Here is a 144,179-nt window from a genome sequence, read left to right on the forward strand (position 1 = left end):
TAACAAAATAATTTTCTAGGGAAATCCACAGCTAAAAACCCTTGCTATCTGTATATTTATTAATAAAAATATATGAGAAGATTACAATGCTTTTTCTCAAGCCCGAGCAACCTCTGCACTATCTCAATCTATCCCACTTCTTCACAAACCAACTCAAGCCAATACTTAACCAATTCTATTTCCTGTTAAGATCTTATTTCCTTTGGGAATTAGCCCATATTTAATTGGGAAATTCCACAAATATGAATTGTGTAATACTCATAGGCCTTCCTTCCATTACATGCACCGCCTGTACAATTCAGATGATTATACAACTAATAATACATTGTCCGTGAACTCCAATCTCAACTAGGTCTTTCTATGATCTGACATGCATGAGTTAATTATAAGTGAATCTTTAGTTTATTGGATGATCAGTGTTGGTTAGACCCCAGTACTATAGGTTACACCCCACTACTAGGTCTCCCACCAATTCCTCCATCAATTAGAACTAGTTTAACTGAATTTAACTCAACCAAGACTCCTAAAAAGTAGGAAACACTCTACATGACTCTAGTTAGACTCCCAAATCGAATCAACTGAGCCAACTAAATCAAATTAACTTAGTTAACTATTACAAGATGTTATGAGAATTAGAATTACAATTTATTTCCTAATTTAATTCAAGGACAAAATTAAATTAAGATTTTTCTTATTGCATTTTCAACAAACAAAAATCTACAACCAACAAACTAATCTTACCTATATACTATTGTAAGCATTATTCCAAGTAAGTTGATAAAAGTGTCCCTCTTTTTCTTGATAAGGTACAAAATATCCTTCTATATTTCTTCAGCTCTTTTAAGGAATCTTTCATCACACGTGTGGTAGGGACACCTATAGAGACCACATCAACCAGTTCAAATATAAGATCATACCAGAAATTAATCTTTAATGCAAAGCACAACATATAAATTAAATTGTTTGAATATAGAAGAAAAAATAAGAGAATTTAGATACCTAGTGAAAGAATGAACTTTTCCTCCAGGTTGTGTTCTTAAAATCATAATCAATCTTATGCATAATTTTAAAAATCATCCCAACAATGTACCCATAAACAAAATAACGCAAATCAAACTTGTATGGTTCTTCCAAGTAAATATTTAATATCTATTGTGTTTGTTTATTCCAACTTCTTTGATAGTTGATTCTATTAGGTTCCTATACCAATAGGAGTCATAATTTTGAATTACTAAGGTTAAGCCTTGTAATATTGTACATACTTTTGCTTTTTGCAAATGTTTTCCATATTAAAAAAATTAAAAATGTAAAGAGGGTATGTCCTAAAAGAAAAAGCAAAGGACAAAAAGAATAAGAGAAGGTAAAAAAAATGAAAATATATGGACCCCAAAAACAAAAGAGAACATGAAAGTGTGCAAGTCTAAATGCCACTAGTATTTACTTTTATGCATAATAATGATTGTGTGCAACTTGTTATGCATGCCACAATCCGTGGTAATCAAACTGTTCAATCTTGGTTATTTCATGCTTTGAATTTTATGTTAATAGTTAGAGAATAAAATCTGATCAAACAGTTTAATCTTAGCAGATCATTAGATAGGTAGAGAAACAAAAGGAGCTCATAAGCTTAATCTAAGTCCTTGGATGATATAAGGTTAGAAATAGATAGTTGTTTTATAAAAGAAAAATAGATGGTAAGGGTTTTCTAGCCTAAATGCACCCAAAAAAATGAAGAAAACATGTTAGGGTAGGAAATGGGTAAGTAGAAGAAAGGTTGTTGAACTACAAAGTTGATTGACTCAAAACACATTCATCATGCTTAGACACATATTTCAATATGTGTGATCAACTATGGAAGCAAAAGCAAAGGTTTGCAAGCTAATATGATTAACTCCCCCTCATTCATTTTTTCCCCTATACTTACTAAGTTCCTATCCACAAGCATGTTCTAGTACTTTAAATCCTACAAGTCAAAGAGGCTCAGAACATTTCTCTGACTTTTGGTGGGACCAGACCCTCGGCTTAATGACTTATGGACATCAAGTGATAAAATCCCCTTCATAAAATTCATTCCCCCTTCATCACCCCAATAAAACCCCTTTTCCTAAGGATAAACTCCACTTACCTAGGAAAAGTGAAAACCCCCATGTGAATCCTATTTCTCCCAAAAAACCCACAAAAACCACTTTGTCCTAAGTATAAACCGTATGCACAAATATCACACTTTACCCTTTTACTTAAGGATATACCCACTCCGCCACATTTCATATTAATTATTAACTTTATTATATAACTCCCCAATAAAACCTTTTCCCGTATATTAGTTAAATCCCTATGTAAATACGCCCAACCCCTAGTTTTAATGAAAACTAAACGTTTACCCCTTATCCTGACAAAACAAGCAAATCCATTCATTAACCTTAAATAGTCACAAATCACTTGTGATTAAAACATTGGGCCCCTTAAAACTCCGTACATATCATCAGTCCTATTTCACCACCCGACCACCGTCCGATCATCTGCGCCCAAATCCGATGATGCGCAGCCATATCGAGCTCACCTGACACCCGAACTTTACCCAAAGCTAAGTTAAACCTCCATTAATCTCTGCTCGATCGTTTTAAACCTGTGATTAATTCTTAAATAATCCCATACAGCCGAAGTTTAAACCCTAGGCCCCCCCTTAAGCCCAAGCTTTTATCACCCGTGCGCTTCCCTCGCCCGATTGCCATCCAATCAACACCCCCCTCATCAAACGGTCCATAGCCATATCGGCCGTGGCCGATGGCCAATCATTACCCACCCGATAAAGCGGTTTTCACTGACCCCCTGAAGGCTATGTGTCAAGCGCTGGAGTATATTAGGTGACCCCTCCTAAATACCGCCTTCGCCTCATAAGAAGTGTGAAGACCTCCAATACCACCTCCCCGCCAACCCAATAAACCACCTATTATCCATAAATATGAATTTTCGTGCCATATTTAAAAAGTTTCCCGTTAAGACTTAAAATCATGAAAACCCTCGTTTTCATGCCTTTTGCCCGTTTCACAGTAAAAACTATTAAACCCTTCAGTGCCACCCTGAACCTCTACAACACAATTCCACCTCCATTTACATTCAAAACACTGCCACGACTCCTTCCCTAGGCATCCCTGTGAAAATAAAGCCTTCAAGTGCCTTTCCAGCTGACCTCTGTTTTCTTAAATATTGTTGAATTTTGCAGGTAATTGGCAGAAGACCAGAGCTTGGATAAGTAATTTCGATACTAGTCACGAAACTTGTTTACTCCAAGACTCGATAGGAAACCTATTAAAAATCCTATATTCAGAAGAAGAAGACCATTACACACAGAACAGAGAAGAAAATAGTCAAAGAGACCTTGAATGTCAAAACAGAGGAACCATACAGAGTATGCAGTTAGAAGACAAACAAATGAAACATACATAAACTTTACCAATATCCACTACCAAATTCTCATACACATAAAAACAAAAGAATTTATTGTTGAAACACACAGTAAAAAGGTAAAATGTACAATAAAAGAGAAATCACAGTAAAGGAGAAAGATAGTTCATTAAGGTGAAAGAGTATCAGAGGAAAGCCTAAAGTAAATGAAGCCTCCAGCATGAAAGATCCAAACAACAAAGAGCATAAAGGGCTAAAACCAAACCATAAAGGCCAGTAATACCACAATAAATGGGACAGCATGAAAGCAGTTCACTAGCTGTCTCTATCTTCTTGCAAGAAGATATTTCATTTCCTAGATTAAATCTCAAGTTAGTTTGAGATATTTTGAAATAAAACTTTAGTATAAATACTTCACAATTCAAAGTATGTGGTGTGGGTTCTTAGACATTTCTATAGACTTCTTGATCAAAAGACTGTAAAGCCATTGGAGCATTAGTTGAGCCAGCAAGCTGGATTGATGAATAAAGACCAGATATTTCAAAGGATTCATGTGTTGAGCGAAATGCAGATAAGTATTTTCTCACGTTGTTGTTATCTTTCTTAAAGTTTTTCCATAATGTTTATCTGAATCTAAATGCTATCACTGGAGTATTATCTCATAATTTGTTTAATTAAACTCTGTTTTAACAGTTAGGCAAATACATGTTTTCTACTAATATCTAAGTTAATGAATTCTTAATTTCTCCTTAGTTTAGGTTGTCTCTTTATAATCTATGGCAAAGGATTCTTAATTTCCCTTTGTTTTTGATCACCCTTTGTTCCTCGTTTCAATCTTGGTCTGAGAATTCTTAATTGCTCTCCCACCCTTATTAAAACATTTTCACCCCTCTGGCCCAAAGACCTATAATATACTATGCTATCTTGCCCTTTGAACATTCCCTTTAGTGAGTTGATCTAGTTTTGCTTCCCTTCTTTTGACTCCATAGCCCAATGGTCTAGAGACATCATTCTATCCATCTGTTTAAAGAATCCCACCACCCAATCTTCAATACAAATAAAAAAAACCCCTGAACATTCAAAACTAGCCTAACATCCCAGCAAACAAATCTAATTCATATAGAGAGAGCCCTCTTTGAGCTTAGGTTGGCTAGAGCCTATGCCCAAAAGTTGGTTTGTGGTTACCTCGGTCATTTTCTTTCTTCTAATAACTTCTAGAGAAAATTCTGAGTGATAACATAGTGGTGACTCCACTGGGGAACCAACAACTCCTCAGTCCTAATAAAGCTTTAAGAAAATTCTAATTCTATATTTTGAGCCTTTTAAAGTCATTTGTTAGAAGTTATCTTGAAACAAATCACACAAAAACAATTAAAAATTTGAAATTCTAGCTTCTAGGAAGACTCATTTTACTAGGGCTAATCCAGATCCTAACCCTCCCCTAGTAGTTGATAATCCCAACCCGATTTCAAGAAAATCTAAAAAAGAAGAAAGTTCAGTTAGTCAAATACCATTAGTTAAAGCTAATTCATATCCTGATGAGTAGTTATTTTTAGAAGAACTTCCCTTTGATGTGCTATTTGATCTTTCATTATTTAGAACAAAATTTGAAAGTGCAATCGATGAAACTATTCTAGATCCTGATTTTATTGCAGACCTTGAAGTTCAACAAGCCAACAAATCAATTGATGAGTACATTATGAAATCTCCACAATCATCTATTAATACTACCACTACCCCTGAGTTTTCTGAACAATTCTCCACTACTTTGAGTTCACCATTATTCCCTTTAACTTCAATACCTTTTGAATTCCATTCCTCACCACCATTTATACCTTAACTCCCTCACCAACCTATCATTACTTGTTCATCACCTACTAGTCCTGGTTCTTCATCTATTACTACATTATTTCCAAGTACCTCAACCCCACATCTTAGCCCCTCCCAACCTACAACAATGGCAAACAGATATGCTCTTCTTATTTTACTTGCCCATCTTCATGTTATGCCTATAGATTATCAGAGTAACATTTTCCTGTTTGATGCTACTGCTCAGTACACTGGCCAACAGCATGTAAACAAGATGTCTGATTTCTTTGAACTACATGAAATAGATGAAGCCGATGTCCAGATGAGACTCTTTGCCCAAACTTTGACTAGTGATGTCAAGAAGTGGTTTAAAGCCTTTCCTGCCAACCACATAGCAAACCTAGAAAATTTCCAAAGGTTGTTTATTGATAGGTGGGAAAAGAAAAATAATCCCTTACAAATCCTTTCAGAATATGAGAATATTAGAAGAGGACCTAATGAAATTGTTCAATATTACTGCACTAGATTCAATAATATATATAATGCAATCCCCGTTAACCTTAGACCCCCACCTGACTTAGCGCTAATAAAGTTTCTTGATGGTTTTGACACAGATATGACATACCAACTTAGGGAAAGAAACCCCCCAACATTAGAAGAAATGCAAAGTGTAGTTGTTAGTGTAGAAGCTAATTTGTTAGCTAAAAGGGCTAGAGTTAGAAATGAAAGGAGAGGAATTGCAAAGGATGAAACTTCACCAAATGACATTAAAATAGATAACTTAGCCAAAAGTATGGAAATATTAATGGATAGAATAGGAAACATGGAAAGGAAACCCCAATGGGATAACCAACAAGCACCTCCAATTAGAAGCCCAAATTTTAGGAATAACCAAAACATTGGAAAAAACGGACCAGATCAGAACATAAGGCCTCCTTTTCAAGAAAATTATGCAGAGACATCCCATCTAGAAGATCCAAAGCAAGATACACAAATTAACCTGGGAATAAATCAAGAATACACTGTTTTTCTAACCCAAGATGAGCAGGAACTGTATATGCTGCAGCAATTACAGGTACAGTCCAGGGAATCATTTGATTACAAAGAAGGATATGACTCTACCATCTTTGAAGTCCATAAACAGTATAATCTAAGAAGCAAAAAGAATGAATGCTGATGTCCCTGACCAAACTAAGAAAACAACCCAAAATCAACCCAAGAAAATAAAAGAAGCCCATGTTTCAAAGATCCTCCAAATTCTCCCTAAGCAGAACCTAAATCCTTCTAGCCCCACAATTGTAGATATAGCCTTTGATCAACCTTCTGCTGATCAACCATCCACTTCAATTCCACCTAAGGAAACAGTGGACAAAGTTCAAAACATCATATTTGAAAATCCACATAAGGAGATCCCCAATAAAGAAAAAGAAGACAAGCCTACCAAATGGAGATTGATGAAATAATCAGTGAAGAAACTAAAGTAATTAATCTCAAGGATAACTTCTTACCAAAGGGATTAACCCCACTAGAAGATTTATTTGATTCAAATGATGTTCCTAGGAAACCTAAAATGGAACCACTAAGGTCTGATATAGAGGAATGTAATATAGGCACTGATGAAAATCCTAAACTGATCAAGCTTTCAAAATCATTACCTCCAACTGAAAAAGTGAAATACATTGAGTTATTGAAAGAATTTCTGGATGTCTTTGCTTGGAGTTATGAGGACCTTAAATCCTATAACACCAACATCACCCAGCACACAATTCCTATTAAAGAAAATCAAAATCTTTTCAAACAAAAACTTAGAAGGATCAATCCTGTCTTATTTCTTGCAATTGAAAAAATTCAGAGGATGTATGATGCCAAAATAATTGCACCACTCAGATTTTTTGATTGGGTCTCAAACTTGGTGCCAAATAGAAAGAAAAATGGTGAGATCAGACTCTGTGTGGATCTCAAAAACCTCAATAAAGTGTCACTAAAATACAATTACCCTCTCCCCAAAATGGACCACATTTTACAGAGAATAGTTGGATCAACCAGAATCTCATTATTGGATGGGTTTTCTAGTTATAATCAAATCTTATTTCATCCACATGACCAAGCCAAAACTACCTTTACTACTCCTTAGGGCACATTTATGTAGGAATTTACAGGGTAAGTTCCTCAGACAGAACACCAAAGGACACTGCTCACAAACAGATCACAGATCAATACATCAATATTGTTGACGTGGTTAAAACCCTCAAAGAGGGAAACAATCCACGGTTTGAGCCAATGCGGCCACTTCAGGCAATTTATTAATAAAAGAATGAAAATTTACATAACTTTCTCTCATGAACGGTTACCCTACAAATGACCCTCCATGCTCTTTAAATAGAGATCATGAACCAATCGGGTGTTAAGCCATGGATCATGTGTTGGTAATAACGAGGAGAGAATGAATCGTCGGATCACCACATATCGTGACCGTCGGATTGTAAGTTACAAAAGTACATAGTAAAGAAACACACTTTACCTAACTCTACACTAGACCAAGTTATACTTAACTATTTCCTATGTGTCGGAATATCCTAACATCCCCCCTTAAAAACAACTTGGGATAGGATTGAAGGATGTACAAATATGACACAATAGGAGAAGGAAGGAGGAATTAGAGCCTATCCCCCCTTAGTGACAACTTCTTAAATGAAAGTTAAGAAGTTATGGCTTTTTGAAGAAAAGTTGTTGAAGATGCCGACGAAGTGCGGGAATGTTTGGAAATGAATGATAATGTTATATTTAAAAAAAATCCGCCCCCTTTCCAAAATTAATCTAATTAGCTCAACAAAAATAAAGACTTGAACTCGAGACCTCTATTCTCATAAAGTAGCTTTGGACCAAGTGAGCTAGATTAAAAGGTTAGTAATTTTTGGAAAAGAGGAAAGGGTTTTTTTTTTGTTTTTTTGGTTTTTTTTTGTAGTCACTAAAACTTTGGGGTGCGTGCTTACTTGAAAAATCTATTTTTTTGCCTACAAAACAAAAAACACAAACCCACGGACATACCAAAAAACAACCTTATGGCTTGAAGTTAGCTTTAGCCGGAAACTAAATATTTTCCTCAATGTTTCTGATTTTTCGACATCACACTAAGGCGCAGCGGAAAGGAGCATACGCATGAGAAAAATCCTTCCTTTCTGTTTCTAATTTTCTCAGATCACACAGAGTCGCGATGCAAAAAACATACGCAGAAATGAAAGGTATAGATCCGATAATAAAAAAAACAAAGAGCTAAATAAACCGAAACAAATAGAAAGAAAATAACTAAAAACTGCAAATAAACACTCTATACCTCCAGATCTTAAAAATGACATAGCTAGGGCTACCGAAAACCTTTTTACGTCAAACAAAAGGGGTTCCTCACTGGAACAGATGCTCCTAACACAATAGAGCAGTCATCTCGGCCCTAAAGCAGTCAATAACAGTAGATCTAGGAAATGACAGTTGGATGCAGTTCTACCGGCTTCAGATTTGGATCACCAACGGATGTGGCCCTCAAATGGCTCCAATACCATGTAGGAATTTAGAGGGTAAGTTCCTCAGATAGAACACCAAAGGACGCCGATCACAAATAGATCACAGATTAATACACCAGTATTGTTGACGTGGTTAAAACCCTCAAAGAGGGAAACAGTGCACAGCTTGAGTCAACGTGGCCACTTCAGGCAATTTATTAATAAAAAAATGAAAATTTACATAAGCTTCTCTCATGAACAGTTACCCTACAAATGACCCTCCATGCTCTTTAAATAGAGATCATGGACCAATCGGGTGTTAAGCCACGAATCAAGTGTCAGTAATACCAAGGAGAGAATGAATCATCCGATCACTACATATCGTGACCGTCAAATTGTAAGTTACAAAAGTACATAGTAAAGAAACACACTTTACCTAACTCTACACTAGACCAAGTTATACTTAACTATTTCCTATGTGTCGGAATATCCTAACAATTTATGTATGTGAAAATTTCTTTTGGGCTAATGAATGTAGGAGCCACTTTCCATAGGGCTATGGATATAGCATTTGCAAAAGAAACTCATGCTTTTCTTGTGATATATCATATTATTGTACTTTCAAAATCGGACAATCAACATTTGGATCATCTAAGGCAAGTTTTTATTAAATGCAGGAAGTTTGGAATCTCCTTGAACCCCAAAAAGTCCTTGTTTGGGTTAGAAGAAGGAAAGTTGTTAGGTCACACAATTTCAAAAGATGGTATAAGAATAGACCCTGCAAGAATAAAAACCATCTTACAAATAAGACACCCCAGGAACATTAGAGAATTACAAGCTTTCTTAGGAAAAATTAATTTTCTTAGAATATTTATATCTAATCTAGCAGAGTTAATTAGATCACTAAACAACATGCTGAAAAAGGACTCCACCATAAAATGGACTGTTGAGGCTAAAAAATCTTTTGAAGACATCAAATTAGCCTTAACTAAAACACCTGTATTAATCAGTCCTAAATTTGACAGAGATTTCATCTTGTTTTCCTTTGCTTCTGAGCACACAATAACTGTTGTCCTATTATAGAAAAATGACCAGGGCTATGAACAACCCATTGCTTTCTTCAAAAAATCCCTGAGAGATTCCCCCTTGAAATATAACATAATGGAAAAATAGGCCTTGGCTTTAGTCAAAGCCATTAAGGATTTTAGGGTATACATCTTATATTCTCATATAGTAGCCTACGTTCCTAATTCAATAGTTAAAGACATCCTAACTCAGGATGGTCCTGATGGAAAAAGAGGAAAGTGGATTGCTACTATTTTAGAGTATGATATAGAAATCAAACCTACTAAGTTAATCAAGGGCCAAGGTTTAGCCAAGCTCATGGCTGAATCAAACTGTGAGGCCTTGGATATAAACTTTATTGCAGCAATAGATAATGAAAAGGAGATGACAACTCCACTAATCAGCCAGGCCTTTCTTGAATCACCTTGGTATGCTGATATTATTTATGTTTTATTGAATTTACAAGCTCCTCCTGAATTATCTAGGACTAAAAGCAGGTTTTTGAAGATGAAATCCTTAAGGTTTTGTATATTAGACAATGTTTTTTTTGGAGAGATCATGAAGGTATTCTTCTCAATTTCTTATTAAAAGAAGAATCTGACAAAGTTCTGGAAGAGTTTCATGTAGGTGACTGTGGAGGACACCTTTACTAGAAGACCACTGCAGATAAAATCCTTAGAGCTAGTTTCTACTAGCCTACCTTGTTTGTTGATGTAAAAAAATATGTGACCTCTTGTCACAAATGCCAAATTTTTGAGGGGAATAAAAAGCTCTTACCTTTATCCCCCAAGCCAATCTCTGCTGAAATTCCTTTTCAACAATGGGGTTTATACTTCATTGGTGAAATTCACCCACCCTCCTCTACCCAACACAAAAGGATCCTAACAGCCATAGACTTCTTCACAAAGTGGATAGAGGCCATACCTTCAAGGCAAGCCACGAACACTGTTATCATAACCTTCCTTGAAACCAATATTCTATCAAGATTTGGATGTCCAACTAAGCTCATTACTGATAATGCAGCAGCCTTTAAATCCAAAAGAATGATAGATTTCTGCAATAAATACCATATCACCCTTGGCCATTCCACAACATATTACCCTCAAGGTAATGGACTGGCAGAATCCTCAAACAAAAGCCTAGTAAACATCATCAAGAAGTTACTAGAGGATAATAAGAAAACTTGGAATAAAAAGCTAGTCAATGCCTTATGGGCAGACAAATTGACTACTAAAAAATCAATTGGTACTTCTCCCTATCAACTAGTTTATGGAATGGAAGTTGTATTTCCATCCTCTTTGGGAGTACCAGTAATGAAGATACTTCAAGAATTGCAGGTTGAACCAAATAGTATCCAAAGAAGAATCAACCAAACTATTCATCTACAACAAACCAGAGAAGAGGTCTATGTCAGGTCTCAAGTTGTGCAGGAAAAGATTAAAAAGATTTTTGATAAGAGAACCAAGGCTAAAGATTTCTACATTGGTGACAAAGTGCTCAAGTGGGATTCAAGGGAAGACAAAGGCAAACATGAGAAATTTGATGTCCTATGGAAAGGTCCCTATTTCATTTATGCTTATAGAGGAAATAATGCTTTCTTCTTGAGAGAAATTGATGGTACAGATGTAGAAGGTGGGCCAGTAAATGGTTGAATGCTAAAACATTACTTTGAACCTCGTTACTAATTTTCATTTCCCATTTGTACATATTCTATTTTCAAAAGTTTAGCTTGGATTGGATAGCAATCTTTGAAGTTGAAGCTTGAAGAAAAGGCCCTAAGCTTTAAAAGGTTTACTATCATAAGTATTAATAATGCATAATCATAGAAAGACACTTTGCAAGGTAACATCAACAACAAGTCAAAGACTACTAATCTCTAGAGTTCTTGACATTTCACAAGGAAATTCCATCCCCAAGTGGAGCCACTGTTAGGTTCCCATACCAATAGGAGTCATAATTTTGAATGACTAAGGTTAAGCCTTGTAATATTGTACATACCTTTGCTTTCTGCAAATGTTTTCCGTATTAAAAAATTAAAAAATGTAAAAAGGGTATGTCCTAAAAGAAAAATCAAAGGACAAAAAGAATAAGAGAAGGTCAAAAAAATGAAAATATATGAACCCCAAAAACAAAAGAGACCATGAAAGTGTGCAAGTCTAAATTCCACTACTATTTACTTTTATGCATAATAATGATTGTGTGCAACTTGTTATTCATGCCACAATCCATGGTAATAAAACTGTTCAATCATGGTTATTTCATGCTTTGAATTTTATGTTTATAGTTAGAGAATAAAATCTGACCAAACAGTTTAATCTTAGCAGATCATTAGATAGGTAGAGAAACAAAAGGAGCTCATAAGCTTAATCTGAGCCCTTGGATGATATAAGGTTAGAAATAGATATCTTGTTTTATAAAATAGAAATAGATGATAAGGGTTTGCTATCCTAAATGCACCCAAAGAAATGAATAAAACATGTTAGGGTAAGAAATGGGTAAGTAGAAGAAAGGTTGTTGAACTACAAATTTGATTGAATCAAAACACATTCATCATGCTTAGACACATATTTCAATATGTATGATCAACTATGGAAGCAAAATCAAAGGTTTGCAAGCTAATATGATTAACTCCCCCTCATTCATTTTTCACCCTATACTTACTAATTTCCCATCCACAAGCATGTTCTAGTACTTTAAATCCTACAAGTCAAAGAGGCTCAGAGCATTTCTCTAACTTTTGGTGGGACCGGACCCTCAGCTTAATGACTTATGGACATCAAGTGCTAAAATCTCCTTCATAAAATTCATTCCCCCTTCATCACCCCAATAAAACCCCTTTTCCTAAGGATAAACTCCATTTACCTAGGAAAAGTGAAAACCCCCATGTGAATCCTATTTCTCCCAAAAACCCCGCAAAAATCACTTTATCCTAAGTATAAATCATATGCACAAATATCACACTTTACCCTTTTACTTAAGGATATACCCACTCTACCACATTTCATATTAATTATTAACTTTATTATATCTCTCCGATAAAACCTTTTCTCGTATATTAGTTAAATCCCTAAGTAAATACCCCCAACCCTTAGTTTTAATGAAAACTATACGTTTACCCCTTATCCCAACAAAACAAGAAAATCCCTTCATTAACCTTAAATAATCACAAATTGCTTGTGATTAAAGCATTGGGCCCCCCTAAAACTCTGTACATTTCATTCGTGCTATTTCACCACCCAACCACCGTCCAATCATCTGCGCCCAAATCCGACGATGCATAGCCATATCAGGCTCACTCGACGCCCAACCTTTACCCAATGCTAAGTTAAACCTCCATTAAGCCCCACCTGATCATTTTAAACCTGTGATTAATTCTTAAATAAACCCATACCACCGAAATTTAAATCCTGGGCCCCCCCTTAAGCCTAAGATTTTATCACCCGCGTGCTTCCCTCACTTGATTGTCGTCTAATCAACATCCCCCTCATCCAACAGTCCATAGCCATATCGTCCGCGCCCGATGGCTGATCATTACCTGCCCGATAAAGTGGTTTTCCTCGACCCCCCAAAGGCTACGTGTCAAGTGCTGGAGTATATCGGGTGACCCCTCCTAAATACCGCCTTCGCCTCATAAGTGGTGCGACGACCTCCAATACCACCTCCCTGCCAACCCGATAAACCACCTATTATCCATAAATATGAATTTCCGCGCCATATTTAAAAAGTTGCCCGTTAAGACTTAAAACCATGAAAACCCTCATTTTCATGCCTTTTGCCCGTTTCACAGTAAAAACCCATTAAACCCTTCAGCGCCACCCTAAACCTCTGCAACGCAATTCCACCTCCATTTACATTCAAAACATTGCCACGACTCCTTCCCCAGGCATCCTTGTGCAAATAAAGCCATCAAGTGCCTTTCCAGCCGACCTGTGTTTTCTTAATTATTGTTGAATTTTGCAGGTAATTGGCAGAAGGCTAGAGCTTGGATAAGCAATTTCGATACTAGTCACGAAACTTGTTTACTCTAATACTCGATCGGAAACCTATTAAAAGGCCTATATTCAGAAGAAGAAGACCATTACACACAGAACGGAGAAGAAAGCAGTCACAGAGACCTTGATTGTCAAAACAGAGGAACCAGACAAAGTATGCAGTTAGAAGACAAACAAATGAAACATATAGAAACTTGACCAATATCCACTACCAGATGCTGATACACATAAAAACAAAAGAATTTACTGTTGAAACACATAGTAAAAAGTTAAAATGTACAGTAAAAGAAAAATCACAGTAAAGGATAAAGACAGGTCATCAAGGTGAAAGAGTATCAGTGTTAAAGAGTATCAGAGGAAAGCCTAAAGTAAATGAAGCCTCCAGCGTGAAAGATCCAAATAGAAAAGAGCATAAAGGGCTAAAACCAAACCATAAAGGCCAGCAGTACCACAATAAATGGGACAACATGAAAGTAGTTCACTAACTGTCTCTATCTTCCTGCAAGAAGATATTTCATTTCCTAAATTAAATCTCAAGTTAGTTTGAGATATTTTGTAATAAAACTTTAGTATAAATACTTCACAATTCGAAGTATGTGGTGTGGATTCTTAGACATTTCTATAGACTTCTTGATCAAAAGACTGTAAAGCCATTGGAGCATTGACTGAGCCAGCAAGCTAGATTGATGAATAAAGATCAGATATTTCAAAGGATTCATGTGTTGAGCAAAGTGCAGAAAAGTGTTTTCTCACGTTGTTTTTATCTTTCTTAAAGTTTTTCCATAATGTTTATCTAAATTTGAATGCTATAACTGGAGTATTATCTCAAAATTTGTTTAATTATACTCTGTTTTAACAGTTAGGCAAATACATGTTTTCTACTGATATCTAAGTTAAGGAATTCTTAGTTGCTCCTTAGTTTAGGTTGTCTCTTTATAGTATATAGCAAAAGATTCTTAATTGCCCTTTGTTTCTGATTACCCTTTGTTCCTCATTTCAATCCCGTTCTAAGAATTCTTAATTTCTCTCTCACCCTGTTTAAAACCTTTTCACCCCTCTGGCGCAAATACCTACACTCTACTTTGCTACCTTTCCCTTTGAACATTCCCTTTAGTGAGTTGATCTAGTTCTGTTGCCTTTCTTTTGACTCCATAGCCCAATGGTCTAGAGACATCATTCTATCCATCTGTTTAAAGAATCCCACCACCCAATCTTCAATACAAATAAAAAAAACTCCCTAAACATTCAGAACTAGCCTAATATCCTAGCAAAAAAATCTAAATCATATAGAGAGAGCCCTCTCTAAGCTTAGGTTGGCTAGAGCCTATGCCCAAATGTTGGTTTGTGGTTACCTTGGTCATTTTCTTTCTTCTAATAACTTCTAGAGAAAATTCTGAGTGATAATAGATTCCTCAAAAAAAGCACCAAGTATTTTGTGATATATTTTCTTGCAATATTTTCCATATTGGACCCATTGAGCCCATTTTGTGAAAGGAATAACAACCTAAAATCACACTCTAGTGCCTAAACATTATAATAGCAATGACTTCACCCATACTAGATTGAGCATGTGATATGCAAGATCCATTAAGAATCAAGAGGAACAATAAAGCCAAAACTTTTCATTGTCAAATTCTATGTGTTCAACAATTAATGGAAACCAACGCTACTCGTACCTATTCATAACATGGAGAAAACACATTGAACAAAATTTAATATCATTTGGAAAATAAATTATTTTGATTAGTAGAATAGAGAAAACAAACAAAATTTTATATTGTAACTCACTTTTATAATCGATACCAAAAAAAATAAAATTGAATGTATGTAACAAATTTTAAAATCAACAAAAAAATGAATAATAAGTACATATGATATGGATGGTGTAGGTGCCTCTAAGAGTGGAAAATCGTTAAAATGTTGAAAAGTTACACACAAATTTTATTAGTCGATCAGTAATTACACATAATCATTGTAACTGACAAGGGTAGGGTGGGGTTGGTTGGGGTTAAGAGTTTTCCAATCCATTAGAAAATATTGAATAATAAGCCATTAGGTCACACTTAGTTTGTCGATTTCTTGCCCATTAGTTAGCCATAACTAAGATTCCTTCCATGACAATGGTACAACTGGCACCGTTTTCCCAATACTTTTGAAATCTACCAATTGCAGGGGGAAATAATGCCTTATATGTTTCTAATTTTTACTCAACTAATGCAAGGAGAAAATGTTACATTCTCTTTATAAATTTATTGTATTAATCAATAAGGCAAACATCATATAAAAATTTTAGAAGGTAGTTATCTATATGGAGCCGTATGGAGTTGTATTTTGTACATGCATTTTAGTAGGGTAGACAACATATCCAATATTTATGAGGCAGTTATCCACATGGCATTATATTATGCAAAGGCTGCAATAATACATTCAAGTTATGATCCAAAGGTTTGAGAAATGGTTTTTTATTTATATTGAAAAATAAATATTTGTTTTTCCAAGTTAAACAATACAATTTGCATTGATGAATGTAGAACTATTAGTGGTCAACGAGCAAATGGATTACTATATTCTTACCTTTTCAGGGACTAATAATAAAATAATATTTGCATTAACAAATTAAAAAAATAATTTTAATCTCGGCCATAAATAAAATACATCAATATCCACCATAATTTTACATCAACTTTAGATAGAGAGACACTAAGTAATTGAAAATAAATTATTTCAAACTTATTAATATGATGGAAATGTCTTTTTAGTGTGAAGGACATCTATAATTCCTTCACTACTCAATATGGTGTTGATACATGGAATTTAAAATAATGTTGATTTGAATTTTTGTGAAAATTGTGTTTATGGAAAATAGAAGAGAGTCAAATTTATCAGATTTGGGAAGGAAAATAAGAGCGAAAAATTAGAGCTTGTGCATACAGATGTTAATTTAGGGTTTTTGGCCCAAGAAGGCAACCCTCGCTCTACATGAGGGGATTGTATTGTAGTTGTGTATTATTATTCTAAGCGAAAAAGAGAGAGGAGACTATGTGAGAGCAAAGAGGAAATTAGGGCGGATCTGATGTAGGTTATATCTCTTAATTTTGCAGGATAATATAAAAGGAAGGATGGATTGTTTCTCAATGGGCATAGCCCAAATTGGGTGAACCACGTATATTTCTGTCTCTCTTGTTTTATGCATTTATGTATTTGTGTTTCTGCAATATTTTGTGTATTTCATTGCTCCGCAAATTAATTTCTAACAACCGGTATCATAGTCAAAGGTTTATTTGGTAGATAAACTCGTAGGAGAGAAGGTTTCCTAGTTCTAGTGGTAGCAATGGCGGAAGATGGTAGGTTTAGGGTTGAGAAATTTAACAACCAAAACTACCAGTTGTGGAAGATTTAGATGGAATACTATATGTATCATAAAGATATGTATCTACCATTGAGCAGAAAATCAAAGAAGCCGACGAGTATGACAGACGTAGAATGTGATATTCTCGACAGAAAAGCACTAAGAAAAATATGATTGTGTTTGGCAACATTAGTGGCATTCAAAATTTCAAAGGAAACTACAACAGAAGGTTTAATGATGACATTGGTCAAACTATATGAAAAACCCTTGACCTCAAATAAGGTATTTCTTATGAAGTGTCTATTTAATATGAAGATGTCAAAAAGTGGATATGTTGTTGATCATTTAAATTAATTTAACATCGTTATGGTCAATTAAGTTCTATACGGGTAAATTTTGACGATGAAGTTAGGGCTCTATTATTTCTGTGCTCATTGCCAGAAAGTTGGAATGGCCTGGTTACGGCTATTATTAACTCAGCTGTCTTTAGATCTAACACTTTAAAGTTTGATGACATTGTTGGTGTCACCCTTAGTGAGGAAATGCAACTGGGAAAATCTTTGGTGAGACACCAGGTGATTCTTTGACTGCAGAGATTAGGGGAAGAAAAATGGAAAGAGGAAGGAACCCATGAAATTGCAGTAAGTCAATAAAAGGCAAATTCAATTCCATATCAAGAATGGGTAAGGTTTTTATAAACCAAAATAATGGAAACCAATGGCTATTAAAGGAGGTAAGACATATTATAGATATGAAGAAAACTCTAATTTCAATAGGGCACTTGGGAGGTGAAGGATGTGTAGCTAATTTTATAGACAAAACTTGGAAGGTCACTAAAGGAGCCATGGTAATAGAAAAATGAGAAAAGGTTAGTACATTGTATTTATGCAATAGTATTATGTTAATGCTTTAACCTCCACAGGAGCAGATACAACAATTTGGCATCATAGGCTCGGGCAAGAGCGAGAAGGGGATGCAGATTCATCACTCAAGAAATTTGTTGCTAGGTTTGAAGCATGTTGATTTAAATTTCTATGAAAATTGTGTTTATGGAAAACAGAAGAGAGTCAGATTTATCAGATTTGGGAAGGAAAAGAAGAGAAAAATTATAGCTTGTGCATACAGATGTATGGTGGTCTTCTCAAGCATCATCTCTCGATGGATATTGTTATTATGTTACTTTTATTGATGATGCAACTAGGAAAACTTGGATTTCTTGTATACAAAATAAATATTATGTATTTGATACTTTCAATAAAGAAAAAGATTTGGTTGAGAATGAGACATGAAAGAAGTTGAAGTGTCTTATATTAGATAATGGAGGTGAATAGTGCAGCAAGGAGTTTGACAACTACTGTTCAGAGCATGGAATTTGTAGAGAGAAGACAATCTAGGAACACCACAAGAAGATGGTGTGTTAGAAAGGATGAACAAGACAATCATGGAGTGTGCAAGGTGCATGGGATTGTGTGCAAGATTTCCCTTACAATTTTGGACAGATGCTATAGATATTGTTGTTTATCTAATAAAGAGAGGGCCTTCAATTTCCTTGGATGGTGGTATTCTAGAGGAGGCATGGACATGTAAAAAGGTAAACTACTAATTTTTAAAGACTCTCGGTTGTGAAGCCTTTGTCCATATCAATAAACAAAATAGAAAAAAGCATGAGGAAAAATCAAAGAAATGTACCTTTATTGGATATGGTGTAAATGATTTTGGTTATCACTTATATGATTATGAAAATCACAAAATATTTAGGAGCAGAGACATCATATTCAATTGAAAGGTCTTGTATAAGGATAAAAATCAGGGAAAGAAACATGAAAAATAAAATAAAGAATACAACAACATGCACCTCCAACACCTGAAAGTGGTAGTATAATATCAACCATGATAAGTAGACCCCCTAAACGATAGTCTCCTTCATTATATTATTTATTGTTGACTGATTCTGGTGAATCGGAAAGATATGAAGCAATGCAGGTAGAAACTAGGAAGAAGTGGGAACAAGCCATGGAAGAAGAGACGGACTCCTTGATGCATAACCAGACTTGGGAATTGGTCAAGTTGCCTATAGGTAAAACAACATTGTAGAATAAATGGGTTTACAAGTTGAAGGAAGAAGATGGAGGTAAACAGAGTTATAAGACTAGACTTGTGATGAAGGGGATTGAACAAAAGAAAGGTATTGACTTTGATGAAAATTTTTCTCATGTTTTTAAAATGACTTCAATCATAACTATTTTAATTCTAGTGGTAGCAGAAGATTTTCATATTGAGCAGTTAGATGTAAAGAAAACCTTTCTCCATGGGGATTTGGAGGAAGAAATATATATGCAACAACCACAAGGGTATGAGGTCAAAGGGAAAGAGAAGTTAGTGTGCAAATTGAAGAAGAGCTTGTATGGCTTGAAACAGGCTCCAAGATAGTGGTGTTTAAAATTTGCCATGTTTATGTCTGAACAAGGTTATACTAGATGTCACTGAGACCATTGTGTTTATCTTAAAAAGAAAAATGATGGAAGCTATATTATATTGTTATTGTATGTAGATGACATGCTTGTTGCAGGGTATAACATGCAGAAAATAAATGTTCTCAAAGAAAAAATGACAAATTCATTTGCAATGAAGGATTTGGGTGCTGCAAAACAAATCCTTGGTATGAGAATAACTAGAGACAAGAAAAATCACAAATTAACATTGTCTCAGAGTGAGTACATAGAAAAAGTGTTGGAAAGATTTAATACGTATGATGAAAAACCAGTTAGTACACGTTTGGCTAGCCATTTAAAAATAAGGAGATATGTCCCAAGACTCAGGAAGAGATGGATTATATGTGTAAAGTTCCATATGCATTAGCAGTTGGAAGATTAATGTATGCAATGGCCTGCACAAGGCCTGATATTACACATGCAATGGGAGTTTTAAGCAGATATATGAACAATCAAGCACAACAGACTTAGATAGTAGTAAAGTGGATTCTCAGGTATTTGAGAGGTACCACAAATCAAGCATTATTCTTTGGTCATTTAAACATAGCTCTATAGGGATATATGTTGATCCAGGTCTGGGTGTGACGAAGGACCCTTCCAAGACCTTTTACTTTTGTGATGTGTTAAATTGCATTTTTAAAAGAACATTAATGAATACATCTACATGTTGTAAAGAAGAGGAACATGTCAATCATCAGCAACATAAAAACATAAGACGTTGATAACGGAGTTCGTCCAGGAGGGACTATGTCTCTGGGCCCCAGTGTCAAGATGGTGTAGGCCGCTGCATTAAGCGCTATCAATAATGATGATGTACACAAGAGATGATGTCATGATCATATAAGGAAAATGCCCTCATGCAGGAGTGGCTCTAAGAGATGTTCCACTACAGGAACTCTTAGTCAAAAGACTCCTATCAGTATGACACAAAACTCATGCATGATGAGCATCCCGCCAACATGGCATAAAAGGGATCTCAATGCAAAACATGCATGACGACAACAAGAGTATCCCAGCAACATACAACAAAGGATCTCAACACATAACATGACAAATCATGACGGCAAGTACATCACATACAAGATTCTGCATCACATCAAGCAAGGAATCATGAAAACATGTGAGAAACAAGATCTTGCATCAACATCAATCAAGGATGTGTGCAACACAATGCATAAAGAAGAAGTACATGAACACAGCATATACCTCACAACCAGGGGCCATCTGAAGAAGCGGATTTCAAACTACTGAAGCTGCTCTTGTCATCAATCTCACGGCATCGATCACATGAAAATGACTGCTCGCACATGAATGTGGACATCTTCACTGGCACTTAGAAAAGTGGTTGGAAAATGAAATGAGAGAATGACAAATTTGAATGCACCATCAGATTTGTGGTGTCGAATAGTGCAAAATTGAGCGTCCAAAATCTAAATTCTGAAAACTTGAGATTCTGGGGCTCAAGGAATCTTTTAGATTCCCCCAAGATTTCTCAAGGATTCTACTCCATGGGTGGACTGGAAATCTGCAACTCAAATGGAGAATCTGATCTCACCATTGCAATCCCTGCGGAAAACCATGAAAAACAAGTATAAACTTGACTATATTCTGACATGGAAAAATTTTACCTCCTTGGGAAAATTTCAAGGCTCATGGTTCCTCTCCCTATTTTTGCAGCAATCATGGTTCCACGTGCATTTTGAAAATGGCTAAAAAATGCAGAACTCTGATGGAGAAACGGACACCACCATTGCGTTCGTGGCGACGAGAGGTGTTGAATCCATATAAAAATTTTCAAATTCTTACAAAGTGGAAATTTGGCCCTCCTGCAAAATTCATGGTTCCACCTACAAAACCAATTAAAAAGTATGGGTCTCGAAAAACGCATCCGTCATGGTTCTGTACCGTCATGGTTCCATCTCTGCAAAAATAATAAATTTGTGGTTAACAAAACATGCCGACTCCTCCACGCTTATCCGCCTTCTTTGTCTCGAACTGCGTGCAATGGTAAAATACTAAGTTTATATAAATTCACCAGCGGATTTAACAATAATTCGGTTTGGTGCAATGGTTATTTAGGAATTTGGTTGAGGAGGGGTCAGGGGATCAAATCCCGCCCCTCCATATATAACTTTTTAAAAACCAACTCGTATTATAATTAGGGGGCGGGTCCGCATTGGATTATAACTGGGGTGGGCAGGTCCGCATCGGATTATAACTGGGGTGGGCGGGTCTGCATTGGGCGGCCCACCCCCGTACCCTCCTCCGTAGTTGTAACGTATGTTGTATAAATTTTATGCATTAGCGTTTATGTTTTTGGTTTTTTGGGGCCACCTGCTTGGGGGTCGACCACGTGGGCCAGGGGGGTTCGACCCCTGTTGGTCCCTTAACTCTGTGTGTCAGCGCGTTAATATGGCGGTTGGGGCGTAGTGTTTAATGGAGGTTGGTGTTTCAGGGTGTGGGCAGGCTCCACTGCCGGTGGCTCGTGCCCACCCCAATAATACAATGGTATATTGTGATATGCGAGGATGGTTCGGCAGGGTCATGGCCGCCGGCCCATTTAAACATTTTTTATTTTATTATATCTATATCTATATATATATATATATATATATATATATATATATATATATATATATATATATATATATAGTTGCGGATCCGGGGGCGGTGGAGTCATGGCCGCCCGCCCCTTATATATATTTTTTAATATGCAGTTTTTGGGGTGGCAGGGTTGGTGGCCCACCACCTCACTTAAGAATTTTTTATTTTTTATTTTTTTTATAACATAGAGGTCATTTTCAATTTTTTAGAAAATAAGGGTCATTGGGAAAATTAACGAGGCCACAATTTCCACCGATTTCGGGAGCTAGGTTTATGCCTTGGGGTCGGTCAAATTATAGGACACTTAAACTTGGCCCAAAACCCAACTTTGACCAAAACTTTGACTGGCTCGTTCTCCTTCATACGAGCTCAGATTGACGAACCGTTCACACCTCCGTGATCAGGACGACGATATATACGCTCTGGTTCTGGGTCAAAGTCATTCTGAGCACTTTGATTTTTGAGCGTTCATAAGCCCTCTTTGTCCTGCGTGTCTTTCTGGAGCCACCTGGATCAATCCTCCCCACTGAGGAGCTTTTGGTCCTCCAAAAGCATGAACAATAATTTGCAACTTCTCTATACCCTGTCTGCAACACAGGCATCCTGAAAAGGTCTCGCTTCCATCTCCTTCACCTTTGTTCTTCAAAGCCTTAAGCGACGAGTCGACACCTACTACCTCTGCAACCTGTAGTACATTGTTTTGCAAAGTACATGCTTGACTGTCATGACCAACTAATGACCCAAATATGCCACACTTGCCACAAGTTTATAACACATACTAGGTGGTCAAGTTTACAACAAGATGGACGCAATACTCCAGCTACGAAAATAAGGCCAAACTATCATTGTTGCTTCAACAAGTGATGGACATCACATCATCACCACAACCCATGATTTACATACATAAGGCCAAACACTATTTTTTTACAAGTGATGGAAACAAAACATTACTTTCACAGTTTAACATGCGACTCAAAATACGACCAGACATCATTGTTGCTAACCAAGTGATGGAAAACACATCATCACTTTTACATTTTAAAATGCAACAAATGATTTACAAAAGAATGACCATGAAATGACAACATGTCTAGAAACCATTTTTCACTTATCAATGTGAATGGGTCACCTCCTTGAGGTGGTTTTTCTTGTCGACCAATTGCTTCACCTGGTTCACGCACCGACGCTTTGTCTTTAAGGTGTTGCTCTGGATGGAGCCTCCAACAAGTGGCTCTTTGATGGCCATTTTTGTCGCAATGACTGCAGTAGGTTTTCTTCCTCCATATCTGCTTAACCTGTTTCTTTTCATGTTTTTGAGAGGGTCTTTCACGCCTCATCCTTTTGAGTGCTGCCATTCTTTTCCAACACTTAGAAAATGTATGGTTATGGAATCCACAAAAGGTGCATGTTTTTCGATGCCATGTTTTACATTCATTATTAACAACATGATCATAATCGAAATGAACATTCAAAGATCGAAAGTGGTTATACCTTCCCTTGCTGTCTCTGATGTCAGTATGGCGATGAGAGATTGCCTCAGCTCTCTCCCTGCAATGGACACTGTCGTGGGATGATGGGGATGTGTTCCCATCATTCTCTTTCCTCGACGATTTCATTGATGTCTCAGATGACTTTGACACCTTCGAGCACTCTCCTTTAGTGTATCTCGAGCCTGCAAATCGATGTTCGTGCACAACCTCCAAAGGTTGAGTTATGCCTTGGTTATTAACACCAAGTTCTTCTTTCTCCTCGTGCCTCATCCTTGTAAGGAGCCTCATGTTTGTCCTTGTAATCGGGATCTCCAAATCTCCAATAGACATCATACTATGTGAAGGTGAAATCGAAAGGAAATCAACGTCTTTTACCTCCTCTTTTGATTTGGAAAGAACTGATGAGGGATGCTCGTCATCCATTGTTGGTGGTTTGCTAACTGTCATGGCGCATTCCCCAACTTCCTTTCTGACATACCCAAGTCCTGTTCGACACGATAATTCCTCTACTTTGATGGGGTTGACAATGCCTTGGCCATTGACGCCCAAGTCTTTTCCTTCATACCCCATTTTCTTCAACAGTTTGGAGCCAATTCCTATGGTATGATTTTCAAAAACAACAAAATCATCATCAAGAAACATACATGAAGATGAAGAACTACTTTTTACCTCGCATGGGTCTCGCTGCAGCTTTTCCAAGGCCTCGTCCTTTGCTTGTAGCTGTCGTAGAAAACTTTGTTTCTCCTCTTTCTCTTCATGTAGACGCATCTTCAATTTAGCGTTCTCTATTTGAAGATTATGTTTGTTTTTCTTCAGTTCTTCCATGGCCTCTTCTATGGCTTGCAACTGAAGTTGCAATTGCTCCTTTTCCTCTGTCTCTTTCTGCAGAGTTTCACACATTATTTCCACTCTTTTGGAAAGGTTGAGCGTGGTCTTGTACATCGCTCTTTCATCCTCTATCGCTGCACGTTCCATTGTTCACTCTGCAATTCACATCAACGCAAAGACTGCTTTGGTACCACTTGATATAGGTCCGAGTGTGACGAAGGACCCTTCCAAGACCTTTTACTTTCATGATGTGTTAAATTGCATTTTTAAAAGAACATTAATGAATACATCTACATATTGTAAAGAAGAGGAACATGTCAATCATCAGCAACATAAAAGCATAAGACGTTGATAACAGAGTTCGTCCAGGAGGGACTATGTCTCCGGGCCCCAGTGTTAAGATGGTGTAGGCTGCTGCATTAGGTGCTATCAATAATTATGATGTACACAAGAGATGATGTCGTGATCATACAAGGAAAATTCCCTCACACAAGAGTGGCTCTAAGAGATGTTCCACTATAGGAACTCTCAGTCAAAAGACTCCTATCAGTATGACACAAAACTCATGCATGATGAGCATCTCGCCAACATGGCATAAAAGGGATCTCAATGCAAAACATGCATGACGACAACAAGAGTATCCCGACAACATACAACAAGGGATCTCAACACATAACATGACGAATCATGACGACAAGTACATCACATAGAAGATTCCATATCACATCAAGCAAGGAATCATGAAAACATGTAAGAAACAAGATCTTGCATCAACATCAATCAAGGATCTGTGCAACACAATGCATAAAGAGGAAGTACATGAACACAACATATACCTCACAACCAGGGGCCATCTGAAGAAGCAGATGTCAAACTACTGAAGCTGTTCAGACCATCGATCTCACGGCATCGATCGCATGAAAATGACTGCTCACACATGAATGTGGACATCTGCACTGGCACTTAGAAAAGTGGTTGGAAAATGAAATGAGAGAATGAAAAATCTAAATGCACCATCAGATTTGTGGCGTCGAATAGTGCAAAATTGACTGTCCAAAATCTGAATTCTGAAAAGTTGAGAATCTGGGGCTCAAGGAATCTTTTAGATTCCCCTGGGATTCCTCAAAGATTTTGCTCCATGGGTGGACTGGAAATCTGCAACTCAGATGGTGAATCTGATCTCACCATTGCGATCCCTGTGGAAAACCATGAAAAACAAGTATAAACTTGACTATATTCCGACATGGAAAAAATTTACCTCGGGAAAATTTCAAGGCTCACGGTTCCACACCCTGTTTTTGCAACAATCATGGTTCCACGTGCATTCTGAAAATGGCCGAAAAATGCAGAACTCTGGTAGAGAAACGAACAGCGCCATTGCGTTCATGGCGATGAGAGGTGTTGAATCCATATAAAATTTGTCAAATTCTTACAAAGTAGAAATTTGGCCCTCCTGCAAAATTCATGGTTCCACCTGCAAAACCAATTAAAAAGTATGGATCTCAAAAAACGTGTCCGTCATGGTTCTGTACTGTCGTGGCTCCACCTTTGCAAAATAATAAATTTGTGGTTAACAAAACATGCCGGCTCCTCCATGCTTCTCCTCCTTCTCTATCTCGAACAGCGTGCAATGGTAAAATATTGAGTTTATATAAATTCACCGGTGGATTTAACAATAATTCGGTTTGGTGCAATGGTTATTTAGGAATTTGGTTGAGGGGTTGGGGGATCAAATCCCACCCCTCCATATATAAATTTTGAAAAACCAACTCGTATTATAACTGGGGGGTCGGGTCCGCATTGGGCGGCCCGCCCCCGTACCCTCCTCCGTAGTTGTTACGTATGTTGTATAACGTTTATGTTGTTGGTTTTTTGGGGCCGGCCACGTGGGCCAGACGGGTACGACCCCCGCCAGTCCCGTAACTCTGTGTGTCAGTGCGTTAATATGGCAGTTGGGGCGTAGTGTTTAATGGAGGTTGGTGTTTCGGGGTGTGCGCAGGGTCCACTGCTGGTGGCCCGTGCCCACCCCAATAATACAATGGTATATTGTGATATGCGAGGAGGGTTCGACAAGGTCATGGCCGTCAGCCCATTTAAACATTTTTTTTTTGTTATATAGTTTCGGATTCGTGGTCAGTGGGGTCATGGTCACTCGCCCCTTATATATTTTTTTAATATGTAGTTTTTGGGGTGGCGGGGTTGGTGGCTCGCCACCTCGCTTAATAATTTTTTTTATTTTTTTATAACATAGAGGTCATTCTCAAATTTTTAGAAAATAAGGGTCATTGGGCAAATTAACGAGGCCGCAATTTTGACCGATTTCAGGAGCTAGGTTTATGCCTCGGGGTCAGTCAAATTGTAGGACACTTAAACCTAGCCCATAACCCAACTTTGACCAAAACTTTAACTGGCTCGTTCTCCCTCATACAAACTCGGGTTGACAAACCGTTCGCACCTCCGTGATCAGGACAATGAGATCTACGCTCTTGTTCTGGGTCGAAGTCATTTTGAGCACTTTGATTTTCGAGCATTCATAAGCCCTCTTTGTCCTGTGTGTCTCTCTGGAGCCACCTGGATCATATGTTGATGCAGATATGGCGAGTGATAGAGATAAAATAAGGATCACCACAGGGTATGTGTTTATTGTAGGTGGAACCGTGATCCGAATTGGATCCTAAAACACTCTCTAAGTTTTCATAACTCTGTAAAATTCATGCCAAAGTTCCAAAGACTTACAAAGGTTGAGCTTATCAGGAATACCCTCAGAACAATTGTAATTTGTGAGCAACGAGGACCCTTAGTCAAGTGCTCAAAGTGTTTGCCCATGGTAATGTGCGCTGCCACGAAACAACAAAACGGGAGGTATTTTGGAGAAACGAGAGAGGTTTTTGACATGCGATTCGTGAAAAGTTGCTAATCGCATATCGCATATCGTCGTTAATCGCATATCGTCGGGAAAACCCCTCAGAGAAGGAAAAGCCCCAAGCGACCGGAACTGAAAAGTCAAAAACCATACGGAATTCGCCGATTCCGTCAGAGGCGGGTCCCACACGAAAACCGGTAGGATATCAGAAGGGCTTCGAGCGGTAAGCGGTTTCAACCGAGTCTCGCCTGATGCCACACATTGGGTGCCACGCATCTAGCAGAAGAGAGAGAAAACCGCTCACATCAGACGAGTAAACGTCATGCAACTTACCCGCCCGATATGGACAGAGACCGTAGGATCTGGAGGCTCCAGATCGACGACGGACATGCAATCCAACAGATGACCAAATTCAACGGGGTAAATAGGCCGAGTTATATAAAGTTTGAAGTCTGGCATGAACGATGAGTTAGCAGGGGAATCATGTTCACGGGAAATCTGGGAGTTAAACGAAAATAACGACCGTTCAAACATTTCCAAGAGAACTGACACTCAGTTCATTATGAAACAGGTGGCCACCTCCCTGTGAAGCGTTACACAGTGATGATGACGCAGAACAGGGGAATTCAAACGGATAGAGGCAGAAGAACCAGAATGCCGGGAAGTGGAAACGAACAGTCAGAAAGCAGATTGGCTTTAAAGCCACAAACTAACAGAGACAAAGCAAGCAGCTAGAAAGCAGTGAGAAAAGCGAGTAAGAAAGCTAAGAGCAAAGAACAGAGAAAATAAGTCGAGCTGACCTGCAGAGCAAAGGCAGCATCGAGACAGAGCCAGAGAGAGTCAGAGAGTTTGTGTACTCCAGAGAAGGCTTGAGAGGTTCAAGCGAACTCCTCCATATATTCCTATCATGTATGAGTCTTAGATTGGGCTCATACTACTGTGACCAGTAGAAGTCAAGTATCAGTAAGGAGAGTCTGTGTACTCAAGTCCTACTGATTCATATCTGTTGAGTGAGACTCAAATTGAGCTCATTGTTGTAAAAACTTTGCTTTGAAAACATAGTAGAGAGGCCACCACTGAAGGCTAGACCAGGAGACGTAGCCTAGGAGCATTGGGTGAACTCCTTATTAATCTTGTTGTATTTACATGTTTTCCTGTTGTGTTTTCTCTAACTGCTTCAGTGTCTATGTATTTCGCAATCTTATCGATCCGTTGCATAAAATAACATAGGCACATCCATGCACATGAGTCTGTAATACCTTTAATTCTTTGTCCTGGATAAATTCCAGATCAAGTGGTATCAGAGCTCTAGGTTACTAAGGTTAGACAAGCTTGTGCTGGATTTTGTTGTTGAATGCTAACTAGATCAAAGCTTAAATTAGGAGAAGAAGAATTGGTTGAAGCTAACCCTGAAATTGGAAGAGTCTATCCTAAGAGGAAAATGTCAGAAGAAATTCCCTTGGAATCAGACTCCTAGTTCATGGATGGTTTCATGACCATGAAAGCCATGGTAGAGGAAATGTATAGAGAATTTAAGAAAGGTAGAGAAGAAGATCCATCAAACTCCAAACGAGATAAAGGAGCAGAATAATCTCTCCTCCATGACCACTCTAAAGGCAAAGGGAAAGAAGAAAAACTTCCCACACCTCCTAGTAGCCCTAAAAATAAAAATAAAACATCTTTGATTAAATTAGATGTTAAATTTGATTTGCCGATATATGATGGAGAGTTGAATGCAGAGAAGCTGGATAATTGGATTAGACAGATTGATGTTTATTGCAGAGTGCAGAGCATCGATTCAGACAAGAGTAAGATTTAGCTGGCCAGCCTACGCCTTGGAGGCATTGCCTTGGTATGGTGGGAAGGCAGGACACAAGCTGACATGAAGAAGCATGGTAAAATTATTTCTGTTTGGAGTGAATTTGTTTCTGCAATTAAAAAGCAATTCTATCCACTAGCCTATATGTAGCAAGCCATGATGAGCTAGCAAACTCTTCGCTAATTAAAAGGGCAAAGTGTACAAGGCTACACTCAAGAATTTAGGAAAAGAGCTTTGATTCTAGGAATTTATTAGACTCACCTGAAACTCTGCTGAAGTATATGGGTGGTCTACGCAGCTACTTAAGGCACACTATTCTCATGTTTAATCCCACTAGCATAGATGAGGTATTTATTCAAGCTACACATCTAGAGGCTAGAGGCAAGAATGTGAACCCAGAAGTTGGGGGATCATCAAAACCCACTGCAAGCAAAAGCAAGGAAAAGAGAAAACAGAAATGGAAAGAGAGGAAGACAAATACTGTACAAAAGACCAAATCTTCATGCACTCACTGTAAGAAGGATGGGCATGATGATGAACACTGTTGGATCTTGCATCCGGAGCTGAGACCCAAGAAGTTCGAGGGCAAAAAGAAGAATATTGTTGCAGCTATTCAAAAGGATTTGGGGTCAGACTCAGGAGATGAAACAACAATCGCAACCACAGGTATAAAAGGTAAAAATTCTAAAGCATCTACTAGTAATTCTACACAATCTACTGATAATGAAGAAAATGAGAGGAAAAGACATGAGCTTTTTCATATTCGAGTTATTTCCAAGCATCAAAAGATTGATACTTTGTTTGATAGTGGCTCACAAGTAAATTTAATTTTTGAAGCAATTGTAAAGAAGTTGGGATTACTAACCACACCTCATAAGAAACCATATCCATTAGGTTGGTTATGTGATAAAGCAAAGCTACAAGTGACTAGACAATGTAAACTTAAGTTTTCTTTTTGGGTCAGCATTTGCAGATGAGGTTGAGTTAGATATAGTTCCTTTGGATATATGTGGAATTGTTTTAGGAAGTCCTTACTTGTATGATAGGGAAACTATTTTCTATAGAGCTGAGAACAAGTATCAACTCGTTAAAGATGGAATCGAATATATTGTAAGAGCTCATAAGCTCAAGAATAATTATACTCTCATAAACTCAGGGCAGATGAAAAGAATTGTAAATTCATGAAAACAATTTTTACTAATGGTTGTAAAGAAAAAGAAACCTGATAAAACCAATGTATTTGAAGGCTGTGATGCTAAACAGCAAGCTCATTTAGAAAAAGTTGTTTCAGAATATGATATACTATTACAAGAACCTAAAGGTCTGCCACCCAATAAGGAAATAGTACATGATATTAATTTGTAGCAAGATGCTTCATTGCCTAACATCGGAATGTACAGGTTGTCCGCTTTAGAGAATGCAGAAATCAAGAAGCAGGTACAGGAGTTACTCGAGAAAGGGTTCATCAGACCTAGCACATCACCATGTGGGTCTCCAATTGTCTTGGTGACAAATAAAGATTGCTTATGGAGAATGTGCATTGATTACCGAGCACTGAATAAGATAAACGATCAAAAATCGTTATCCCCTTCCTCGCATAGAGGATCTATTAGATCAGTTAAAAGAAGTTTATTTTTCCAAGTTGGACTTGTAACAATGTAAACTTTGAAACGTGAACTATAAACTCAAAACGGGAACTCTGGCCAAAAAACCCCCAAAAAACATCAAAAACAGTGCTAAAAACGAAAAGTGTGTATACTGGAACGATGTTTTTATTTTTTAGGCGTTAATTTTGAACATGTTTTAAAAATGGCAGTGACTACGAAATTTACTATGAAATTTTTGTGCAAAATATAGCTTCAAAATGAAAGTGATGATACTGGAATAATGATTTTTTTTTTAGGGTCAATTTTCAAAAATTTTAAAAAATGTTAATAAAACCAAATTTTTATGTGTCAAACAAAGTTGTTTATGAGGAAAAAACACATTAATGTTTTTGGTAGAATATCATTTTTCTTTCCTAAGTATAAATTTAACATGTTTTCAACCATAACATGCTAGATACAAAAGAAATTGAAATTTTTTCAACTATAAAATTAAAAAACCATGACATTATGAACAAATTACATCACTAAATGAATTCAAAAGTCATTATTTGTATATTGAATAAAACATACATTATATCTCTAATTTAATATTGCATTGTAGATATTTTAAAAAATAAAATTTATCATAATTAAGACATATAATCCAACAACATAAAAATGCCTCAAAACTTCTCATTTAACACCATATGGAAAAAGATACGATGCATACATCAGCGATATAAACTATCTTAAACAATTATTCAAAATCACTCATATTTTCTTTCACACCATCAGAATTCACATCTTCAGATGACTGACTGGATGTTGACGAAGATGTTCCATATTCTTCTCTTTCATCAACTAGTGCCCCATCTGAGTCCACATGCATGCCCAACATTTCAGGTTTCAAAATTCTTCTAGATCTACGACTGGTTTCAGCAGACTCCCATGTCAACACTGTTCCTTCTGGTAACAACTTTTTTAGAATCTCTATCGTCTTGAAGCGAAGAGTTCCTCTCTTTGTTAAATTGAAGTCATAAACAAGTATGTCAACATCGTCCAATTTTAATATGTCTATGCGGCAGCGATTTATATTTGTACCCTTTCTTTTTCTTTTTCCGCCATTTTTTTGTCAACTACCATCTCTGGCTTATACACACCATTGAATGGGTGTGTATTTGTGGCATACCAATGTACTTCAACACTTGTAACATCCTCATTTTCTGTAAAGACCTTTATAACTTTAGCAACCCAAAATGGATAGCCATTGGGATCTCCATCTGCTAGCACTGCAACCATGCAACCCTCAATATCCTGTACTGAACCCCTATAAAGGTCTTCCATGGCTTCACGTTGTGCACGAGATCTTCTGGAACCAATATACATCTCTCTTTTCGCTGCCTGTGAAGAATTAATAATACCTTGAGATTGTTGCTGTTCAACAATGTTTACTTCCTCATGTTCATTCGACACATTTTGTGGCCAAATAAATGGATTTTTCAAAGGTATATCTTCATTTGTTGTTGTTGAAATGAGATCACTTTGATTATTGAAAAATGACTCCCACCAAACTAAATCAGCAATGTCAAAGTACTCATATGTATATCTAATACATTTTTTAATTTCTTCCAGGCAATCAGAATAATTTATATCTCTGTTCTGTCTGTGTGCATTCTGAACTTCACCAACTGATTGTAATAACAATATTTTTGATGCAAATATTGGATGATCTGGAATGAACTTCAAAAATTGCAAACCTGATGACGATGCCCATTCTGCAGTAGTTGAATACTTCTTGCCCCATATTAGTGTTTTCCCATCAATTTTTTTGATACGAAATTGATGTTGGAAGCTAATGTCATTAAGTTGTTCAATGCATTTCCCCTCACCATATGATCCCAGAATAAACCTTCGCATGTCAACAGTTTCTTCCAACACATCAAAAGTAGGCTCTGGAACATATGATTTCTTAATACATTCAATTAGTGATGGCAAGCTCCCAACTTCCTTCCTCCTCAATGTGACTGAAAAACGACTGAACATCTGATCAATATGGCCATGAATGTGCCCAACAAGAAGGAAACCAACCTTTACCTTTTGAAAAATTCTCAATTCAACAAGCATGTTTAGATATCCAAAAACAACCTGATTTTTGTTTTCACGGCAAGTGTTGTCCAATTGTAGATACAAAACTTCAGGAAGATTACTAGACCAATGAGAAATCACATCATGAATTATGGTTATGGTCATATTTGCATCATTATGAATATTTGGAGCTGTGAAGTACACCCTTGGCAACATTTTCCCATTGAATACCATACAACCAACCAAGTGAAACTGAATAAAATTTTCCTCCAGTAAATTTTTGGGTGTGCGAACAAAATGTGGTAAAAGTGTTTTCTTCTGGTCCATACCATCAATTATCAAACCCAAATATTTATTCGGATTATCATAACACTTCTTTCGATGCTTGTACAACTTCTTCCTTTCATTTGTTTGTTGTTCACAATGCTCCTGAAGTTATTTGACAATTAAATCTACACAACATAAAAGAAATTCATTAAGAAATATGTTTTCATAGTTGATGAATATACAATTTTAAAAGTTAAAGTTATGAACGCTTACCTCTTTCTGAGCCTTCACATTTGTCCCTTTTTTATTTAAGAGAAGCACATGTACTGCAAATCCCCATCCTTGTCTTCTTAGGAATACGGACATTGTTGAATTCTTTCTTCCATACCTTCACAAAATATTGATATGTAATAAACTGGCCATGTCCCTCGGCACCTTCTGCATATTCTTTGTATAAGTTGTAGATTTCTCGTCTTGAAAAATTATCTGGAATATGTATTGTCTCTCTATTTGGCATACACTCTCCATGCTTTGAAAAGAAATCTTTCATCCATGACATTGCAATATTTGATAATGGCCCAAACTGTCTTTTATGACGTACTTCTGAATAAAATGTGGGATCCTTTTCCAAATTTTCTTGAATTCTCGAGAGACGAAAATTCCCAATGGAATGAAACATTTTGAAACCTTTTCTACAGATAAATAAAGTCCCAATATGATAATCATAACCTGACAATGTAGATTGCATGCACCCAACTAAATATGAATTTTGCATGCTTTTATTCATTGACAAATATCTCTTCCTTCCTTCTAATGCAAATTTGAAATCCATATGTTTCAAGCAATCTTTTTGGCAACATTCACTTGAAATGAGAGCACTGATAGAACTTCTTCTTGTCAGATATTCTACTCTACCCCTTGTATAACTAGAACAACTTGCATTGATACGAAAAGGTCTGCTCCTACTCCTCGATACAATATTTCTTGGCAACATCTCCATCATTGGATCATCATTTGTATAAGGCTTTTCATCATCATTAAGAGGAATGTTATCCACACTATGATCAGCTCTGCTTTTCAAATATTGACTTGGAGGATATTCTTCATCTTCTGCTTCTTCAGTGCTACTGTCGTAGTCCTTAGAATTTGGACTGAATGGAAAATCTAACTCGATGTTTAATGGATATTCTTCCTCATGTGCATTGTCAGTGCTACTCTCATAGTCCATAGAATTAGGACTACGTCGAAAATGTGACTGTTTACTTATTGAAGATGCTACATCCTGTCCTTTGTCACTGCTACCTTTATACTCATTACAATTAGGACTAAGTGCATCATCATGTCCTTCATCACTGCTGCTCTCATAGTCCTTAGAATTAGGACTAAGAGGACACAGTGACACTCCATTCTTTTGAAATTCATCATCACGCTCTTCATAACTATTTCTCTCATAGTCCAGAGAATTAGGACTAAGTGGACACTGTGACACTCCAATCTTTTGAAATTCATCATCCGACTCTTCATCACTGCTGCTCTCATAGTCCTTAGAATTAGGACTAACTGGACACCGTGACACTCCATACTTTTGAAATTCAACATCATGCTTTTCATCACTACTGCTCTCATAGTCCTTAGAATTAGAACTAAGTGGACACTTTGACACTCCATTCTTTTGAAAATCGTTATCACGTTCTTCATCACTACTGCTCTCATAGTCCTTAGAATTAGGACTAAGTGGACACTGTGACACTCCATTCTTTTGAAATTTGCCATCATGCTCTTCAAAACTACTGCTCTCATAGTCCTCAGAATTAGGACTAAGTGGACACCGTGACACTCCGTTCTTTTGAACTTCACCATCATGCTCTTCAAAACTGCTGCTCTCATAGTCCTCAGAATTAGGACTAAGTGGACACCGTGACACTTCGTTCTTTTGAACTTCACCATCATGCTCTTCAAAATTGTTGCTCTCATAGTCCTCAGAATTAGGACTAAGTGGACACCATGACACTCCGTTCTTTTGAACATCACCATCATGCTCTTCAAAACTGTTGCTCTCATAGTCCTCAGAATTAGGACTAAGTGGACACCGTGACACTCCGTTCTTTTGAACTTCACCATCATGCTCTTCATCACTGCGGCTTTCATAGTCCTCAGAATTAGGACTAAGTAGAATCTGTGACTCTTTATTTATTTGAAATTCTTCATCCCCTCTTTCATCAGTGTTGCTCTCATAGTCCTTAGAGTCAAGACTAAGTGGAAGAATTGACTTTCTATTCATAGTGGAAGAATTCCCGCTATATTCATCGATATGAATAGAGTTGTTACGCGATGAAGATGTTGATGGTGTATAAATTGAAACTTCACTATCAGAACAATCCATCCTTTTCAAATAGAAGATGTTGAATGATACAAATGGAGAGTCCCCTAAAGATATTATATAGCTTAAAGAATGAAATTTTCCCTCCAAAACGTTTCGTGAAAATATTTCCCTCCAAAAATTTTCACGAAAATATTTCCCTCCAAAAAATTTGTTAGATTTATTTACCTTCGTTATTTTGTACTACAACTTATTGAAAAATGTAAACTAAATTTTTTTATGAAATAAATCATTAAAATTAAACTTGTATACTACAACTTCTACATTAATTATTTTAATAGTTAAAGTATATAATATTTACCAAACAATTGAATTTTTATTTTTTAAATTTTTATAATATATTCTAAAACAAATTATCCCACATTCAACCCGTTGTAAAACAATTTTACAATATTCGCTTTATAATATTTTAAAACACTTATATATTAAAATTTCATTATCACTATTACTCACAGCACATCCAAGCTTTCTGAAAAACGTTGAAAGACTCGTGAATTTGTGGAGGGCGGGGGCGAGGGCCGCCCGGGACGCGCAGCCGAGGGAGGGTGGGTGAGAGCAGGCGGGTGAGGGCGCCTGGGCGGGGGGGCAGGCGGGTCAGGGCACCAGGAAGGTGAAGGGGGTGAGGGCGCCGGGCAGGGGGGCGGGTGAGGACACCCGGGAAGCGAGGGCGCCGAGCGGGCAGGCGGGCGAGGCAGGTGAGCGGGCGAGGGGGCGGGTGAGGGCACCGGGGTGGGCGAGGGCGCCGGGGGGGCGGGCGGGTGAGGGCGTCGGGCGAGTGAGGCGGGTGAGCGGGCGAGGGCGCCGGGCGGGTGGGCCGGGTGGGCAAGGGCGCCGGGCGGGCGGGCCGGGTGGGCGAGGGCGTCAGGAGGGCCGGCCGGGGCGGGCGGGGTGAGCGAGCGAGGCGGGTGAGGGCGCCCGGGCAAGGGCGTCGGGGCGGGGTGGGCGGGCGGGGCGGGCGAGGGTGCCCCAGCAGGGAGGGTGGGCAGGGCGGCGAGGGCGCCGGGCGGGTGAGGCGGGCGAGGCAGGCGAGGGCGCCGGGCAGGTCGAGCGGGCGAGGGCGCCCGGGCGGGGGAGCGGGTGAGGGCGTCGGGGCGGGTGAAGGCGGGCGAGGGCGCCCGGGCGGGGGAGCGGGTGAGGGCGTCAGGGCGGGTGAAGGCGGGCGATGGCGCCGGGCGGGGTGGGCGGGCGAGGGCACCGGGCGGGTGAGACGGGCGAGGCAGGCGAGGGCACCAGGCGGGTCGGGCAGGAGAGGGCGTCGGGCGGGGGAGCGGGTGAAGGCGCCGGGCAGGCGGTCTGGTGAGGGCGCCCGGGCCGAGGGTTGTGGGGGAGGATTAGCGGGTTGGGGAGAGCGTTGGGGGGGCATTGTGGGTGAGGGCGCCCGGGCCGAGGGGGGGATTGGGGGTTTGGGGGCGGGTGCGTGCGGGTGCCTGGGTCGGGGGGGTTGGGGGGGTTGTGGGCGGGTTGGGGTGGGGGGGCCGGGTCGGTGTGGACGCCCGCGTAGAATGGGGGCGGGGGGTTGGGTAGGGGGCGCCGGGGGGGTTGGGAGGGTTGGGGTGAGCCGGTGGGTAAGGCCGCCCGGGTCGGCCAAGGGGGGGGGGGGTTGCGAGGGCGTCCGTGCGGGGTGCCGGGTGAGGGCACCCGGGCGGGGTGGCGGGTGAGGGCGCCCAGGCCGGGCCGGGGGGGGTTTGGGAGGGTTGGGGCGCATGGGGTTGTGAGGGCACCCACGCAGGGGGGTGGGTGAGGGCGCCTGAGGGTGTGGTGGGAGGGTTGGGCCGTAGGGGCATCGGCGGGGGGGCCTAGGTGGGCGCCCGCAGGGGGGCATGGGTGGGTGCCCCTAGGGCGTTGAGGGGTTGGGTGAGGCACCATTACATATTTTTTTTATACTTATTAAAAAAATTGACATTTCATACAAGATATATATATATATATATATATATATATATATATAGTTAATTTTGAAATGTTTTATTCGTGATTTACCTTTTTTACACTAGAATGTTAATGCATGCCCTTTTGGAATGTGAGGGGCGGTCGGTGGGGCGATTGTTGATCATACAAATAAAAAATTTATGATATATTTTCGTTGTTAATTTAAGTTAATATGTTTTTATTATTTACTGATTTATATGTTTCTATTTTTCAGGAAAATGGCATCAAAGAGAATTTCAGTGAATCTTATTGGACCAAAGACTCTTAAAGGTGCATCTTCAAGAAACATTGGTGAACGAACTCCACCTGAGCTCATGACTACAAATCTTTCAAGTGATAAGAAGATGATTTCAGACTAGAAGAATTCGAAAGAAGTGAAATTTCCATCAAGAATCTGGTATGTGAAAGAAAAAGAAAGGACAAATGTGAATATATATCTATATATTAATATATAGAATGATAATGGAAATTTTGAGGTGATGAGAAGAGTCATAGATATGTGTTCGGTACCGGACACTGAAGTTGTTTACATACTTACAAAGGCTCCCAAGTCACATGAAAGGATTAAATACCGACTATCATATTCATTGTATGACACGAGAGAGGTATCTACAAAGTTGTGTAAACAAATCGTAAATGAGATGACACAAAACATCGTAAGTATTGTTATTTATATTTGTATTTTGCGTTCTTGAAAGTGTCTCGCTATATTTTTTAGCTTTGTTTTTATTGACATATGATATTTTGTTTGGCAGAATTTTGTTGAAATTTGTTCAATTAGGTTGGGAGGCATTCATTTCATAGAACATGATATCATGAAAGTTATCAGTAGTTTTTACTCAGTGTTAGAAGAAGATATAGAAAATAGGCAAAATGTAGTAATTGATGATGCTATAAAACTACATCCAAAGAATCAGAAAAAAAGGCCTCTGGTGGATAAATCTAGCAAGGGTAAACAAGTTACTTTTGAGAACGATGAAGTTGAAATTGACAGTGAAGCATATGTTGTCATTACTGAAGATGACATTGGAACTGAGAAGAGCCATAAAAAACCAAAAGTAACAATGCCCAAGAATAAATCTGTTGGGAATGTTATGACCAAAAAAAGTAATGCTGAAAATTTTGAAGCAGTCATTACCAGCAGTCAAGAACCTAGTGAAACTTCAAAAGAAAGCAGAGAAATCATTACACCGGGAGCTGATTTAGAGGATGGCATTATCAAAACAAAACAAAATGTCATTCGAGAGAATTTGACAAAGAGAAACTTAATTGATGGTGGTCGCACATTTCAGCTTAATGTAAGGCAAACCTATAAAGCAAGTGAAGGACAATGTCAATATCAAGTTAGAAAGCTACATCATCTGCATGTTCACAACTTGAAGACATTGATGAAGTACAATCCATATGCTCATGTGGTTAGTTATGTGCTTCTTGTTGATCCACTTCAAGTTCTCAACAAAGAATCATTTGATAAGTCAAAATGTTTTGAATACAATTATTATGTGCTTGGGGGGAACCATTCTGTAGAAGCTCAAAGACAATTGATGGATGAATATCCTAATAACCCACGTTTTGAAACAATGAAATGGATCATTTACGTTGGTTTATCAGATACAGAAGCAAAGTTAGTGGCATGGGATCATAATTCAGATAATGAATATAGGATGTCTATGACTTTCATCCAAAGGGTTAGATTTATTCATAGTGAATTTGAAGAAAAATGTGGTGGGGATAGGATGAATGTTACTGCAGATTTCTGAAATGAATGTTGTATGGAAATAGGATATCAAATTGAAGAGAAAACAAATTCAAAAGGTGGAAAAGGAAACAAACATAGTGATTTATTCAAAGGTGTTGATAACATTTTCCAATTGGCATTTAGAATTGGAGATGTTTGGAAGTTGATTGATGAGATTTTTACCATGTGGGAAGACATTGCCATTAAAAACCAGAAGGTCAAAAATTCTAAGCCATTGATATGTGGCAATAGTAAATTAGCTCCTGAAATGAAGCAGCTTCCAGACGATATGACTATCACACCTTGGAGGGTGATGCAAGGAGTGAAAGATGATAAAATTGTCAAAACAATATTATCTCGTGTGAGGTTAGGGGAATTATCATTGGAGGAAATGTCTGAAGAATTTCAAAAGTAAGTTTGTTGAATTATTTTTATTTATTTATATATTATAATTATATTTTAAATAAAACATGTTGTTCTTCGTAGTACTTGTTATACATATCATTATATTAACTTTTTGTTACTTTATCTATGCAGTCACAAAGTTTATATGAAAATTCAAGAACAAATGGTTAGATTGTTGAATGAAGATAGTTGGGATGATGTTGTACGCAACTATCCAGATTCAAGTTCTACATCAACATTAAAAGCTTTTTATCTTGCATTTAAAAAGGTATCTTGATTTATACATTCATTTTTATTCACCTGTGTACTATTTTTAATTTATAACTTACACATATATTTGTTTATTTTATAAAAGATGAGGAAGGATGATAATGGAGCGCCAGATAGTTTCAAAACCTTTATTGAAAAAATAAAGATCGAAAGAATAAAAAAGCAACGTATTAAGAATGTTCAACTTGATCCAAGTCTTAATCATTTCATTTGGAATGGGCTAGACACTATTCAATATCAAGTAATACAAGGCGACTGTGAAGACATTGCTAAACTCATACCTAAAAGGGATTATGCCCTAGTCATTGCAGATATTCCCCATGGTTTCAATATTCCAAACATTGACTATGATAGTGACCCTTATACTTATCAAGCTTTTAGTAAAGTGGTTGCGGGATTTGTAGAAGTCACGTCATCACAATTATGGAGATTTGTGACATTTCATTCAGACACACAATTAGCATTGATATTGTCAAGCTTCAAGGGGAAAACAAATTCAAGGATGCAGCTTACATGGTAAGACGTTTAAAATGTATATTTGATTAATGTTGAAAAATTTATTTATGTACAAGTTAATTCAACTTTTACTATTTCATGTTACAGGAAAAAGCCAAATCTTCTTAACAATGAAAATCAACAATTTATAAATGATTGTGAGTTCATTCATATTGATAGTTGGGCAAAAGATGATAGCCATATGTCTATGATTTATCGGGTAGACGGAAAGAGTCATAGCCAAATACTGACTTATGATGCTGTTGTGAGAAAACTAACATATGAAGACAAAGAAGCAAAAGGAGAGATAGTTAACATTTATCAAAACCTACAATTATTGATTAACTATCTTATAGACATTTGTTCGGACGAAGGAGATTGGGTTCTGGTTTTATTTTCTGGCTCAGGTAAATTTTATTATATGGAATTGAATTTCAATATGTCATTTTTTAATTAATATGTCATTGTACTAATTTAGTTCATTATTTCTTTTGTGCTTGATAATTAGGTACAACACTAGCATGTTGCCTTCAAAAAGAAAGAAATTGCATTGCAATTGAAAAAGATCCAGTATAGTGCAATTTCATTTAGCAAAGAATTAATGCTCTTCAATTTCTTCCAGATGCAATGCAAGAAATTGGGTTGAAGAAAGGGGACTTTAGTGAATCACGTGTGGCAAAAAAGGCAAAGGAACCCCAACCACCATTACATGGAATATTTGGAAAGACATACATTGGGAGATTCAAAGACTCATTAGAAGAGGAATATGAGCAAAATGAAACAGAAAATATTGTGGAAGAAGACAATGATGAAACTCTAGAGGACGAAGAATTTGGATTACGTGACATTGTTGATTAAATTTAAGTTATGCTTGTAAATCAAGCTTTGCAATGTTTTGACTTTGACATTTTATGAGAAGAATAAACACTCAATTAGGGTTGTTATACGTTCAACATTTGTAATATGTGATTTTCGCATTGATTTTTAAGTTAATCATTATTTTTTGAAAAAAAAAAAAGTGATTATTATTATTTTTTTGACATGAAATTCATTAAAAAAACTATTATTTTACCATTTTTAGTTAAAATTATCGTATAAAAATTGTGATTTTGACATGTCAATTCTAGCAAAAAATTATCAAAGCGTGTAGTTTTTTAGTTATATTTATGTTAAAAATGGTTATTTTTATGTCCATTGTTAAAAAATATTGTTTTTTAGAAACAATTATTTCATGTGGATTGAAAATTAATTAAGGATGTATAAATATGTAGAATATCGAAAATTCTAAATATTGACCTCCTAATTTAAAAATGCAAAACAATAAAAACCTCACTAAAAAAAAGAAGTTAAAATTAAAATAAAAAACAAGAAAATGTGAAGAAAACGACCACTTCAAAAATGATCAAATTTACAAAATAATTATTTACATTTTATACATTAGAAAATTTAAAGCCAAAAAATAGGGCTTTTAAAAAAAGGGGTGATGCAAAATACTCACTTTTTTAAATCAGCATGAAAATCACTACCATTTTAAAACGATTCTAAAATGTAATGTACATAAAAAAATTAAAGTGCTAAAAACTATGCTCTAAAAAAACCATGTTTGTTCTGCATCACCCCTTTTCAAAATCATGTCACTTTTTTTCTATCTCTACGAAACGGGTAACAGTATCAGTTCCCGTTTCAAAGTTTACATTGTTTTGCATAGTGGCTATCATCAGGTCAGAGTTACAGAGCAAGATGCATGGAAGACTGCTTTCAAAACAAAGCAGGGATTGTATGAGTGGTTGGTTATGCCTTTTGGCTTAACTAATGCTCCTACTACTTTCATGAGAGTAATGAATGATGTACTCAGACCATTTCTTGATAATTTTGTAATTGTATATTTGGATGACATTCTTATATTATTCTTATATTCAGTAAAACATGGGAAGAGCATTTAAAGAATGTCAAGCAGACTCTAGATGTTTTGAAAAGAGAAAATCTTTATGTTAAGTTCTCAAAAATGTGAATTTGGAAAAATATCTTTGAATTATTTGGGTCATATTGTAGGGGTTGGTGAATTGAAGATAGATCCCTCTAAGGTTGCAGTCATTGTAAACTGGCCTAAACCCAAATCTACTATAGAAGTTAGAAGCTTCTTAGGAGCAGCACAGTATTGGAGAAAGTTTATTGCTAACTTTTCCTTAATTGTAGCTCCCTTACATGCTTTAACAGGATTGAACAAGGTGTTTCAATGGGGAGGCAAATAGCAGAAAGCCTTCGACACCTTAAAAGAAAAGATTAGTACAACACCAGTACTAGCACTGCCCGATCTTCAAAGACCATTTGAGATTGAAACGGATGCTAGTGACTAAGCCATGGGAGTAGTGTTGATGCAGCATGATAAACCCATATGTTATCATTCTGAGACATTTAATTCTGCAGTAGTTAACTATCCCACATATGATAAAGAATTGTATGCATTAGTACATAGTGTGAAAAAGTGGAAACATTATTTAATGGGCAAAGAGACAATTATACACACTGATCATCAACCACTTCAATATTTACACTCCCAAACCAAGTTGCAACAATCAAGACACTATAGGTGGATGGGTTTTCTACAACAGTTTCATCTAGTCATCAGATATAAAAAGGGCATACACAATAAAGTTGCAGATATGTTGTCTAGACCAATCATAAATGCATCTACTATACTTAAGCATAATTCAGTATTGCATGAAAGCTACATTGAACAATATGCTCAAGATATAGATTTTAAGGATGTATATGCAACTTTAAGTCATGACAAACAAGTAGAAGAATTGGATTATCATGTTAAGGACCAACTCTTGTATCATTTTGGAAAGTTATGCATTCCACAAACTGAAAGAGTAAAGATAATTTGAGAAGCACACACTTCTCTAATATCAAGTCACTTTGGTGTAAGTAAAACAGTTGCACAGCTACAAAGATTTTGTTATTGGCCAAAAATGAATGAAACAGTTTCTAGATATGTAAGAGGGTGTACCATGTGTGCTAAAAGCAAGCCCAGCAATAGAAAACTAGGCTTGTACACTCCATTATCGGCTCCTTCTCATCCTTGGGAAAGTGTTTCCATGGACTTCATTGGGGGACTGCCTAAATCTAGGAAAGGTCATGACTATTTATATGTTGTTGTGGATAGGTTCAGCAAAATGTGTATTTTAATACCTTGGAACAAATAGATTATAGATGAACAAACCGCAAAGTTGTTCTTTCAGCATGTATGGGTTCATTTTGGATTACCCACTTCCACTATATCTGATTGAGATACCCGATTTGTTGGGAAATTTTGGTCAAGTTTGTGGGAATTGGTGGACACCAGATTGAAAAAGAGCACAGCCTTTCATCCACAAATAGATGCCCAAACAGAAGTGGTCAACATGACAGTGATCTAGTTGCTCAGAGGCTATTTCAACAAGCATCCCAACCTTTGGGATGAACATTTATGTTATGTGCAGCATGCTTACAACCGAGCTAAACATTCTTCTACACAGAGATCTCCTTTTGAGACCTGTTTTGGTTTCACACCAAGGTCTCCCTTGGATTTTGTCTTTGGTAAAGACATAGCGGTTGATGGACACAATGATGTGGACAAGGAACCAAGTTAATCGAAAAAATCCAAGAGATTCACCAGGCAGTACAAGAACAGCTGGAAAGCAGCCAAGCCAAGTATAAGGCAAGGCATGATAAGCATCGAATGGAGCATAGTTTCCAAGTTGGTGATCAAGTCTGGTTGTATATCAGCAAAGACAGAATGCAAGGTGAAGGTAAGAAGTTGAAGCCAATAAGGTATGGACCTTTCAAGATACTTGAGAAAATTGGTGAGAATGCTTTTTGCCTTGATTTACCAGCTTACATGCACATCTACTCAGTTGTTAATGCAGACAGCTTGAGACTATTTGAACCTTCATTGATTGAAGATCCCAAAGAGCAGAGTCAATTGCCTTCTATTGATGATTTGTTGCCTAAATATCTTAATGAATTGTAGGAAGATACAGTTCTAGACAGGAAGGTGAGAACCACGCGCAGAGGGGATGTTGAGTACCTCAGGATTGGACTCAAAGGTTCAAAACCAAGCAGTGTGAAATGGATAGAAATTGGGCAAGCGAGGAATTTATACCCTCACTTGATTGATGCTTAAAAACCAACTTTTGGTGGTCCAAAAGCTTTTTCAGTGGGAAGGTCGTGATCTGAATTGGATCCTAAAACACTCTCTAAGTTTTCATAACTCTGTAAAATTCATGCCAAAGTTCCAAAGACTTACAAAGGTCGAGCTTATCAGGAATACCCTCGGAACAGTTGTAATTTGTGAGTAGCGTGGAGCAACGAGGACCCTCAATCAAGCGTGCAGACTGTTGGCCCATGGTAACACGGGCTGCCACGAAATAGAAAAGCAGGAGATCTTTTGGAGAAACGGGAAAACCCCTCAGAGAAGGAAAAGCCCCAAGCGACCGGAACCGAAAAGTCAAAAACTGTACGGAATTCACTGATTCCGTTAGAGGCGGGTCCCACACGAAAACCGACAGGATATCGGAAGGGCTTCGAGCGGTAAGCAGTTTCAACCGAGTCCTGCCCAATGCCATACATTGGGTGCCACATGTCTGGCGGAAGAGAGAGAAAACCACTCACTTCGGACGGGTAAACGTCATGCAGCTTACCCGCCCGATATGGATGGAGACCGTAGGATTTGGAGGCTCCAGATCGACAAGGGACATGCAACCCGACAGATGACTAGATTCAGCGGGGTAAATAGGCTGAGCTATATAAAGTTTGAAGTCCGGCATGAACGATGAGTTAGCAGGGGAATCATGTTCGCAGGCAATCTGGGAGTTAAACGGAAATAATGACCGTTCAAACATTTCCAAGAGAACTGACACTCAGTTCATTATGAAATAGGTGGCCACCTCCCTGTGAAGCGTTACACAGTGATGATGACACAGAACAGGGGAATTCAAATGGACAGAGGCAGAAGAACCAAAACGCTGGGAAGTGGAAACGAATAGTCAGAAAGCAGATTGGCTTTAAAGCCACAAACTGACAAAGACAAAGCAAGTAGCTAGAAAGCAGTGAGAAAAGCGAGTAAGAAAGCTAAGAGCAGAGAACAGAGAAAATAAGTCGAGCTGACCTGCAGAGCAAAGGCAGCATCGAGACAGAGCCAGAGAGAGTCAGAGAGTCTATGTACTCCAGAGAAGGCTTGAGAGGTTCAAGCAAACTCCTCTGTATATGCCTGTCATGCATAAGTCTCAGATTGGGCTCATGCTACTGTGACCAATAGAGGTCAAGTTTTAGTAAGGAGAGTCTGTGTACTCCAGTCCTACTAATTCATATCTGTTGAGTGAGACTCAAATTGAGCTCACTGTTGTAAAAGCTCTGCTTTGAAAACATAATAGAGATGCCACCACTGAAGGCTGGACCAGGAGACGTAGCCCAGGAGCATTGGGTGAACTCCTTATTAATCTTATTGTATTTACATGTTTTTCTGTTGTGTTTCCTCTAACTGCTTCAGTGTCTATGTATTTCGCAATCTTATCAATCCATTGCATAAAGTAACATAGGCACATCCATGCACATGAGTCTGTAATACCTTTAATTCTTTGTCCTAGATAAATTCGAGATCATGGAACAACTCTCAATTGGGTTTCAAAATTGAAAAACATTGTTTCACTTTCAACAACGGAAGCAAAGTCTGTTGCTGCTACAGAGGCTAGAAAATAAATGATTTGGTTACCAAGGTTTATGGACGAATTAGGGAAGAAGTAGGAGATGGGAAGGTTATACAGTGACTACCAGATTGTAATTCATCTTGCAAAGAACTCAACATTTCATTGCAAGACTAAACATATACAACTCAAGTACCATTTCATATTGTCAATGTTGGAAGATGGACAGTTCAAGTTGGAAAATATACACACTAGCAAGAATCCTGCAGATGTGTTAAAAAAAGTTGTAACCAGGGAGAAACTGAGATTCTACGAAGCTTCAATTGGTCTTCAAGTATGATGGTGAATATGAGAAACAACTAGGTCCAAGTGGAGTCATTGTACAACAAGTGAAGCAACGATATAGTTTATATAATCAATTTCCAAGTGGGAGATTGTTGGGTGTGGAGCCTGATTATCTTCTTGATTGTTCAAAGGTTTTTTTGTTTTAGTTGCATTGGATCCTTGTTCCAAATGGGGCGAAAAAACAGCCCATTTAATCGTCATCAAGGGGGTTTGATGGGGGTGACGACAAATTTTATAATCCCCCCAGCAGGGGTTCGGGGGCAGCGCGCCCAAAGCTAAAAATAAATAAACATTTTCCTTGTAAAATATTGTAATTTCGTAGTCAATCTGAGTTGTTCATTAGGTGGATGATCTAACAATAGAAGTTATGTTAATTCAGGGTTTTTTCCCTAGATGGAAACCATCGGTCTATATGAGGGAATTGTATTGCGGTTATGTATTATTATTCTGAGTGAGAAAGAGAGGAGACTGTGTGAGAGCAAAGAGGATATTACATCGGATTTGTTGTAGGTTGTATCTCTTCATTTTGATGGATAATATAAAAGGAAGGACTAGATGGTTATATGTGGATGCAGCCCAAATTGGGTGAACCATGTATATCTATGTCTCTCTTGTTTTATGCATTTCTGTATTTGTATTTCCACAATATTTTGTGTATTTTATTGCTCGGTAAATTAATTTCTAACACTTCCAGGTCCAAACACTTGGACTGGATGGGCTAGTGCATGTTGTTATGCATGTGTGTTAACTATATATGAGTTTACTATACATGCATTGTAGGAGCTAATATGGTTATCATGTATATAATTAGTGTTGTATTTTTACATCATCGTGCATGATTTTGAGAGGTAAATATGTTGATGTCATTATGTATACATACATGTATCATGCTAATCGGGACTGGTTTGTGTAGATGAGATAGCCTCCCCTGAGATATACTAAGGTATGGCTTGATTATGTTTTCTATTAGTTAATCTAACATGATATAATTCTAGAGGATAAAAGGTCAAAGATGAAGAGAAAAATGGTGGACTATAATTCACATGACTCCCCTTATAGGTCTGATGAGAATTCAATGGAATGGTACAGGTCAGTTGAGCAACAAGGAGAAGAGTAATCTCCTGACATAGAAGATACACTGAGAATATTGAAGGAAGAAATCAAAAGTTGTAAGACAGGTAATAACATGTTGATTGAGGCATAGGAAAGGCTTTCTAGAGCTCAAGAAAAGCAAGAATAAGTTAATGCAGTGATACTTCAGAGTGTTTGAGAGTTGTAGAGACAAGGACAATTGAGGATTAGTCAGGGAAAGGAGGAAAGGGCTAATGGGGCATATGGTAGAAGTTATTGATTAGGATACATGTTGGATAAATAGGACATAGTAAGAGGTGGAATATCATTGGATACACATGATAGGAAGGTTAGTACCTATGGGTTCTATTCTAGTTTCGGTTTTGAGAGACATCATCACCATCATTGCCATGATCCTTGTAGGAGGAATGAGAAGCAATATTTTCTAGAGGAGTTTAGGAAAGCCAAGCCTTCTACATTTGATGGAGAAATGAAGCTATCAGAGGATGTACAATTGTGGTTGCTTGGGATGAAGAAGCTTTTCATACTGCATGCTTACTCAGAGAATATGAAGTTAGATACCTTTAGTCTTAAAGGAAAATAAAAAATTTGGTGGGAAGATGTGAAGAATGTCAGAGACATTCGAGAAGAGGAGCTGATTTGGGATGAGTTCAAGAGAATTGTGGTGGAGAGCATCACAGGAGATATTGTCCACAAAATCAGGGTAGCATACCTTAGATTTATAGTGCTCATGAGCCATAGATAGTTGGAGACGTTGGTCATAGTGTTCCTTAGATTTATGCAAGCATGCATATCATCATACATCTATTATCGAGATGGAAGGTAACCTCCATGATCAAGTTGTTTCTATTTTTATTGATCATGGATCTAACTATAATTATATTAGTCCTGACCTAGTAGATAAGTGTTTCTTGAGTAAAGAAGTGCATGCAAGATCTTGGTTGGTGTAGTTCGCTACAGGGACCAAGAGAAGAGTTCATAATTGGGTGAGATCTTGTGCATTTGAGCTAAATAGTATCCCTACATCAACACATCTAAATTTTCTTCCTTTGGATTCATACAATATGATTTTTGGCATGGATTGGTTGTTCATTCACATGACTAACATGGATTGTTATGACAAGGCTATTGAGTGCTTGAATGAAGATGGGGAAAGAAGAATCCTACATCAGTGAGAATGGCCACAACTATGCAAACAAAGTGCAACTGTAGGAAATGATGCTTGTTATTTGAAGTTCACATCTCTAGTGACAAAGGGAAGGATGTTGAGGATGAGGAAGTTATGAAGAGGTATCTTGTTTTGCAGTAGTTTCAGTATGTGTTTCCTACAAAGATTCCAGAGTTACCACCTCATAGGGAAGTGGACTTCTCTATTGAGTTGATCCCAGGAGCAACACCAACATTAAAGGAACCTTACAGGATGAGCACTTTAGAGTTAGTGGAACTAAAGTTGTAGCTTAAGGAAATGATTGATAAGGGATACATAAAGCCAAGTGTATCTCCTTGGGGTGCACCAATGTTGTTCATAAGGAAGAAGGACGATACTCTCAAATTGTGCATTAATTACAGGCAGTTGAATAAAGCGACCATCAAGAATAGGTATCCATTGCCAAGAATTGATGACCTTTTTTATCAGTTAAAGGGAGCAACGATGTTCTCAAAGATTGATTTGAGATCAGGATATCATCAGGTGTGCATCGAAGAAGAAGACATCTACAAGACTGCATTGTGTAATAGTTATGGGCACTATTTGTTTGTGGTGGTTCATTTTGGTCTTACTAATGCTCCAACTACTTTCATGTGTTTGATGAAAAATGTGTTGTGTCCTTATCTGGAAAAGTTTTTGATAGTTTTTATTGATGACATATTGATCTATTCTAAGAATTAGGAAGAGCATGCAGAGCACCTGGAAAAATTATTGATATTGTTGAGAGAGAATCAGTTGTATGCAAAACTCAACAAGTGTAGTTTATTTCATACTAAAGTTCATTACTTGGGACATGTTGTTTCCATGGAAGGGATAACAATGGATCCAAAAAATATTAATGCTATCATGGAGTGGCCTACTCCCAGGAATGTGGATGAGGTCGGATCATTCATGGGACTAGTAGGTTATAACAAGAGGTTCATCAAGAACTTCTCAAAGATTGGCTATCCTATTATATATTTACAGAGAAAAGGGAAGAAGTTTGAATAGACTAAGGAGTGTGCAACTAATTTTGAGCAATTGAAGCATTTGCTTACAAATTCTCCAATCTTGAAGATTGTAGGTCCTGATAAGGAGTTTGTGGTATGTACAAATGCTTGTAAGGAAGGAAATGGTTGAGTCTTGATGCAAGAAGGGAAGATGGTGCGTTATGAGTCTAGGGAGTTGAATGAGCATGAGTGGAACTATGTGACTCACGATCTTGAGTTGGTATCAATCATTCATGCATTGAAGATGTTGATACATTATCTTCTTGGAAGGAGGTTTACTCTGATGAGTGATCATAGAGGGGTGAGGTATTTGTTTAACCAACCTAATCTGAATTCCAAGAAAGCTAGACGGTTGGCTACCCTCAGTGAGTTTGACTTTGAGATCAAGTACAACAACGGCAAGGAGAACAAAGTTGCAGATGCTCTCACTAGGAGAGTGAACGTAGATCACATTTCAACTATGAGCTCTTATGGGACAAATTTATAGGAGCAGATATTGCATGCAGTGTTGGGTGTGTGTTATATTCTTTCCACGACTAGTTGCATGTGTTGTACATTGTGCCAGGTGCAACAGGGGGGTCATGGTGGGGCAGAAACCCCCATATCGGGGGATTTGCAGGGGGTGGTAGCCCCCCTGCACGAAGTCCTGGGTAGTGGCATGGGAAAAATATTTTTATGCGGACACAATAATAGTTGGGTGGACCTAAGGATGGGGGGCAGACCAAAAGGTGGTGGGTAGACCTTCCCATGGTTTTGTGCATGGGTTTTGCACATGGTTTTGGGCAAGATGGTTTTCTATCGATGGTATTTTGTAGATCTGGTTAAGGGAATGGCGATTATGTTCTAATCTAGGGTTAATGGATTGGGGTTTATGAATGCTTCAACATATATATATTGTAACATTGAAAGGAAAATAATGAAAAATCAATATAGTAGTCCCTATTTTGGGATCCATGGTAAAATCTTTGTGTATATTTGTTTTATGTTCTTGCCATTGTTTATTTTTCTGTTTGAAGAATTTGTTTGCACGTAATTTCTGTATAGGGTTAAAACCTACATGCAGGGCAACATAATGATAGGTACCAGTAGCTGAAACAAAGGTTGCAACAACAGGGTGAAGGTGATAGGGGTGAGGAGTATCACCTCACGACAAATGGCTTGGTGAGATTCAAGAATAAGATTTATGTGTCAGATGGCAATGAATTTAAGAAGATCATCTTGAGAGAGTTTCATGTCAAGCCATATTCAAGTCACCTAGGATATCAGAAGAATTTGACAACTGTTAAAAAATTATACTATTGGCTGAACTTGAAGAAAGAGGTGGCTAAATTTGTTGCTAGATATTTGGACTGTCAGCAAGGGAAAGATGAGTGTAAGCACCCAACTAGTCTATTACAACCTATTATGATTCCAGAGTGGAAATGGGAGTTCATTTCCATGGACTTCATTACAGGTTTTCCAAGGACATCAAAGTAGCATGATTCCATCATGGTTGTGGTTGATAGGTTGAGCAAGGTAGCTCACTTCATTCTAGTGAAGTCTACAAATTTAGCTAGTGAGGTAACTCAGATCTTCATTAGGGTGATAGTGAGATTGCATGATGTTCCCAAGAATATCATATGAGATAGATATACCAAGTTTACTTCTAGGTTTTGGAAGGAGTTGTTTGTAGGCTTGAGGATAGAGCTAGCTTTTAGTAAAACTTATCATCCACAGAAAGATGGACAGACGAAGAGATTTAACATGATTCTTGAGGACATGTTTAGGATGTGTGTCATGCATCAACATAGGAAGTGGTAGGAGTATCTTCCACTGGTGGAGTTTTCTTACAATAATGTGTATCAGGAGTCCTTGAGGATGAGTCCATTTGAGGCTCTCTATGGGCAGAGTTGTAATACTCCCATCAAATGGACTAATTTAGTGAACAAATATTGATTGGACCAGATATGTTGGATGAGATGGAGTAGGAGATGAAAGTTATCAAGAGGAATTTAAGGTAGCACAAGACAGATAGAAGAGTTATGCAGATCAACATAGAGAATTCAAGTAGTTTTAAGTTGGGGAGCATGCATACTTGTGCATCAAGCCCAAGAGGAGCTCCTTGAGGATTGGGTCATGTGCTAAGATAACACCTTGGTATTGTGGGCCTTTTGAGATCCTTGAGAAGATTAGACCAATGGGCTATAGACTTTCATTTCCACCAACATTGAAATTCTATGATGTTTTCCATGTTTCATTGCTTAAGAGATATGTTCAGGATGTTGATCATGTGATTGATTGGTCTGTATTGCACACGGAACTAGGGGGAGAGTTCCATCCAGAGCCATAGTGCATTTTGCAGTGGAAACAACTCATGCTTCAGAACTGAGAAATCGAGCAAGTTAAAGTGCAGTGGAAGGATTTTGGGCCCAATGAAGCTACATAGGAGATGGTTGATCAGATGCGGGCTATATATCCTTCCTTATTTGTTGGTTGAGTAGTTGTGTCGATACATGTGTTTTTTTTTTATGTTTATATATGAATTTATGTATTGTAAATACTAAAATGAGTTGTGTTATAAAGCTTCAATAAGCAGTATGGTGTTCATGATTTCAACAATTTGGTATGATGTAAATGCTGCATCAAGTTGTGTTAGAAAGCTCCATGGGTAACATGTTTTGCTGGTTATAAGCATCATTGAACACTGAGGATGGTGTTCTCCCAAAGGGTAGGGGTTTGTAACAACCCCTAGTTGATTTTCCATGTAAATAAAATAAGACCAAAGTCATGGGACACATATTCCAAGATGAATGGTGGGAAAACAATTATAATGGGCATCACTTGTGGTTTATTAATGGCTATGGAAATTGGCAAAGGTAAAGAGGCATTAATTTGAATTTAATTATGAAAATGAAGAAAAATAGGAGAACATGGAGATGAAGAGACACAAATTTGCATGTAAGGGAAATTAGAGGAAAAATAAAGGAAAATGAAGAAAATAATAGGCATCAATGATAAAAATGCATTAGAGAAACAGTTGTTGGCTTTTTGACAGTTTTGGGTTGAGCTCTTGTTCACTCTCTCTCATTCACTCTTACACACTTAGAGCATTATTGGAGCATGCTTGGAGCACTCTAGCATTCACTTGGATTTGGAAGAAGACAAGCAAGGAATCAAAGAGCAAGCAAAGGAAAGAAAAGGAGCACAATGAGACAATTGGATCAACAACTACAACTAGATTTCTTTACAAGTAATAGGTTGCATGTGTGATCTCCTTGCTAATTTTTGGATGCATGGCATATGCATTTGATTCTCTAGTTATGTGCTTTCATTCGCGTGGAGATTTTCCTAGATTGGCAATGGTTTCATCATTTCCTTGCCATTTCTTAGATAGCCATGGTGTAGTGGGTTTCCCATTTGGATTTTCTAATTGGTACTCAGGTTCTCTATGGTTATGGTTAAAACAAATGCTCGAGAGCCCTGAAAAAAACTTGGGTTCCTTGGAGGATGTGGGTTGAGTTACTAATCCTTAGAGCTTGAGGGTTGGGATAAATGATTTGGAGCCCTTAAACAGCTTGGGTTCCCTAGAGACTGTGGGTTGAGTTACTAGTTCCTGGAGCCCTAGACAACTTGGGTGGAGACCAATCTGGTTGTTGTTAGTGATTTTTGGACTGATTAGGTGAAATCATTGTGGTTGAGAGTTGAGGTGGTTTGGCCTCAGGAAGCCCTAGACGGTTTTGTTTTGTCTTAACCTTTATGATCCCACATTCATGCTTGGAATATGACACAGAGTGATTGGTTGAAAGAGAGATTTGGTTCAATCCAATCTATGGTCGGTCGGTACATGGAAGTCCCTACATTGGTTGGCATTTTCATATGTTAATATGGGATATTTTCTTATTGTGATCTATGAGCATTCATACTGCTTATGATAGTAATTTTATGGCTGATTGTCCATGGTTTCTATTATGGTTACATGTTGGTTATATGTTGCTTATATGATGTATTCTATCTATGGCTATTTTCATGTTTGATAAGTTATAGAATGGTTGATGAGTGCATGGGGTAACAAGTGTTATTGCAACTAGTTAGATAGGGCATAGAGCCTTCTTGGTGATTCTCAGATGAAGTTCAAAAGTTTATGATTAGATATGCATCCATGACCTGTAGCTCATATGTTTGGAATGTTTAGGTCAAGTTCTTGTTTGAGTTTTGATTGTTCATCATTGTTATCATCATTGTCATTCTTCTGGAAAGTTACAGGTTGTTTTGTGTAGTGGTTTAGAGGCTAGCCTGAAAAGTGGCTCAGATCTCGAAACTGTTGGCACAAAATTGGAGTTTTGGGTCCTAACCTCATGGAGATAATCCTGTGAGTGCATTTATAGCCTTCCAACTGCATGGATGCAATTTCAAAGGTGCGGTAATGGAGCTAGGTCAGTGAAAAGGGTTCCAAATCAGAGATTAAGCACCTGGGGTGGTTTGCAACCTCCAAAGTGGTATGTGGTCTTTGAGGGATGTTAGTTTGTTGTTAGATTGTAGGCCCCACTTCCATAACTGGAACTTGGAGGTTGGGTCATATCATAATGAAACTCGTCTCATGTTTACCCTAGAAAGCTTGGAAAAGTGGGTAAATGTAGGAGGAGGCAGTTACACATGGCACCCTTCCAAACTTGTTCTTTCACAATTTCTTCAAAGGTAGATGGATCAACCTAGATCATAGTGCTAATAGCTACAATGTATCCCAGATATCAGCATGGCTTCTTTCTTTCTCTAAAGGTCATTTTTTGCAGGAACATATCTCTCAACATCTTGTAATGTGTCACGAAGTCATAATGGTATTTTCTTGGAAGCAAGATCACTTTGAGGAGAGTCCAAGGGGTCCATAGGCTCCATGGGATCATCAATAATATCCTTGTAATATTTTAGTGTAGAATTATCTTCAAATATGTCCATATCATCATCTTTCTTCAGAGGAGGATGGTCCCTTGCTTTTCCAAGGGCAACATTTTCATCAAAATTTATATTCCTGCTAAACTTGATTTTCCTTTGACCAAATATATATATATATATATATTCTAAATGCTTTAAAATTCTCACTATAACTAACAAACATACCTTTCTTTTTGGTGGTTTCCAACTTTCTCCTCTTATCATTCGACACATGGAAATATATGGGGAAACCAAATATCATGAGATGGCCAATGTCAGTTTTTACACCTGTGAACATTTCTTCAGGGGTCTTGTTATCCGAGGCTTGATGACGAACCCTACTTTATACATAAACCGATGTATTTGTAGCTTCTCCCCATAGGAACTTTGGAAACTTTTAATCATGAAGCATAGCTCGGGATGCATCTACGATAAACCTGTTCTTTCTTTCAGCCACTCCATTTTTCTTGGGGGTGTATGGTACAATAGATTCCTTCTTGATACCTTCCTTCTTGCAAAATTCAATGAACTCATTTGAAATGTATTCTCCACCATTGTCAGACTTGAAGACCTTCATTTTGTTCCCTGTTTGATTCTATATCAACTCCTTGAAGTCTTTAAACATATCAAAATCCTCATCCTTGTGCTTCAAGTAGTATATCCACATCTTCTTGGAGAAATCACCAATAAATATTATTTAGTAGAGATGTCCACCAATAGAGTGCTCATGCATGGGTCCGCATAGATCATAATGAATCATTTGTCTTATGATTTCTAGAGGAGAATTTCCCCTTTGTCTACCTTCCAATGGCGCATCTCGAACATACTCCATCATGAAATACTTGAACATCAGGCGTCCCAGAGACTAGCTTCTTCAACTTCAGCATGGATTCATAATGTAAATGTGCTAACTTGTGGTGCCATAGCTCACTTTTCTGATTGGTGTCATGGACCATTGCTAGTAGAGGCCTCCCATTAACTCTATAGAGTCCTTCAACTCTAGATCCCAATGTGAATGCATCCCTCATACGTGATTCCATAGGCCATGTGAGAACTATTCCTTTGATGAAAGATACTCTCATAACTTTATCTTCCAAGGTAGATATGGATACCAAGTTTTTATTTAGTCTTGGAACATACATTACTTCATGAAGAAGAAAAAAGTCCCCAAAGTCCAAATCAAATTTAACAAAACCAAAACCCTTCACGACATATGTAGAGTTATCCCTAAGAATGATCTTCAAACTTGTCTCCCTCTCAACGAAATGAGAGAGGAATTCCTTGTATTTGGTGAAGTGTCTAGAAGCCCCACTATTTAATAACCATCTATCACACAAATTTGGAGGAGAAGAACTAGAAAGAGAAGAAATAAGAATGTGTTGAGATTGGCTAGCAACCACATTATTTTCATAAATGGAATTTCTTGATCTCTTTTGAGGACAATATATTTATTCTCAATCATCAAGCGTATCCCTTCTTCTTCTATAATATCACCTTCCTCTATCAACACCTCTTCTCCTATCACCGCTTCTTCTTCTATCATTTCTTCTTCTTCTATCATTGTACTTGTTGTTCTTGTAGCTTCAGTTCGATCTTGGAACATCTCTCTTTCTCGAACATTCTCAAGCATATTGACCATACTTTTGGAAGTTATTAACATTCAATTTGAGGTCTGTCTTTTCTAAAACTTCTCTTGGAATATTTTTATTCGAGAGAGAACTTTCTTGAATTGGATGGTCTCCCTTTACCTTTCCTCTTATTATTTTGTGTAGAAAATGAAGAGGGCTCTCCTTCTTCATGATTTTGAATCCTTCCTCAGGAAATGATCCTGGTTTCTTCTTGAGTTCATTGTCCAACGAGCTCATAAAATTTTGGGAGTCTATTGTTATTGCTTATAGCAGTAATGGAGGTTTCCTATATTAGAGGAAGACCTTAAAGAGAGATAATTACCAACTCTCTATCAGATATAGTCTCACCAGTAATCTGTATTTGATCCCTTACTTGAGATACCTCGGTGATATAGGATTGCAAATATTCCCCCCCTTATTCATATTAAATTCCTCGAGCTTATTATTAAGGAGAGGATATGATTCAAATTTTTGACTTGTCATGCATCCCGACCAACTTATCATAAATGTCTTTAGAACTCTTCAAATTACCAACATAAACAAGTAAATGATCTTGCAAACCATGAATGAGAATTTTCTTAGCTTTGAGGTCACCTTTCTTGTACCTGGGTTTGATAGTAGCAGAAGCATTCACCAGAGGTTCAAGTACCTTTCCTTGCACATATTCCAAGACATCGTTGTCATCCAATATGACTCTCAACTTGATATTCCAAGAAACAAAGTTAGATGAGTCACCTAGCTTCTCATTATCCTTGAAGTAAGAGGTAGGCATCTAGGCCAAATCAAATAGGATCCTTTAGCTTTTTTCAAAGACAATTTCTTGTCTCTTATCTCCTTGGGCTTTTCTCTTCGCCTTAGGTTTGATACCATGTTAATTTTCCATTGTTCTATGTTGTTACAATCACATTAGCCTGATTCTTTTCTTCAATTAGAAATCTTTCAACACAATTTATCTTTACAATTATTAAGAGAAATTGTAGATAGAAAAATAGAAGTAATAGACTCGATCGTGGAAAATCATATACAATCAAATTAACTCACCCTGGTAGGAAGAGTTCAACTTCGAACTAATTTGAATAGCCAGTTGCATGTTAGTTGTTGCATGTAGCCTACAATAGCAACTCCCTTCCATTGGGTATAATTTTAAACCATGAGAATTGCATGATTTGGATGATACGAGGTTGAGGTCTCAAACTTGGAACCATATTTTCCCTGCATCCATACTTGACTTTGAGCCAATATGACACAAATTTTGACCACTGCAATATTTTTTTAGGAATTTATTTGTAGATCATTATTATTAATAGTCAAATTTAACTAGAACATTATTTGAGGACCAAAATACGTAAAGAAGCAAAGAGAAACAACAATATGCATTCACATTGATAGTAAATGATAACATAAAACCTAGGACAACTAACTACTAGGTAACACCAAACAATAATGCTACTTTCATTTTAATGCATGGTTCTTGTCAAATCTTAAATTCCAGATAGGTCAAATCAAATGAAAAATCAGTATAACTACTGCTATATGACATTCAAAATTTCAAGTTGGAAAATAATATTAAGTTCCTCACCATGAAGACTCTCCTTGCTCAAACAAATATCAACAGATCTCAATGGAATATGCCCAAGAGTTCCTAGTATAATGATCAATTGGGAGAAAGATCTACTAACAAGAGATCCCAATCCTTTGCCTTCAGTGCCCAATACTACTATTATTGGAATGCCTAAAATAACCTCATTCAAAGGCACTACATCTTTAGATACAAAAGCATCTATAACCTGACATCTATTGCTCATAGAGGATTTCAGTTCTTCAAATTTCATAGCTATTAAAGTTACCATTGAATTGAGCTTTAGCATAGAAAAATCATGACAAGGAAATTGGGAAATAAGATACAAAAAATCAAAGAAACCACCAAAGATTGTACTATATTAAATTTCCAACCACCAATACACTATATTAATAAACATTGTATTAAATGACATTGTACTTATTGACATTAGTATTTTCACTGACTAACAAGAATATAAACCAGTTTAATTGCAACATTTATTCAACCTCACTTAGCGAGAGGATTGGCTTTCTCCGCTTTGAAACAACCACCAATACATTGTACTAATAATAAACATTATATTAAACAATGTTGTACTAATTAACATTGGTATTATTTCATTGACTAATAAAAATAGAAAAAGAATAAAATTCATGAACTTTATCGCACTTAAAAAAACTGATTTAATTGTAACATTAATTCATCTCACTTGGTGGGAGGATTCCCTTACTTTGCTTTAAAACAATAACCCCACTCATATGGGTCCTTTGGTATTGTCGAACATTGGCCCAAACTCATGTTGAGACATAAATTTTACATAGTGAACACATTTGTAACCATTCAAATCCCCAATGAAAACTAGGCAATCTCGAGGGAGGACAAAAACCCTGAATCACAAGCCCTAAGTGACACTGAATTAGGAAACTTCGAGGAAGGACTAAAACCATGAATCATAAGCCTAAGCAACAATGAAGAAGAAGTCATTGACTAATACAAATATATATATATGAAAAAAAACATTCATGAACTTTTTTGTACTTAAGAAACGGATTTAATTGCAACATTTGTTCAACCTCACTCGATGTGAGGATTCCCTTTCTCCGCTTTCAAACAATAACCCCACGCCTACGGGCTCTCTGCGGTCATCGACCATCAACCTGAAGTCATGTTGAGATAGAAATTTTACACAATGAATGCATCCCCAACCATTCAAATCCCCAAGGAAAACCGAAAAATCTCAAGGGAGGACAAAAAACCTGAATCACAATCCCTAATTGATGTTTAATTAGGCAACTTTGAGAAAGGACAAAATCCCTGAATCACAAGCCTAATCAACGATGGGGAGAAGACACTATGCTTCTATGGAACAAGTTCACCACAATTGGCTCCTATGGCTTTTCTTTTTCGGTGGCCCATAGCACTGACGTACCTTTAAGTGCCACTAATGATTTCACCCTTCCATACATAGGGATCTTGAATATTAGTGCATAAACCCCACCCTGAAACAAGAAAAGATCCTTACCACAATCTGTACAACTGAAAACTAATACCATTCAACCTCTAAAAGAAACCCTGAAAAATCAATGATTCCACATATACTCCATAGAACATTTCCATCAATTGATGAAAGGAATATAGCCATAAAGCTATCGCAAAATGCCAAAATTTCAAATAATATGTTGCAACCCTAACAAAAAAAATAAGAAAAATGAAAACCAAATTCCAACACAAGTTTTTTCTTTCAAAATAAATTACATAAAAAACAAAAAAAATTGGAAAAAAAACTGAAGGAGTCGAAAGTGTACTTCGCACCGGCTTCCTCGCTCTCACCATAGACAATAACCTTGGCAACAACAAAAATCAAACGGGCGTGAAGCATGAGAAGGAGCTCTTGCTCAACCTTACGCATGTAGTGATGAAACTTTGCAATTTCTTAAGCCCCAAACAGGCGCTTGTAAAAACCTAAGGTGTCCCCAACATCCGACACCTCCATAATCAAATGGGGTTTCAGGATAGAAAACATCGGCCATGATTGCCACATTCTCCTGACCAATTTTCTTACCCGCACTTAGAAGTTGTTGGGTCCCTATAATACTAGTGATTACCCCATTACTATTGTAGTTATACCCCTTATTTATATTGTTGTGCCCCTATTACCCCCATATTTTTATTTCTGTGCCCCATAGAATCCCTCTATTGTTATTTTTGTGGCTTTATATTATTATTGTTAGGTCGGTTGGATTATATTGTGACTCCTTAGACTCCTATATATAGAAAAGAGGTTTTGTCATTTGTATCATCCAAGAATTGTTCATTTATGTAATGTAAAGGAGGTTGCCCCCTCAAAGAGGCTAAATTCTAAGGCGTGGATCTCTCTTTTCTATCTTTTTGTGAGCTGGTTTCATAACATTTGGTATCAGAGCTTTGGATTCTAGGGTTTCGCTGCTCCAAACAGGTCATCGTGGAATTTTCGCTATAACTTTTTTTCTGTGACGTTTCAGAAGTCGCAAAAAAAACCCATTTGAGAAGAATTGGTTCTGAACCTTGGGTCTGAATTTCAGAGCTTTTCGCGCGATATTTTCGGAGATATGATCTGAGGAAGTTGGCCTTTTTGCAGACTCCTGAATTACATTCAAAACAGGTGACCTGGGGAAAATCGTCATAACTCTCTCTCTGAGGATCGGATTGAAATTTCGTAAAAAGGTACAGAAAGAGGACGGACTGTAGTTTCTTGTGTGTGTGTTTCAGATTCAAAGGTTGAAACAGTGACTCGTGGCACGTCGTACAAGTTCGCTCTACTGAACCAGTCTAAAAGCAAGTCACTGTGGGAGATTTCACATAACTCTTCCTTGGAGAATCCAATTTGGCTCAGACTTGTGGCATTGGAAAGAGGACGCAGAAGGCTACTACAGGTAGCAATTTCAGAACTGGATGATCCGAAATTACAGAGATACATCAGATTCAATATCAGGCTTCTATAAAGTGAAAAAAGGTGTGTAGTTTTTTTTTTTTAATTTTTGTGTAAGCTTGGTTTAACGGAATTCAAAGGGCATAGTAAAGCATTATTATCAGTAACTGATGCCCCGAGGAAAGAAAATGCAAACACCTAGTAAGGAACCTGAAAGCTCTAGCATGACTCATGAAGAAGAAGAAGAAATGCTACATGATATATCAAAATTACAAGAACAAGTGCAACAAATGTCACGCTCACAAAAGCTAACAGAAGCTAAGATAAGTGGCGTGGAATCTAAGATAAAGGGCATGGAAGCTAAGATGGATGATTCGAAGATAGATTTGAAGAGAGACATGGCAGATTTGAAGACAGACATGGCAGATTTGAAGACAGATTTGACAAATTTTCTACAAGAAATACTTACTAATGGTGAAAAGGTTGTAAAGGAAACTCATGATGTGAACAAAAGAAATGTTAATCATGATTCCATAGACGCTAATGTTGGATCGAAGACCCACCATATTCCAAAAATCGATATGAGGAAGTTTGATGGCAAGGATCCCCCACATGGATATTACAGATGGAGCAATTCTTCGATCTCAATAATGTGCAAAACACACAAAAGGTACGTATGGCAACTGTATATTTGGAACCAAATCAGTTTGTATGGTATCAATGGCTTTGCTCTCGTAAAAAATTTATCACTTGGGCAATTTTTACGGAAGAATTGATAGCACATTATGAAGATACAAAAAGCAACACTTTTTTTAGCCAATTGATAAGTCTCAAACAAAAGGGTTCAGTAATGGAGCACATTGAGGAGTTCCAAAAATTGAACATAAGGGTAAAAGATATTCCAGAGGAGCATAGGATTGATGTGTTCATAGGGTCTTTAAAGGATAATATCCAACATGATGTTCGCCTTTGGGAACCTGATTCATTAGAGAAGGCATTCAGGTTAGCAAGAAAAATGGAAAGCAAAATTATGGCAACTAGGAAGCATACCATTCACAACTATAAAGACGGAAGTGTTGTTGCCCATAGTCTTCCACAACCTACAAGGTTGACACCACAACAATTGGAAGAAAAAAGAGCAAAAGGGCTTTGTTACAAGTGTGATAGCAAATACACAAAAGGTCATAAGTGTGCTGAGAAGAAATTATTCTACATAGATTGTGAAGAGGAAGAAGAAAAGGAGCAAGAAAGGTCAAAAGAAGAAGATATACTCCAGGAACAAAGCCTAGATGAAGAACAAATAAATCCGACCATATCTTGTAATGCATTGGCGGGAATTACCACTCCTCAAACCATCAAGATAGAAGGACAAATCAAGAAGAAAAAGGTAATAGTGTTGATTGATTCAGGAAGCACCCACAATTTTATTCATTGTAGGGTAGCAAAAGAATTGAATTGCTTCCTATATCCAGCACCAGAGTGTCAAGTGATGATTGCAAATGGAGGAACAATAAATTGCTCTGGAAAGTGCCATAATATCAAGCTATCCATGGGAGAATATGTATTGACTAGCCCAATGCTTTCCATTCCAATGGGAGGTGTTGATGTTGTACTAGGAGTCCAATGGCTACAATCCTTGGGTACAATAGCTTTTAATTTTCAAGAACTTTTCATGAAATTTTCTGTGGAAGGAAAGGAAGTTGAATTAAGGGGTATTGCAGGGAAACCAGGAAAGATAATCAGCTCTAATGGCATGACAAAGCTTCTAAAAAAGGAGCAAAGAGGTGTAATTGCACAATTATGTTCGCTAGATGTTTCCACATTGGAATCATCTATTTCTCCAGATCTCCAAAAAGTCCTGGACAATCATTCCAAGGTATTTGAGACTCCCAAAGGTCTCCCACCTATGCGTGATCATGATCATGCTATTCATCTGATTCCAGGAAGTGTTCCTCCAAACATCAGGCCGTACAGATATCCCTATGTCCAAAAAAGTGAAATTGAACGTATGGTTGCAGAAATGCTAGAGGCTGGTATAATTCAACCGAGTCAAAGTTCTTTCTCAGCTCCAGTAGTATTGGTGCACAAGAAGGATGGATCATGGCGCATGTGTCCAGATTATAGGGAGCTCAACAAGCTCACTATTAAAGATAAGTTCCCCATTCCTGTCATTGATGAATTACTGGATGAATTGCATGGATCAATTTACTTCACCAAGTTGGATCTTCGTTCGGGATATCATCAAATCAGAATGAAGATTGAAGACATTCCGAAAACGGCATTTAGAACTCATGAGGGTCATTATGAATTTTTGGTCATGCCTTTTGGCCTTACCAATGCACCTTCAACATTTCAAGGTTTGATGAATTCAATTTTCAAACCATTCCTTAGAAAATTTGTGTTAGTATTTTTTGATGATATACTAATCTACAGCAAGTCTTGGAAGGATCATGTTGAACATGTTGACAGGGTGCTACAACTATTGGAGGAGAAACAATTATATGCAAAAAGATCCAAATGTTTCTTTGGAGTCCAGGAGGTGGAATATTTGGGTCATATTGTATCTCATGAAGGAGTTAAGGTAGACCCTAGCAAAATTAAAGCCATTAAGGAATGGAAAATCCCCACATCCATAAAGCATCTGCGAGGATTTCTTGGGTTGACAGGGTATTATCGCAAGTTTGTTAAGAATTATGGGAGAATAGCAGCACCTCTAACAACATTATTGAAGAAAGATTCATTTTCATGGACTCCGGAAGCAACAAAGGCCTTTGAACATCTTAAAGAGGCAATGTGCCAAGCACCGGTCTTAGCTACACCGGACTTCACAAAAACCTTTATTGTGGAATGTGATGCTTCAGGAAATGGAATTGGTGCTGTTCTAATGCAAGATGAAAGACCCATTGCTTTTGAAAGTCGTCCAATCAAGGGAAAGTTTTTAAGCAAAGCTATTTATGAGAAGGAAATGTTGGCAATACTCCATGCACTTAAGAAATGGCGACCCTACCTAATGGGAAGACACTTCAAGGTAAAAACGGATCATGATAGCCTTAAATACTTTTTAGAACAAAGATTATCCTCTGAAGAGCAACAAAAGTGGGTCACAAAGATGTTGGGTTATGACTTTGAAATCATCTACAAAAAAGGGAAGCAAAATGTGGTGGCAGATGCACTCTCAAGAAAGGATGAGGATGTGGAAGCATTGTTGTGTGCCATTTCTATTATCCAACCAGATTGGATAAACGAAGCAAGGGAGGAATGGAAGAATGACGAAGAAGTGTGGGCACTTATTCGAAAGCTACAACAAGATTCCAGTACTTCTGATACATTTAGCTGGCAAAATGATTCGTTATGGTACAAAGATCGCTTATACCTCTGTAAGAATTCCCAGCTAAAACAAAAGATTCTTATGGAATTGCACACTTCTCCCTTAGGAGGGCACTCAGGATTTTTAAAAACTTACCACAGGGTTAAGAAGGAATTTTTTTGGGATGGCCTTAAATCAGATATTCAAAAGTTTGTGGCGGAATGTTTGGTTTGCCAACAAAATAAAGTTGAAACAATTAAGACACCAGGTCTATTACAACCTTTATCCATTCCAAGCCAACGTTGGGAGGAGGTTTCAATGGATTTTATCACAGGTTTACCCAAGTCTGAGGGAAAGAGTGTCATCATGGTGGTAGTTGACAGACTTACCAAGTATGCACACTTTTGTGCATTATCACATCCATTTAAAGCCAGTACAGTTTCTACTGCATTTATGGAAACAGTTCAAAAGCTACATGGAAACCCAAAGATTATTGTAAGTGATAGAGATCCCATTTTCACGGGAAATTTTTGGACAGAATTATTTTCTTGTCTTGGTACTCAGTTAGCTCATAGCTCATCTTATCATCCTCAATCTGATGGGCAAACTGAGATAGTAAACAAATGTTTGGAAGGATATCTTTGTTGCTTTGTATATGATAAACAGACACAATGGGTCAAATGGTTGCCTCTGTGGTGAGCTCCAGTATTGTAGCAATAATGCTACAACTCCTGGAACTCCCTTCTTTAATTTTATCAACCCGGTAGTTCGTAACAAACTTGGAAGCGGCGGTGCTGTATGCACAAGTACTAGCTCTTGTCGCAGCTGTCACTTGGTCAGCTGGCACAAGTCCGCTAGGGCTCAAGCCAACTTCTATATGCTCTCAGAAGAAGCTTGCTAAATGATGGACGAAAGCTAGCTCAAAGAAAACTAATCTACTTGGCAAAAATGAACTGGAAACAAACCAAAGCATGGAAACCCTAGGAAACCCTAATCTGACTAGTTTAACCTCTATGATGCAATAGTGAGAGTGCAGATGTCTAAGAATGATGCCATTACCTCTAGTTATGTGAAATGCATGAACTCAAACTACTTTCATGAAGAAGGATATTGTTTTTATGTTTTTGCTTTAATGGTTGGATTGATTGTGATTTTGTTCTTATTAGGGTGTGGTTGTGCAGAGGTGGTGCAGAAGGAAGGAAAGCTTGGGAAAGGTTGGGGAGGCTAGGAGAGGTCCCCAGGGATCCTTAGCATCAGTCCACAGAGGTTCCTCACGTTCAGCTGCTCAGCAACCGAGTGTGTGGGCTCCTACAGGATGTCTGCAGGGGATCCTACAGGAAACTCAGGGATTTCTACAGGAAGGCTATTAATTTCTACAGGATGTCCTACCGTGGGTGTTTTGGGTGATGGTGAAGTGATGGAATGGTATGGGGAGGTATGTAGGGTGGAGATGAAGCTGGTGAGGGCTCAGGAGTAGATAAATATGGTGGAGGAAGAGTGCATGAAGAGGTTGGTGGATAGAAGGATGGGATCAACGAAAGGTCAAGACAATGAAACTACGTGGACAATGAAAGAGTTGGAAAGTGAATGAACTGAACAGAGGTCAAGTAGATGGCTTTAGGAGAGGTTAAGAGGAAGAAAAAGGAAGTAGAAGGAGATGGAGCAGTGTTAATGAAACAAATTGCTTATGAATGTCACCAAAAACGAGAACTCATTAACCTATGCTACCTATGATGTAAAATCAATGAACAGCAATGTAACTTGTGAAGGAAACTCGTGCATGGACGTGAAATGAAGAAGTAATGCTTAAGATCAGGGTGCATGGATGGATCTATGATTAAGGTAACTATGTTGAAGCTTGCAAACAACTAAAAACACTTAAACCATAAACGAATCCTACTTCAATCACATAAAACAAATCAAATCAGCAGGCTGGAAATTCTAAATGCATGACAAAACAGAGGAAATAAAGTGCTGCAAGGAAAAAGAAATAACATTACAAGGAGGAAGAGGTCTATTGCTCTCTTAAAGACTCAGATTTGGATCAAAAGCTGCCTGTCTTTATTGAATAATCATGAATCTAATGACATGCCAAAACTGGCTTACAAGGAGCAAAAACCGAGCTACAACATGACTAACCAAATTGACTAACTAGCTAACCCCAAATTGACTAACTAGCTACACAAAATGACTACCCACTAGCTAACCAAAATGAGGCCCCAAGCCTTCTTATTTATACAAATTGAGGACCCAACAGTCCTCCTAAAAGTTAGGGACTTGGCTGCCCAAGACTTGTAGTTAACAGCAGTCCAACTTGACTTGCTTGGCTGCCCTTGAGCTGATTGATTCGGTGGCCCTTGAACTCCGAGCTGATGGTGGAGAATTCGAGGTAAGGGCCCATAAATGAGGGGGACACCTTCCTACAAATCCTCTAGCTTGTTCTCCCACGAATTTGGCTGCCAAGTGCTCATTAAGACCTTCAAATTTGTCTCCAAGTTGACCAAAAATGCTACACAAAGCACCCATTAGACTTGTTGGCATAATGACTAACCAAATTCACTCTATTAACATAAAAATAATCAAAAACATGCAATAAACAAATGAGAATGGTGGACTAGGCCAAATTAGGAGGTTGAATGAGCCCAAATAATTGTACATTTTTGGGGCTCATCACTCTGGCTGAATGGTGGTATAACACTTCCTTCCATACAGCAACAAAAATGACCCCATTTATGGCACTTTATGGGTATCAACCACCATCCATCACATCATATTTAAGAGAAAATTCTAAGGTTTAGGCAGTGGAACATCACATCGAACATCAACAACAAGTCCTCCAACTCTTAAAGGATAACCTCGTGTTGGCACAAAATAGAATGAAACAACAGGCAGATCAACATCGCAGTGAAAGAAGTTTTGATGTAGGTGATTGGGTATTCCTACGGCTGCAACCATATAAGCAAATGTCCCTAAAGCAAGCTAAGAAGGATAATAAATTATCACCAAAGTATTATGGTCCGTACAAGGTGTTGCAAAAGATTGGTACTATGGCATACAAATTGGAGCTTCCTGCAGCTTCTCGATTGCACCCAGTTTTCCATGTTTCATGTTTAAAGAAGGTTATAGGCGACAAGCTCCCAGTTCAAACAATATTGCCAGAACTTGACGAGGAAGGAAAAATTATATTGGAACCGGAAGCATTCACAGAAACAAGAACTCGACAGCTACGAAATCGATCAATTTCAGAGTATCTTATCAAGTGGAAGAACTTATCCGCTGAAGATTCCACATGGGAGGATGAGAATTTTATGCAGAAGTATCCAGAACTACTCAAGCGTTGAGGACAACACTTTTTTGAAGGAGAGGGGCATGTTGGGTCCCTATAATACTAGTGATTACCCCATTACTATTGTAGTTATACCCCTTATTTATATTGTTGTGCCCCTATTACCCCCATATTGTTATTTCTGTGCCCCATAGAATCCCTCTATTGTTATTTTTGTGGCTTTATATTATTATTGTTAGGTCGGCTGGATTATATTGTGACTCCTTAGACTCCTATATATAGAAAGGAGGTTTTGTCATTTGTATCATCCAAGAATTGTTCATTTATGTAATGTAAAGGAGGTTGCCCCCTCGAAGAGGCTGAATTCTAAGGCGTGGATCTCTCTTTTCTATCTTTTTGTGAGCTGGTTTCATAACAGAAGTACAAAACACTCGCCTTACTCAGAAATAAAGCAGAACAAAAATTGCCAACAATGGCTCCTTCACCTGCAAAATTCGTGCAAAATTCAAACACTCCATTAAAGTCCCTCTCCATCCCCACTTCCCACGCCATCCACAGCTCCCGACGTAGTCATAGCCCCTGATGGACAGACAAATGCACAATAATACTAACAATTCACAACACAATTAAAAACAAATTAATAGCCCCTGGCGTCACTTCATTGCCCCATCAAGGGCACAAATTTTCAACCCGACGCTAGCCTCCACATATCCAATAAAAAATTAGATTTTTTTTTTAAATAAATAAAAAAATTAGATTTTTTTTTTAAATAAATAAATCCTTATACCTAATGTCAACGTAACACTTTTTTTTTCAAGTTGTGTACGGTCAAACTAATAAAATCAAATGGATCATATATGTCCCCACAAAGATATAACAAATACATTCATTATATATATGTCCCCACAAAGATATAAGAAATACATTCGTTATATCTATATATATATATATATATATATATATATATATATATATATATATATATATATAGATATGTATATTTCAATTAATTTTATAGATAAAATTTAATATATGAATTTGAAATTAATGTTAAAGTGAAACTAATGCATGAGTTGACAATGCATCGATATAACCATTCGTTGCATTTGAAACTCATGCGTTTGAAACTAATCCATCCTTTGACAAATTCCTAATGTAATTTAGATAATTCTTGATTGATAAACTTTGACAAATTTGTAACTTCATAGTAGAGGTATCATTTTTCTTTCTCATATTGTTACTTCTAAGGATTTTCCACTTAATTTACAGTCCTGGTATAGAGCAGTTGAAATTGGTCTCACTGGTTGTATGGCCACAAAATGGGAGCAATACATATTTCAGATTAATGTTGCAGGGATTATTATTTCAGAGGAACTGGACCAGATGACCTGGGCATGACAATCACACAAGAATCAAATTTTTGTCAGAGAACTATACAAGAGTATCTTACACTCTCTCTCCACTGTGGAGGATCACATCTGGTTACAAAAACTTTGGTCATGGGAGTTGCCTATGAAACTTAAGTGTTTTGGATGGCTGTCCTTGCACAATAAAATCCTCACTTGGGAGAATCTTACCCATAGAGGATTCATTGGACCTAGCATTTTCTCCCCCTGTATGCAGAATTTGGAGGATGTTCTTCACTTATTTATGAGGTGTCCTATAGCCATTAATATGTGGAATTCAGTCCTATTCACTTTATGGATTGTGGCTACTTGGAATACTAATTCACTAGAGTCATGCCTTAAATAGTGGTTCGAGTCTCATAACGATTATTGCACTTTACCATTCTACATTTTCTGGGGCATCTAGTGATGTAGGAAACAACATGTTTTTGAGCAAAAAAGGGTGGATGTTAGGACTACAATTTGGGGATCGTGGCTTACTTATCAAAAATTGGACCAAGGAAAAAAGTACATAATCTGAGAAAGGCACAAGCATTGGATTTGTGGCAAAGGTTCCTGATTGGCTTTTTCAATGGTGCTAGCTCTAATAGTAATTGTGGTTGCAGTGCTCTTATTATTTCTGAACCAGACATCTACTATCAATTCTGGTGGGAGGGAGGCAGGGGCTCCAACAATGGGGCAAAAATCATAGCTTTATGGGGCACTCTCTTCACTACAAAATGGCTCAACATCAATGAATTACAGGTATACGTGGAGTCCAAGAGCTCTATTGACTGGGCTGAGAGTCTCTCTCGATTCCATCCTCCATTGTTAACAAATTGGATGAAGCTCATATGTTTAGTTGAACGTACTTTCTAGCAAATCACATACAACCACATCCACAGGGAGCATAATCACATCGCAGACAAGCTTTCAAAAAGAGTAGGAAAAATTCTTGCAGTCATTTTTATGTTGCATACAAACATGATTCCAAGATTGACACAGACAATATTTCCATTGCTTAGCCTCTACTATCTTCCACATATCGAGTCTACAAACACTAATACATTTTAACAGTTTTTACATATTGTTTAGAAATTGTTAAGCATAAATAACAAGTGTTTGCAAGTTTTGTTAGCCTTCTAAGGACTATCTTTCATGTATATTTTGACAAAAAAAATCATTATGTATCTCTCGGAACTGTATGACAGATCTTAATTTTTTTTTAAAATCTCATATATATATATATATATATATATATATATATATATAAATTAGCCTTTTTTTCCTGGAAAAAAATTCGTTGATAAATTATAAATTATTGAGACTAACTTTTTTTGATAATAAGTTAATAAATTTTAATATATTATCTAGACTTCTATTTCGAATATATAATGTGATATGTGCATATGAATGTAAGGTTAAACTATTTACATTTGAAATTATTCGTTGATATATGCATTAGTTTATCGTGCGCTCGCACATGCATGTGCCGATAATGGATTTCGAAACCACCGTATTCATTAATGATGTAATCTTAGATAATGCATTAATTTTTTTGAAAATTTTAATAAAATCAGTTTGGAAAAATCATATTGTTAGTAGGGGATGGATAGGTGTGATTGAGGAAATCAATTTGCTTATTATTGGCTTTTATGTGAAAAATAGTTAAGTGTCTTTTCCTTATAAGTTAAACATAATTAAGTTTATGAAATCTTTGAAATATATATCAATTAGATTTTATTTATTTATTATTATATATGGTATAAAAGATGTTATAATTCATTATTTTGTATAATGAGTTAGTTCTATAATTTTAATTATCATATTATAATTAGATATTAGATAAAAATTAGATAGTTGTGGTTGAGTCAAGTATTTATTTTTCTTTCATGTTTTGTTTATGTTTAATTGTTTATTTATTGCTAAGGCATAGTGGCTTTTATCTAGAATTATGATAATTTTGGTGGATATATTGACCATGGAATTGTCATTAAATTCCTTTATTTACTAACTATTATTAGAGTAGAGTTAAAATCCAATGTAGAGGTATCTCCAATAGAGAATTCCACATAGATGCAATTCCAATAGAGAAAATCAATGGACAAAACTACAAGTCCTTTAAAGAATTGACAAGAACAAATTGCAGAGACTATAAACATTGTAGGCACAAAGGAGAGATACTCATGTTTGAGAAATTGGTATCAAATAAACAGCAATCAGAAAAGGTACATGTCAAAGTACAAGAAGAGTCCAACAATGTTATGGAGATGCTAAACATTTTGCTCAACAAAGTTATGAAAATGCTAAACATCTAACACATTGAGAATGAGAGATCAACATCTCTTAGTGAAGAAATAGATAGCATGTCATCCCCAAATGGGTAATGGATACAACAAAATAGGACATGGTAGAGGTTTTGCAAAAACCTATTTTAAATGTGGATACTATGAGAATTTGAGCATATGAGTGTTTCAATTTTCTTAGTTAAATTTTATAAGTTTAATTAGTAAATCATTTAAAATTATTTTCAAACTACATTTCTAACTCAACTATAGCTAAAAACTTCTTCAAATTTATCAATTCATTTTAATATAAAAATATAATTGAAATTTTAAAATATAAATATAATGATTCAAATAACTATATTTCTAACTCAAGTATAACTAAAAGCTTTAACAATTTTATCAATTTATTTTAATATAAAAATATAATTGAAATTTAAATACATAAATTTTTAATGAAGTTTTTTTTATTTCAAATAATTTTATACACACAATTCATATATACACAATTCATTTATACAAATAAAAAAATGACAGGTTAAAATATGTTTTATTAAATATATATCTTACTAAACAATTCAAACCAACCATTATTTTTTAATAATCATTAAAAATACCAAAACACCGCAACTTAACTTAAATGAGTTATAAAAATGTTTAGTTAATGATTTAGTTAAAAAAATAAAAATAAAAATTATCTTATATAACTTCAATAATAATATGAATATTCATAGTTGTTTACCTTTATTAAGCATATGATTTAATACAGGATCCAATGCAATGGATGTTCTTTAATCAATGATTAAACATGCTAAGGTGCTGGCAACGAACGGATGAGCGATAAAGATGCTATAACCATGAACGAAAATAACGGAGATAACAAGCGAGAGGATAGTGCATTTCAATTTATTCTATATAATTTTGAGAAATAAAATTGGTTATACATTTTGACATTAAAAGGATATAGGATTCTAGTTCATGAAATGATGATGATAAGATATTTTGTTAAGGTATTTTATAGTAAAAAAATTATTGATTAAAATCTAACTATATTAAATAGTTAGAGTGGTTCAAATCATGTTAAAATTAATAGTTAAAATAGCTCAAATCATATTAAAATTAAGTAATTTTAACAATTTAAATATTTTTGATTCAAAACTTTTAAATTAAAATTACTCAATATATAAATTACTACCAGTCATCTCATATTCACATTACCTAACAAAACATATTCTTATAATTAAACCGGTTTCTCAAAGCTATAGAGTAATAAATATTTGCCTTTGTTTTATTTACATGTGAAAATGTATAGAAAAAACAATAAACATTTAATATAATTCATTGAAAAACGCGACAGAATCACAAAAATATTGGCAGAAAACTAAGTGCGCAAAGAAATCCAAGGGGACTGGCAACTTTAATATTGACGATGCAAGGTATCTACAAAAATGGAACCTTTCATTACCCAAAAAATAAACCGAAGATAGTAATTCTTCGGTCTTCGAAAAAGATTATTTAGGAAAAAACGCATGTCTCAATCACAACAGAAAAGAAAATGCCAGCCTCCATTTTCGGAGAAAATTCCTAACCATTAAAGAAAAACATAGAATTCTTGAAACAATATATCTAATAGACTTGCCTACAATATGTAATGATTAAGTTTATTTTTATCGTTAACTTTCATTATTCTAATCTTAATAAAAGATGGTTACTAATCTCCACTTCTGCCCCATGACTTTCACTAAGTGCTATCGCTAACTTTCATTATTCTAATCTTAATTCTGTGCTCCATTTTTTTCTTACAACAATCTCACCATCCCACTTCAAAAATTATGTGATTAATCTTTTCTAAAAATAAAACTTCATTGTATTTATGATTTGCCATCATAACTCACCAACTTAGCTTTTCAAAAGAAAAGAATCAAACTTTATTGTCATGATAACCCACTTTATCAAACCTGATCAAACACTATATCCGTTAATGAAATCCAATCGCCATCAACCGCGGCTATGCAATAGCAGCAAGCTCCTCGACTCCAAACCGTTGTCACCTTTTTTCCAGCGAAGGGTCCCTCGTGTTCCGGTACGAGATAAAGAGCTACCGGTCTCACCCACCACCACTTCTCCATAGGCTGCTCACCCGATCCAGATCTGGAATTTGATGTTCCAATAAGGTTATTTTAATTTTTAAACCGTGATTTTGAGTGGTATATATTTAAATTAGCCATCATAAATTTTCATAGCTGTTTCTAACTATGTAAGTTTAAGCTAAATTTGACCGGTAGATATTTAACCATCATAAATTTTCATAGTTGTTTGTAAATATGTAAGTTTAATGGAATTGTTTCAGGATAAAGCAATACTCTTTTCAGCGGACCAAAAATTATTTTTGGTTATGATAAAAAAATGTTAGGATTAATTTTGATTCCGAATGGCAATGTGTAAATAGGTTTATTTGTTTTTATTGTAAGTGTGCCCGGCAAAGGTTGAGCGAGTATGCACATGAGTGCATCGCTCGCACGGTGGGGGCTGTCTGCTCCTTCGCGCTCCACTCGCAATCGATTTTCGTTGATGTGGGTTGGAGCTAACCAGCCATATATTGGGTATTTAATGTCCTTAGAGCAGCACGCAACTTAGCCCGATAACACGGGAGCGAGCAAATATTATTTAATGCTGAATTTGCCCACTCCCGTGTTATCGCGTTAAGTCGCGTGCTGCTCTGAGGGCATTAAATACCCAATATATGGCTGGTTAGCTCTTTCCGTTGATGTGGCCTTGTGCAGTTTATAGTGTAGTTATTTCTGAATCAATATATGATTGATGTGACATGATTGACGTAAAATTATATGTAAAATATTATACATACTGGCCTTATAATAAAACTTCTTCCAGGGGACTTAGCCCCCCTTTTTAAAAAAAGGTTGGCCAAGTTGAGTTTGTAGCTATTTCTAAATCAATATATAATTGATGTGACGTGATTGACGTAAAATTATATGTAAAATATTATACATACGGGCCTTATAATAAAGCTTCTTCCGAGGGACTTAACCCCCTTTTTAAAAAAAGGTTGACCAAGTTGAGTTTGTTTTTATTGTAAGTGTGCCAGGCAAAGGTTGAGCAAGTTGAGTTTTCGTTAAATGTAATAGAATTCTATTAGACTGGGTTTTTCCGGAGTGATATTTTTCTCAAGGAAAAATTCGGAGTGGGTTTTTTCTCGGGTAATTCTTGGTGCTCTTTATGTATGATTTTTTTTATATTGGTTTATGATTAATGTTTCTAATTTTGTCTTGCTTTTTAAACATAACAGTAGTACCAGAGCAGGGTTTTTGTTGGAGATTTGGTTTGTGTAGGATTTATTTACAGACAGCTAGAATGGAATCACTCATAAGTATTGAAAAACTTACCGGGCTGAGAAGGCAAGAAGATTGGATTTGAGCTAATGGTTTTAAGTTTTTATTAATGGAGAAGTTACAAATCTTTTCCCGTAATTTTCTCTTGTAAGGTTTTCCACTTAAATCTATTGTTCATTTGGTTTTGTAAATTTCTCATACATTATTTTTCAGATCTGAAATTTAAATTTACATATTGATATAGATCTACTACATTATTCCTAGATCTGATTTTTATGTTACAAATCTATTACAGCAATTTATACATCTAATATTTATATTAGTAAATAATTTGTTCCCTCCTTTAATAAAAAATTTGCATTTGAAGATGATTTATTATATTCTAAGCAATTTTTGTTTTCAATAATTATTCATCAATTGGCAAAAAAATATCTTAAAGAAATCTCTTAAATATTAATGACAAAGTTCTATTTATTGATCAAAATTTCTTATTAGCTCATTTTGAATTATATATTTAATAATGAAAAGTTAAAAAACTTCCCATAACCACTTATTACTTCTTCTTTTTCAAAGAAATTCTTGGTTCATTTTTAAGAGGGAAAGAAATTCTTGGTTCATTTTTAAGAGAGTTCTTGGTGGTGTAGAGCTAGAATTTTTAGAATTTTCTAAGAAATTTGGGTGAATTTCCACACCATATAAACATCTTCACTTAATGACCATTATACCATGTTAAATATTAAATGCTTTCAAAATTATACGGTGTGAAATATTGAATGCGGATGTGTATAAAAAAAATTGACGCTCACATCAAGAAAATTAACAACCGTCTGGAATAGAGAGGCCAATTATACTATGTTAAATATTGAGTGCTTTGGAAATTATACTATGTGAAATATTGAATGCTGCTGTGTATTAAAAGAATTGACACTCAAATATCTATATAAAACTTAAAATAACACAAAAATATCTATATAAAACTTAAAATAACACAAAATTAACAACCGGCATCAAATTTGGACTAGAGAGGCCGAAAAAATTCGATATCCACACACCTGAAGCCCATTTTGCTGACGTCTGGAACCGCAAAAGTCTCTGGCACAATAGTGTCCATCAATAAGCAAGTGCAGCGCCCTCTCCAATTCATTGATCATCAATTTCAGAGAAAACTCAACCGTTCTAATAACGGCAGACAGTCGCCTGTTTCAAACGTTGATGCGCCACACAGAGATGTCCACCACCACCACTTCGATCTCCGATCTCCGGGTAGTTGAGCGCGATCCTGAACACGAAGCAGATCTTCACCATGGTAACCAGATGCTCCAAAAAGGCTTTCGCGGCGCTGGATTCCGCCTCCCACCTCAGTTCATCGGAAAATTATCGCTGATCGATACGCTTTCCCTCAAAGGCTACCGTCTCACCGGCCAAGTTCCTGATTCCAGAGGCAAGCTCCAACACTTGATACAACGTAATCTGGCGAAAAATCGCCTGACTGGTTCCATTCTGGGGTCGATACGGAATCTCGGCAGTTCTTCGATTTGATCGATAATTTTCTTTCCGGTCCCTTCCAGGCATATGTTGAAATATTACTTTCAACTGCAGCGCCAGTCCTCTGCCATACCCCTTGCATTGATGAATCCACCATTGCCATACCCCTGTCAAGTCGTTAATCAAAGCTCGCGTATTGAGTTTCCTGTTTTAGGTGACAGAGGGATGTGTGGTTATAATGGATTCTGCAGTGGGTTACCAACACCCTACCCATTTTTAGCATGCGTGTATGGGAGCACAACCTCCAATTAATATGCAGAAGACATAGATGGACTGGTAGGTATGAGGCCCATCTATGGGACGGTACCTGGAAAAGGGAGTGGATACGATTCAGCAAAAAAGGCGGCAAGAACTTATGATCTTGCAGCTCTGAAATTTTGGGGTCCAACCGCCAAAACAAATTTTCCGTCAGCCAATTATGAGAAACAGATCGAAGAGATGTAATGTAACACACAGCAGTGTTAATTTTACAGGAGAGACAGAGTTTTGACTGAGCATTGAACCGTGTACTTCAAGGTGTACTATGCTGGCGGCCTCTATGGGATTTTGACAATCTCGGCGCGCTAGTGGTTACTGTGAAAGCCCAAAAACGATAATACAGAGCAAACGTGACAGTAAGCATGGTTTTTTTTTCAGCTGGGAACGATTGGAGCTTTTTAGTTTTCTCTGACATTTCCTCTGTTTCGCTAATCAGCTGCAACAAGGGGCTCATCAGCACCTTTGGATTTAACTTGGCCTAGAATCTTTTGTAACAGACACCTAGAATTTTTTGTAACAGCAGTCTTGTTAATGAATACAAAGTTTTTTTGTGTGAGAAAAAACTCTGTTTCCTGTCTTAAAAACAGAGCATTATTTTTTGTTCATTGTTGTTTTGGAATTATCAGAAATTCCCAACAGCATACATCTTTCACTCTTTTCGCGGAGAAGCAAGAAACATCGAAGTCTGCCAGCCCTTGCACTGCTGCCGCTTCACTTTCACCTGCCGGATGTTCCCTTGCAGGCGGCTGGTCTTCTAAAATGGTGCCTTCTTCTTCCTACGGATATGATGGACAAAGAAAAGACTCTTTGCTGGCACTCTGATCAAAGAAAGTAAATTTAGATCTCCAGTTCCATTTCATGACAACAGGGAAACTTTACAAATCAAGAAAACAACTCATTGCCAGTGCAGAGTCCGGAGTGCCAGAGGAGATGAACCTCTTAGGTTTCCCACAGAAGAATGAGCAAGACTGGACAGAAATTCATGATGTATGCCATGATGGATACAACATAAATCATGCAAGTGTATATAGACTTCTTAAGAAAAGGAACACATCATTATTGCTCCAAAATTCTCCGTAGAGCCAACTTTTCATTTCCGTAATCAATTGAGAGTATCTATTTCTTGAGTCTCTGGTGTCTTCTATAGACATAGTCTTCACCTCTATCATTTTATTGGATTCCCTAAGTTCTCTTAAATCTTCCATTATCAGGGAACTGCAACCATAGATTTTTATTATTTGAAGTGTTTTCAAATCGAAATAACTCTTTGGAAATACCTTCAATGCTGAGCATTCTACTATGATGAATGTTTGGAGTACTGGCATTGCTCCTTCCTTTACGATTGGCAACTCTTCTAATTCATGCAACCCAACAATTGAAAATATCTTCAATAAAGAAAATGCCTCCTTGTCACCGAATTCTTGAGGAAACTTCTTTAATCTAGAGCATTCAATTATTTCTAATCGCTGCAGATTGTTGAGCTTATGCAGATGTGAAAGTTCTTCCAACATATTACACTTGTATAATATAAGACTAGTCATATTCTGAAAAGCACAAAAACTATTTTCCATTCTAACCAAGTCAGGACACTCCATATACAGTTTTCTCAGCTTTGACATATTATTCATGTCACTCGGCAGAGATCTCACCTTTGTGAGCTCTAACATGAGGGTATTCATTTCAATCATATTCCCTAATGTGCCTTCCCTAATAACGCCCCCATTGTTTGTTAAATAGAGCTTGGTGAGTTGCTTTAAGTTGGCCAGATTGCTAATGCTGGTCACTTTTTTCCATTTCTTGGGCTCACTTTTTTCCCATAGATTGGTGCATCCATACATTGTCAAACCCTGTAAAGAGGTGAGCCTTGAGATGCTGCCTATGTTACCAGAAATGAGAAACGGGAAACGGAACGGGAAACGAGAATGGTACGAGAAACGAAGTTGGGAGGTTTTGCATATAAGAAACGAGGAGAGAGAAAAACACCATATTAAAGGTGAACAATATAAACAAAGCATTAATCATAAACCTGCAATGTTTTTGCTCATGAAATTGTAAAAAACAATTGTAAATACTAATTTAGTTTTAAGAAAGAAGTAATAGTTTTGTAGATCCAAAAATTTAGCCATCATTAATTTCAAGAAAATAGAAAACATTGATAAGAATAAGAGATTTGAAATATAAATAATTAAATTTGTTCTTTCGAATATATATGTATCTCTAAAGTCACTTTCAACAATTCATATCAAAATGCAAGTAAACCTAATAATCTAGATTTTGAAGCTCATTTTCTGGAATAGTTGTTGAGCTTGAGCCAATTCCAAAAGAATTATTTTGGTCAATTGACTTCATGGTATCATCAAGCATGTCTTCAGCATTGTCTTGTAGCACCTTAAGTGGAAGCTCATCAATTTCGTCATCTTGTGAACCACCATAATCCCACATTCTCGTGGGTCCAGTTTTGTATTCTAGTTGTTGTCGAGATAACAAACATAGATTTGAATGTACAAACACCAAATCTTGTGCCATTTTTGTGCCTAGGCGATTCCTCTTCGTTGAATGGATGAAAGCATATTCACTCCAATTTCTTTCACATGCAGAGGAACTAGTCACCTATAAAATAAAATTAAAATTATGTTAGTCATAGTCAATCAATAAATCTTATAAGATAAATAATCTAAAATGAGCTTTAGAATTAATTGTTTAAACAATAAATCAATACATTAAAGGTATTTGTTGTTAAGAATACCTGTGAAAGCAAACGGATAGCCAAACGATGAAGCAAGGGGGTCCCTGTACCATATTGTATCCAGAAGTCGATGGGTCCAAGTTGTTGTCTGTTGTATGCACAATCTTCATTTGCAAAGTGGTCTTCTGATCTCAAATACTTTCCTAACTCAAACCGTAAAGCAGTGCGATCCTGACGATTGTAACACCTACTTATAAAAGTGTTCCAGTTTTGCATAACCTCTACATCTGATGATGGTTTCTTATGAAACCATTTAGGATTGAGTAAAAATGCAATTGAATGAAGAGGACTATGAAGCATTTTATACCTTGTCAAACTAAGTTCCCACACTTCATTTCTGGTGTCTTTGTCAATCCTAGAATTTTCATCTTCCATTATGTCATGAATCGTCTCTCTCATTTGATCCATGCTCTCAAAGACATCCCCTAAGCATGGTTGATCACTATCAAATATGTGAAGGGTGGAAACAATAGGTGTAATAAGGGTAACAATATCCTCCACTCTCCTCCAAAAATTCTCTGAAGAAAGACCAATAATAATGTCCTCAAATTTTAGGCCATCCCCAGTATGAGAACCCTTCCACCTTTGCCAATCCATTGATACCACCATCTCTCTCAAAGATTGATGCATTTTAATAAGGCGTTGAAGCATAATGAAAGCAGATGCAAATCTAGTTTCGGCACATTGAAGAAGCTGAAGTTTTGCATATTTCCTATAAATTGCTATGGATGCTGCATGATTAATAATAAAGTGTTGTAGCATCTTTGCTTCAGTTATAGTTTTATCAATCCATGCAATGTTATTAATATCTTTCAGGAGCAAATTCAAGCAATGCACAGAGCAAGGAGTCCAAAAAATTGTTGGATATTCATCCTCAATCAACCCACCAGCAAGGATATTGTTTGAGGCACTATCTGTAACAATTTGGACCACGTTTTCTCTACCAACCTCCTCTATTGCCTCTTTGAGGAGACCTGTTAGATATGGACCATCTTTTGTCTTTCCTGTAGTATCATAGGATTTTAAAAACATAACTCCTTTTGGACTAGAAACCAAAATATTGATAAGGGGACGATGGTTAACATCTGTCCAACCATCTGAGACAATGGAGACTCCAGATTCCTTCCAACTATCTTTAATGTCTTGAAGTCTAGCTTCAACCCGAGCCCTCTCTTCAAATAACACGGTTGTCCTCATCTTTTCATAACTAGGAGGCTTGTAACCTTTAGGAGCATTGTTAACTAGATCTCTTACCATTTCTTTCCAATAAGGAGACCTACAAACATTAAAAGATATGCCATTTGCGAAAAAAAATCGTCCAATGGATGCATCGAGATTTCCCCTTCCTTTTACATCCCATAAGTTTTGAAGGTGAGAAACAGAAACTTGATGTTGAGAACAAGAGTGTGGACCACCAATTGTCAGTCCACTAGGATTGTTGTTAGCTTGAACTAAACCTTCAACAATATGTCTAAGCTTTTCAAGTTCATTAAATTGCTTAATTAGAGAAGCTTTTTCTGTTTTAGGTACACTGTCACATAAAGCTGATTGTTCTTTTTTCCCCATTCCAAGTAAATGCCATCGAACTCTTCCTACATTCCCCGATTTTTGTTTTTTACAATAAGGGCACAACCAAACCTTTGAACCAGATGATCCACTTGATCCTCCGCTGTAAGATTGAGTGCATTTCACAGCTGCCCATAACCTTGCCTCAAAGGCTTTTTTTGCTTCTTGATATTCTTTGTTTTGGATTTTTTTGGATGCCTCTATGGAAGATTTTTGTTGGGAAAGGGGTGGTCTACTTTGTGACATTGATGAACTTTCTTCCATTGCAATGAGAAATGAGTGGAATAAGAAATAAATGATTCTCCTCTGCAACCAATTTTAATCTGCACAATTTATATTTGAAAATTAGTTACAGAAAATAAAATAAAAAATTGACACTTAATTAGAAAAATATAATTAACTAAAAATTTGAAGAGAAAATCAAAGAAAATTTTGGAAAACTTAAACAAAATAAAATTATTTATCTTTTTTCAAATTTTCAAACATCTAAATCACCTTACTTCGAGCATAGGAGGGACTAGCTCCAAAGAAAGGGGTCATTGGCCCATCCAATTACCTCCTAGATCCATAGATGCTAGTCCCTTGCTCTGGCAACCCCTCTAGGATCATATAGCTGGACCAACCGCTTGTTCAAGGGAACTTCGATAGTCAGCCAGTGCCTAGTTCACCTCTAGAGGGACCCATTTTAGACAATTCGAGGAAATTAGAAAGGTGCATCTAGAATTAGGATTGCTTCCTCATATCTCTGGATGTCCCTTTCAGAAGGTTCAAATTTGGCAACGAAACTCAAGCTCAAGCTCTATACCCTGCATTTGATACTTTAATAATATATTTTTGCAGTGTTTTCATTTTACCACATACAACTCTGTCAAACTCTGTTGGTTGAGAGTCAAATTTGTGTAGAGATTCATTCAGACACCCAAAACTAGGAATCACTTTGTTTATGGATCACATTCAGTATCAGAGCACATTACAAAACCATAAATGAAGTCTTGTGGGACAGATTGATGGTCTGGACAAGAAGCCACCATTATGTTTGCTGGAAAAAAATCCCATTATACCAGAGTTGCCAGGTGGTAGGAGAATGGAAGGGGACAATGAAGCAAAAGGTAACTGACATATACAATCTCCCCTCAGGGAATTCCTATGAAAAATCACCCGTTACTCCAAAATTTTAATCCCTTCATGGGAACAGTATTGCAGCCTGTTCATTTAAGATAATCTTACAGGAACACAGTACTAGTCCGAAATGCAAAACATAATTGAATCAGGCTGAAGAAACCATACAAAGAAAGGCAGAGCATTTACACACAAATGATGGTGGCTTGTTGCATTATAATACGGTGGAGGTAAGCAACATTCCTCAGTTGCTCTCACATACTAAGACCTTGCCTGTTCACAGATTGTTATGAGTGGAATAAGATTTTCCTTAACACTGCGTTGTTATAAGACCAAACTCTCTAAATCTAAATATAACCAGAGTTATAATTTGTACAGATATGAATAGATGAGGAATAGCTTTGTATCAAAATTGACAAGAAGTACCTAGCCTTGGCAACTGGCCAAAATTCTTTGCTTTACAATCTACAAAAGCATTGGGTAGCAACTGTTGAAAGCACTCCAAGAAAACGTTCCACTCTTCCTCACTCATTTGAGACAATTCAAAACCAACTGGATTCTCACTGTTGTCTCGAGCATTCCTTGTCAACTCAGGGGAGCTATTGCCATTTAAATTCTAGTACAAATTGGCACACGACTATTTATTGGAAATAACAAAGTCTCATTCTTTTAACTGCCTATGAAGGTCGAGCCTCTTCAAATACTATGTATCGAAATTTCTTGCTAAGATTTAGTAGAGAACGCTACTTGCACCTGGTCTGTGTTTTGGTGATATTCTTGATGAATTCCAGAACAAGCTTATGTTTGGTCATTGGTGGCTATGAATAATAAAAGAAATAGCGAGAATCACTGCTCAATTTTCATGCTCTTCGGTGTTGATTTCTAGACTTGGGAAGTGTGCACCATACAATAATGATGTGTTGTGTTGTCACTTTATCTGGCGGTGATTTAAATATAAACCCCTACTAGATCCGAACTCGTTGTTAATGATGCATGCTTTACGTGCTCATTAGAATGTAATTTTCAGGAAAACACTGTAACTTGAGCAATATAATACCAAGGTTTCATCATGTTAATTTCAATGTCAATTCTTCGAAAACCAAAATTCCACATTGCTAGATCAAATGACTGTTGGGTAATTTATATAGCTTCTTAGTCCTAAAAATACAAACCACATTTCTTGATGCTAATATTCGGTGGTTATCTTGAACTGAACTTGAGATTTTGAAAACATCATTGAAAGATATAGGTTCATTTCAGTAATTTCTACCCAATTTCGACACTTTACTTGATGAACCTGTAGACTTCATCTTTTCCATGTGACCGGCCCAAAAATAAATGATTGAGGGTTTTAAATTGTTCAGCTTGTAATCCTTATTTTACTTATGCTGAGACTTGCGAGGATACGACATAGAGTTCTCGATCTTATGCTAGATCAAGGATCTTATGCTAGAGCGGCTAAGATCTTATGCTAGATCAAGGATCTTATGCTAGAGCGGCTAAGATCTTAGCCGCTCCAACAATTCTGTGGCGTCCTTTTCCCAAAGGTCATCTATGAACAAGGCAAACTTGCTACTCTGCTGTAGTGACTCATTCAACCATATTTTTACACCATCTTCGTCCATGTTTTTCCCCAAAGCTACATTTTTTTGCAAGGTTATTTGTGTACAAAGCTCATCCCTAAGACTTCTAACAGTTCGACTTTGCGAAACAGTTATCCAAAGAGAAAAACTGTCGCTAAAGTGATTGCTCACCTTTTCGCTGTTGAAGAGTCGCTTGAGAAGCAGAGTTTTTCCAGATCCGCCCTTGCCAAGCACGCCAATGCTGTTAGCCTCAACATCATCTATTACCCATTTTTCTATAATTGCAAAGGCTTTGTCTTGTCCCACTACAAGGGCTTCGTCAATCAACTTAGTCCTTGCTGTGCCTTTTGGAGCATGAGCCGCTTGGGAAGTGCTTGCCAGAGCTTGGATACCTTGATTAATCTGCGTTTGTCCCTCAAGGATCCTCCGAGTTTGCTCTTGAGCTTGGACCATGTTAACGAAGGGAGATAATCTTACAGATTCTTCTATATTTGCAATCAGAGTGTTGATCTTCTTGGTGGTTTGATATTGAGAAACAAGATCCCACCTTGGTATTGTGCACTGGTGCACAATTTCTGATGCTTCTTTCAGAAGCATCTGCAACTCTTTAAGCCATTTGTTAACAGCTGAAGCCTCATCTTTGTGCTGGTTCAATGCCAACCGGCAATGCTGGATCTGGTCGATAATAGGCTCAATTCTTATCAAGTTATCTTTCAAAGCGGCCAGCACTTTCCTGCAGCGAAGGGCAATGTTAATGTGCCGAAGTATTTGGTCTATTGTCATCTGTAAGCCCACACCAATAAGTCCAGGGACAAAACCAAGATCACCCATGTTGTTTTCAATAAATTCCCTCTACAAATTATATGCAATCCCCTCTGCAATACAACGAAAACACTCTCCCAACTTAACTCATATATTTTCCAGGATCTCAAAAGCATACAAACGGCTAAGAAAATACCAAAAATGTTGCGAGGCACTTTTGGTCGCAATATATTGCCTCCTGCAAATCCTTGGGGTGAAAGGCTTTACGATGGTTTAGAATAAGTGGTTGTTCATCGCTTTAAAGTTTAGGTAATTCATTTCCTTGGTCCTGTTGTTAGTCAATTAAAAGTTGTAGGAGATGTGTAGGATTTTGAGTGCCGAAAGCATCGCACTACCATGCATTCAATCGCCATCGTAGAGGCACATATACATGTGAACGCTACTTAAGTCCGAGGGAATTTATCGAAAAAACGTGCGAGGGAATTTATCCAAAAAATAATTACATTATTAATATTACATCGGAACATCTCTCTGTCCCAATCAGGGTAGGAACATCTCTCTGTGCCGGCCAGAGTAGGAATTTCAAGAAACTCCTATTTCCACCTCTATAGTAAACTTAATGCGCCTTGACATGCGCCCTCGATAGCCCGATATAACACGCTGTTTTTTTTTTCCTCTAGTCATCACCGTGCGCGTGTTATATCTGGCTATCGAGAGCGCATGTCAAGGCGCATTAACTTTACTATAGAGGTGGAAATAAGAGTTTTCGGAATTTCAAAGCCATTTAATATTTATCTAAAAATAATAGGTTATTAATATTATACATGAACATATCTCTGTCCGATCAGGGTAGGAATCTCAAATTTGAAGCACCGTCAAAGTCAATGTTCGATCAAGTAGGAATTTCAAATTTGGAGTACTCTGAAAATTCATGTTTTTTTGGCAATTCTAATCTTTGTTTTGATATATAAAATTGATGGAGAAATTTTTTAGCTATATTTAATTACAGATTATCTAATCTCAAACAATTTCCTAATTACCGGGAACAAGTTACCTGGGAATATTGTCAGGTACGTTGCGTTGCCAATAGGCGCCAGGGTTGGAATTTAAAGATTTGGACAAGCCAAATACATGTTTCGACAGTTCTATTGAAGATTGTTGACCATTGTGAATGCTTTTTTAAATAATAGAGGGACAAATCGACCTGCCAGATTTCATCATTGTCACTGCACCTTTAGGGATTGGGATTTTGGTTAGTTTTGGGCTTTGGTTAGTTGATTATACAAATGTAAAAGTAGATTATTCACAATTAAGTCCAGTTTTATTCTCTTTCCATCTTACCTATTAGATAAAAATAATATCATATTCAAAAATAAAAAGCATTCAATCAATCATTAATTTTTCATATAATATTTAATATTTTCCCAATAATCAACCGATATCTTACTTTTATAATAATAAGCTCCTACCCTTTATTTAATATGCTCCAAATTCAACAACACTTCGCTCCTGGACCTGACCTGTTCTTACGCCAATCTACTTTAATGTTAGCCTCTCCGATTCAATAGGAAACTTGTCTGCAATCTTGCATTTGTTAATTATTGTCGACAACATTGTTGAACCATTTTTTCAAGTAATTTGTGATGCTTCGAAGGTCTAGTAGGTTTTTCAAGTAATTTGTGATGCTTCCCAGGTCTAGCAGGTTTTTCAATGTGCGATACATTTGTTAGTTGTTTTGGGCAGCGATGTCCAACCATTTTTCCCACTAATCTGTGATGCTTCCAAGGCCTTGCAGGTTTTTCAAAGTGCGATAAACAACAGATAGATGGTTATGCAATACCATAAAGTTGTGAAGCCTTTGAGGCTTTTCAAAAAGAGTATTGACATTTATTTATACATGTTTATATATTAGAAAAAGGAGTTGTTTTTACTGTGATTTTTTGGAGTTTCTAGTATTATAATTTAATTGAAAAATTTGTGGTGAAATCTTGATTTGTATTATTTAAACTAGTTTTTTGATTGTATATATAGATTCAGCACTCTAAAAAATCTCTAGGATAACTATTGTGATATCAATGAATTCCTATCAAATTTTAGAGAAATTATACGGAAAATTCCACCAGAAAATCTTCCAAAAAATCACACTAAAAACAACTTGTTAAAAAAAAATGTCACTACTAAAGTGAAACTTCCTAAAATGCGAAGTGGCGTCTATCTGTTGCTTTTCAAACTGAAATCAAACTTTATTTTTTTTATCAAGTAAGAGTAGGACCTTCTATTAAGCTAGCCAAATATACATAATTTACATGAAGCCGTACCCGCTCTGTGAGAGTTCAACAGTCAGCAAGGCAGGCAGAAACCGAACCACTCACCCAAAACCATGAGAAGCCAAAACAGGAAAAACCGGGGAGAAACCGCCAAACAATTAGGGCAAAAGAACATCTGGTAGTGCTGACGTGCACCAAATGAACCCTGAACTCCTTGGAAGACGAGTTCACCTACCCGGGGCCACAAAAAGCCACAAATGACCCGCCGAGGGTCCACAAGAGGTCCCACCACAAACCACACTAGAAACTTCCAAACGGACTCGACAAAAATTATAAGCATAGCACTCTAACTTTTTCAGGTCTGACCAACTAACACAAACAAATCACCACCGTTGATCATCCGACTTAGATCCAACGACCTTCATGAATATCAGGAGGACGAGAAGCGCGAGAGTTAACCACCTGATGAGGGCGGTTTTCTCTCACCTCTCACTGCAATGTGTCGCATGAAGAGTGGAATCGAGGGCCAACCACAAAAAACTAGAAACCATTCAGACCTTGCCCGATATACCACTTGTGGTTTTGAAATGGTTGTTTCGCGGAAAAGCAAACACGTTCTTTCGCCACGTGATGTCCGTCAGTCCAGTCCAACGGGCAGTTCTTGAGCCAATCCAGTCCACCCAGATTCTCTGTCAAACACCAACTAAGCAATATGAAGATGGACGACCAAACCTGTGGTACTATCCGAGTCAGTCCTTTCAGCATTCAATCAAAAGTGCTCCGAGCTTTGGAAAATAGCCAAACCAAAAAAGGTCAGACAACTTAGGGTTCTCCATCCTCCCGCCTATCTCCTGAATCCCTTCGATCCATCCTGTTAGTCCATAGTTCCATATCTTGGGTCGCCTGACAAAGACAGTCCTCCCACAATTTGCCTGTAGGTAATGAATCCCAAGCATACCTAGAATCCCTATCCCTATTGGTGACTCCTTCGTTCACCAACCGATCTGCTAACATGTTAGCTTTCCTTTTCACATGAACAAATCTGACAGTTTTAAGGGTTTGCAGGTGGGAGTAGATACGGTGAAAAACCTGCAAAAGCTTCCAATGCTTCGACACCTTATCTGGAGAGGTTCCATTGCATATTTTCTTGGCCGCTCTAATAATCAATTCCGAATCTGCTTCAATTATAACATTGTGTGAATTTGAGTCCACTAGGATTTCCAAGCATTTCTCTAATGCCATGAGCTCAGCCATGTTATTAGTGGCCTTCCCCAAGTGGCCATGGAAGATTTTCTTTATTTTCCCTTGATCATCTCTTATGGCACCCCCAAAGCCCACTAATCCTGGGTTGCCCTTAGATGCTCCATCAATATTAACCTTTAAGAAACCATAAGGAGGGGGCTTCCAAATGTTAACACCTGTATTTAATAAGCTCACTTCCTTTATTATTCCCAGAGGACTGATGGACTGGAGACCCAAGTGAAGTATAATACACTCCTCTTGGGGCAGAGGAGGATCCTTAGGAAGAGTCCTCAACAAGCTTCTAACTGTGTCTTTGAGCTGCCTTAGAATTTGATCAATTATGTGTTGGGGCTTGCTTGTTTTGTTTTTGAAAATCTGACTGTTGCGCTCTTTCCAAACATTCCAGATGACAAAGCCTGGAACCAGAATCCAGGCTTTATTAATAATCTCATTCCCTGAGAAATTCTTCCTCCAGTTCTTCAAAGTGTTGGATATGCTGAGACTATCCCTATCAGTTTGTCTAAAGATTGAGGCCACCTAGTCCCACACCTTGGAAGTGAAAGGATAGAGGTTGAGAAGGTGTTCAATCGTCTCCTCATGTGAGCCATAGAGGTAACATTTGGAAGGACCAATGAAGCCTTTCTTTAGGAGATTCTCCCAAGTTAAGATCTTCCTTTGATGCACTAGCCAGATGAATAACTTTATTTTCATCCAGTGGGGGCTTTGCCATAGTTTCTTCCAAACTTGATCAGGATTCACAAAGTTGAATCCTGTAACTTCTTGTTTAGCCTCCTTGAAGTTAAAGTTACCTTCGGTATTTTTCCCCATCTTAATTGGTCAGGCGAGTAGGAAGCCAGAATCCTTTTGTACTCCAGATCCTGGGTGAGAGCATCTACCTTGGCCTTCAGAGGACTCTCATCACTGTATCTTAGAACCTTCCAATTCCTCCATTTTCCATTGTTCCTTCCCTGGTCCCAGAAATCTTTTACCAAAAACAAACCTTTTCTATCTGTGTCACTTTTGAGATCTGCTAATCCATCCTTATAAGGGTTGGGTTCCTGTTTCTAGGTGTCCTCCCAAAATCGAGGAAGGTCCCCTGCTCGGATTTCCCAGAAACAGTGTTGCTGAACAATACTTTTATTTTCCCAGGCAAGGTTCCAAATATGTGAGCCCCTGATTTGCCCTGACATTCTAATGTGATCCTTCTCCTGCCAATGCTTGGCATACTTTTGTTTCCAAAGCTTAGCTCCCGAAACTCTGATGAGGGTCTTAGGATCATGAAGCCCCAAGTCGTTGTGGCTTTTGGGCTTGCAGAGCTTGTCCCAGGCTACTAAAGCCCACTTCTTTTTCTCTTCCCCTCTGCCCCACAGAAAGTCCCTTTGTATACTTCTTATCTGCTGCTTAATGCCTTGAGGAGCAGGAAGAGCTAAAAACATGAAAATGGGAATGGCCTGCAGGACCGCCTGTGTGAGCACAAGGCACCCTGCCAAATTTAGTGACCTGCATGTCCATTTTCTGACCTTGTCCTGAAGTTTATTTAATATTGGCTCCCATACTTTCTTGCTTAGAGGTTTGTCAGTAAGAGGAATGCCAAGATATTTGGAAGGTAGTTGTTCCCTTTGAAATCCAAGAATTCTAGTAATGTTTCTCTGAATAGCAATATTAGTGTTAAAGAAAAAGACTTTGGACTTGTTAAGGCTTACCTTTGTGCCTGCTGCCATAGCAAAGTCATTTAATATGTTTTTTATTGCTCTAGCTTCCCTGACTGTAGGTACGCCCTGCAACATTGTATCATCCACAAATTGTTGATGAGTGTTTGCCACTCCATCCGAGGTGAGTTTGATGCCCTGGATTCGTCCTTCCGCATTTTCCCTTTTGATCACTCTACCCAGCCCTTCCATCATGAGGACAAAGAGGAACGGTGAGAGCAGATCTCCCTATCTGAGTCCTCTGGAGGGTGTGAAGGTTCTTGATGGAGCTCCATTAAGCAGTATGGAAAAACTGGTCATGGTGACTAGTGCCATAACCCATCTTATCCAATTTTGGTCAAAGCCATATGCTTTTAGAATTGCTCTTATGTAAGACCAGCTTAGCTTGTCATAGGCTTTCGCTAGGTCCAACTGAATGATCATACCTGCTTGTTTGTTGCTTTTGAGAGAGTGTACCACCTCATGAGCTTGGATGATATTGTTGAGGATTTGTCTTCCTTCCACATAGCCTGTCTGCTCCTTCGAGATGAGAGAAGGTAGAAGGGGCTTGAGTCTATTGGCTATTACTTTGGAAATAATTTTATACACCACATTACATAAGGCTATGGGTCGAAAACCATCCGGAGTCATGGCATTTTCCTGTTTTGGGATCAGAGCTATGAAGGAAGCATTAAGAGCCTTCAGAACCTTTTTGGACTTTCTTGAGTCTTCCACAACCTCGAGGATATCCTATTTGACTGTTTCCCAGCAGGCTTTGAAGAAGTCTACATTGAATCCATCCGGGCCTGGTGCTTTTCCATTCTGCATTTCATTAATTACTTCACTGACCTCCTCTTCCGACACTGGCCTGTTAAGATTGTGGTTGTCCTCTTTGGTAACCAGTTGAGGGATATACTGAGTGAAATGGTCAATGAACCTGGATCTATCCTCCAATGGCTCCTTTGCAATATTGAAGAAGTGTTGTACAAGGACCGATTCCATATCATTGTGAGAGACAAGCTCAATCCCTTGAGAATCTTTGATCTTTGTGATTCTGTTGTGTGCCCTGTGAGCCATAGTGGATTTGTGAAAGAACTTTGTATTTCTTTCTCCCTCTCTAATCCATTGTATCCTTGATTTCTACCTCCAGAAAATTTCCTCTTGTAGGCATCGATCTTCCCATTCTTCCTGCAAAGAGTTAGTTAGTTTTTTCCACTCTTCGGTGAAGCCATCTATGATGTTGATTTGATTGATCTCCTGGAGCTTCTGCTCAGTTTCTCTTTTGGCTTTGAAGATATCGCCAAATTCCTTTTTGTTCCAAGCTTTAAGTCTGGATTTGATATGTTTAAGTTTCTGTTGGAGCATGAACATTTTAGTGCCTTGAATGTTCAACTCCTCTCTCCACCATTTATCAATGTTACTAGTGAATTCAGGGTGTGAGAGCCAGGCATTTTCAAACCTGAAAGGTTTGTTTCTCGGTGTGCCCATAAAGGTGGCTTCCAGCTGTACCGGCCAGTGATCCGATCCTCCAAAGGGTAGAATGGAAGCTGTCATGGTAGGGCCTATGAGAAGGAGGTCCTCTGAAATAATAAATCTATCAAGTTTGGATGCAACTTGAGAGGCCCCTCCCCTCTTGTTGTTCCATGTGAAGGTTCCATTTATTGTTTCAGTGTCCACTAGTCCCATGTTCATAATGAAGTTCTGGAAGGCCATGGAGTCTCTACCTAGCTGTCTAGTACCTCCTTTTTTCTCTGAAAGAGATCTTATCATATTGAAATCTCCTGCAACGATCCAGGGCATATTGGGATGTCTTGCTCTTAGATCCTCCAGTGAGGTGAGAAGCTTGAGTTTGTCTGCTTGCTTTTGAGGTCCATAAACATTTGTGATCATGTATATCTCCTTATCACCTACAGGTTGACATACCTGTTAGCGCTCGAATCTGCCTCAGGCTGAGAAAGGCAAAACTCGAGGCCACATCAAACCACGCTCAGCCTCGTAGCTAGCCCTACGAGGACAGGAGAGGGCTCTCTCCGAGTCTATCTCGGCAAAAGGTCTTCAAAAGGGCTGAGATGACTTAAAATTAATACTGATTTTAGGCTAGTAAAGAGTTAGGAAAGTTTGATTTAGATTTTTTGGGTTTTTTGTTGGAGAAACGGGAAAACCAATTTTGGGTCCGGGGAAAAGGCCAGATTTTTGCAGAATCCGAGTTGGGGCGAGGTAGGCAGTAGTCTTGATGCCTTTGATCAGGTGTATGGATGGATCAGAACAACAAGGAGCTGAAGAGGGCAAGGGAGAACATGGATCCTCTCCAAACTGGCAAAAACATGTAAAACTAAACAAATTTAAAGGCAGAGCACTGTAAATAATGGATTCAACCTCATTTACTCATTCATTTAGTTTCAGAAGCATAAGAAGGGAATGGCATACATTAAACATGAATAAACTTACAATAAACTGAGAGATAACACCATCAAGAACTGAGAGCCACAAGAATCCCAACAGGTGTTGCAAAACCTCTGATCTTTCCTTAGCCAAAATATGAAAAATATGTACAATAGTGTCCCCAAAATCTTCCCAAGAGTCCAACCTTTGCTACTAACTGAAAATTTACATAATATAGACCAAGCCAACCCATTCCCTAACCTCTAGGGGTCGAGCTCCTCCTTCTAGGAGCAGTTTGAACCAATTCTAAACATGGAGCAAGAATCTAGGTGACCAAAACAACCTGCCTCTAAAAAGAAGGAAACTGATTCATTACATTAAATTTTTGCTATTTTGTGAATGAATCATCTAGAATATGGTAAATAAGTGCCAAGTTTACATCAAATTTTATCAAGCTGGGTCAAAAATCACATCAAGAGGTGAAACTGGTCATAACTGGCCAAAATTCTGAGCTGGAAAGTGAAAAATTGACCAAAATCTGTATGTGTAGCGCCCCTGAGCCATACGCGTAGCGCGACTTTCAACCTATTTTTGGGGCACTTCCCGGCATCCAAATTGAGCTCATGATAGCTCGTTGGAAAGCCCTGGATGTTGGCTATCCAACCCAAGTAGAATTTTTCAATTTGGAGCTCATTTTCCCCTCCAAAACTTCATTCTCCCAGAAGTACTTCCTGCTGGTGCAAAAGGTGGCAGAAAGGTGGTTTTCATGGTGTTTTTGGCCCTTTTGATCATCCAGAACTTGATGAAATGCTTCGACAATACTTGAGCATGCATAACTTACCATGAAAAACCCAAAAATATAAAGTTTCCCTCCAGCAAGTGTCCCAATCAAAAGCGAGCGCGTCGACGCGCTACTCGTATAGCTGAAAATTCTATTTTGGGACCAAAAATTTCAAAATGACAAAAAATTCTCTGAATTTGCTCAAATTCGGACCGAAGACCCTCCATCATGTATCATGCCCAGCCAACGAAGCCTTGGCCAAAATCCGGAGTGGATCAGGTGTTTCACAGCGCTTCAGTGTCCTCCCGCTGTATGCAGTTCATTGGTGCAATCTCTGTCTTGGTTGTATGGTGTGTTGTTGTCCGCCTCCATGATGTTGAAAAATCTGTGTTGGCTTAAATGAGATGAAGAATGAGGATTTGGTGCTTTTGTTTCAAATGCCAAATGTGGGAGGAACTGCGGGAAATAGGGCCGTGTGAATAGTGGAGTGTGGGAAAATGAGCTATGGGAACAACATGATTCAATTAAGTGAAGAAAATATGCTTGAGTCAAGTGAAATTAAGGATGTGAGCACAGTCACTTGACTGTATGGAATTTTGGAACCTATAATTGATATGAAGGATGGAAAGTGGTAACAAATGGCAAGTTTTAGGGATGGGATATAGGGAAATAGGAGAGGGACGAAGTGATATGAGTGATTTTAAAGGGAATAGGGAAAAGGGAGGCATTGTATGATGATATGACAGCAGTGGGGAAAGGAAAATACAAGTGAGATATGGAATGTTTTGGCACCAAAGTCAAATTCTAAAACTTCAAATTCAAACCCTAAAGAGGCATTTCTTTACAAGAGAGTAGGGTTTGTGTTTTTCAACATTCATACTCTTACAACCGATCTTCAAACAACTCCAAACACTGACCAAAGATAATAGCAAGATGATTTAAACTTACAGGAGGCAAAGGAGACTGAGAGAATTTGAATTTTGAAAAGCAGTGGCAAAAATTTTGCGTTCTGGCCCAATGCATAGCGCTCCTTATATGCGTAGCGCCCGTGTTATTTTGCAAAGGCAGGGGAAGCTATATGCGTAACGCCCCTTATATGGGTAGCGCCATTTTTTAGGAGGCTTTTGGAGGCCTTTACGGTGTCCAAATCGGACGCAGAATAGCTTGTTGGAAAGGTATTTGAGTCTACTTTCCAAACCAATTGAAATTTTTCAATTTGGAGTTCATTTTCCTTGTCAAAAATCAAATCTCCCAAGACTGGTCAAAATGTGCCAAATGAGGCTGCCTCAAGGCAGAGTGTTGTTGCAGTCAACTTTTGAATGCCTTCCTCAACTCCAAATTGAGCTCATGATAGCTCATTGGAAATATATTTTTGTCTAGTTATCCTTTGACTCATCAAGAAAGTTATTTGGCCAACCAAGCTAGGAGAAAATTTGATTTTCCCAAGGTCACTTCAGAGGTGCATCAATTCTCCCGAGGCGATTGTATTTTTGACATTTATCTAAAACAATGACACCTGTGTAAAACGTGAAGGAGGTTTTTCTTCCTTGGCCTGTTTTGAACAAAAATCTCTCTCAGTTTTCCCAAATTCATTTTTGATTGCTCAGAAACATCATTTGAGTAAAACCTACCCTGATGTGTGGAACAAGAGATTTGTCGAAATGAAGCGAAATGAAGGGGATATGGAGCTTCTGAATTCTTGAGGAAATTTTGGGAAGTAGTGAGGGATGTTAGGAAGCAAGGGAAAGTGGAATATCAAAGATTGAGTGAGGGGAAGGGGTCCAAAAGGGCAAAACACAGGCCCAACCTAGAAAATTGTCAGGTTGTAGCAAGAAACTAGGGTTTGTGCGAAAATGAGGAATTTGGGGAATCTCAGTGATGGGAAGTGTTTAATAAGGTACATGAAGGATAGGGGAAGGTGTATGAACATCTGGATACAAGTTTTGCTAATGATTTGACCATTCAAGAGAAATTGCCTTCAAAACCCTAGGAGAGGGAAATGAACCTTGCCTAGGCGCAACTGAAGCATGAACAAGGTGTAACATGACCCAATGGAACCTGATATGATGATAAAAACCATATGAATGATGATAGACTCAGCTGAATAGTGACATAGACTGACATTTGGGCAACTTTGAAAGGAGTGAAAGCAAACCCTAGACCTAATGCCTAGTGACCAAATTTTGCTTGAAGACTCTTTGAAATGACAAAATTGACCTTGACACCTTAAAATAACTTTGTAAGAGCATATTTGATCACTGGAGGAAGGCTACAAAGGCTGACACTAACAATACCAATGAAAGATAGTTCCTAGATGCTTCAGCATCCAGGATTCCAAATTTCTGTGGATCCCACAATGTGAGTACCCCCCCTGCCGAGTTATTTGCCTTAACCTCGAGATACTCATACTTGATTAACCACTTATTATGAATTTCTCTTATTTTATCCATCGAACATTTTGTCTCCTAAATAAAAACCATATCTGGTTTTTCTTCTTTCATTCTATTATTGAGATTTCTTTGTTTCCTTCTATTTCCTATGCCTCTAATATTCCAAGTTGTGAGCTTCATTAAGAAAGGTTTGTAAAGGAATAACTGGTGAGATATTTCATCTTACCTGAGTTAATCAATAGTTTCCCACATTCGTTCAGCAGCTCATTCTGTCTTTTTCTTCCTCTTTTCCTGCCTGAGCTCTTTGGAGATTGTGCCTGTGAGTTCTCCATCATTTTGACCCCACTTGGTTCCTAGCTTTCATGATTTCTTTTGACTCCAGCTCCCTTCGATTGTGACCTCCATAGAAAGAGCTGTTGTACTGTCATAATCCTCTTTTGGCAAGGAGTCCACTCCTATGTTCTTTCCTTGTTCCAGAAATTTCTCTAGATCTAGATTTTCCCTATCTAGTATCTCCTGTAGTTCATGGTCCTCTATTCTCGCTTCACTTGGTGTCATCTCATGGTCCCTACTGATCTCCATGCAGCTTGGTAGATCATCCTTTTGCTGGTTGCTTACTGTGATATCCTCCATTTCAGCTTCCTCATCCTGCTCCTTGGTTATATTTTCCATGTCCTGGACTGTATCCTTGTTCCCCTCTTCTTCCTCTAGGATCTTGAAACTGTTGTGTCTTGTATGTCTGTCCTCATTTATCTTCTTGTGTGGACGTTTACCCCCTTTCCCTTTGCCCCCAACCTTGGTGAAACCCTCGTGATCTCTATCCACAGTAGTTTTCCCACTACCTTCCATATTGATTGTTGGGCAGTCTCTGAATAGATGCCCATGTTCATGGCATTTGCGGCACCTAAATGGGATGTGCTCATAGTCCACAGTCTGCACCCATTCTTCATCATACACTTCTAAAATTATCACTTCCGGAAGGGCTCTAGATAAGTCCATTTCCACACATATTCGGGCAAAGGAGGTATATTTTCCTTTCAGAGTTGCCTTCGAGATCTTTAGAAAATGCCCTAGCTTGTTACCTATTGTTTTCAAAGATTCTGGTAGCCAATAATCCAGAGGAAGGGAGTAAAGTCTGATCCAAACTGGAACTGATGTGAATGTTTCACCTTCCGAGACAGATTTCATCATCCATGGCCGCATGTAGAGTCCTGCCGCAACATAGAAATATGCCCCCCCTTCAGACACTCTTGTTAGAAAATTATATATTAAGGAGCAATGGAACACATATAATATTGTAGAAATATAAACACAGAAAACGCACAAAACAAGAGAGACACAGATATATGTGGTTCACCCAGTTTGGGCTACGTCCACCCCAAACAGCCAGTCCTTCCTTTCTATTATCCAGCAAAATGAAGAGACACAACCTACAGCAAATCCGCTGTAATATCCTCTGTTTTCTCTCACAGTCTCACCTCTCCGTTTCTCGCTCACAAAAATACACATCTATCACACAGCCTCAAATACAATGCCCTCATACAAAGAGAGGGGTTGCCTTCTAGGGAAAAAAACCCTAAACTAAACATATGTTCTACCGTCAGATCATCCGCCTAATGAACGACCCAGATTGACTAGAAATTACTATACTTTTACAAGGCAATTTTACAGCTGTTTTTAGCTTCGGGGGCGCTGCCCCCGAAACCCCCCGCCAGGGGAGGGTTCCCAAAGGTCGCAGCCGCCCCCCCCCCCCCCCCCCCCCCCCCCCGACCCCCCCTGCAACGAATATTTTACGGGCGGCGTTGCCGCCCCCATTTCGAAGTGGGCTCCAATGTGGCGATACCTTTGAATATAGAAGATAATCAGGCTCCACACCCAACAATCTCCCACTTGGAGACTGATTGTAGCAACTCCACCGCTGCTCCATTTGCTAGACAGTGACTCCTCTTTGGACCTGGCTGTTTCTCATCTTCATCGTCATCCTTGAAGACCAATTGAAACTGAGCATATTCTTAGTTTCTCCCTAGTTACAACTTTTGTTAGCATATCTGCAGGATTCTGGCTAGTGTGTATCTTTTCCAGCTTCAACTCTCCATCTTCCAACACTGATCGTATGCAATGGTACTTGAGCTGTATGTGTTTAGTCCTGGAATAAAATGTTGAGTTCTTTGCAAGATGAATGGCACTTTGGCTATCACTGTATAACGTGCCCATATCATGCTCCTTACCCAATTCACCCATAAACCTTTGTAACCAAATCATTTCTTTACTAGCTTCTGTAGCTGCAACATACTCTGCTTCTGTTGTTGAAAGTGCAACAACACTTTGGATTTTTGAAACCCAACTGATAGTTGTTCCTCCAACAATAAATACATATCCTGTAGTGCTCCTCCTATTATCTCTGTCTGCCATATCTGCATCAACATATCCTTGTAGGGAGATGTTTGAACCACCAAAGCATAATGCTTGATTTGTGGTACCTTTCAAATATCTGAGAATCCATTTCACTGCCATCCAATGTTCCTTTCCTAGATTGTTCATGTACCTGCTTACAACTCCCACTGCATGTGCAATATCAGGCCTTGTGTATACCATTGCATACATTAAGCTTCCAACTGCTGATGCATATGGAACTTTAGATATATAATCCATGTCTTCTTGGGTCTTTGGGCACATTTCCTTGCTAAGTTTGAAATTGCTAGCAAAAGGTGTACTAACTGGTTTTGCATTGTGCATGTTAAATCTTTTCAACACCTTTTATATGTACTCATTCTGAGACAATGTTAATTTACGATTTTTCCTGTCTCTAGTTATTCTCATACCAAGGATTTGTTTTGCAACTCCCAAATCCTTCATTGCAAATGAATTTGCCAATTTTCTTTTGAGCACATTTATTTCCTGCATGTTAGATCCTGCAACAAGCATGTCATCTACATACAATAACAATATAATATAGTTGCCATCATTTTGCTTTTTCAAATAAACACAATGATCAGAGTGACATCTAGTATAACCTTGTTCAGACATAAACTTGTCAAATTTTAGATACCACTGCCTTGGAGCCTGTTTTAAGCCATACAAGCTCTTCTTCAACCTGCACACTAGTTTCTCCTTCCCTTTCACCTCATATCCTTGTGGTTGCTGCATATATATCTCTTCCTCCAAATCCCCATGGAGAAAGGTTGTCTTTACATCTAACTGCTCAAGATGCAAATCTTCAGCTGCTACAAGACTTAAAATAGTTCTGATTGAAGTCATTTTAACAACAGGAGAAAATATTTCATCAAAATCAATACCTTTCTTCTGTGCAAACCCCTTCACCACAAGTCTAGCTTTATACCTCTGTTTTCCTCCATCTTCTTCCTTCAGCCTGTAAACACATTTATTCTTCAATGTAGTTTTTCCTATAGGCAACCTGACTAAATCCCAAGTCTGGTTATGCATTAAGGAGTCCATCTCTTCTTCCATGGCTACCTCCCACTTCTTCCTGCTTTCAACCTGCATTGCTTCTTCATAACATTCGTGTTCACCGGAATCAGTCAACAATAAATAATATAATGAAGGAGAGTATCGTTCAGGGGGTCTACTTATCCTGGTAGATCTTCTAACACCACTTTCAGGTGTTTGGGGTGCCTGTTGTTGTTGTGGTGGTTGCTGTTGTTGTGGTTGTTGATTATTATTATTTTCAGGCACCTTTACTTTTTCAGTGATTTCATCAAGAACTGCGTATTCCTTGTTTTCCTTTTCCTGTTTCTTTTCCTGCAACTGATTCTTATACAATACCTTTTCATTGAATATTACATCTCTGCTCCTAATGATTTTGTGATTTTCATAATCATATAAGCGATAACCAAAATCATTAACACCATATGCAATAAAGGTACATTTCTTTGACTTTGCCTCAAGCTTTGTTCTATTTTCTTTATCAATATGGACAAAGGCCTCACAACCAAAAGGCTTTAAAATAGAGTAGTTTACCTTTTTACTTGTCCATGCTTCCTCTAGAACACCACCATCCAAGGAACTTAAAGGCCCTCTGTTTATTAGATAAACAGTGGTATCTACAGCATCTGCCCAAAACTGTAAAGGCAATCCTGCATGCAATCTCATGCACCTTGCACACTCCATGATTGTTATGTTCATCCTTTCTGACACACCATTTTCTTGTGGTGTTCTTGGAACTGTCTTCTCTCTGCGAATTCCATGCTCTGAACAGTACCTATCAAACTCTTTGCTGCAATATTCACCTCCATTGTCTGATCTAAGACACTTCAATTTCTTTCCTGTCTCAATCTCAACTAAAGCTTTCCATTTCTTGAAAGTATCAAATACATTAGATTTATTCTTAATACAATAAATCCATGTTTTCCTAGTTGCATCATCAATAAAAGTAACATAATAACGAGAGCCACCGAGAGATGATACCTGAGCAGGTCCCCATACATCTGTATGCACAAGCTATAATTTTTCGCTCTTCTTTTCTTTCCCAACTCTGAGAAATCTGACTCTCTTCTATTTTCCATAAATGCAGTTCTCACAGAAGTCCAAATCAACATTCTTCAGGCCTGGCAAAAAATTCCTTGAGTGAAGAATCTTCATCCCCTTTTCACTCATGTGTCCGAGCCTATGATGCCATAATGCTGCATCTGCTCCTTTGGAAGTTAAAGCATTAACAGAGTTAGAAATACCATTGCATAAATACAATGTACCAACCTTTTCACCTTTTGCTATTACCAGGGCTCCTTTGGTGACCTTCCAAGCTTTATCTGTGAAAGTTGTCACACAACCTTCACAGCCTAACTGCCCTGTTGAAATCAGATTTTTCTTTAGATCTGGAACATGCCTTACCTCCTTTAATAGCCATTGGTTTCCATTCTGCTGTTTTACAAGAACCTTACCCATTCCAACGATTTTACAGGGTTTATCATCACCCAGACAAACTTGTACAAAATCTCCTTGAACATAGTCATGAAAATATTTCTTATCAGGTGTGGCATGGAATGAAGCCCCTGAATCTACCACCCAGGAATCAGTAATATTTTCGAAAGAAAGAATCAAAGCATCTTGTAACACCTCACCTGTCACATTTGCTTCGTGATTGTTTTCTTGCTGTGCATCTCCTTCTTTTCCCTTCCGAGATCTACAGTCTTTCTTTAGGTGTACTTTCTTTCCACATTTCCAGCACACTATCCCCGATCTGGACTTGGATCTTCCTTTCCTTGATTTACTGCGATATCCTGAGCTCTTTCCTCTTTCCATTTTTCTTCCCCTAGACTCTGCACTCAAAGCATTACCCGATGTCTCACAGGAGCTTTTCTGTCGCACTTCCTCGCTAAGGATAGCACCGACAACATCCTCAAACTTTAAAGTACTAGATCCAGACACAGAGTTACTAATGGCCATTACCAAACCATTCCAACTTTCTGGTAATGAGCACAAGAATAACAAAGCTCTAACTTCATCATCAAAGTTTACCCCTACAGAACTTAACTAACTTGTAACTGTATTAAAATCATTTAAATGGTCTGCAACAGATCCACCTTCCGACATCTTCATATTAAATAACCGTTTCATGAGAAATACCTTGTTTGAGGCCGAGGGTTTTTCATATAGTTTCGACAACGCCTGAATCAAACCCTTTGTCGTTGTTTCCTTCGAAATGTTGAAGGCGACTGATGCAGCGAGGCACAACCGTATTGTTCCGAGTGCCTTTCTATCGAGAAGGTTCCATTCTTCATCTGTCATACCCGTCGGCATCTTTGTTTTTCCGCCCAATGGTAGGTACAGATCTTTCTGATACAGATAATCTTCCATCTGCATCTTCCACAGCGAGAAGTTTTGGCCATTAAATTTCTCGACCCTAAACTTACCATCTTCCGCCATTGCTCCCACTCGAACCAGGAACCCTTCTTTCCTGCGAGTTTATCAGCCAAATAGACCTTCAGCTCTGATACCAGTTGTTAGAAAATTATATATTACAGAGCAATGGAACACATATAATATTGCAAAAATATAAACACAGAAAACGCACAAAACAAGAGAGACACAGATATACGTGGTTCACCCAGTTTGGGCTACGTCCACCCTGAACAGCCAATCCTTCCTTTCTATTATCCAGCAAAATGAAGAGACACAACCTACAGAAAATCTGCTGTAATATCCTCTGTTTTCTCTCACAGTCTCACCTCTCTGTTTCTCGCTCACAGAAATACACATCTATCACACAGCCTCAAATACAATGCCCTCATACAAAGAGAGGGGTTGCCTTCTAGGGCAAAAAACCCTAAACTAAACATATCTTCTACCGTCAGATCATCCACCTAATGAACGGCCCAGATTGACTAGAAATTACTATACTTTTACCAGGCAATTTTACAGCTGTTTTTAGCTTCGGGGGCATTGCCCCCGAAACCCCCCGCCAGGAGGGGGGTTCCCAAAGGTCGTAGCCGCCCCCCCTGGACCCCCCCTGCAGCGAATATTTTACGGGTAGTGTTGCCGCCCCCATTTCGAACTGGGGTCCAATGTGGCGATACCTTTGAATATAGATAATCAGGCTCCACACCCAACAACTTTATCCTTGTCCTCTAGGCTTGTGAACACCACTGTGAAGAAGCCCTTAGAACCTAGATGTAGATGTATTTCCCCCTTTGGCTTCCAATGGCTCCTTATCCAGACGTGTAACGCCCTCTTCGTCGGCCATAACCCCATGAACTTGCATATGATCGCATGTTCCGTCATATGATCCCTATGCGCTTGTATTGCCGGATTGCTCAATATGACCCAGGGAATAATGCTCGACTTGGGTTTGCAGACCCCAGTTGTCCTTATGGAAGTCAGTTTTTCACTGCTACCTCCATTCTCCTTTTCTTTACTTGTTTCCTGTTGATCCCCTTCCTGATCTTGAAGTCCATTTCTTCCAGATGTTCCCTTGCTTCTTGCCTCTGATACCTTCTCCAGAGGTTTTTTGAAATGCTTCTTTCCCGCTTCCTTGCTTCCTTCTGTAACTACCTCACTGTAGGAGGGAGCAACACTCCCCCCTGTGCGTCCCACCATGGTACCCTGAGTCAAAACCCTAGCGCCAACTCCAACCCTAGCTCAAGTTGCAGATTTAGCAGTCAAACTGAAATCAGACTTTCAATCATTCATATATAAATAAAATAAATAAGTCTTAACATAAAAAATTTATGTTTTGGTTATTGTTGAGTTGTATCTTTTATCACTTTTAACCATTGTGAGTGTGAAAACAAATAGGGTTAGGAGATCATACTTCATTTGTTTTGGTTATTATTGACGCGTATATATTTCTTTTAAAAATTTAAGTTTTAAAAAATGAAAATAAAGAAGTTTGAGGAACCTAGGAATAAAATTCAATTGGTTTAAGTAATGAATAAATTATATATAAATGATATATATTTTTAATGAGAGAGTTAATTTACATTAGGTTGTGATTCTTAAAAAATACATATTAGTAATTATTAATAAACAATTTCTTAGTTTCAATTAAGTGATTATGTAAGGGAGTTTATTCTCAATTAATTAGCCATGTATAATTGAAAAATTTATGCATGGATAATAAATTTCAGTAAAAAAGTCATGCACATAAACTAAGTGATCAGTTAGTGGTGCATACAAAACTTGATTTTACTTGAGTAATTAAAGTGCAACTAATGCACTTGATTAATTAAAGTGAAACTAATGCATAGTGCAAGGAGCACTTGTGTTGAAGGAGCAACTAATGCATAGCACAAGGAGCACTTGTGTTGAGGGAGAATATTATCACTGGAGAAAGAGTATCTAGGACCAAGTGCATTATGAACTAGGTAAATATGCATGTACACAAATACTCTACTTGAAGCAAACTAAGGTGTGTGCAATAAATGGGTCCTAACAATATGTAGCCATATTAAGTACCCATGTACAAAACAACTATGAAAATATATGAAATATGACGTTTGTTCCTCGATGATGTGCATTCTACTTGTATTTATCATTTTTCTTAATGTTTTCATGCGTTGTAAGCACATGGGCCTTGCAATTATTCAAAGCACCAACTTTTATGAGCTCATCTTGTTTCTATAGGAGTGATTCAATGAATGCATCCATATTAGGATTTTTCCAAGCTACTCTCATTGTTAGCTTTGAAGTGTGAAAGGAAGAAACAAACACCCAGTACTTAGTAGCAACTTTGAGAGAATATAGATGATTACATGCTTCTCTTTCTTGTCTATTCCACATGCCTTGATTTGTAGAAGCAAAGATTTGAACTTTGTGAAGAAGTATTGCAAGGTATCAAAACTACTTGGGCTCAATGAGTTGAGCTCATTCTCCAACTGGTATCCTTGTAGTTCATCATGTTTCCTCAACATACCCTTTAATGTGGTCGAGACTTCATTTGGCGTGGAAGAATATATCCAAACATATTGAAAAGTGTAACAACTTGAATGCTTCATTTATCTTATTAAAATAGTTAACTGTGGAATTAGGATCTAATTCAGTTCCCATAGTAATCTATAGAGTCCTTTGCTTCTGAGTAGAACGAGAATTTTTTGTTTCCATTCAAAATAATTGAATGGTATGAGGATCACTAACGAGGGCTTGTACATTCCCTATTCTCTATGACTGTTATAGTCCTTTTGTCACATGCAAACAAAGATATGGGCTTCTTCTCAGAAGCTCTTCTTGTGCTCTAATTTTGATTAAGTGTGAGAAATTTCTAAGTAATTAAAGTGCACAAGGACAAGTTGGCACTTGTCTACAAGGAGAATATTCCCACCCAAGGAAAAATATCATGGACCACGTGCACTATGGACTACAAGATTCGGGAAAATATGAACTAGGTAAAGATGCACGTACAATAATATTTCCATCAAGAAGTCTTTGAAAAATGACTTAGAATTAATAAATAGGTTATGTACAAAGCCTCACAAATGTGCAAATTTCTAATATTTCCACCAAGAAGTCTTTGAACAATGACTTAGAATTAATAAATAGGTTATGTACAAAGCCTCACAAATGTGCAAAGTTCTCTAAAATACCGTCTTCTTATAAATATTTTTAATAAAAAAATGGGATAAATTTTCTTTTAAATAATAGGAAAACCTATCATAATATAGTGATCAAACTAGTAGTGGGGACAACAATCACTAGTTGCTATCCAAAAATTTAGGCTGACTCTTCATTATTATTCAAGGAAAACCACCTCATTAGTGGTCTAGAAGAGGGTGTACTTCTATTCATTTGAGATGCCTTTAGGTCTTCAACCATTAACATGATGTCTACTGAAGACAAGCTCTTAACAAAGTAGAAACAATTTTAAGTCATATTGTTCCATTGTTAGGATAAAGTTTTTATTCAATAAAAATTGAAATATTAAATAATATTTGGGTTGTTTTAGTGGTTATTACTCAAACTTTTTCTTTCTTTCTTTTTCAAGCCTTGATTTTTATTTTTTTGTGAGCAATGTTGAGACTAGGTAGAGTGCCAGATCAAAGGACTAACCCCAATATTAGAATATTAGATGAGAGAATGATCTGCCCATCTACAATATGTGTCAAGATTGTATGAGAACCTGGATGCCCAGTAAAACATTTTTTATCCTTCACAAGTAGCCACCACCCTCAACTCCCTCCTCATAAGATTTGAACCAATAACTTGATAGGAGTTATTACCCAAACTTAATTTAATTATATATATTTTTAAAAATTAATATTTGACCACCCGACATAGAATAGACAATGAAGGTTGTTGTGTTAATGCACTTTGTAGTGAAAAGATCAACAGGATTTGAAACCCCATGGGCAAAAATCCAACCATGCTAAGGGCTAGAATGGCCTAGGATTTGTCCGGTGATTTTGACTACTCTCAGGTTACTTAACAAAAATAAATATTTATTTATTAAATGATATGTTTTTAAAAATTATATTTTTAAATATAAAAATAAATTCAACACCTTTATATTTAAAATTAATATTTGACTAGTGGGCATAAAATAGATGGTGAATGGTGTTGTGTTAAGGCACTTTGTGATGAAAAGGTCACAGGGGTTCTAAACCCTGTTGGCTAGTTGATTTGTTTATTGATTAACAATCAAGTACCACATTAAATTGTCAACCTGGGAAAGTCTTTTATCTCAAAGGCTACCGCGTACTGTATGTACTTAACTTCTAAAAGCATTAAAAAGCTGTAGTATACGTAATTCTCAAGTTATTTTATAACAGTATACTGTAAAGATAAAATGAAAGCAGTTAATTTAAGATGACAAATCTGAAAAGAAAAGTGATGGATGCTCTGTTAGCAGAGGATCAGGACCCTATCCTCTTGGTAAGGACGTTCAGCACCTGCCCCTGTAACCAGATTGCTAATACACACTGGAATTCTAATTCACCGGTGAAATATTCTCTTACAGCCTCAAGTAATTAACAAAACAGAGTACTAGCAAAAAGGAAATCATCAGAGGTAATGCTACAGAATCCAAAACAGAGTACCAGCAAAAAGAAATTACCAAACACACTTACACACTTGACAGAAAAGTAAATGGGTGAATCTTGTGAGGAAGGTGGGCCCAGTCCCTCTCACAAGATTCCCCAGAACACAAATGCTAGATTAGATGCTCAGAACAATCTTCTATTCATCTGCCAAAAGATCCAGTTACAATGAAAGTTCAGACTTTGCTGTAGTCTTTCAAAATTTCCCTTACAAAACTATTTTTCTCCCCCCCTCTAATGTAGATGTCTCCTCTTTATAGAGGAGACATCTATTACAATAGACTATCACAGTTCATTCAGTTAAACCTTTATGTCAAAAATAAGAGTTACAGGATGTTGTTACAACAGTGTGACAGTGTATTCTTTCTGTTACACAGCTGGTAACCGAACTTCGACCGTCTTCTTGGGATCCTCGCATTATCCTTCGTCGTTTCCCCATGGTTGCTGATTTAGTAAACCCGTGCTGTTCCTGATATTTTAGCAACTGTGTTTTACCCTTTTTGGACAGTTGCTGATCATGCTGCGTTAGCGCGGAATTCTGGCGATCTTCAGATAGTTGCCGTTTGTTATTTCCAGTTGTTGCAAAATAGCATTCCCCTGCTTTAGATAGTTGTCGTTGCTCGCTGTAGCAACTGCGTAGTTGCTGCTTCTGGTGTTGCAGCAACTGCGTAGTTGCTGTTTCTGGTGTTACAGCAACTGCGAATTATAATTCCTGCAGACTTTAGACAGTTCAACAGTTACTTGGCAACTTAGTTAGCTTTTCCAAAGATAAATATAAAGATAATCATGAATATGTAATGAACAATTAAACATATAGATATGCGGAGAATTACTTCATACCTTGGGGTGATTAAGTCATTATGTAATCAAAGCTTTCAACTATTGAACTGAAAAAGGATAATATTATGGCCAAAATATAAGGTCAAAAATGGTCAATTCTGAATCCTAACATCCCCCCCAACTGAAGAGATTGCATGTCCTCATGCAATGCTTACTCTGAGTCTGAATCGGAGTACTGGGATGAACAGTGTAGATTACTGAGACAATAGTTATAGGAAGTGGCATCAAACTTATCTCTGAACCCACAGACAGTCTGTATTTGCCTCCATGCTGCTGCTTCTTCCTTTTTGGATAATCCAAATTGGCCCTTGTATTGTTCACCAGATAACCATAGAAGTGGAAATTTAAATCTGTAGCCAATCCAATTTTCAGCACAGTGTTGCATGCATCTAACATAGTAAGGTACCCTTGAGAGTGTTGCTTGTAAATTAGGTGGATTATAAGGGTGATATTCCTGCCTCTCCTTGGGGCAGTTTTCCCAGAACAAGTTATTTGCCTTGACAGCCAAGGGTGCCTTAGTTCTCACATAGTGTTGACAGTCTCTCAGGACCACTGCTTGTAGTTGCCTGACGTGGTCCTTCATTTCAGGATCACTTATCATTCTTTGATGCTGTGCAATGAAGGTGGCTGCATTCTGAGGTTCAGCCCTAATCCACAGAAGGCAATTCTGTTCATTATGTTGAGCTGAGGTAAAAGCGTTCTGCCATGTAAGTTGGTTGGCTAAAAAGGAGATGAAAGCTCTCAGTTGTATGTCGCCAACAACAGGTAGCATATTCATATTTCTTTCTTCGGACATGGCTTCATTATGGAGATAAAGCTCGCATAACAGATTTTGATCATTTTTAGGTGCCTCTGCAAAGGTTTGCATAAATTGTTCTGATGTAACCACCTGATGAGGTCTACCTTCTCTGACTGCCTTTATCTATAAGAATGTCAGTCTTTCCCTCAAAAATGTTGCATAATTGAAAGAGGGTTTCCTTGTGGCAAGTATTCTTTGGAATAACTCAAACATCTGGGACAATCTGGCTTTTAGTTCGTTAATTTCTTTGTACTGAGCTCTACACTGCTCAAGTGATTCCCAGTTCTTATATGCATAATTGAACCAAGTCCCCTTTTGCTGTTGGAATGCTTTGCCTTGTGACCGCTCATATTCTCTCCACCATTTTCCTTTTAATTCTTGAAAACTATCTGTTTCTGTGCATGCATCACTAACAGAGGGAAGTTCTGTTTGTGTAAAGGCATCAACAAGGATAATCTGCTCTGTGATAATTGGAGTAGGCCGGGATGATCCAATGTCTTCCTTTCCATTTCCAGCTACTGTTTCCTCTTCATGTTCTATGGCGATTTGGGTAGGCCGGGGTGAGTCTATGCCTTTTTCCTCATTTCCTCCTGTTTCCTGTGTAACTGCTTCCTCTTCTCGTTCCATGGCACTTTGGGTAGGCCGCGGTGAGTCTATGCCCTCTTCTTCATTTCCTCCTGTAACTATTTCTTCCTCTTGTTCCATGGCATTTTGGGTAGGCCGGGGTGAGTCTATGCCTTCTTCTTCATTTCCTCCTGTAACTTCTTTTTCTTCTCGTTCCATGGCAATTTGAATAGGCCTGGGTGAGCCTATGTTTTCTTCTTCATTTTCTTCTTTTTCTTCTCGTTCCATGGAAGTTTGAATAGGCCTGGGTGAGTCTATGTTTTCTTCTTCATTTTCTTCTTTTTCTTCTCATTCCATGGCAGTTTGAATAGGCCTGGGTGAGTCTATGTTTTCTTCATTTCCTTCTGTAACTATTTCTTCCTCTTGTTCCATGGCATTTTGGGTAGGCCGGGGTGAGTCTATATTTTCCTCTTTATTTCCTCCCGATTCCTGTGTTACAACCAATACAGCAGTTTGGGTAGGCCGTGGTGACTTTTCCTCTTCTTTATTCCCTGTTACTTCCTGCATAGTTTCTGGAGAACTTGTTGGTTCTTGTGTTTTAGCAAGTTCTTCTATTTGCTCCCGTGTAGTTTCTGGAGAACTTACTGGTTCTTGTGTGTCAACAAGTTCTTTTGTTTGCTCTTGTGCAGTTTCTGGAGAACTTACTGGTTCTTGTGTGTCAGCAAGTTCTTCTGTCTGCTCCTGCACCGTTTCTGGAGAGCCTGCTGGTTCTTGTGTGACAACAGGTTCTTCTGTCTGCTCCTGCACCTTTTCTGGAGAGCCCGCTGGTTCTTGTGTGACAACAGGTTCTTCTGTCTGCTCCTGCACCTTTTCTGGAGAGCCTGTTGGTTCTTGTGTGACAACAGGTTCTTCTGTCTGCTCCTGCACTTTTTCTGGAGAGCCTGCTGGTTCTTGTGTGACAGCAGGTTCTTCTGTCTCAGCAGAGGGTTATGGTGTTTCCGTCTGTGTAACAACAGGTTCTTTTGTTTCAACCACAACAGTAGGGACTTCAAACATTGGTTCTGCCACTGCTTTGTATCCTGCTTGAGTATATATCTCGCCACAATTGGCACACATATATTCATTCTCCTTATTCTTCTCTGCCGCAGATGCTACTCGTGCTAAAATGTGCAGGCTAAATTCATTTTGGTAGGCTTCCTTGATCCTTATTATTTGCTCCTGGTAATCCTGGATTTGGGATTTCAGAAATTCAATTTCTTCCTGCAGAGCAGATATGGTAGGCTAAGCTTGTGGAGCAGCAGGTTCCAGTGGAGGCAGAGGTTGTGCTTCAACATTGATTTGATCTCTTATACCCTCGATAGGTGGTTCTTGTGTGTCACCTGGGGTAGTGGTTGTTTCTTGTGTTGCAGCTTCCTGGCCAATATTACCTTGGGTGTCGGCAGCTGGTTCTTGTGTATCAGCTGCCTTAAAATATGATGTCACGAAACTGTGAACACTCTGCATCTCAGCCTCCGAGGGTGAGGGAGAGGAGTTTCCAGGGCTGGTGGGAATGCGGGTTTTTAATGTGATGGGTGGTGAGGTGGAAGGGGTGTGGCTAGGAGATTCAGCTATTACAGACGACCGAGTTCTTTGCTTGGGTAGAGAAGCAGGGAATTCAGACATTTTTCTTTTCAAGCTGGCTTTCTTTAAGATAGGGACAGTGGCAGAGATAGCAGCTGCTTTAGCCGAAGCCCTAGTTCTTCTTCTTTTTGGTGGGGTTTCATTTTTCCGCTGCATTTTTCTTTTGAGCAGGGTAATGGGGATGTTGTCATCAGAGTCATCGGTAGAAATACCAAGTATGGGAATGGAAGGATTGGTTCTATTGGGGGATGGGGTTGTTTCCGTGGGTATTTCTACTGCTGATTGTTCATTTTCAGCAACTTGTGGGGGTGTTTGCTGGAGGACTTCTTTGGGCATTTGTTCTGGAATGTCGTCTGCTTGCTGAGGGATTTCTACGGGTATTTGCTCAGGAATATCCTCTGTTTGCTGAGGGATCTCTACATCTGGCTGAGGTATGTCTTCCGCTTGGTGAAGAATTTCCTCTTCCTGATGAGGAATTTCCTGTTCCGGCTGTGGAATTTCTGCCTCTTGATGGGGATTAATGGGGGGTGGAGGGTTATTTAAGGCGAGGCCTCTATTTATCAGCAATTGAGCTAAACGGTGGTGTTTCAAGGAAAGAAGCGGACGCTTTGTGTTGACAGTGTAACGTGACATATTTTTAAGACATACCAATAAATAATATGGCATATTTATCAACTGACCATTCCTCAGATGATTCAACAAGACGAAATCGTGCTGGTAAATTACCTGGTACTGGCCTTCGCACGTCAGGTATTGCTTCACAAATTCAGCAACTTTCGGCCACGGTTGAGGCAATGACTGAAGTGCTACACCTCTGCCCTTCGGTTCCACCTGCTCGCCCGGTTGAAGAAAATCCTGCTGCGCATTAAGGATCAAGTGCTTCCTACTGAACCACCGTATGCCATTAGCTGGTAGCCCGGTAACTTGGGCTATGACTTCCTCCGTGACTGGGATTTGGACTCCTTGAACGACAGAAAATCCTTCTGTTAAATTGCATGCAAACTCGAGGACTTGCTGCGCGTCGAAGTTTGGAAGTCTCCTGAAGTAATCTAGCCATCCCGCTTGCAGGAAGATTTGATAAACCTCAGGATAGAGCTCAAGAAGTGCTATTGTGCCAGGTTCGTATATGATGGGATTTCCTCCCATAGCTGTTGTTTCAGTGAAATTCTTAGTTCAGAGCCGAGCTTCCGAGTTAAGTTCAGAGTAAACCGTTGCAAATGGTAACATGCCGTGATAAGGTGACTTTTACATATTACCGGGAGAGTTAAGGGCGGCGGCAGTTGGCGTAGTATGCAATTATGAGAGCGCTTTGGTAATCCCCCCCCTATGCGTAAGTGATATGATTGGAAGTACAATTATTTAGTAGTCCTATCAGCTTTTCCACATTAACTATTATTTAATGTCCATACATAATCATGCGTACCTTTATGTTTTACCTTTTTGATTGCTGCGTCGAAAAGTCTTGTCTTATCTTTTGCTGGATCATAATGATTACAGCGGGTCTAAGAGCATGAGAATACCGACGATTTTTAATAATAATGACAGGAAGTGATAGTGGAGTTTCGTAATCATCACAAGAAGTGGTGTATTTTATAAAAATTCGTTTCTTGGGGGCTGAAGTGGAGAGACTGGTGTTTTTATAAATGAGAGAATTGCTAAAAAGGTATTATGGGATCGGGAAGTGGTGTTGCAGCAACGAGGCTTGGTGTTGCAGCCACTGGAAGTGATGTTACATCATCGGGAAAAGATGTTGTAGTAACGTGAAAAGGTGTTGCAACAACGGGAATTGGTGTTGCAGCAACAGGAATTGGTGTTGCAGCAACGGGAATTCCAAGTCCGCAAAGTGATTCCTTTAAAGCTTTCATTCTCAGCTATTTTCGACAGCTCAAATCTGCAAAATACTGAAATATAATATGGTAACCCTTGGCAGGGATTATTAGTAATTAAAAAAGAATATCTATCCTAAAAAAATGCATAAATAAACATAAATTTAAGTGCTTTGAGGAACAGCAAGTTCTCCTGGAAAAGAATACTGTTTAATTGCCATGCAAGTGGCTTTAAAATCTTCTTTAGAAACAGGCCTCTAATATAAACGGAGTCGATAGCCATTCACTAGTAGTGGTGTTCTGCTTCCATCAATTGTTAAAAGTCTAACTGTCCCATTTGGAAAAACAGCATCCACTTCATAAGGCCCTAACCACCTTGTTCTTAACTTACCTTGGAAATTCTCGAAATGGGAATCATAAAGTAGAGCCCAGTTACCTTTCTGGAACTGCTTTTGCTTGATGGTTCTGTCATGCCACCTGCTTCTTTGTTGCTGTATCATGGTTGTTTGATGGATGGCATCCAGTGTCTTCTCATCCAATTCTTGAAGTTGCTATAACCTGGCTGTCTGTGCATCAGTCAAATCAAGGTTAACAGCTAAAGCAGTTCTTAAAGTTTTGATCTCAAACTCTACAGGGAAAATAGCGTTCTTTCCAAAAACTAATTCATAAGGTGAAAAGCTTGTAGTATTCCTCCAAGTAGTTCTATAGGCCCATAATGCCTCGGGCAACCTTTGAAACCAGTCCCTTCTATTCTCCTTTATTGTTTTTGTTAGGATGGCTTCTATGACTTTATTGGTGCTTTCTACCTGCCCATTTGCTTGGGGGTGATAAGGTGTAGTCATTTTGTGCTTAATATGATATTTCTGGAGCGTATTTTTGAAGCCATGAGAGTTGAAAGGAGGTCCTCCATCTGTGACTAATTCTCTAGGCAATCCAAATCTAACAAAGATTTCTTCAAATAAAAATGTTAGTACTACTTCTTCATTAGCTTTAAGGAGTGCCTTAGCTTCTACCCATTTAGTCATGTAATCTGTGCATACTAATATGTACACTCTTTGATTGGATGGAGGATTAATGGGACCTATAAAATCTAATGCCCATTTCTCAAAAGGTTCAAGAATTACCTGGGGATTGAGTGGCATTTCATCCCTGTGATTAGGCTGGCCCATTCTTTGACAGCTATCACAGGCCTTCACATATTTTCTGGCATCTTTGAAAAGTGATGGCCAATAATAACCCATTCTGAGTACCTTGTGTGCTGTTCTCTTATCTGCAAAATGCCCTCCACAAGGGCCATCATGACAAGCTTTTAGTACATCATAAATTTCATCTTCACCAATGCACCTTCGGATTTCCTGATCGATTCCTGTATGGAAAAGACACCCGCTTATCCAGTTGTACCTAGCACTTTGCTGGATGATCTTTCTTCTTTCCCTGTGTTGTAGGTGTGATGGTAATTTTCCTGCAACTAGATAATTGGCAATGTCTGCATACCAGGGTGAGTGAGCAGATACTGCAAATAAATATTCATCAGGAAAAGAATCATCTACTGGAGCATTTTCATCAGTTTTTAATCGAGAAAGGAAATCAGCAACTACATTTTCTTTTCCTGGCCTATCTACAATTGTGATATCAAATTCTTGTAATAATAACAACCATCTGGTGACTCGGGCATTTGTAACTGATTTATTCATCAAGTATTTAATGGCCGAGTGATCAGTATGCACAAAAGTAGTGTAGCTAGTAATATAATGTCGAAATTTACTGATAGCATAAATAACTGCTAGGAATTCCTTCTCAGTGACTGTATAATTCAATTCAGCTGGTGTCATATTCTTACTGATAAAATAAATGGCATAGGGAAGACTATTTTATTCCTGACCCAAGACAGCTCCAATTGCAGTGTCTGAAGCATCAGAGGATATATGAAAGGGTAGTGCCCAATCAGGTCCTCTCAAAATGGGAGCTGCAGACAACTGATGTTTGAGTTCATTAAATGCTTTTTCACAATCATCAGTCCACTTAAATTCAGCATTCTTTGTTAATAACACAAATAGAGGAGAAGCTATTTTGGAAAAATTCTTAATAAATCTTTTATAGTATCCAACATGTCCTAAAAAGCTTCTTACATCAGTTTGTGTTTTGGGGATAGGGAGGGTCTGAATTACCTGTATTTTAGCTGGATCGACTTGAATTCCTAGGAATGAGATGAAGTGACCCAATACAATACCTTGATTCATCATCATATGACACTTTTCAGTACTTAAGGCAAGGTGTGCTTCTATACATCGCTTAAGTACTTTTTCAAGATTCTGCAGTGCATCCTCAAAAGTCACTCCATAAGGAGTAAAGTCATCCATAAATATTTCTAATGAATCATTTAGCATATCAGAAAAAATCCCTATCACTGCTCTTTGAAATGTTGCTGGAGCATTACATATCCCAAATGGAAGTACCCTGTAAGCAAAGGCCCCCCATGGGCTAGTAAACGTGGTCTTGTCCTGGTCTTGGGGTGCAATCTTAATCTGATTATATCCACTAAACCCGTCCAAGAATGAAAAGAATTTCTTTCCTGCCAAATTATCCAATACCTGATCAATGAATGGTAAAGGGAAATGGTCTTTCTAGGTGGCTTTATTCAGTGCTCTGTAATCCACACATACTCTCCATTTGCCATTTTTCTTGGGTACAATTACAAGTGGGGAAACCCACTCACTATCAGATATAGGATATATAAATCCTGCATTCAAGAGTTTTTGAAGTTCCTCCTTCACAATTTCCCTTAGGTTGGGATTCATTCGTCGTTGGGGTTGATAGACTGGCTGGGATCCCTCTTTAATATAAATACGGTGAGTGCATAGCTCAGGGGCGATCCCTTTGATGTCTGTATAGTCACATGCGAATGCTTCTTTATTTTCCTGAAGTAACTTTATTAACTGTTGTTTTTCATTATCAGTTAAGTTAGGATTTATATTTAATGTTTTTCCAGGCTCAATTTCTATTGTTGTACTTTTGGAGGGGCTGCCTACTGTTGTCTGAAATAAACTTTTATCTTTCAGGTTCTGCTGAGATTTAGATTCTAAGCTTGCAGTGAAGTGATTATACATTTCTGGGCTGACCGAAGAAGGTTCAGAAATGAAGCTGTTGATTAATTCATCTTCGGTAGAGTCTTTGAAGGTTAAGGCTTGTCCGATAGTCAATATAGGTTGGGTTTCTTCATCCTCATAATCTACCCATACAGAATTGTCATTATTAATCATGGGTGTAGCATGAGGATAGAGGGTAAGCTGTTTGGTTTCCTGCCCATTAGAGATGGTCATTGATCCTGATCTACAGCTGATGAAAGCATCTGCTGTAGCCAGCCAAGGTCTTCCTAGAATCAACGGATGACCCCCCAACTTTGTTTTAGTTTGTAACACCACAAAGTCAGCTGGGTAATTCCAGGATTCTACAGAAACTATTAAATCTTCAATGACCCCTTTCGGTTTAATTGTAGAGCGATCAACCAATTCTAAGATGGTTGGAGTTTCCCTAATAAAGTTTTTTAACTGAAGCAATTGTGTTGTTTCAAGTGTCATAATATTTATTGCAGCACCTAAATCTACTAGAACTTTAGAGACAAAAGTTTTTCCAACCTGGACTGTTACTGTAGGGTGACCAAGGTCACCATATTTCACAGGATGATCTTTTTCTGTCATTAAAGCAGTCAGTTCTCCCATCACATGAACTGTGAGGGGGTCCTTAGCTTTTCTTCCAGGTTTTTTTATGCAAATATCTCTAACAGTCCTAGCATAAATGGGAACATCTCTTAATGCTTGCAATAATGGGATTTTAACGTATAAATTATGTAGCTCGCCTAAAAGGTTAAAAGCAGGTTGCTCAAGTGTTTTAGTGAGAGCTAGTCGTTCAGGAAATGGTGGATCTGTTGTTTGATCATTGTTGTTAGATGCTGCCTCCACTGTTTCAGCATTAGCTGATTTTTCTTTTGTAACTTCCTCTTTATCAGAGTCAGTAATGTCATCAATGATTGGTTCAACAATTCTTCCTGAGCGAAGGTGGATATCGTTACATTGCATGGGGGAGACAGACTGATTTTGAATATCAATTGCTTGCAAGGCTTTATTATTATTTGGGTTAGGATTGGGTTGCACAGGCAGCTGCGGTCTAATTGCCTGGTTATTTGGAGGAGTATTGGATGGTAAGGAAAGAGACTGTTGATGTTGAGGAAATGGCATCTGTTGGGCTGCCCAGCCTGGGTTCCATTGATTAAAATACGGTTGCTGGGGAGCCCAAGGATTCCATATGGTAGGATCAGGAAAAGGAAGATTTGGTTGCTGCATAGGTGGAAAATTCATTGTGTTAAAGGGTGGGTACTGCATTTGGTTCATGGGTGGGTAATTTGTTTGAAAAGGAGAGTGATTATTCCAACGACTAAATGTTGTGTTAGAATTCATACCTTGTCTTTGTGGCCACTGCCTCCTTTGTGTCATCAGGTACACTGCTTCAGCCTCTTCTTCAGTTGACTGCAATGCTGCTTTAATTCCAGGCAGAGAGGGGCATTGCTGGGTCTCATGGTCCTTTTCGCAGATTGTACAGATTGGTACCTTATCTAGTGGGCATTCCCTGAGTGGGTGTTTTTCTCTGCATTTGGAACAAAAAATAGCTAGGGCAGCTTCTGCTTCTGCCTGTTTCTTTTTTACCTGCAGAGCATCAATTTGTGAAGCAAAAGAGCTTAACATTTCAGTTTTAAATTCTTCTAATAAATTACCTATTTCAGCCCTTGTTGCTCCTCCACTTGCTGACTTCTGAACTCTTGAATATACATTGTCCCTGCTTTTTGATCTGCTCACTGCTCCTCTTGAGCATCTCATGCAAAGGTTAACAATTTCATCAAATGGCTCTTTAGAAATGTCTCCTTTTCCTAACATATTCAACATGTCCAAGCAGTCATCTCGTACCCCTTTCAGCAATATTGTTTTCAGAATATCCTTACTCATGTTAGGGTGGTCAGACCGCTGTAAATTATACTGCAGTCTTTCCACAAAGTCTTCCAGATTCTCGTCCTCCTTCTGAACCATTTTAAACAATTCTTCTTTCCTTTCTCTTGTCCGGCAGTAATCCTGATATTTGGCCAGAAAGCTTTCTTTCATCTGATCCCAGGTAGTGATTGCCTGAGCTCCTAAGCTCATAAACCACCTTAACGCATTCCCTTTCAGTGTTGTTGGGAACAGTTTTAGTTTCTGATTAGGGCTCACATAATCATAACTTCTACATAGTATATCGAATTCAAAGAGGAATTCATCCGGGTCTTCAGAGGATAACCCATGAAAGTTGGGTAATGCTGAGAGTGGAATGTTCTTCATGGGGTTTGCTCCTCTTGGGAGCTCCCCAATAGGGAACTCCAGGGTAGAGAGTGAATTTTCCCCTCTTCCTTCTGTTCTGTTATCCTCCATTGGTCTTTTTCCTGAATCACTTGCTTTATGTTCTGTATCTTCTGTTTCTTCAGGTTCTTCTACCGATTCCTCAGTATATTCTGGTACTTCCAGCTTTCTTTCAGGTCCTAGTACTTCCTCTATCTGTCGATTTGTTTGTGAGGAATGCTGGATCTGAGGCCTTCGGGAACTCGTCCTCTGTGATGTCTCGGATTTGGAGATAATTTCGTCAATAAAGGTTTTTCTTCCTCCTCCGCTCTTGCCGCCTGTGAAATTAGGTTTCCTGCGTCCTCTCATGCACCTGTTATTCTCAAAAAGAAATCATCAATGCTTTTAGAAATCTCTAGTCGCCTTCCCCGGCAACGGCGCCAAAATGTTGGCTAGTTTATTTGTTTATTGATTAACAATCAAGTACCACATTAAATTGTCAACCTGGGAAAGTCTTTTATCTCAAAGGCTACCACGTACTGTATGTACTTAACTTCTAAAAGCATTAAAAAGTTGTAGTATACGTAATTCTCACGTTATGTTATAACAGTATACTGTAAATATAAAATGAAAGCAGTTAATTTAAGATGACAAATCTGAAAAGAAAAGTGATGGATGCTCTGTTAGCAGAGGATCAGGACCCTATCCTCTTGGTAAGGACGTTCAGCACCTGCCCCTATAACCAGATTGCTAATACACACTGGAATTCTAATTCACCGGTGAAATATTCTCTTACAGCCTCAAGTAATTAACAAAACAGAGTACTAGCAAAAAGGAAATCATCAGAGGTAATGCTACAAAATCCAAAACAGAGTACTAGCAAAAAGAAATTACCAAACACACTTACACACTTGACAGAAAAGTAAATGGGTGAATCTTGTGAGGAAGGTGGGCCCAGTCCCTCTCACAAGATTCCCCATAACACAAATGCTAGATTAGATGCTCAGAACAATCTTCTATTCATCTGCCAAAAGATCCAGTTACAATGAAAGTTTAGACTTTGTTGTAGTCTTTCAAAATTTCCCTTACAAAACTATTTTTCTCCCCCCCCCCCTCTAATGTAGATGTCTCCTCTTTATAGAGGAGACATCTATTACAATAGACTATCACAGTTCATTCAGTTAAACCTTTATGTCAAAAATAAGAGTTACAGGATGCTGTTACAACAGTGTGACAGTGTATTCTTTCTTGGGTTTCTTTCTGTTACACAGCTGGTAACCGAACTTCGACCGTCTTCTTGGGATCCTCGCATTATCCTTCGCCGTTTCCCCATGGTTGCTGATTTAGTAAACCCGTGCTGTTCCTGATATTTTAGCAACTGTGTTTTACCCTTTTTGGACAGTTGCTGATCATGCTGCGTCAGCGCGGAATTCTGGCGATCTTCAGATAGTTGCCGTTTGTTATTTCCAGTTGTTGCAAAATAGCATTCCCCTGCTTTAGATAGTTGTCGTTGCTGGCTGTAGCAACTGCGTAGTTGCTGCTTCTGGTGTTGCAGCAACTGCGTAGTTGCTGTTTCTGGTGTTACAGCAACTGCGAATTATAATTCCTGCAGACTTTAGACAGTTCAATGGTTACTTGGCAACTTAGTTAGCTTTTCCAAAGATAAATATAAAGATAATCATGAATATGTAATGAACAATTAAACATATAGATATGCGGAGAATTACTTCATACCTTGGGGTGATTAAGTCATTATGTAATCAAAGCTTTCAACTATTGAACTGAAAAAGGATAATATTATGGCCAAAATATAAGGTCAAAAATGGTCAATTCTGAATCCTAACAAACCCCATGGGAAAAAATCCAACCATGCCAAGGGCTAGAATAACCTAGGTTCTGGGTGATTCTAAAACGATTTTCACTACTTAAATGCTTTTAAATATCTGTTACTCAAGTCGCAAATTAAACATGCCATTCATATCAAAACTCACAATATTTCATAAAATAAATATATTAAAAATTAATATTTAAAAGTCCAAGCATTATTATAAATTTTAATTAAAAATAATGTAAAAAATTCAAATGAACATTTTTAAATACGCTTTTACAAATGGTCGGAGAGGAGTACAATTTCCTTAGAATAATAGAAAATTTCCTCCCCTCTCCGAAACCTTCAATGTGACCCATCTACCGCGCTCTCACTAATAAACAAATGTTGAGTCGTTGATTAGGGAATAGTCTAACGAGGCAATATTTTATTATTTTGGGGCGAGAAATTTCTGTCACAATAAGTGCATCGTTAGACTAATTTCAATGTGGCTCCATTATCACTACTATTAGGAGTTGTCTATAATGCGACTTTTTGGAGATTCTGGTGACAGAATCCGGCGGAAAAAATTGAGGTTAAATCTTGATTTGTATTATTTAAAATGATTTTTTAACTGCATATTTGGATTCAGCACCCGGAAAAACCCCTGGGACGCTTTGATTGTGCAGAAACTAGCCATCAAACTTGCAATTCCAATAAATTGCTGCCGGATTTTGACCGGAAAAACCCATCAGAAAAGCTTCCAAAAAGTCGCATTATAGACAACTGCCTACTATTATTGCAAAATAAACCATAAAATTTGTGAAGGAAAAGCAAGGACTCATAGCTTCACAACAAATATTATTTAAATTATATGATATTAAAAAAAATTAATATTTAAGATTCCAACTAATATAAATTTTAAATAAAAATATTTGAAAAAAATAGATGAACATATTTAAGTTACGCTTTTTAAAGTGGTGGGAGGATTACAAACTTCAAATCTGGGATAATAAGGAGATTTTCTCTCCCTTCCGGAAACCTTCAATGTGATCTCGTCGCCCCGCTCTGACTAATACACAAATGATGGGTCGTTGATTACGTCATTTCACGTGTAGAGACTGACGAGGCGATTTTTAATTTTTTGGGCAGATTTTGCAGTCGCAAAAAGTCGTATTATTAGACTATATATTAATAGTAGTTTAATGAAACTTTTTTCTCTAAAAGTTATGGAAATTCTGGTCATATTTTGAGAAAATCTGACAAGGAATTTTGTAAATTTAAGTTATAGTTGTTAAACTTCAAAATTTTAAGTGCTTTAGACGTTTTTGATGGTGTTAATTTATTTCCACCTTCAAAAACATGATTCAAGCACTCCTTCTACAAGATTTTTTGAAATGTTTTTGCCAGGATTCCCGCCACTTTTGGTTGTCCGGACAATTCCTCCGTCTCCATAGACGACTCCTTTCCTTAATCGTGAATGCCAGTGAATTTCAATGCGGTCCCGTCACCCCCATAAATGTCGCGGATGAAAAGGCAATACTCCATTGAAGTCGGCGACGATCAGAGCTTCACAACGGAGGAGACGTGCACGAATGTAATGTGTGGACGTAATCAACTATGCCATCTATGACACTTTAATTGAATGTTCGAAGATAGTTTTTTTTGGCTCTACCGAGACAATTTTGTTGGGATGGCTAAATTTTTTACCAAAAACATATGATAGGAGCGCTTGAATCTTGTTTTTTATGGTAGAAATGGGTTCAATACCATCAAAAATCTCGAGGCACCCAAAATATTTAAGCTTCACTATTGTAACCCGGATTTCCAAAAATTTACACTTGAATTTATCAAAATCTCGCTGGAATTTTCATGGTTTTCTGGCGAAATTTATATCTTGTTAGACTACGTTGATTTTTTTTATTGTGAAAGATGTTTCCTACAAAGCTTTTAACGTTGACTCAAAATTTACTTTTAACCAAAGTCTGATAGATATTTTTAAAAATTCGAGCTTAAGTTGTTTAATCTATAGAATTCGAATGCTTCGGGGTTTTTCAGGGCCCGCGCTGAATCCATTTATACATTCAAAAATGTATTTTAAACAACAAAAATCACAATCTTGCTCGAAATTATATTTTCAGATTCCAGTAAAAAAAGATGATTTCTTCTATAAGTTAGAATAGGCCAAAAGAGGTATTTGATGGTACAAAAACAACCAATGTTCCACATGGATGTGCCCTTAAGAGTGAGGGGTGTGATTCACATTTTTCACTCTTTGAGGACAGGGAATCCTTGGGAAATGTTGCCCCATGTCTCTCTTTTGAGGAAACACAAATGGAAACATTTTGCCAATGCAAAGGATGTGTTTCCCTTGGTTGTCCTCCTTATTTTTTTTTTAATCGTGATGAATTAGTAAGTCGATGGAGTAATCTCGACAAGACCCAAGATTGGACCTCGTAGATACCACTATAACACCAAGAGTATATCCAACATCCCACAAGAAAGATATACCATAAACTCGTAGCTCAACCTAGGATTGAGATGTCAGGAGACCATCGGAAACTAGAGATGGGATCCCAGACACCAACGAAATGCCCTAAAACAATAATTTATGAGTGAGGAAGCTTGATATTCAACCTTAGGCCCTACTAATGCTACGTAATTAATGGTAATATTAAATTCTTAAACTAAATGTCACTTTTACTTAATTTTTTAACATTATCATTATAATGTTTGAGAATGGTTCTAATTTCATTGGATTTCATATACAAAAAATAGAATTTTAAATCCCACTCAAAATTCAGTAGACTTAATCGATTTTAGGATTTCAGGTTTGGGGGAAATTGAAACATTTCCATTGAATTCTATCATGTATGAAGGTATGGAACTAGCATTTAATCAAGAGCACCAAGTCCTCTATGTGCCTCGATGTTGGTGGCATTGATTGTTAAACTCATTTGTCATGACTAGTAAAAATGTACCCATCACTGAACCATTGATGTACCTAGGGGAATGGATCTTTATCCATGGTTTTCCTAGGCAAACTAGATTTTTTGGCATGCTTCGCCTTATCCTTATTGCCCCCCAATGGTGTCTACGGAGGGGTTCTCCCCCCCTCCCCCTCTAGAAGTTGTTGCCGCCCTCCAATCCATCATTGTCTCCCTCCAAAAGCGCCCCCACCCTGCTGCATCCGCCCCTTCCAAATTTTTGAAGAATAACATTGAGGTCATGGAAGTCTCTCTTCCGGATGGAGCCAAGAAAACCTCCCTTGTTTATTCTGAAAGAGCTCTCATAGGGAAATTAACGAGCATGTGGCCTTCTCCTAAATCAATGGAGACTTGGATCAAGAAAACTTTGACTCTTATGATGTCTGGCGAAATCTCTCTTTCAGCTGTTGGAAATGGCTTCTTTATTTTTTTATTCAACATCCAAGCGGATAAGAAGGTTATCTTTCGCAATGGACCATACTTCTTTGGCTCCAGAGGAATGTACCTTAACAAATAGACTTTGGATTTTAATCTAGACGAGGACATTCCTAATGACATTCCTGTATGGGTCAAGCTCCCTCATCTCCCCATTTATTGTTAGAGCGATGATTGTCTTCAGGCCATCGACAATGGTGTTGGGAAATTCCTGGACAAGGCTAAGCCAAAAGGCTCTCAGTTTTCCTGTACTAAAATCTATGTGGAAGTGGACTTGGAAAAAGGAATTCCAGCGGAAATCAATCTAAACTTGGGTGAGTGGAAGCACAAACAAGTTTTAGATTATGAACAAATACCATTCAAATGCAGGCACTGCCACGAATATGATCACTTTTCTAGAGATTGTCCTAAAAATGAAAATGAGAAAAGTCTAGATATTCTAGCCGCATAAGAGGAGCAGTGGCAACAGCCCAAGAAAGCCTCGAAAGGCAAGGGGGCTCCGTCCAAAGCTCGACCCTCCTCCAATGTGGCTCCCTCCTCTTCGAATTCGTTCAAAGTTCTTAGTGATGGGGAGGCGGATGCGGATGCGTCTCCCCAAATTATTGTGGAGGAGCTTCAGGAAATAGAAGAAGGAGAAGTTGCGGAGAATAGTCTGAAAGAGGTTGTCAATGAAGCTCCAAAGTCTGTTCCCATCCCCGAAGCTCCTCCGATTAGTCTGCATAAAGTTTAGGACCGGGTGGTAACTCAAAATTTGTCCCAAACTCTCTCCTGGGATGATGAGAGTAGTAGCCAGGAAACAAACTCCAACAAGAAAGCGGGAAGGCCAAACAAAAGGACCCAGAGAGAAAGGGAAGCATAAATAAACAAGAAACTGGGGAATCAATATGTTATTTTAGACTTGCTTAAAGGGAAAAAATCAAATAAGGAAGGCAAGGATGGTGGTCTCTCTTCTCCCACCGTTAATTTATGAAAGTTATATCGTGGAACATAAGGGGACTAGGAAACCCCGCAAAAATCCTAGCAGTCAAGGATTTAATAAAACAAGCTTCTCCTTCAGTAGTATTTCTACAAGAGACCAAGTTAGATGAACATGAAACCTTGAAAGTGGCTAAAATTTTTTGGAGAGACAGCTCGGGGTCATCTCATCCTTCTCAGGGAGCTTCAAGAGGTCTTGGTATATTCTGGCTAAACAATAAATTTTCCCTGATAGAGGAAATCAAGACAAAATCCTGGATAATGGTTCTTTTGGAGGAAAATGAGACATGAAATAGAATCTCCTTCATAAATATCTATGGTCTAGTTCTCCACTGCGACAAGGCAGATTTTTGGGTCTCTCTAGAGATCCGAAAGGAAAGAAACTTTCATATTAATAGTGTGGTGGGAGGAGACTTCAATAGGGTCTTGAATGCCTCAAAAAAAAAATTTGGAGAGACAGCGCGGGGTCATCTCATCCTTCTCGGGGAGCTTCAAGAGGGATTGGTATATTCTGGTTGAACAATAAATTTTCCCTGATAGAGGAAATCAAGACAAAATTCGGGATAATGGTTCTTTTGGAGGAAAAGGAGACAGGGAATAGAATCCCCTTCATAAATATCTATGGTCCAGTTCTCCATTGTGAAGTCTGATGAGGTTGGAACCACTTTCGAATATCTAGATACAATTGATAGCAAAGGAAAGATAAAGGAAATTTAAACTTTTACTTTAAGAGTCTAACTTAACGATCAGGGAGCATCCACTGAGTGTCCAAGGAACCCCTTGGGAGTGAACTCCTTGGCTCTGGGAATGTCCTTGGGAGCGTCATAGTCCCAAATTGGTAGGGATCATGCCTAAAAGGTTTGCAGTGTGTTCATATATTTTGGAAGCACGCTCTCGCTCATAGTGTGGTTCTAGGGCTAAGAGTAAGGTGGGGGACAATTCCTGCAACATTGGTTCTTATATTTTCTTCATCATCACACTTGCGGTTTGCAACATCCATTAGGGGACTTTTGAGGTCTAAAATGGGCCTCCTATGGAAATTATAAAATAATAGTGGAAATAATAAAATAAGATTAGATGACATCATCAAATTTTAGAGGGAAAAAAGAAAAACTACTTTTTTCAACTCGCATTTTGAACTTATCTCCTTATGGGTTTACTCAAATTTCGAGAGAAAACACTCGTTGGATGCAAAAATTGATTCCTCATCCAACGAATACCCATGTTGCATACTTTCGATGGACTCTGCTACACGAAAAATGAGAAATACATGAAAAAACGTAATTGTAATCACATTTTTCATGTATTTCTCATTTTTCGTGTAGTAGGGTCCATCAAAAGTATGCAACATGGATACTCCTTGGATGAGGAATTAAATTTTTCATCCAACGAGTACTCCTACTCGAAATTTGAGTAAAACCTTAGGGAGATAAGTTGAAAATACAAGTTGAAAAAGTGGTTTTATTATTTTATTATTTTTTAATCTTTTTACTTTTTTACTCCAAAAATGGTGAATCATCCCCCATGGTTGACATCATCATCTTGAATCCTATTGGTTCTTATACAATTTATTTTGGTTGTACATTTTTCTTAGCAGGCCCATTTTAGACCTCAAAATTCCCCCAACGGATATTTGACAGCAATGCATAATATTTGAAATTTGCAGGATGTACTTCAAAAAATAGTTCGACCATACATTCTCCTAGCTCAATGTTGTAGTGAATTCTTCTTGCACCAACCAGAGACTCCCACACACCTGAATGAGGATCCAATGGAATTTTATTGATAAAATTATAAATCTCGTCTAGATGCCCAGAACGGTCAAGAAGGTCAACCATGCATGCATGATGCCTCAAACTAGGTTAAAAAAACTTTTAAGAGTGAGGGCATGGATTTTTTAAGGTCAACTAGGTTTGTGCATGCCTGTAAGTGACAAGCCTATTGTGGGAGTCATTGGCATTAACTTCTGACATTTGGAGTGTGTGAGTTAAAAGCATTAGCTTAGCCTCAAAATAGGTTAAAACAACTTCCAAGAGTCAGGGCATGGATTGTTTAAGGTCGACTAGGCTTGTGCATGTATGTAAGTGACAAGCCTACTGTGGGAGTTATTGGCATTAGCTTTCGACATTTAGAGTGTGTGAGTTATTAGCATTATCTTCTAAATCGACTTGGATTTTGTGAGATTTGTATTTTGACAACTTCAACAACACCACACCATGAAAGAGAGCTTATGAAGATATAGTTGAATGCTTGTGATATTGATGTTATTCTTGGAATAAAAATGTATGGTACATCACACATGACACAACACCACACCATGAAAGAGAATTTTGGCAATATGGGTGCTACTATTTGAATAAAAATGTATGGTATATCACATTTGACTTACAAATAGAGAGAGAAAGAAAGCATAATTCTCTAACAACCATTTTTTTTTATATTACTAGGCGGGCACTACCTTTTTGGACACCTTTGTTAACATAAGGGCCATGATATATTGGAAACTATAAATTATCCCTAACTTGTCTTCCCAAACATCGTGGGATAGAAGAGGAGTAAATTTTATGATTTAGATGACGTGATGTGTTCCCCGCAATCAATATGAGATAGAAGAGGAGGAGATTTTAGAGTTTTAGACAACATTATGTGCTTCCCATTGTGTCGACATGCACATAGGCCATAGAAGGAGAGGAAAGTTAATCATATAAGCATAATCACCGGACCACTAAATCATTGGTATATATTATTATTATTATTATAACATTAAGAATACATCAATAAATAAAATATTGAATAAAAAAATATAATCACCCTCTAACGGAAACTCAAAATAAACATAATAATCATACAAATCAACTAATAACACCAATACTATAAATACTAAAAATTATAATATATTAAAATTTATATATTATCAAAATTAATTTTCATTTTTAAAAAACTTAATAATTATTTTAAAATACAACAAAATAACCTATTAAAATATTATTAATTATATTATTATTTACACATAAAATCACATATACATCTAAGCATGCCATATAGAAGAAAAATAAATATATAAATACATACTAAATATAAAAACATAATAATCCTCCCACAATAAATCAAATCAATTCATATTATATTAATAAAGATAATACCTTTACTCTCATTCAAAATCAATTAATTTTATTATATAACCTTTATCTCTTTTATATATATATAATTTAATTTAAATAAATAATTTTAATTTTAATTCTATGAATATATTAAAATTTATATTTTAATATATTATTATAAACGGTATAAATTTATAAATATTATATTAAATATATTAATATTGATATGATTTTATTTTATTGTATTTATATTTAATTTAATATAAATTTTAAATAAATGATCCTAAAATTTAAATAAATAATTTTCAACTTAAAAAAAATCTTTAACATAGGTAAAATAAATAATATACAAATGTGATAGTATAGATTTTGTATTTTCAAAATAATTTTATTATCTACTATATTTGTCATTATAATTTGAAATGATATAAACTCTTTGCTCAAAGCTTTTATGGGCTAAGTTTATGCAAAATAAACATATAATCATATTTCTTAGTACTAAGGGATTGTAGAGGTGGTAGGAGTCGGGATTATCATGCACCTTTTAACCATTTGGAATATAATTATGCTTGGGGTTGGGAAACTCATGAGAAATTCTACCAACAATATGATTGATGTTTACACCTTTCTTTAAGGAGTACTTGAACTAACGAAATTGGGATCTTAGGATGTGATTATAATTAGGGACTCTCAAATTATAGTATCTCATTTAATGAATAATTCCCTTTCCCTGGACATGAAACTTTCACATATTTTTAAGAGGATTGATCATTTACTTCAGTCTATACCTAGGAGACAATCCTTCCATGTTTGGTGGAGCAACAATGTCAAAGATGACTTTCACAGATTTTTAAGAAGATTTATCATTTACTTTAGTTTATACCTAGGAGACAATTCTTTCATGTTTGGTGTAGCAACAATGTCAAAGATGATAACCAGGGTAACAAAGGAGCTACTCTCCCCAAAGGCTTATTAGTGAACTAGCATATTCCCCCATACCTTAATGAATGACCCAAATTATATTCTAGGAGGGCTAAACATAATGAATCAATGGAACTATATGAGGAGCCCCTTTTGAGCGTAGGAGGCCACCTCGTGGATAGAAAAAGGACAAATGTCCCCTCATCAGAGTTCAAGCTACACTTACAACACACTCCAGGGCAATTATTGTAGGGTGTGCGAGTATCTAGAAGTATGGCGACAGGAGACGTGGAAGAAATATAAGAGGTTTGTACCTGACCACCTGAAGTGATGATGGCATTTAATATCCAATTGATGTGATCCTCTGTCGTGAATTCATCTCAGTTTATGGTCTGATTTGTATGCAAACTTGCCAAGTTAGTTATGTGAGTGTGGACATGCAACATCATGATCACTTAGGGACAATTGGAAATCATGATAAGGGACACTTCGGTCTTAGGTGAGAGGCTGGGGATGGTGATTTTCTTATAATTTGTTTCCTGGTACTTGGAGTTGGTGGGGTTGAAGGGACAATGGCGATCAAAATTGAAGTTTATAGAAATTTCCAGCCATTTCACTCTTTGGGTATTCAGGTGCAGTGGATTCTGCAAGAGTAATGGAATGGGATGGAGGAGGCAAGTGGATAGACTCCATGCTAATGCGATGCATCAATAGATTACAAGAATATTGGAAACATGTAAATACTTCAAACACGTCTGCAAAGGATTGAAAATGAACTGAACTTTCTTCATTTTCAACTTGAAGAGATCATGAATAGAAAGGAGTTAGTAAAAGGGGGCTCTTTGATAGTGTTGAGTCTTGAAAATGTCATTCATTTCCATTACACTTTCACTATTATGTCCATTATATCACCTCCATTTCACAACTATGTCACCACATTCATCCCACTTTCATTATCATTGGGCCACCTTTGTGTTTTTCCAATCTTTATTAATTCTAAGCCTTTTAAGTGAATTTGTGGTTAAACATTAGAAAATAATGTGCATATGCTTATACCTAACAAATGGGTTGAGATTGTTGACATGTGTAGGTTGAAAGGAGGCTTCTAGAAGACCCTTATGTGGCACCCCAAGGCCAAATTCGAATTTGAGTGGAAAGAATCATGGGATCATGAGGATATGTGTCACATCTCCTAATTGTATTGTAACTCTAAGAAGACATGTGTCTTATTAGTTCCTATTTTGATTAGGACTCTAGAGGTAGAGGGAGAGATTCATGGACCCTCATTAATGAGATGGCTTCTCATCTTTTTGTATAAATAGGAGATCTCTCTCCTTCATTTGTTAGTCTTTAGCTTGTTAGTCTTTTAGCTTGTGAGTTCTTAGCTTAGAGTTTGGAGTTCTTAAGTCTTTTTAGCTTGTGAGTTTGTAGTTCTTCCTTGATGGCTTTTGAAAGCTTTGGAGAGCTTTGTTGTACTTTGTAATTTTGAAGAATTTGAATAAAGCTTTGATGTTCTCAACATGGAAGGAGATGTGAAGTAGATGTCATGGAGCACATTAGAATGTAAGATAGAGTAGATTTCATTTTGTAATTTTGCTTTGATTTCAATATGTCATTTGATTGCTTTCAAGTTGGTAGATTAGATTTTTCATTCATGCAATTTTAATTCATGCAAGTGTGTTCAACCGGTTGATTGTAGGTTAGTAATGCACATAGCTTTTTAATGACTAATGACATGACGGAATCATCTTGTTCTTCTGCTGATTTATTTTTTTTGAGTTCTAATTCCAGCATTGTTATTTCAATCAGTTTTGTTTTGCTCATTTACTTTCCTGCAATTTAGATATCATATTGCTTAACTTGTTCATGATTGCTTCCCATAAGGTAGATTGAGCTGAAGGGTAAAGGATCAGAAGAGTTGAAGTAGTGTGATTAGTTTCCTTTATGCAATTTAATTTCTTGCAATTTAGATATCATATTGCTTAACTTGTTCATGATTGCTTCCCATAAGGTAGATTGAGCTGAAGGGTAAAGGATCAGAAGAGTTGAAGTAGTGTGATTAGTTTCCTTTATGCAATTTAATTTCTTGCAATTTAGATATCATATTGCTTAACTTGTTCATGATTGCTTCCCATAAGATAGATTGAGCTGAAGGGTAAAAAATCAGAAGAGTTGAAGTAGTGTGATTAGTTTCCTTTATGCAATTTAATTTCTTGCAATTTAGATATCATATTGCTTAACTTGTTCATGATTGCTTCCCATAAGGTAGATTGAGCTGAAGAGTAAAGGATCAGAAGAGTTGAAGTAGTGTGATGAATTAGTTGCTTTGCTTTCAGTCTTTGAGTTGCTTTAAGTTCAATTTTTATTTTCTTTTTCATACAGCAGCAAGGATACTGGGTTTCATAGTCACTAGCTCATTGATTGGTTGTTGCATTCCATTTTGATTGAAGTAGCTGCATATTTACACTTTTGTTCAAGTACTAATTCCATCAATAACATGTTTTAAGATCTTTTGAAGTGCTAAGTTTTGGAAGTTACCATTAGGGACATAGGCCTTGTCTTGAAATCTCTATCCATAGTTGTCCTTTAAAAGTATTCTTAAGACCTTAGAATAGGATTTCCATTTGCATTAGACACTTTAGGAAACCAACAAAAACAAAAACCCAAAACAAAATAAAATCTATAAAACAACGAAGTAAGAAAAAGGTTAACTAAGCACATATGGTGCACCACACTTCATCAGTTTACGATACCCGGATTGATAATTTATGTAGAGCAATTTAAGACGTTAAATTGACTAGACAGATAGCAAGAGCAATGCTGGTCATGGATCTCCCTCAAACTTTTAGCTCGTGTCTTTTTTGTGTTTTAATAGTCAGCAAAACCCAGATGAAATATGTAACAATTCTAGAATAGTGTTGCAGATGCACAACATTCCCAAGTTAATAAGTTTCAATATAAACACTACTAGTAGATGTAACTTATTTGAACTTTTAAATGTGTTTTTAATGTAAATATATTCTCCATTTATATTAAAAAATAATAGAGCATTGTATTGTTTTTATAATTTTATATTAATAAATATTGTTTTTATCACACAATCGGAATTCTATGTGTGGAGGGAGCAGAGCAGCTATACCAGGCGAAAATGCAAGAGAAAATTTGTGGTGTCAGGTGGTTCAAAGCCAAAAGTATTTATAAACAATCAGAAACATGAGGAGGAGGTGAAATCATTCCATGTGACTAGATAATATCATCATTTGTATAGTATGAAATTGTGCCCCAAATTTTCTATTGCTACATTTTCAAATTATTTTAATATCGCCCGACTTCTTTTCAACAACTTCTTGGAAAAAATTCAAAAAACCATTCACGCCCCAAATTTTCGATTGCTTCATTTTTCAAAATATTCTAATGCCGCTAGCTTCTCTTCCACAAATCTTTCGCCAAAATTGAAAAACCCACCAAAAAACAGAGAAGTGTGGCCGAGTTTTTCTATTACTATTTTTCAGGTCGAAAAAAGCGTAATTGTATTTATATCAGAAATATAAATATAACATTATACCAGTACCGTTGTTCCTCATATATATGAGACTATACATAGAAATGGAGAGATTAACACCAAAATGAGCTCCAGCCAAAACTGGAAAGCATTAAAAAAGAGCATGCCAAGAGAACAGAAAATTAACAACCATTAAAGGCTAGAGTCTAAAATGGTCTCACTGATCATAGAGAAGACTAAAATTAACCTCTGAGAAACAAAAAGGATCATTACAATCTGCTCCCCGCGAACAAGAAAGCCAGATTGCAGACATCAAGCTTGGAGAACCTGCGTTCACTAGAAATAGCAACATTAGAGGATGACAAACTTCAGCATCCGGAGAGAATCAACTGAACTTAATCGAAAACAAAACCAAAACTTGATGAAAGATCCAGAACCGAAGCAAAAGCAAGGTTAGAAATCGGGAGGAAAGAAGTCCTAGATGGAGAAAATATTGCCCTCATAGGAAACCTGCATGAACCATAAGCCTGGAGCCGCCTGTAGACCCCTTTTTGATAAATCATCTGCGCGCTGGTTAAGGTCCCTTTTGATGTGATGAATGGAAACTCCCTTGGATCTGTTCCATAAATATTTGATCCTGTCAATCCATCCAATGAGTTGCGGCTTCCTAATGATATTCTTACCAAGAACACCATCAACCATGACCTTTGAGTCACCAAAAATGGAAACATCCTGGAGATTGATAAAGAGGCAGAAATGAAGAAGGCCAGCAAGGGCCATCGCTTCCACCTTGCTGTTTGATCCTCTCCCCCCGTTCCAGTAAATGAGAAAATGACAATTTTCATTTACCGAGATTGAGACCCCACAGCCACATTGACCACCCTGTTCAGCCCCGTCGAAAAAGGCCCTCGGCATAGGAGACAGTTTCTGCTGAACCTCATTTCCTTTCTGTTCCGGTTCCTTGGATAGGCACTGCGGAATCGACTCATAAATGGAAATGATGATGGAGATGATTTCCAGAAAAGGGGAGGCCTTACTGTTGAAAATAAACTTATTGCGCCACTTCCAGATACACCATACAGTAATAATGAAGATTGATCTCCATGATTTTTTTTGAAGACTGCTCCATAAAAAAGCATCTGAAATAGAGGAATGAGACATATGCTGGATACCATGGGATTCCTCCAGAGTCCTCCAAAGAAGATGAGTTTTCTTGCAATCTAGAAAGAGGTGGAAGTTGGTTTCTTCTTCTGACCAGCAGATGGGACAAACACCAGGACCCTGCCATCCGCGTTTTCTTAAATTTTCCCAAGAGAGATTTCTATTGTGGAAGGACAACCAGGAGAAAAGGATCATTTTAGAGGGACATCCTGATTTCCAGAGGATGGGCGGGAAAGTAGGCTTAAGGAGAGAAGGCTTAAGCCTAATCAGGTCTCTATAAACATCTTTTACCTGTACAGCAGACAAAACTTTCGAACTTCTCCATATGAGACCGTCCTGATTCTCTGTGCGAAAGATTCCACAGTTCCTAAGACGGATTCTGATTTGATCCCACTGAAAAGCTATGTCTGTCGGCATCCCCATACAAACAACTTCCTTCCAAAGAGGAATCGGGCCTTGCCAGCCTGCAATTAGACTCTCCCAATAAAACAATCCTTTCCTGTGGAGAAAATTTAGAAATGAATCCTGAAACTCAATCACTTCAGCACCACTCATGAAACGGTCTTTTCCAATGAGTATATTTTTACCTGTTTGGAAGTGCCAATATAAATTTTCCAAAAAAAATTTGCCAATCTTTCGGAGGCTTAGCCAAACAGGAGACCCCTTAGAAGAGCCTAAATTTTTCTTTCTGAGCCAAAATGCCAGATCCTTTCTTCTTAGATATTTGTTCCGAACTATATTACTCCACGGACCATCTTCAAAAATGCCTCTCCACAGAGTTTTACAAAGTAAAGCCCTTCCAAAAGATTTCAAGTCTAAAAGCCCCCATCCGCCGCAGCTCTTCGGTTTGGAAATATTGGATAGAGTTGAGAGATGAAATTTCTTTTTACCCGCTTGACCTCCCCATATGAAATTCGTCGTAAGCTTGTTCATTGCCATAATTATGCTTGCTGGGATGAAGAATAAATGAGCCCAGTATACAACCATCTGATTTAAAACCGATTGGGCGAGGATCACTCTTCCTGCAAGAGAGAGGTACCTGTATTGCTAGGCAGAAATCTTCTTGTAATACCTGTCTAATATCCATCCCCAGTCCGCCTTTTTGTAACCAGCGGCTTTTAACTGAAAGCCCAAATATTTTAATCCTAGACTGATAGATTGGGCTTTGATTCCAAACAGAGCCGATAACCATTCAACCTCATCCTGGCACGAATCATTGTGGAAAAAGACAGACTTTTCGTAATTTATTTGAAGGCCTGTTGCCCTTTGAAAGTTTTTTAAAATCTCATAGTAACATAACCATGTAAGTCTGCACAGCATTCCGAACATTATAATGTCATCAACAAAAAGATTATGGGAAATCGAAATGCTCCTACAAATTTTAAGCGGAAAACATCTGGATTCCTCTACAGCCTTATTGATATGAAGGCTGAGAGTATTCATCGCCAGAATGAATAAAAGTGGTGATAAGGGGCATCCTTGACGGAGACCTCTGGAGGCAGAGAAGAAAGGAGAGGGAATCCCATTTATGATCACTGAAAAATTCACCATCTCAACACATGCCATTATCCAGTTTGTCATACCAGCTTTTAAGCCAATCTTTGCCAATAAGCACCTTAGGAATCCCCAATCGAGGCAGTCGTATGCCTTTTGGAGGTCAATCTTAAGAATGACTGCATCTCTTTTTCTTGCCTGAATAGCAAATAATCCTTCCTGAGTACTTGCCACCGCATCCTGTATGTTCCTCCCTTTAAGAAAAGCATGCTGCTCTGATGATAAGTGTTTGGATAATGTTCCTTTTATTCTCTTTGCAATTATTTTTGCAATAATTTTGTAAGTAATATTGCACAGGGAGATCGGCCAGAAGTCCATAAAAGACTCCGCTTCATCTTTCTTCGGGATGAGTGCTATGTTGGTGGAAGCAACCTTTGTATTGATACTGCCCGCCATTCTTGAACCCTCTATCATTCTTAACAAATCCCCTTTGAAAAGGTCGAAGAAATGAGTAAAAAACTCAATTGTCCAGCCATCCGGCCCTGGACATTTATCTCTTTTAAATGATTTCATAATCCCAAGCAGCTCTTCCTCAGAGATTTGTTGAAAAATTTTATCATTAGTTTCCTCATCAAACATCTTTGGAAAAACTTCAATGCCCCATAGAATATCCTGAAACCTACATTCTTCAGATCTTTGGTACTGTTTACCAAAAAAACTTACTGCCTCATTTGATATATCCTGCTGGGAATAAATGAACTGACCACTTCCATCTCTTATCTTCCATATGGAATTTTTTTCACGCCTGGCATTTGCAAAGTTGTGAAAGAACTTTGTATTCTTATCCCCTTCTTTTATCCATATCGCTCTACTTTTCAAACGCCAAAAAGATTCCTCTTGCTCTAGAATTTTTATTTTCTTTTTTTGCAACTCCTTTATAAGACATCTCGTCTCAAGAGATAAATGATGAGTAGCCATCGCCTCCGATGCCATGTCTAAAGCCCTTTGAATGCTCCTGAGCTCTTTTCTGTTGGCTTTCCTTTTCTCATATTGCCATTTTTTCACCACCTTCCGCATATAAACCATTTTGTCCCTAAATGTCATCAAGAGCGTGGAAGGACTATTATTTGCCAGCTCGTTCCATGTTTTTTTGATGAGGTCATTAAAGCCCGGATCCTCCAGAAAAGAGCTATTAAACTTAAATGAGTATCCTTTCCTGAAACTTTTTTCCTTCCAGCCTAAAATGATTGGCCTATGATCTGAAATGAAGATGTTTTCAATTGATGAGAATGGCATACCCATACAATCAATCACACTAGCATGAATAAGGAACCTGTCCAGCCTTTTAGCAACATAAGCTCCCTCAATTCTGCCATTTTCCCATGTCGGGATCATTCGAGGAGGGAGGATGTCAACAAAATTTCTCTTAAGTAATTCATTTTTAATCCTTTCGGCAAGAGGATCCTTCTTCCTTTTACTGCCCCATATCTCATCCATGCTTAAAGTGAGGTTTAAATCCCCTGCAATCAATAAATTTTCCACATCAAAAATTTCAGAATCCAAAATATTCTCCCAGAATAGCATTCTGTTCTTGTAGGGGGCATATATATTGAGGATATTAATAGGAAAATTGTGTCCTCTCATTTTTGCCGAGATCAGAATTCCTGCCAGAATGCGAGCCAACTGGTTTTTCAGGCAATTGTTTTACGAAAACTTCACATGCCGCTCAGATAATACATGGAAGTAAAAGACGACGGGCAAGCAGGACCTCAACTCCTCTTTCTTTCTTGTCTCCTTTGGCACCTTCGATTCCCCCTCTGCGAGCACAAAGAGACGAACACAGACTCCCATCTTTGTATCGATGACGGCGTCCTTGGTGTGAACTCCATGGGCGTGTTTGTTGTCTGCAGTCAACTAACTGAGCTCAAAACCAATCATTAAAACATTGAAGTGTGGAGAAAGTTGCAGACATAGTAGCTGCTTCTTTCTTCGCTTGCGCTGGGGTTTTACCCTTTCTCACTATTTCATGGAAATCAAAATCGATTAGAGTGGGCGGGAAAATTCAAATTCAAATCTATGTGAACCTTTTGATTTCTAGATAATTCAAATTATCATGCGCATGGTGGATCATTGGGCATAAGCCATGCATGATGAGTGTTAACCGTCTAACCCACTGGAGGCCATGGCCGTAGGTTCGATGATGCACTAACTCATTTTTAGCTATGTAGGTTCGATGATGCACTAACACACTCATGGATTGATTGTTTGATTCATTCATGAGAATTTTAATGATGTTTGAATAAGAGATAGATACATGTTCATTGGATTTCAAGGAAACTATTTGGACTTGGATTCTAATCCAACTTACCCTAATCAAATGAACGAACTGTGAGTTATTGAATGACATTCCTTCTAAGGAGTACAAAATATATATGTTTTCTTCCCCTTGTACCTTATAGGTGACACTTATGGGAATTCAATCATATTAAGATTGATTGAGCATCTGAAGAGATCTCATCATGAACAAAACATTTCAAACCAAGCCAAATTTGTTGTGTTGTGGGCATATATATGAATGAAATTATTTTATATAAAGTCTCTATTAGACTAGATGCTTATTGATCACTTAGTTTTGTAGACATATATTTAAGGAGACTAGGTAATAACCTTTGTTGAATGGTCTCAAATCCATTTTCCGTGGTTGTGTGTTCTTAGGCTTTAGGTGCTTTTGTGCAAGTTGTAAGTATCTTAATTCCTACTTCAATAAAAATATGTTTCTTTTCTGAGGAGAAAAATCCATAATTTCCATTAATTTTAGAAAATTACATATTGTAGATGCTAAACGCATATGCAAAAGTGTGGGCAAAGCCACTTACAATAACAATACTTCAAGAGAAGTATACCAGAAAAGCCCATAAACTGGGCAGCAAGTATGAGTATGAAAATCCCAAACCAATCTGCAGAAAGCAGAATTGTAGAGGACACCCATACCCAACACAACAAAACAACAAAATAAAGCAAAAAAGCGCCTGAGGAGAGAATAAGATACAGAAAAACAGCCGCCCAAACCAAGAAGGAGAGGCACGAAATGAGGAAAGAGTAGCCAGGGTAGCCACTCCTCCCTTGCCCCCTCAAACTCTCCACCTGAACTAGAGACTGTATACTGCCCCAAGCTTCCTCAACTACCTACAGCAAACCCAATAAAAAACAGCCATGTTGAAGCGGCCCGAAACCATGCAGAGAATAACACCTTCACACCCCAATTCCCTCAACGCTTCAACAAACTGCAAAGGAAGGCCAGCGAGCCACCAAAAAAGGCACCATCTGCCACAGAAAAGGAACCCATCCGGTCCCAACTCGAGCAGAGGCGAAACAAGGGGCAGAGGCGGCTAGGGCAGCCATCTCGCCCCTATGAAGAGTAAAATCTGAGGACCAAAAAATATCCCGCTCCAGAACCGCAGCTCAGTGCAAAAACAAAACCAAAAGACCAGCTCCTTTGATGACCTCCAAGCAGAGTCTCACGGAATGAACGAGCAGAGAGCCGCCGAACCCCTCAAGGCACAACTTGCCTCAGCCGCGCAACACTAAGCGAAAAGATCAATAAAAATATGTTTCACTTTCTATGTGTGTGCATATTTGAATTCACTCAAGAGCTCTCTTCAATTGGCATGGTCAACTTACATGCAACTCAAGCTGCATCAACAAGAAACCAAATCAATGAAAGGTGAAAAGGGGCCTAAATAGATTTACCCATGGAAAATTGAAATCTTGCAATATTAATGGCACAAAAGAAAATAGAGAAAGACTAAGAATGTGAAGCCTAGGAATAAAAATACGCAAAATTGTTATCTATAAGTTTATAGTTTCTATTTGTAATAATTCCTAAAGCATAAAAGAGCCAAACAAAGGTCATTTCTAGAAGGTTTTGTCAAAAAAAGGTTTCCAAGGTAAGATATCTACATTATCATGTTTACAATTGAGTTCTTCAACACCATTTCTACATTTATTAATTCTAATAAATTAATAAATAGTTTTGAGTGATGTTTTAGATTCGTTTCATTTTGATGGTATTGTACAATTAATAAATTAGGTTTTGGTTTACTTGAACCCACTTAATATATTACAAGTATGTGTTTAAGTAACACACCTTGTTGGTGATGGATAGAGTAAAACATAAACCACTGTAATAGTTAAATATAAACACACTTCTTACAAATTTTTAAAAGAATTGTGTTTATAAATTGGAATTGTTGACAATTTTCTTTTTAGTTCTATAGTATGTCTTAAAATTGCTTTTGTTTGGCTAAGAGTTTGATTTCATGGAATGTAAGGAAATAGGTTAATAGGCCAAGACTAAGAGGTATTTGGTAAGAGTGAAAGTTAAACTCGGACTAGGGTAATTCCAAGGAGTGGTTTTTCTTGAATAACCATGATGAGTCAACCTGCATTATGGATAGTTGCCAATGATGATTGTCCCCAATGTGAATTTCACCACTGAATTATAATCATTTTTCCCAATATATTAAAAGAAGAGAAAAATAGACAAAAAAATATTAAAATATTATAGAAAACAATTCACTAAATTCACTAGATATATTTCAAGTATATTTTTAACCAAAACATCGTAAAAAACACTAAACTTTTAAAAAAAATTATATTTATCAAATTTTAATTATTTAATATTAGAAAGATTTTTAAACCTACTAAATTAATTTATATATTAAAAGAATAAAAATATTTAATCCACAAATCTACAATTTCTTTAAAAAATACAATACTTCATTCCCATAAAAAAACAAAAACAAAAATATTTAATAATTAATAAAAACCGAACTTTACTAAATTGTCATAAATAATATCTTTCAGCGAATCTTGTCGAAACCACGATCACGGAACTTATGGTGCACACTGATTTTAATTTCAGCCGACCGAGGAAACTGCGATTGTCGTCCTCTAATTCTCTCAATTCTTCATAATCATCATCCAAAAGCACTTTCTAAAGTTTATTTGTTGATAAGATTATTATCGATTTATTAAAGTGGAAAGGCGTCACTTAAGTGGAAAGGCGTCACTTTTTGGATATGATATTAATAACCTTTTCAAACAAATCTTAACCGTCAAATATACGTTATGGATCTTTCCAAACACGTCAGGGCAGACGGTTATTTAAAAAAATTCAACGTATTTTACGGGTAAAATAATCTCTGACAGTCAAAATGGCCGTCAAATTCCAAGACGTACCAGGTACTATCACATCAATCGGAAACTGGAAAATTAGTCTTTTTGCCATTAAAACAACTTCGGAAAAATATACATTTATTGTTTAAAAAATATTAATATTTTTTTTGTAATATTCTCAAATTAAAAAAATATATATATTATTTTTTAAAAATTAAAATTAAAATTTATTTTAATATAATTTATTATAAACGGCCTGGAGTATGCCGTAAAATTGCTTCTGTTTGGCTAAGAGATCGTCTTTTTCGGACATAAGGAAACAGGTTAACGACCCAAGACCCAGAGGCATCTGGCAGAAATGAAAGCCTGCTCCCTTACGAACCACCAGCGGGTTATTACAGGTGGCGTGATTTTCCTATTAACAGTGATGAGTCAAGCCATGTAACGACCTGCGGTTCCACCCGAAGTGCAACCGCGTTCGGTTGATGTGCGACCGTGGGCAAACGCTGAACGAACGTGCGGTTGAACCGAACAACTGGTTGGAATGACAAAGTGCGAGCTCTTTGAAATGTGCAATGGTGTTATGCACATATGGAGAAGAGGGTGAGCTTGTTATATGGCGTGGAACATGTGTGTGACAACATATGGAGGCCGACTTATATCGCATGAAGCCGACGGTGTATTTAGGCAAGATTGCGATGGTGTTTGGGACATTGGGCAAGTCGGTTGGGCAGCCAGACTTTGCCCCACGCATGGATATATATTAGTGGAACGTTGCTCTCATTTGCAACAATCCAACTCGCTCATACATCTTCGCTAAAGGAGTAGAGGCGCAGTCTTGTGCGCAAATACAAGGAGGAAAGGCGCAGTTTACACATGCGCCCATTCTTGGGCTAGTCGCACAAAGGAAAGCATTGAACTCGGTATTGGGTGAAGGTGCGGGCAGGTGCGCCCGGCAGTTGGGTGAGGCGTGCACGGTGGATGTGTGGCGCCCGGTTTGTGCGAAGGCTTGGCATGGGTGTCTTGGCGACTCGGGTGAGCACCCGCCCATCGTGCAAGTGTGCACGAAGACTTGTTGGTGTGTTGGGTTGTGAACGGAAGTGTGTCTCAGGTAGAGGCGTCCGTGTGTGGCGACTTGGAGGCACGCCCAAGTTGGGAAAACAACACGATCATGCGATAAGGTGAACGAAGGGGTGGTGAGTCGTGCAGCGACAGTGCGGAGATGCCGACGAGCTGGGCAACCAAGTTTGCCGAAGTTGTGAAAATTGACTAAGTGTAAATTTGGGGTTTCCCAAGATTTAACTTGTACATTGTAAAAGTGAAGATTGTATAATATATTGATCCGGGTAGACTCATATTACAGGGAGTTGCCCCTCCCTTTATACTGTTGTGCATTTCTCTTGTATAATGTTGTTGATAATGAATGTGTATGGGTATTCATTGGTATAAAGGAACACATTAATAATACTTGGTTGCGAAACACAAACTAAGTAGGAAAAGTGGAATGTTATGCGTAGTCTACAATAGTAAGTATTGGTGAAAAGAAAACGATTGGTAGTGCCGCACCTCGCTATAAGCGGTTGGAAGACTACCGCAGGTGTAGGGGCGTGACAGATGGTATCAGAGCAGGGTTGCTCGTGATGGAGTGCAGGTGTGGATGCACTTGAAAGTTGATGACAGTGGAAGCAGGTACTTGCAGGTGAAGGAAGCTAGTTTAACATACAAGTGGAACAAGGGCCAGTTCACGGTTGCAGGGAACTTGGTGAAGCTAGTGAATGGTGAAACAGGTTTAGCAGAGGTGAAGCTTAGTGCTTGGACCAAGCTGAACATCAAGGCATGGCAGGTTTGTAAGAATGAGAAGGGAAGCTCTTGCTGACCTTATACTGGTTGAAGCGGATGAAAGAAGAGAATCCCCAGATTCGAAAGGAACTTGAAGTCTTGGAAATGAATGTTGAAGACAAACTTCTTCAACTTGGTTGGGCAATGGAGCAAAATGAAGTTGCAGATTGTGCTGACAAGGAAGAGGAAGCCGTGATGATTGAGGATGTTGCAGATGTGACAACGATGGAGGATGAACTTGAGATTGATCGAGTTGGACCAGGATCATGCCATTTGCAGACATGGATGGATGAGGATATTCACATGGAGGAGCCTCATGATGATGATGATGATGATGAAGTAAGTATTGATACTTGTGTTTCATTTGAGCATTTGGTAGATGGACCGTATGCAGGGAAGGGCAAAATCAGTTTGCCGATGCAAGGGAACATCTTACCATGGATGTCTATGATGAGACCTTGTATGGAGAAGCAAGGATTGTTGACTGTTGCAGGACTTACTGGGGTTGTTTGTGACCTTATGGTAGAAGGTGCAAAGGCCCGTGACAAGGGAGGAACATGATGATCGTTTTGGAGGATTGGGTCATGCTTTAGCCACATGGAAAATTGGCTAAGTGCCCCGCATGACTCATGGACAGATTGAAGGACACACACTTGAGGTACGATGATGCTTGGGTGGACTTCTCATGGCCGAGACCAAGAGCAAGTCTTGGTGGAACCTTCAATGGAGGAGCTATGATGGAGAGACTCATGTGATGATGATATGGTTGGGTGACCGAGTTCACTAGACCAAAGATTGCAGACTTGGATGAGGATGACCGATTGTTGTGATGGGTCTACTTGGTTGGACTACATGGGCAACTGAGTCATGAACATCAGGTTGGAAACATGGAGCATGGCAATCTTATGCAGGGACATTGTGCCGGAACACTTGTAGAGGTGTCACTTATGGGCATCCAATGAGGAGTGCCAAGGCAGGGATGTTGTGCAGATGGATTTGTTGATGTGACATGGAGATGTTTTGCTTATGAGCCGATGGAGAGGTTGTGCACTCTTGTACAACGAGGCCATGGACTTGGATGGAGTTGTGAGCAGACTATGGAGCATTCCTACTACATGGAGAGCTGAGGCATCTTGTAGAGACCTTTGGGCCGAGACTTGTATGCTTGCTAGGATGTTGGTTGGGGATGACTTATGTAGCTCATGATGACATGAGATTGTTGTGACTTTTGGGGACTTCATATATGGTGGACTTGGGGACACTTTGGAGCAATGGAGTTACAACGATGATGATGCCTTGGTGGAAACATTTGGGCATGGGTTGAGCCGAGACTCAACCACCTTTTGACACATGGGAGCTGATTGATCTATGATCATGGGCAGCGCATGGATAGATGAGACATGTGTATACTTGTTTCTATGGCAGACTTTAGGGATGACACGTTGCAGATATGATGGAGGTTGCTTCATGGACTTGGATGTGGCACACGAGAGTTGGAGTTTGATAAGATGATCTCTTAATATTGAGGAGATGCACATATGGATGATGTTGGGGTAGATGTGACTGATTTCATGCAGCACATTAGTACCAGACATCATGGACAGCATGATGCATATGAGATGAAGACTACTTCATGGACCTGAGCATGGCTTACACTTGTATGGAGATGGATTCTTGATCGAGTTGAGGATGTGACGGGATGTTTTTAGAAACAACTGATGGTGGCATGAGGATGTTCACTCTCATGATTTGAGCATGACAGTTGGACTGATCACCCGACTAGTTCAAACATGAGGGCATGCAGTGGGCAGAGATGCATTAGCATTGTGTTGGAGTATCATGGCAGCAGTTCACATGAGGATGACACATGATGAGGTCGACACGATATGTTGTAGGAAGCATGTAGCTTGAGATGGAGGGACCAACCTTCCACGATGGGGAGCAACGAGTGGAAATGTGATAGGATGGTCGATGATCATGGATTGAGATGATTTCCGATGTATGACATACCGATGAAGTGTATACTTTGGTATGGTGATCTTGGTGACAGATGGTTGCTGGGACGAGACATGGTGGAGACGGTGGTTCTACATATGTTGCAGTGATGTTTGCAGTATGTGGAGGAGTTGACATCATGGATATTGATGAACTTGGTGGATGGCTACCAGGATGGCATGTTGTCGAGGATGACAACGACTTCAGGTGGAGGAGGATGTAACGACCTACGGTTCCGCCCGAAGTGCGACCGCGTTCGGTTGATGTACGACCGTGGGCAAACGCTGAACGAACGTGCGGTTGAACCGAACGACCGGTTGGAATGATGAAGTGCGAGCTCTTTGAAATGTGTGATGGTGTTATGCACATATGGAGAAGAGGGCAAGCTTGTTATATGGCGTGGAACATGTGTGTGACAACATATGGAGGCCGACTTATATCGCATGAAGCCGACAGTGTATTTAGGCAAGATTGTGATGGTGTTTGGGGCAGCCAGACTTTGCCCCACGCATGGATATATATTGGTGGAGCGTTGCTCTCATTTGCAACAATCCAACTCGCTCATACATTTTCGCTAAAGGAGTAGAGGCGCAGTCTTGTGCGCAAATACAAGGTGGAAAGGCGCAGCTTACACATGCACCCATTCTTGGGCTAGTCGCAAAAAAGAAAGTGTTGAACTCGGTATTGGGTGAAGGTGCGGGTAGGTGCGCCCGGCGGTTGGGTGAGGCGTGCACGGTGGATGTGTGGCACCCGGTTTGTGCGAAGGCTTGGCGTGGGTGTCTTGGCGCCTTGGGTGAGCACCCGCCCATCGTTCAAGTGTGCACGAAGACTTGTTGGTGTGTTGGGTTGTGAACGGAAGTGTGTCTCGGGTAGAGGCGTCCGTGTCTGGTGACTTGGAGGCGCGCCCAAGTTGGGCAAACAACACGATCGTGCGACAAGGTGAATGAAGGGTTGGTGAGTCGTGCAGAGGAACCGACGAGCTGGGCAACCAAGTTTGCCGAAGTTGTGAAAATTGACTAAGTGTAAATTTGGGGTTTCCCAAGATTTAACTTGTACATTGTAAAAGTGAAGATTGTATAATATATTGATTCTGGCAGACTCATATTGCAAGGAGTTGCCCCTCCCTTTATACTGTTATGCATTTCTCTTGTATAATGCTGTTGATAATGAATGTGTATGGGTATTCATTGGTATAAATGAACACATTAATAATACTTGGTTGCGAAACACAAATTAAGTAGGAAAAGTGGAATGTTAGGCATAGTCTACAATCGTAAGTATTGGTGAAAAAAAAAACGATTGGTAGTGCCGCACCTCGCTATAAGCGGTTGGAAGACTACCGCAGGTGTAGGGACGTGACAAGCCGACACTCGCAGATAGTAGCCAGAGATGGCTATCCTCACTATTGGTTTGACATCTGAGTTGATAGGTTTTTCCACTTCCGAAAAAAAAAAAAAATAAATAAATAAATAAATAAATAAAAAATTATTATTATAACACTTATTATTAATAATTAATAAATTTTTATAATTTTATATAGAGTTGTTTTTTTGAGATTTTTGGATTTTAAGGTGTTGAAATTTGCCGAAAAATTTTGAGATGAAATCTTGATTTGTGTTATTTAAATTTGCTTTTTTAGTGTATATGTGGATTCAGCGGCCTTAAAAACCCCGAGGGCACTTGGATTGTGTAGCGGTTACCCATCAAACTTGTCATTTCAATCAATTCTTGCCAAATTTTAGAGACCGAAGACCCACCAAAAAAACCTTACAAAAAATCAATTCTACATTTCTAAATCATATAAAAACCATTATATAAATTAATTAATTTTGTATTATTCTACATCCATTTTTAAAACATATCGCAACAAATTATGTAACTGAGTCTCTTACTTTTGAACAATACACATAATAATACACATATTTAATAATTACCTTTTCATTACATATTTCTCCGTTTTCTGAACCTTTTCACTATACACCATCAATGATTAAAAATGCTAAGGTGTTTTACAACTGGCAGATGAGTTATAAAGATGTTTCTTGCACAACTTGACTTATCTAACTACAATAATAATATCAATATAAAAAATAGTTAAAATAATTTATAAGCATATAACTGCAATAATAATATCAATATAAAAAATAGTTAAAATAATTTATAAGCATATAACTGCAATAATAATATCAATACTAAATAATCCACTTTCAGCATTCATAGTTGTTTACATTTATTAAGCATATGATTTAATAAACGATTCAGATGCAATGGATGTTCTTTAATCAATGATAAAAGATGCTCAGGTGCTGGCAACTGAACCAAAATCAGTTATGCATACACCTGGCAGGCAAGGTAATTCAGCCCCTTTCACCCACAATAACTAGAGATAACAAGGGCCAGGCTACTGCGTTTCAATTTACAATATATAATTCTCAGACATAAAATCAGGTTTTTTTTTTTATATTAAAAATATATTTTTAGGCGTTATGCATACACCTGGCGGGCAAGATAATTCAGGCCCTTTCACCCCCAATAACTGAAGATAACAAGCGACATGCTACTGCAATTCAATTTACTATATATAATTCTCAGACATAAAATCAGTTTCATTTTTTTGATATTAAAAATATATTTTTAGGCGGGCCTGTGACAAGGT

This window comes from Pinus tabuliformis, chromosome 3_1 (assembly GCF_031772625.1).
Source record: "Pinus tabuliformis cultivar Carrire ecotype Pingquan chromosome 3_1, CPIR1, whole genome shotgun sequence".
Taxonomy (NCBI): Eukaryota; Viridiplantae; Streptophyta; class Pinopsida; order Pinales; family Pinaceae; genus Pinus; species Pinus tabuliformis.